Source organism: Periplaneta americana, chromosome 12 (assembly GCF_040183065.1).
Source record: "Periplaneta americana isolate PAMFEO1 chromosome 12, P.americana_PAMFEO1_priV1, whole genome shotgun sequence".
Taxonomy (NCBI): domain Eukaryota; kingdom Metazoa; phylum Arthropoda; class Insecta; order Blattodea; family Blattidae; genus Periplaneta; species Periplaneta americana.
This window is the reverse complement of record NC_091128.1, coordinates 151,994,567-152,116,462: the sequence shown is the minus strand read 5'-3', so window position 1 is coordinate 152,116,462 and position 121,896 is coordinate 151,994,567. Positions and strand designations below refer to the sequence as shown.

At 35.2% G+C, this 121,896-nt stretch overlaps 3 protein-coding genes, 1 long non-coding RNA gene and 1 other non-coding gene across 12 annotated transcripts; 3 read left to right on the top strand and 2 right to left on the bottom strand.

The window, feature by feature from the left end:
- Positions 1 to 1,621: 1,621 nt before the first annotated feature.
- Positions 1,622 to 70,626, bottom strand: mop (tyrosine-protein phosphatase non-receptor type protein myopic). 5 transcript variants are annotated; one of them, XM_069842306.1, is made up of 18 exons: positions 70,412 to 70,626; positions 69,582 to 69,784; positions 65,788 to 65,965; positions 63,168 to 63,312; positions 62,914 to 63,026; positions 54,790 to 54,966; positions 54,229 to 54,470; positions 50,252 to 50,384; positions 47,400 to 47,534; positions 45,053 to 45,287; positions 40,777 to 40,976; positions 35,843 to 38,692; positions 32,525 to 32,797; positions 30,288 to 30,472; positions 27,874 to 28,178; positions 22,427 to 22,568; positions 20,491 to 20,615; positions 1,622 to 6,511 (listed from the first exon to the last, which is right to left on the bottom strand). In XM_069842306.1, exons 1-18 carry the CDS (start codon positions 70,496 to 70,498, stop codon positions 6,159 to 6,161), a joined length of 6,081 nt encoding a protein of 2,026 aa, XP_069698407.1. In that variant the 5' UTR covers positions 70,499 to 70,626; the 3' UTR covers positions 1,622 to 6,158. The 5 variants fall into 5 exon arrangements, with proteins under 5 accessions (XP_069698407.1, XP_069698408.1, XP_069698411.1 ...); XM_069842309.1 differs by having other exon boundaries at positions 6,371 to 6,511; positions 22,422 to 22,568; XM_069842307.1 differs by lacking the exon at positions 20,491 to 20,615 and having other exon boundaries at positions 22,422 to 22,568.
- TRNAN-AUU (transfer RNA asparagine (anticodon AUU)) lies at positions 32,227 to 32,298 on the top strand. Its single transcript has one exon. It is a non-coding gene; the product is annotated as a tRNA-Asn (tRNA).
- A 1,046-nt stretch (positions 70,627 to 71,672) lies between the features above and the next one.
- Positions 71,673 to 76,863, top strand: Sec61beta (Sec61 translocon subunit beta). Its single transcript, XM_069842305.1, has 4 exons — positions 71,673 to 72,037; positions 72,148 to 72,245; positions 73,240 to 73,341; positions 76,631 to 76,863. Exons 1-4 carry the CDS (start codon positions 72,035 to 72,037, stop codon positions 76,716 to 76,718), a joined length of 291 nt encoding a protein of 96 aa, XP_069698406.1. The 5' UTR covers positions 71,673 to 72,034; the 3' UTR covers positions 76,719 to 76,863.
- An 86-nt stretch (positions 76,864 to 76,949) lies between these two features.
- On the bottom strand, positions 76,950 to 119,567 carry LOC138711017 (transcription factor Sp4-like). Of its 4 annotated transcripts, XR_011335339.1 has the most exons (11): positions 118,597 to 119,567; positions 117,814 to 118,383; positions 117,222 to 117,477; positions 107,424 to 107,647; positions 105,785 to 106,078; positions 102,837 to 103,516; positions 96,809 to 96,977; positions 91,784 to 91,903; positions 84,918 to 85,013; positions 80,418 to 83,215; positions 76,950 to 80,371 (listed from the first exon to the last, which is right to left on the bottom strand). XR_011335339.1 is itself a non-coding variant. In XM_069842299.1 (10 exons), the coding sequence occupies exons 1-10, from the start codon at positions 118,654 to 118,656 to the stop codon at positions 83,084 to 83,086; spliced, it is 2,601 nt and encodes an 866-aa protein (XP_069698400.1). In that variant the 5' UTR covers positions 118,657 to 119,567; the 3' UTR covers positions 76,950 to 83,083. The 4 variants fall into 4 exon arrangements, 3 of the variants coding, with proteins under 3 accessions (XP_069698400.1, XP_069698401.1, XP_069698402.1); XM_069842299.1 differs by having other exon boundaries at positions 76,950 to 83,215; XM_069842300.1 differs by having other exon boundaries at positions 76,950 to 83,215; positions 117,222 to 117,474.
- Positions 118,307 to 119,776, top strand: LOC138711021 (uncharacterized). Its single transcript, XR_011335340.1, has 2 exons — positions 118,307 to 118,424; positions 119,501 to 119,776. It is a non-coding gene; the product is annotated as an uncharacterized lncRNA (long non-coding RNA).
- The last annotated feature ends 2,120 nt before the right edge of the window (positions 119,777 to 121,896 follow it).

The following is a 121,896-nucleotide window of genomic DNA, read 5'->3' as shown; positions in this document are numbered from 1 at the left end:
TTTTGGAATATAATACCCTGCTCCTGATGTTCCATCATCAGGATTTAGAGATCCATCTGTATAAATTTGAAGGTGATCCTTATGTACTGCAGAGTAGTTCCATGGAATCTAACTTAAGGATGTATGGAGGATCATTTTTGGAATGATTTTCTGGAATTTGTATGCTATGTTCTGGAATCACCCATTTCCATGGAGGAATTTCGTTCACAATTGGAGTTTTAGCAATGAGTGTGTCTGTGATATAGATTGGTATTTCTTCTTTTTTTATTTTATAGAAATTACACAGGATATCAGCTGACAGTTTGAAGAATATCTGAGATCTGGATGAGGCTTGCAATTTTAAATGTATTTTTAGATCCTTTTGTAATATAGGTTGCAGCCGCCAAATTACTCTTCAAGGAACGACCACTCATATAAATTGAGGGAAAGAAGGCAGAGGATGGACACTGGAAAGTTTTCTTTTCTCAATCGTACTATCAGGGACTGGAATGCTTTACCTGCAGACTTACTAAAGGCTTTACCAACAACCAAAAATGCATTTAAAAATAGGCTTAAGGACCTTACTAATAGACGGTAATTATACACAGTATTTAAAGGGTGTAAATGATATGTTGTTATTGAAGTGTTGTATCAGTGAAGAATTATGTTGTGTCAGTGAAGTGTGTTGTATCAGTGAAGAAGTATGTCATGTCAGTGAAGTGTGCTGTGTAAGTGAAACGTGTTCCTGTCAGTGAAGCTTTATAGTTTATAGTGGCAGTGCAAAGAATTTGAACAGTGAAATGTTTTTGAAGTGGTAGTGAAATCAGGATAGAATCAGTGAAATGTGTCGTAGTTCCAGTGCAGTGAGTGAGTTGACAGCGAAATGAGTGTAATGTTGAAAGGTACTTGTGGAGATATGAACATATACTCGTGGGTTTTAGTTCGATCCTAGTTTTAAGATACAAATTAGAATATTTCAAATGTTATTTTAAGTGATCATTTCATTTAATTTAGTATATTCCGTTGTTGTTATTATTATTATTATTATTAGTATTAATTATTAGTATTATTATTAATTGTATTTTTATTTAATAAGTTTATTATTGTCATTATTGAGTATAATTAGTTACCACTGCCACCGGGTATATACCCATTGCAGTGTGAATAAATATATACATATATACATTATCTGAGTGGTTGAATATTACATTCAATTTCTAGGGCAACAGTTGACGTGGTTTTTGGTACTCCTAGGCATAATCTTAAGGCTGAGTTTTGAAGAACAGAAATTCTTTGTAGAAGAGTTGCTGATGCTCCTCCCCATATTTCACATCCATAGGTCAATTTTGATCGTATATAAGCATTATAAAACAGACGCATTGTCGTAATATCTGATCCCCATTTCCACACAATAATGAAAACTAAAACAACTCGTTTGAAGTTTCTGTTTGACAGAGCAGATACTGATAGCTCCAGCAAACTTGCATTTCAACTTCTTGTAAGGTCAGGATTAAGTTCAGTTCTTAGGGATATTGGAAACATGTTTTGAAGTTCTAAAAAACTTTAAAGACAAGTTACTTTAGCTTTCCTGAATCATCTTTATGTAGGAGATTAGTAAACGTAATAATAAAGAATATATAAATACTCTTTTAAACATATTTTTAATATCTTAATGTCACTATGTCAACGTTATAAGCAGGTTCAGATTCTCAATCATACAAACTTAATATCTCACTTCTCTGTCACTGCTGAATATGCTAGGCCTATATCAAAACTGTGAAGCAGTCACTCTAGCGTCATTCGTGAACAGTTTAACAGCAGGCAAATCATGGTTTTTATACCACACATGGAATACCACGCCATAGCTATATTCATATTTTATACAGTTATAAATAAGCAACATTCAAATACTTCAATTTAGGCTGAAACAAACTTCAAAAAAACCCGTGAACATTATTTTGAACTACAGTGAAACCTGCCTTTGCGGTCACTTCATTTAAACGGCCACCTGGCCAAAAGGCCAATTTTCTCTGGAACCAATTGGATTTTCCATAAGATCAATATAAATTCTCTCTCCATTTAGCGGCCACCTCATGCGCCGGCCAGCGGCCGGGGTCTATTTGGATTGGAACCTGACTATAACAGTCACTGTCCAACAAAAAATCTTTTCACGGATACTATTTGACCTATTTTTTCGATGGTTAGAGGACAGGGGACAATAGCTAAGTGTACAACAGTACACCCTCCATATCTTCGGGGTTAGTTGGTTACTGTTTATGACTCTTTTGTCACTATCCACTCCGACCCTGCACAGCTATAAATTCTTACTCGTTTTAAAGGACTGAAACACGGACTTTTTCTATCGAAAATGTCACAGTATGTTTTAGGTCAGTAGTTAACCATTCGATTTTTTTTTTCCTCCTCTTTCTATCTTTCTCTATTTGGACCAGCTTTTACGAATGTTTCTTCTTTTCATACAGGTTTTTTTTTCAGAGCCCTCCCTAACAAAAGTTTAAGTTTTAAGAAAAAAGAGTGTAAAGGGGGGAAGTTGGCAAAAGACAGAATAACCCTACTGTTTTTTTTTTGTAATGCTGCAGGAGAAAAAGAACCACTTTAATGATAGGGAAATCACTGAAACTGAGATGTTTAAAAAATGTTGACATGGGCTTACTGGGGGTGAAGTGGACTGCCAACAATAAAGCTTGTATGCATCATCATTGTTTGAGAATTGGCTATGCGATTTCAATTCGAAGATTAAATGACAAAATCGCAATGTGATCCGTGAAATTGGTGTTTCTTCCCCCAAATACACCACATCTCAAGTCCCTTGAACAAGGTATTATTCAGTCATTTAAACTGAGGTACCGCAAGCGAGTTTTGAAAATGCTAGTTGCCATGAATGGAAGAGGCTGACATTAATATGCACGATTGTTGTACGTGCACAGTACTAAAAAGTCAACGAAATTCAGTATTTTCATGCTGATTCATAAAAACCGCAACCTCAATCAAGCGGCCACCTGATAAAACGGCCATTTTACAAGGTAACTTCAGATGGCCGCTTTAGACAGGTTTCAATGTATACATTATTTAAAAATAGAAGAAAAAATACCATATACTCTGAATGTTGAATATTCAGATTATTAGAAATTACGACATACAAGAAGTCCAATGAATAATACAGACAAGAATAGAATTACTTAAAATATAAATGCGTAACACAGGAACTGGTAGCAAGGAAAGAAGCATATTTTTCAGAGTGGAAGCAGCATCAAGCAAAATTAAGTGAAAACTTCAGGTGTATTGTGAAATCGTACCTGAATATTCTTTAATACACAACTAAAGTAATGTCTTACAATTACAGTTTTCCAAATATTATACTGAACTCTATTCAATATAACAAGGAGGATATGACTTTTGAAGTAGATACATTAAAGTAAACCTGTGAGCATTAAATTATGAAACTATTTTATTAACTACTTTTACCACGTACAATTAAATAAATATTTAAAATAAATTGCTTTCTCGCTAAGCGCAGAAAGCATATATTATTGAATGTGGATAAAATATTTAGCACCTAATCAGGTTTGTTGTCTGCTGTATACTTCATAATCATAGTGAAGTCAGCTTACCATTTCATAAAATAATATTCTCTCTCTGATAGTGTTTGTGTTCCTCAATTTTGCCTAAAAACCTCAGACATTATAAGTTCTTACATACATATTAGTGTTTCAAGGTAATCGAATTTCATAGAAGTTCTAAATCTGCAGACTTCTCCAATTGATTTTTATTCACATACCAATAAATTTAATGTAGAACTATTTCCATTACACTATTGTAATTAACTGTGTTTCACTGAGAGTTATTCATGATTTGGTTCTCAGACGAAGTAATCACAAAAATTATCTTTAAAAAAACGTTCATCATCATCCTAGTTATTTGAGAAAGATTTCACATGTATTGAGATGCTAGTACAAGGAAAGAAAGAAACTTAGCATCACCATACACTGCTACAAAATATGAAAGGTGAAGTGCATAGTATTTTTTTTTTCTGTGCATAGCAAATTCTGAGTGTCAGAAGAATTCTTCATTACGTTTTAATATACAAAAGAAAGAAAACGTAACTGAATGTTGCAGTACTTTAGTGACAAGTTAAGGGTATATGTAAGTGAACGACCACAAATATTATCAGAAAATGCAGGCTCTAAATTTCTAAAATTTTATAAGGAAATGAACTCACAATTGGACAAAAATTACAAGGTACCACAACAAGACTTATTAGAACTTAAATATCTGATAAAAGTATAGAAAGTTACTAATAATATTTTTTAGAATTCACTTTTTACATTAAGTTAAATTTTCCAAAATTTGAAACTTTTCACACATATTATTTCATAACTCCACAACCATTAGAGATAGAATTATGCAATTTTGTACACTGATTTAACATGCATTTATGCAAAAGGTAGACTACAGTAATGCCCATTTCTTTGAAAATAGAAAATTTAGGTCACCAAACATTATGCAAATTTTAATATATTTTATATAGGACACATAAAAAATTAATTGTATTAAAATAAACAACTCAACATGTCTGAGAATAGTCTACTTTTCAGAAATAAGTGTTTATTACATGCAGGAAAAATATTGAAGATGTCAGAGAGACCATAACAATGTTATGGTTACCAAATGATGTAACTGCAGAATTTTTTTTTTTTTTTTTTTTTTTTTTTCATATTTTGATAAAACTGGTTTGAAAAATATTATTAGTAACCTTTTTTAATACTTTCATTAGATATTGAAGTTCTGATAAGTCTTGTTCTGGTACCTTGTAATTTTTGTCCAATTGTGAGTTCATTTTCTTATAAAATTTTAGAAATTTAGAGCCTGCATTTCATGTTGAATCTTTCGTACACTACCTTTAACACTTGAATATAAATAATTGATTAAATGGCGATCATACTCGTGTTAATTGTGTAAGCATGTGTGGCTAACATCTGTTTCGGTGCTTCTTCACACCATCCTCAGTGTGAAGAAGCACTGAAACAGATGTTAGCCAATTAACACGCGTATGATCGCCATTTAATCACTTATTTATAGCCTGCATTTTCTAATAATATTTGTGGTTGTTCACGTACATATTCCCTTAAGACAGACTGTAATTAATATAGTAATTTATCAGAGAGTTAACCTATTTGGGTTACCATGGTAAAATTTAAGAAATATCACACAAATTTTGCTGTGAAAGAAAGGAACAGTTGTTAATTTTTTTTATGTTGCTTAAGTTCCATGAATATTCTCTTAAACATTACCTATGTTATTAGAAAACACATCTTATCAAAACAGGAGGACTGTCATTTTTATTGGTTTACACTAACAATGCATATATCACAGTACAACATGTCATTTCATTTTCTAAAAGAAATATCCTTAATTTCGTAAGAATATTTTTGTAAAATCACATCCCACATTGAATGAAATCATATTTTCTTATATTATGTTGCATGTTTTATTCTATAAGATATATGAATTTACACAGATGAAAATGAAAACACAGGCAATTGAACACGTATTTTATTCTTTCCTTAGTTTAAACTCAATAGGTATGCAGGTAATAATACTGAGCCAACATTCAAAGCCATAGCATTTGCATAAAGAAATATTCTGCTGAATGCGTGTGAAGAAGTCAATCTTATGTAACTGTGAAAAATGTAACATTTTGCAGCACTACAAACAGCGTGTTTACATCTGAAAAATTATAGCGCAAAATTGAATTCCCACTTATATGTGTAAAAAATTTAAATAAAAAAGTTTCGTCTGAGAAGATTTAAACACTAACCACTGATTTACTGTGAAAAGTAAACAATTTCATCGAAGAATTTGAAAATTATAAATTATACCCAAACATTATTCCATATATTCCAACAATTATTTTTTTTCTAATATTCGATTTCATTTTGACAGTAACAAATGAGAATGAAAACATCTGCACAAAACTGCAATGCAGAGAAAGATATTATAAAACTTTCATACCAAGTATATAAATTGTAAGGTACTACTATATTATAAACATGTGGAATAAATCTGGACTGTGATAATTCTAATAAAATGTACAGTTCTTTACCTTAATCCTAATCTTCATTTAGCAATATTAAGAATCAATAGCCAGCACTCTTAATAAATCAGAGCCTTTTAAGAGGCCACAAAGGATCCAGCTGGCTTAATGGATCATCAGACTTTTCATGTGTCAATTCAAGATTTGCTCCTTTCGTTTTGGATGTGAAGTTTTCTCGCGTGAATCTCCTACGGGACTTATCTGGCGTTCCTTCAGCATTAAGATTAAATCGAGTCAGGTCCATCGCCAAGCCAGAAGGAAGCATAGACAAGTGAGGGTTTGGAGAAGAGCTACGTGATCCAGCTACACTAGTGACACTGCTACGTCTGCTGCTGACAATGCTACTTTTCCTACTCCCACAACTCTGGAGCTGCACATCGGCATCATGCTTTCCTTCACTGTTGTTGCTGTTTACTGCAACTGCGAATTTGGAAACAAAATTGATTAGTTACAGAAACACAAGAGAAAAAAAATACGTACACAAAATAAAGTTCTCCATCTAATAATGCATTTGCAAAGAATTATAAATTGCTGTTCGAATAGAAGGGCAACTAGATAATTATGAGTTTGACAGCTACAGCTTACATCTCTGACATTACAAAGGTTTTATTATTTTCCAGAATTATGAGATAAACTTTTCAATTCACTCATGCTATCAAAATAAGCAATGAAAATAAATGATTAAGTACAACAGTAAAACCTCGTCTCTGTCATATGCTAAAATAAAAGAATGTAACTCAAGATTTCCAAGGTATGATGCCTTGTCAGTTCGGAGAACAATTTCGCATAGGTACTTATTACAAGAAGTAAAGAGATATTATTATAAAGTCGTTCAAGGTAAAGTATCAGTATCTTCAAAACTACAATAAAAAACGAAATCTGTTATATAACATAACCTGAATGTAGTCTCTCTCAGTATCACTCATGAATTAATACCGTTTATAATCAGTGTCCATGACGTGAAATAAATAATTTATTAATACTGATTTTATTTACAACTGTAAGCTAAGAAAATAAAAGGAACTGAGAATGAACAACATTCTTAAGGTTACAATTAAGAATAAGAGTATTATGCTAGGCAAACAATGATTATGATGACGATGATTATATTTTTATTATTATTATTATTATTATTATTATTATTATTATTATAATATTGTTTCAATAACATTCTATCCTTTAAAACGTGCATTAAATGACCAAGTTCGTCATCGTCATCGTCATCGTCATCATCCAAGTGTCAGACCTTGGGGCTTTTTAGAGTTTTGCCCATCTCTTTCGTCTTCATAAATTACTGTCAAATGACCAAGTTATAAAAACAAATTAGTAATAATTAGGCATGTAACATAAGTGTGAAAGAGTTTTATTGAAAATTCAAGTTCTGTATCAGAACAGTTATTTACAAGAAAGTACTGCTGATCTTGGAGATACAAAGAACTCCTATTTCTCGAACTAGTCTCGAAGTCAACGTTAATGAAGTGTTATTCCAGGAGTTACTTTTATCATTGCAATATAACTACATGTTCATATTAACTCCAGTTTTTTTAATACAGAAAGACAGAAAAAAATATGGAAATAGTAGAAGAATGGTTTAAACTTTCACTTTAAATACTAATAATATTTTCATGATGAGGGGGGGAGGGGAAAGACAGGTCGGATAAGATTAAGGGTACGAACACATTGACGATGGTAGACTAGCTGGTAGAGTAGCTGGTAGCGGTAGTGGGGGAAATGAATCGCTAGAATCATATGACACCGCACACGTTGACTCATGGATGGTCGCTTTACTGCTAGCTTTCCAGTATGCTGTAAGCTCCAAGAATGGTTTCCGTCATTCTTTCAAGCTTGCAGCGCAAGTCTCGGCGTGGAGTAGAGAGGCATTGGAGAGGTGGTCTGTGGACCAGATGTCAATGATGACTTGTGTAATTAGTAGGGACGACTTTTATCAATTATTTGTGTAACTTACTCAAGTATTCGTGCTTTTTAATTTACACAAATTTGTATTTTATTTTAAACTACGCGCGTTTGGTTTAGTCTTAACGTTAATTGGTCATAACTCGGTAACCAGTAAAGATTTTGAGCAGCGGTAACTTTTAAAACGAATATCCATTCTTACTCAACATTTTTCACGCTTTGACCCTCCATCTAACTTGAGAAACAAAAAAGTTTACCGCTTACCGTAAATTTTTTTCTGTCAGCAGATCACTTCAAAGTTAGTATTTTTTTCTCACTTTTAAAAACAATATTTTGACTTCGAATTGTTTTCTATGCTTCCCTGGACATTGACCTATCAATACAAAAAATTGCAGCGCGATTGTTTGAATATCATAGATGCTACGACGTGATAATGTTAAACGGAGCGGGAAATATCATTCTTGTCTACTCAGACTATCAGCCAGCCGCCTTGAGCATACCACTTGCTTCACTCGTGGCGGGAATCCTGTGTCAGTGGTTGTAAAGTTTTAAAACACTACACACAATGGATGTAGAAAAACTGATTGCTCGTATGTTCGAAAGACCTGTCACGACATTAACTTTTCGTATAGATTCAAAACTGGAGGTAGATTTTAATTAATTTTTTAATTACAAACTACTAATGAATTCGGATGAATGGACATCGTCGTTCACCAATAGGCCTGATTTGGAGTCTTCGATGTCATTTCAAGAGTTTAATCGCTTTCTTCTGTATGTGCCTTAATACCACGAAAAATAAAAAAATAAACAAATAAATAATAACTAATATCAATCAAATTATTGAGAATGTTCACTAGGCACTATTTTGTAAGAAATGTACAGTTTAACTCAGTGTGAGTATAAGCCATTCTTCCTGCAAAATAGGATTCCCTGGCAATTTTTCCAGGCCTTCTGTATGAAATCTTTGGTTAAATAGAGGAGATAATCGAAAGTTTCGATTTCCACTTTCGGGTAGCTAATGAATTTTTCTGGAAAGTTCCGCAGATATTTAAAAAGATAATATTCACCAAACGCAACCCTTTCATTATTTATAGGGTGAAGGGAACACTCTCGAGAAAAGAATTATTGTAATAATAACCACTTTGATCCTGCACTGTCTAATAAATCAAATTCGTCCTCACTACTTGAATCCCTTGCGATATCAAGTCTACACAGAGATTCCAAGGAGATGACCTAATCAGCTGTGATTAAAGCGACCTGCAAACAAGCTCCAATTTGTGCACACCAAGCTTCCTTGTCTTTCATCTGATAGCGGAGCCTGCTAGCTTTAAAGCTAGGCGCCAACGTGTTCGTACCCTGAGGCAGGGAAGTCTCCATTCTGAAACTGTATGACTCGCCAACGCCATACATCAGTCATTTCCATCAGAGATTATAAAGATGGTGAGAGTCAAAAGATGATAAATGCAGAAGAAGCAGCAACAACAATAACTCTGATACTATAGAGCACATCACGCATAACAGGAGGTTATTTTATTCAATTTATATGGATTACACCAATGGTATAATAACACAATAAAAATCATCATGCAGTAAATGAAAAAGTATTAAGGAAAATATTCCTTATTACAGATACCAGATGAATCATAGGAGCAGCCACTTTGACAAGTGTGTTGTACAACTATTTTGTGGTATACGAAATTGTTTCCTGCCAATAAAATGTAACCTGCTTTTATATACTTGAAAAAAATTTCTGGGACCATATGGAATAGAGATTACATCCCAGTATCCTGAAAATAATTTCAGGACGCATATGTTCCGATTTTCAGCAAACAAGGAAAGAAAAGAATAGCATTTAATTTCTTTTCACACGATTTTATTCTCCATTTATGGGTATGATAGCTCAAAAGCGTTAAAAATAAGGATTTGACAAATACATACAACATTGAATTTAAGTTCAACTAGGTTTCAACATTTGTTTCATTGGTATGTCAGGGACAAAGTATTTTGCTCAAGTCTAGGTATGGTTATTGTCGTCAGTATTGATTGTTCGTTTTCCATCTGCCTTTTGCTTCAGAGTTTGATATTTAAAGTTCGTTTTATACTTAAGAGTATAAATTGTTTTATCCATAATTTCTTCCTTTAATACTGCTAGTACTATTATATAATAAATATTTGTGTGTTTAAATTATAGATCAAGTCCGCAGCCTCCATTACAGAATATTTGAACTTACTTAAAAATGTGTGAGATATAAATATACTCCAGAAATTCTCTGCTATAAAACAATGAAACATTTTACACCACCTGAAGTAAACTCTGGAATAAAGTTATGTTGCTGACGACAACATCTTTGCTATGAGTGTACTTTGATAATGTCTGCCCCCCCCCCCCATACCTTTTGCACTGCTCATGGTTCGACATAAACATACAGCTACCGACATCCCACAACAAATGCATTTGTTCATCAAATTACTCTTATCTACCAATATCCATTACAAATTAAATTCATTCAGTGATTGAAGCTTTACAGACATTAGGTAGGTAGGTAGGTACTTACATAAGTAGGTGGGTAGGTAGGTACTTACAAAGGTAGGTAGATACTTACGTAGGTAGGTAGGTACTTACATAGCTAGGTAGGTACTTACGTAGCTAGGTAGGTACTTACATAGCTAGGTAGGTACTTACGTAGGTAAGTAGGTAGGTACTTACATAGGTAGATAGGTACTTACATAGGTAGGTGGGTAGGTAGGTAGGGACTTACAAAGGTAGGTAGGTAGGTAGGTAGGTACTTACGTAGGTAGATAGGTACTTACATAGCTAGATAGGTACTTACGTAGGTAAGTAGGTAGGTACTTACGTAGGTAAGTAGGTAGGTAGGTAGGTACTTACGTAGGTAGGTTGGTAGGTTATGTGCAAATAGCCTAATGCAGGTATGGAGTCACTCATTAGTCCATAGATAGGTATTTTAATGAATGCAAAGCTGGCTGTGTTCATTACTGTTTGTTACAACTATAGCTTTGACCATCAACATAACTTTACATGTGCAAGAGTTGTTAAGCAAATAAGTTTAAAAAGTCTCAGAGGAAGCTGGAAAGGAAGTTTCCCGGTATTCAGTGTTAGGCAAAAGCACAATTGAAGACTTGAAATAAAAAAGGCTCCAAGTGCCATAATAAGGAATTTTGAAACTGTGAAGTTCTACCTGATGGATCCACCACAGAGAAATATTGGAGAGCAAGAACACTAATGGCTTCGTTGCCAAAGCCCAGCATTAGATAACAACAACAACAACAACAACAACAACAACAACAACAGGAATTTTGAAATTGTGTGCAAAATGGAATCTATATGCCAAGCTCTATAATGTATAAAAGGCTCGAACTGCCACGAATGAAAATGTAGTACCAAATGCAATCGACAGATAGCATGCGGTTTAACTGCCACTGCTGTTAACATATGAAAGGCTCTATGTTCCGCGCCCTTCCTCCTCATAGTTAGATTAAATGGTGGCTGCGGCAGATATTTTAAGAGTTTGTGTGGAAAGAAACGACGAATTAAAGGAGAAGGTACTGCGGCTGCAATGAAAAAAAAAAAAAAAGCTGAAAAATGGAGGAAATGAATACATAAGTTCAAATAATAAACATGTTCCTGCAAAAGCTCGTCCAGCACAGGAGGTAAGTCTCATTACTGATCGCTAACCTACATCATACCTGGACAGACTGTTTATTCTTGTTCTTTTTGCATGAAAGCAACAATAAGGTCTAACTAAATTATGTTGATTTTGACAACAGAAAAAACTGGTAGACCTAGTGAGGTATAGTGCACAGGGTTCTCCATCTTGCTTTCAGAGTTGGTGTGCATGCAAGTATAAATGCGAGAACCTCAGCTATGAACACAAGGTCGGGCTGTTTGAAGGTTTTTATAACCTGGAAGATTTTGAAAAGCGAGGGAGTTACTTGTTGGGGCTGGTGCAAGTATCACATGTTAAAAGAAGACGTCATGGTACCTATAATGACCCTTCACAGAGCAGGAGACAAGCAACTGTTCATTACACTGTTCCAGATGGACAAGGTGACAGTGCAAGTTTGCAGAGGAACATTTTCTGAAATATTTTCGTTAACTCAGAAGAAAATCCAGGTATTAACCGAAAAGAAGAAGAATTTGACTGAAATGATACAGTACCTGACAAATGATGACCACAAACCGTTTTACAGAAGCATTACAGAATAAACTTTTACTGATTCTGAACTAAGGAACTTAGAGCCTTTCATTAAATTTCCACTTCCAGTATGTTTTTCATACTATTACAATATTACGTTTGTAAGTTCCTTTGGACACTAGCTCCATACTATGCTTATCTTTCAATTAAAACACATTAATACTGAAATTATGACCATTAATTACCTAGCACATTTAAAACTCATTTTTCTCAAATTCATGATTATGACACTTAGAGCCTTTTTTATTTCAAGTCTTCAATTTAAGAACTTGTTAAGATGTGACAAACAGGATAAATGCTAAAAAGAATTGTTGAGATTATATATTATGGTACAATAAAACAGAACGACATTGTAGTACTAGAACCATTCTTTTGTTTGAGAATGGTTATATGGTTATTTCCAGCAGGAAATTCCAACACTTCCTCATATTGTTGAAATTTCAATGAATGAAATAAGTTGCGTGTTCAATGGTAAGATAATAAGTAGAGGCTCGTGAAATTTCCTGATCTGAATCAATACAAATTCTATCTGTGACCAACATTGGAGAAGAAAGTTTATGAAGACAATCTGCATGTAATAGAACATTTAAGACATTATTCGATAAAAACATAAAATTGTTTAGTCACACGTTAAAAAGTGTTAAAATTTTAAAAAAGGTATATAAAAATTAAAAAAAAAAGGTATATACCTTGGAGAGACGGCCCGTTTTGACGTGATGTTACGTCTTCATCAGTGTCTCCTGAACTACTGGTGATCTTGAATTCTGCGATGTGCATTTGTCGGTTGTAGGGGTGGGTGTGTGTTGCTCTTATGGTGGGGGCTGGTTGTTTGTGTATTATGACGTATCATGACGTCGAATAATGTGTGGGTACTGAACTGTAATTGTGTATTAAGTATATGTTGTGGGTATGTTATTGTATGTTTATATATTTCGTATTGTTCTAAGATGTTTAACTGTGAACTTTTTGGTGTGATGTGTAAGATTTCCATATCTGTTTCTATATTATTGTAGTCATGATTATTGTTGATAATGTGTTCTGTGTAATTTGATGTGATGTAGGGTTTGGTTATAGCTTTAATATGTTCATTATATCTTGTATGAAAGGATCTTCCTGTCAGTCCTACGTAAAAATTTGGACAACTATTGCATTTTAGTTTGTAAACTCCAGTTGAATTATATTTATTTAAATGTTTAATGTGATTATTTAGATATTTCTGTGTTGTTTTTAGTTTTCTGAATGAAGTTGCAAGTCGATGTCATGATACGTCATAACACACAACCAGCCCCCACCATAATTATTCGATGTTATGATACGTCATAACCAGGGAAAGGATTTATATGTAAATACATATTTACTTATAAAGCTAATATAATTTATATTTTGCATTATCTTTATGTTTCACAATGTGTAGGGTTGAAAAATCCTACTTTTATTTTCCATATTTTTCCATATTTTAGAGTTTAGTACATATTTTCGTTAATTTCCATATATTTTCCATATTTCATATAAAACAGTCCATATTATATTAGGTTTAACAATAAAACAAAACAAAATTCCATTAACTTTTAAAAATACATTTCAACAATAGAGATTTAAACACATGTTCAGTAATCCCTTTAACATCAGAGTTATTTGAAAATTAGCAGTCCTATCAACAATGGGAAAGTAAGTTACAAAACTGTATTAATTTAATTTAAAATTTTTAACAGACTTCAGTTGTGCAGCTCAACAGTTAAATGCCAGTCAGAGTACACATAGGTTCAGTTTTGTAAATCATACTATAAAGACGGTAAATATGCCAAAAGTACGTCATTCAGTCAATTTAAAATCAAAACTAACAAGTTACATTTCAGAATTTAAAGAAGATGGTTTATCAACTGACAATAAAATATTATTTTGTAATTTGTGTCAGTGTGCAGTATCATCTACACAAAAGTTCCTGGTGCAACAACACATTACAACTAGTAAACATCAGGCCAACAAACAACTAAATTCCAAGCAGAGACAATTGTTTTTAACACAACCAACAACATCGAATGTAAGATCTGAGTTTAACATCGACCTGTGCCGTTCTCTCATCTCTGCTGATATTCCTCTCTACAAACTAAAGAATAAGGTCTTCAGGGAATTCCTTGAAAAATATACTCAACATACAATCCCGGATGAGTCAACACTTAGGAAGACGTATGCTCCATCCATCTACGATGAGACAATACAGAAGATAAGAGATGAAATTAAAGATAGTTCAATTTGGGTTTCCATTGATGAGACTCCCGACAAAGAAGGTAGACTTGTTGGTAATGTAGTTATCGGTTTGTTAAGTGAACAATATTCTGAACGAATTCTTTTACATTGTGATGTTCTAGAAAAGTGCAATAACAAAACTATAGTTAAACTGTTCAACGAAGCTATGGGTATCCTGTGGCCAAAGGGTATTATGTACGATAATGTGTTATTCTTTATTAGCGATGCTGCCCCTTATATGGTCAAAGCTGGACAAGCATTATCTGTTGTATATCCTAAATTGACTCATTTTACTTGTGTGGCGCATGCATTTCATCGTGTGGCAGAAGTGGTCAGAGACAATTTCCCTAAAGTAGATTTGTTGATTTCATCAGTGAAAAAAGTATTTCTCAAAGCTCCCAGTAGAGTTAACGTGTTGAAAGAAATGTACCCTGAAATTCCATTGCCACCAAAGCCAATTTTAACTAGATGGGGTACATGGCTAGAAGCAGTTGAATATTATGCCGAACATATAGACTCTATTAACAATGTTCTCCTTGCATTGGACTCTGAAGATGCAGTCTCAATTGATACTGCGAAAACAGTTACCTGTGACATAAGTGTGAAGAATGACTTAGCTCACATTCAGCATACATTTTCATGCATCATAAAAACGCTCAAAAGTCTCCAAAATAGGCACCTTTCACTATCTGAAAGTTTTGAAATTATAAATAGTACTGTGGAACAACTGAATCGTGGTAGAGGTAAAGTTGCAGATGCAGTAAGAGCTAAGGTGGACACTGTACTTTCAAAAAACCCTGGATATGAAGAACTACAAAAGGTTGTTGCTGTGATGAGTGGTGAATCAACAGTGAAGATTAACTTGGACTTATCCCCAGCAGACATTGTGAAATTGAATTATGTACCAGTTACTTCTTGTGACGTCGAACGCTCTTTTAGTCAGTATAAATCTATCCTCAGAGACAATAGAAGAAGATTCACTTTTCAGCACTTGAAAGAAATGTTTGTAACCTATTGTTATGGTAACAGACAATAAAAATTGTGTTTTGTTGAAACTACATTGGAAGATAAGGTACGTCCATTATATTTTTTGTTTAGTTTGATTAAAATGTACCAATATTTAACGTACATAGTCATTTTTTTATAATTTTAAGTCCATATTTAATTCCATATTTTGGTAAAAATCCATATTTAATTCCATATTTTGGTAAAAATAACTACATATATATTTACATATTTCATATATTTTTAGTCCATATAAATCCGTTCCCTGGTCATAACACACAAACAACCAGCCGCCACCATAATTATTCGATGTCATGATACGTCATAACACACAAACAACCAGCCCCCACCATAATTATTCGATGTTATGATACGTCATAACACACAAACAACCAGCCCCCACCATAATTATTCGATGTTATGATACGTCATAACACACAAACAACCAGCCCCCACCATAATTAGTCGATGTCATGATACGTCATAACACACAAACAACCAGCCCCCACCATAATTATTCGATGTTATGATACGTCATAACACACAAACAACCAGCCCCCACCATAATTAGTCGATGTCATGATACGTCATAACACACAAACAACCAGCCCCCACCATAATTATTCGATGTTATGATACGTCATAACACACAAACAACCAGCCCCCACCATAATTATTCGATGTTATGATACGTCATAACACACAAACAACCAGCCGCCACCATAATTATTCGATGTTATGATACGTCATAACACACAAACAACCAGCCGCCACCATAATTATTCGATGTCATGATACGTCATAACACACAAACAACCAGCCGCCACCATAATTATTCGATGTCATGATACGTCATAACACACAAACAACCAGCCCCCACCATAAGAGCAACACATCCCCACCCCTACAACCGACAAATTCACATCACAGAATTCAAGATCACCAGTAGTTCAGGAGACACTGATGAAGACGTAACATCACGTCGAAACGGGCCGTCTGTCCAAGGTATATACTTTTTTAAAAAATTTAACACTTTTTAACGTGTGACCGAACAATTTTATGTTTTTAACAAAGTGTTAACGTGAACTACAATAAATGACATTATTCGAGTTACAGAATAGCTAAGATTAAACCAGCTGAGCTTTATAGAATGTTTTAAAAATTTATTTACCAAATAAAAATACTTAGGACTTGAGATTTGAGATGACACACTATGCAATGAAGCCCACAACGTTTGTGGGGATCATTAGCTGGGCCAGGCAATCACTTGTAATAGCTTATCAAACCATTCTGACGCCAATGAAGCAATGAAAGATGAAACTGTTTATTGATATAAAGTCAGCGTAAGAACTCAACCATTAGTTCGTTATACATAAAGGAAATAACGTCTTATTTATACATGTGTGCTGTAAAAGTTGGACTATCTGTCTTGCCCAGATGGCAATTCTGGTATTTAGCATGTGCAGAATATGATGCAAACTCAGGTAAGTCGATTGCAGTCCTACAAGAAATCTCAATACCAAAGTATTTTCCATCTTTCAGGAGAAAGTTCCAGCTATGTCTGGACTGTGAAGGAGGGCATTTTAAAATTTTCATGTAAGGTTAGATTTGTGTTTGTATGAATTTTGTATTGTGCACATACCACAACCCAATGATTATATTTTGTAGAACCCACAAGCTTTTTATCTGCCATATATACTCATAGCAACCAAACATCATCAGCTGGTTATAAATGGGGAACGCTGTACTTAATACATAAGGTAAGTAAATCAGTAAGAAGGAAAAAAAAAAAAACAGACAATATATAAATATAGTATATGAGCCGTTCAGAGCAAAAGTAGTGTAAGTCAAAATTGGGTACTGAGGTTTAAAGTAAAAATTCTGTAAAATAGTAAGTAGCAATTAATATGTCCGTCTTGCTATCCACTGACTACTAATAGTTTAAATAAACTGAATATTAATTGCTACTTTGCGCTGTATTTTACAGAATATTTACCTTAACCCTCATTACCCATTTCAGACACACCACTTCTGCTCTGAATGGCTCATATAAAGAATGACTTTTTTCATAAAAATTTATTTCAATCAAAATCTTAGCTCCAGGTACGTAGAATTTTTTATCTACTGTATAATGTCATTCAATGTTTGCATTACCTATTGAAAGTAATTGCACCATATAGGAAAATATATTAGAGAACTTTTCATTACCCCACTAAAATTAACTTCCTTTAAAGATTTAATAAACGAATGACATGACCACAATTTTTTTACATTCACCCAATTATAGTCTCAGACATTTTCATGGCACAACAAATTAGTTTTCCAGACCATATCTCATCATGTTTGGAGTTAAAAGACCCAGAACTTTGTATACTATTGCAATGAAAAGTTCTATAAAATCAACAAAATTGCAGATAACGTTTCAATTTGAAATATATGAACTTCTCTTGTTAGTTTCGAAACTAATTTTTTTTAACATTTATCAATTACTAATGAAAAAATTTATGAACTTAAAGATTAACAGACACACGTTCACTATTTACAACATGCTGAATTTCATTAAGCAACACAAGTACATTGCTCTACAAAAGTGAAAAAATTAAGTGCAAAAGCTGGAGAATACATATCAAGAGTGTAAGTAAAAGCTTAGATCTGTTTGTCATGAGGTGCAAATTAATGTTTTCTAACATGCAAGAGTATGTTGCTAAAGCTTATAAGAATAATACAATATTTTCCAGTTTTTTAATAGGATACACGTATTTGTAATATTTCTTTTCTTTGTGATCTAATATTTGAAAACTGAAATATTTTAAAATGAAATAAAAATAGTCGTTTTATTATGCAGTTGAAGGGTGATTCTGAAATTAAATTTTCTTACACATGTCCGACTATGAAAATGAAACAAAAATACAAGAACTAATAAATTTAAGGGAAGACTCCACTGAAAATCATGAAAATGTTTCCAAATTTTTTTAGTTATTTCACTTATTCAGAATTTATATTTTCATACCCCAAATGGATTCAGCTCAATTCTGATTACAAATTCTCGTATGTTTACACTTTTTTAAATTAAGGCTGGAAGGGGGCGTGGAATTTAAAGAGCTGTCAAAATTGTTTTTCATCGAAGAATTCTTTTTTAAAATTTCTGATTACAAATCTAGTAACTTTTTGTTGGCTCCCTGAAGTTACTATATGAATGTAGCAGAGGAGAATATTAATTTACATAAATATTCATTTTATTTTCAAATCTATTTTTCTGTGATCATTTTTGTTGATTCAACACCAACTTTCTTATGTCAAATATTAATCAATCTGGATGAAATTTTTACTGCAAGTATTTATGAGGTAGGTGCATGTTTCTATGCATTTATTTTGTGAGAAATGCTGCTAGTTTATTTTATTAATATTTTTCTTAAGAAAAAATATTAATAAAATAAACTAGCAGCATTAAGTATTTATGAGGTAGCTGCATGTTTCTATGCATTTATTTTGTGAGAAATGCTGCTAATAATAATAAAATAATCTAGCAGCATTAAGAAAAATATTAATAAAATAAACTAGCAGCATTTCTCACAAAATAAATGCATAGAAACATGCAGCTACCTCATAAATACTTGCAGTAAAAATTTCATCCAGATTGATTAATATTTGACATAAGAAAGTTGGTGTTGAATCAACAAAAATGAACACAGAAAAATTGATTTGAAAATAAAATGAATATTTATGTAAATTAATATTCTCCTCTGCTACATTCATATAGTAACTTCAGGGAGCCAACAAAAAGTTACTAGATTTGTAATCAGAAATTAAAAAAAAAAAATTCTTCGATGAAAAACAATTTTGACAGCTCTTTAAATTCCACGCCCCCTTCCAGCCTTAATTTAAAAAGTGTAAACATACGAGTATTTGTAATCAGAATTGAGCTGAATCCATTTGGGGTATGAAAATATAAATTCTGAATAAGTGAAATAGCTAAAAAAAATTTGGAAACATTTTCATGATTTTCAGTGGAGTCTTCCCTTAAGAAAATATAAAATGACTGCAATGTTTCAGGTAAAACAATTTTTTTTTCATCTACATATTGTACCACAGCTAGTACCAGAGCCATCAATATTGCCAGTGTCCAAAAATTCCATACCCAATTTGATCCTTGTCACCCAAGAACTTAAGACACAAATAAATACAGTAATAAAACTAAACGTACATTAAATCTTCTCAGAAACAATTAAACGCATGTGAAATACCTTACTATGTTTCGGAATTTCCATTGATTTATTTAATTAACTATTTCTGCAGACAAATGCACTAGATATAGTCCTTATATACAGGCAGGAAATAACGGCAGAAATTATTAAAAATAATTATCACAGCATCAGAAACATACCGCTAGTATGTCCATGTTTGATAAGAAGTGTCTATAGCCAGTATGGAATATATTACTCTGCGAGAGTAATTTACTGTACAGAATTCAAGTTACATGGTCCAATAAATAATCCTCAGAACAGATAGTATTATCATACAAAAATACAACTACTGTATATATAATTTCGAAAAATATGTTTGAAAATATTTTATGTCGGCACCGCTTAATTTTCTAGAAGTACTGGCAGCAATGACTATGAAGATCTTTACTTTTAAACTATAAGTGGATTGGAAGCACTTTAAATTAAATCCTTAATCTAAATGAAAAACAATTCAACAAATGGCAATGATAACCATCCTAAAAAATCAAACATCAGACAATACAAAACACCTCGGGAAACAAACAATACACCATTTCTCATTGCAAAAGGGAATTATCAACTACACATCAACCATTATTGTCTTGCCTATCACTTCCATTGCATTGGAATTTTTACCAAGTTCAGACTGCCCTCTCTGCAACCAACAAGTTGTAATCATTTGCGTAAGTACTCAGCTATGATGAGTATCAGCTGTATGAATTACACTGATAATTTTTTTATAATTAATTTCGTTGTTATATAATCAGCCACAGTGGGTCTGAGGTAGTGTACATACTGCCTATCCAAGTGGTCCGCGGTTCAATTCCTGGCATAAGCAATGGAAGAAATTTATCTTCAATCTCCGGGACTGGATGGTTGTCCATTGCCTTGTGACTGTCCTGTGATGTCTCTGCGGTGATCCTGCATTGTACCAATCCCACATTCAGAGAAGCCCACAATGTATAGATATCTAGTGTAGATCCAGAGAGAATATACTTCCCCCCCTACATTGCAGTGGTCTGCAAGTTGGTATTACACGGAAGGTGAAACAGATAAAGAAAAAAAGTATTTACTATGTAAGCCTACAGTATTTTGCTGTGTTTCTGCAAAGACACTTTCGAGCTTGTTATAATGAACTGAAGGCTAGAAGGAAACATTAATAGCTATCTGTAATTAAATAATTAATTATTTTTATAATAAGAAATCCACAAAATGCACATAAGACACACATGATGGTTTTTCTTGCTGGTAATAAATTAATTATCTTACACACTGAGGAAGTGTATGGTTCGAATAAGCCATTGTTTCTTTGTTTATATCTCTTGCATAAATAGTACATGTACACAAAAATTATGCAAAACATTGAGATTTATTTCTTAAATTACAACATCTTCAATAACTTGCAAAATATATTCAATTTAGATTTATACTTATATTCATCCAGTTTTATATTCCCTGTGCAGATTTTCATGTTCCCTATTGTCTAGATTTTACAATGAACGACAATGTGAATGTTGCACAACTCAACTTCTTTTGCTCAAGGGAATTAGAAATCTAGCCACTATAAAACGAAGTTCTATATTCCATCAACGAAAAATCAGTTATTACTTCACACAATAAGGTACTGTCTCCTTTCTTTTAAGTGCTGTACTTTGTATGCATTTTAATAATATTTTCTTACAGAAACATGAACTTTTAGGTTTTTAGGTTCAAGGTTCTGTTATCCGAACAATAGCTGATCTCAATTCGTTCGGATAATCGATGTTTTACTGTACTTAAAACCTTAATGCAAAGAAGAATGGAAGATACAAACACCTCTGGATAATATGTTCAAATGTAACTGTGGCTATCTAACCATACTACTGAAGTGGTGTGATTCTAGTACATATTAGTTCCAAAGTTGGCCAATATGCTTCTAAGCTGTGTTAAGTAGTACATTAAAAGCTTTGTTTGTTTTTCACGTCTCTATTGCTCCCCCTATCGTGAATTTTGAAAGTATTAATAACCAATCACATATCATCCTAATCTATGTTGCTAGTACACTATGTAATCCAACACACATGAATATGTGTACTGTTTTCAAACCAAACTATGTATGGAAGGTCTGACAATAACTGTGGTACATTATTGCAGTTTCTAACAAGTCATAAAGGCATGTATGCAAGCTGCAACTTTCAGTTTAGTAATATACTTTCTTAAATCTGTATTCTTCTGTATTCAACTGACCTCAAAATTTCAAATTTAATATCGAGTATTATTGTTTAAAGTTAAAAAAATGAATAAAATTTCCATGTGTCAAAAGTAGAAAAGATTAGAAATGTGTTGTACAGTATTGTTACAGTGAAGTCTTGCTCTTACATCACTACCTGAATAAGCTAATAACAAATAATGTATATGACTAATTGTTTCTTAGTAGTTGTGATGCATTGTACAGATATTTTCAATTTCTCTTTGGGTTTCCCCTGCAACTAGAAGTATAAAAGTGCATCTTACATATAACATGTAATTATGTCAAACATAATTATAAGAGAGAGAAAAAAAATATCAGAATTACACTTTTGGATTTTCCACCATGTTCTGAAACAGAAAAGTCCAGTTCCAGAACACGGTGGAAAACCCAAAAGTCTAATTCTGATCACATTTATCGTGAAAGCCTAAAAACGCATTAAAAAAAACATGTTCACTGGAAAATACAATAAAGAATTCAAGCAATAGTGTGAAAGCTACCTAACCCCATTTTCTCGATTCCCGACTGGAGTTGACTAAGGTCTGTAGGTGGACCAAGCAGGAAATCTTCTGAAGGGTGTCGTGTATGTGACTTTCCCCCGCGGCTCCGTTTGTCGTCAAATGTAGAACGGCTTGTCAGGATACCCCCTGGGAGGGAGAGCATCATGTGAAGCAAGTCAGAAAAGATATTCATTGGTAAACGTACTGTCAGAGTAGAGAAACATTTCTTAATTGAAAATTAATTACACACAGTTAAATAACAACAAAAAATCATCATTTCAATACCAGTGGCGGCTCCTGCGTATTTCTTAAGAGGAGGAAAGAAGTTAACAGCACGAAATGATACCTTCTTGAATGAAACATGCTACAAATTAGCCTACATGCATACATTTAAGACCAGATAGTGTTGGGGTTGGCCTTCTCTTCTGCATAGCAATAATCTGTTCTTGTAAACTGAGTTTCCTAAATTTTACAAAATATAATATGTTTTCACTTCCATTCATTATTCAATAATTGCGCAAATTAACAATTACAAGGAAATTCACCTCGTAGCACTTTTCGAGCACATTACAGCATCACACGTGTTGGAAGAGACTAGCTACTAACACGTAATCGGAACTGCGGAAATGGGAATGGGAAATAATCTGAGGAAAGTGAGAACACTGCACCCACCCACGTAGTCAGTGTTGCCATATGTACATTTTACGAATTCAGTATCACATGCTCTTGAAGAATGGCAGGTCTTGTGGCTGTTGCCCTGTCTAGTAGACAATGAATGGAAGTGAATTTCAGGGTCCAAAAGACCTGCGATACTAACGTAGAACTAACTACTTCCTCTTTGTTTTATATAAACCAAACTTTAACTTTCAAATATCCTTGAAAGTTTCAAGCCATAAATAGTAGCCTATATAAAGTGCAATGAATAATATTTTTTATTTATAATTTTAAAAGAAAGTTTATATGGTATCTTTCATAGCTTTGCGTTAAAACTGTTTTTATTGTGCCTCCTCCTAGATGTGTTATAGTCTGGTTGAATGCAAGATCGTTAGATGGCAGCTGTAGCAAGCTTGCTGCACGACCAGTCGGTTTCTATTTCCCGCCCATGTGCTGATTCAGAGGAGGATCTCCTCCCTATCCGTTCATTTACTTGCTTTAAAACTCTGCTTCTTTCTCTGGCCGCTAGTGCGCTGTTGTCAATGTGTGTTAACTGCAGTAAAGGAGGAATGGATTGACTTTCCTCCACACAAACAATCTCGCATCTTTCTCACAGTTTTCTAGCAGCACATGAGCGCGCGTCATTTAAAAATCGACCAACCAAGATTTTCTTATAGCTGAGAACTTAAAAATTATCGAATCTTCCTCGAATTTCAAGGCACATATTTTATTTGGTATTTACTTTCAAAAGAAAAAAATGTGAGGAGGACGTTCCTCCCTTCCCTCACCCGAGGAACCGCCACTGTTCAATACTGTATATCACCATCACTACCACAACCACTGCCATCATATATCTTCAAGGTTTATGTTCTTTGGCCTATTTCTTCTTGATTCTTTCTAAGAATTAATAAACATCTACATACATAGCAGTATTCATCGTGTGGTCAAGATGGCGCAAACTCACAAAGGGACATATTCTATGTTACATTTGAGAGAAATAATCCTCTTCTCTGTTGGGAATAAACTTGTGTCTAGGGGACTTACAACTAAAAATGTTACAGCATGAGTTGAAGTGGAGGACAATATTAAATACAGCAAATTCTCGATTACCCGGGCTAATCACAGGACAAATATGCACAGATAACTGGAAGTACGGATAATACGATTTTTGATTTTTAATGCAGAATAATAGTTATTTATGGCACTTGTGAGGTAAGTGCATCTTTATTGTGCGAGTGGAAAGATTTACACGAGTGCAATAAAGATCACGCTCACAAGTACCATACATAATTTTATCCATGACCATAACGAAAAATTATGTTTTATAAAAGAAAATATGTTAAAAATAAGTCCTCATATAATCACATATCATGGCATGGATTTTAGAATCGATACGAGTACTAGGTAGGTTATGATGTAGGAGGCCATGATTAGTGAAGAATGGTATCTAAGCCATTGGATAAATAACAAATTATAATTAATTATATAATTTTAATATATATTTTTTCATTTTAAACGTGTATTTTCGCCTTTTTGAAGTTTCAGGGATTATTTAGAAGTGTTCACGGGAATAATGTGATTAAAATAATATCTCATTTTACTTCTGTAAACTCAAGAGGAATATTAAAACGTTATTTATTATTGTGTCTGTTTAGCTCAATTGGCTAATGCGTGTTGTTTTAAAATCCTATAAACACAACTTCGCAGGTTCAAGTCTCCTTGCATCCCAAAAGCTAAATTATTACAAGATTAAAAAAAATACATATTAGATATGGATGCAATGCACAAATTACGACATAGTAGACAGAGAAAAGAGAAGGAGATTGAGTGTATGTATATTTAAGAAATGGTAATAAAGTAGTAGAGGTAGTGACATCTAGTAACTAATATATTAACTTCTTGAGTAATAGTTGAATGAAAAAGTATACGTGTGTACCTGGGAACTAGGAAAATACTAATGAACTGTGAGATAAAGTTCAAACTATGAGGTAAAGTCTTTATCTCACTAGTGGAATAAAGTAATGTTGAATAAAAGCCTACTTTACAAATGCAAAAGTATTTAGTAAAGGCATGTTTTTCGTTATGGTCATGGATAAACCGTTTTATACACTAGAAATTAGGCCCTATTGCGTTTGAAAATTTAATATGTCAAACATTTAACACATTCAATTATCAGTTTTAACTGTGAGCTTTGGAGTGTGTTGATACTCTTCTAGATTATGTGAAACAATAAGATTTTAATTACACTGATATTGTTACACTTTAAACTTCCATGATCTAATATGGTCCATGGTCCTTCAAACTTTAAATGCTCGCCCCTGAAAAACTGCAAAAAAAAAATGACATCACATATTGCCTTGGGGCCGCAGAAATGTTAGAATTTTACGCTGTCAATATATTGTGAGACTTTTCCCAACTCCATCTCTCCACTGAGATCATCACTGCTAGTTAACACCATGAGAAACCTGCTTCTTATTAGAATTGTTGGGCCGCCTTTGATCAGCTTCAACCCTGACAAGTATATTAAATCTTTGTTGCTAAAAGGTCATCATTTGCAACAGACGTCACAAGAAAAGAGCATAATAGGAAAGGAGAAAATACTGAAGAAATGGTTATGTTGTGGAACATCATCTAATACTTTGGGTACTCTTATGTATTGAATTGGTGCATAAGTTCATAGCATTTTTGTTTCACGTGTTGGTACTTCGGTTGCTATGGGTTTATTTATCGATCGTCATTTTTTATTTGAAGTTCATTTGTTGTGCTTGAGTTTACATACTGAAGTTTTCATTTTTGCAGATAGTGAGTGAAGCTGTGGACGCTAGAAAGTGAAGTGTTAAGTGGAGAAAGTGGAACATTTCCGACATATTCTTCTTTTTGAGTTCAATAGAGGGGCGAAAGCAGTCAGAAACATTTGCGCCGTGTATCGGGACAATGCTATCTGAGAGAGCACGACAAGAAAAAGGATTTCTCGTTTTAAGGAAGATTGTTTTGATATTAGTGACACTCCATGTTCAGAAAGACCTTCAGGGTTTGATAAAGACTGTTTAAATGAAACCACAATGATCCACGTCAGTGTACTCGAGAACTGACAAATGTGATGAACTGTGACCATTCCACCATCGTGCGACATTTATTGCCATCAACTGAGATGTCTTGCACACACAATTCATGAAAACCGACAAACAAGACTGCGTGAAGTGATGCTACTCCACAATAACGCCTGTCCGCACTCTGCTAATCTGACACAAAACACTATCCAGGAGTTGAGTTGGGAAGTCATTCCACACCCAACCTATTCACCTGATCTCGCGCCCTCAGATTTTCACCTTTTCTGCTCTCAAACAACCTTCAAGGAACTTCCTTTCTGAATGAAAATATGCTCCGAACATGGCTTGACAACTTCTTTAACTCAAAGCCACGCGATTACTAGAGATGTGGAATCGAAAAACTACTACAGCATTGGCAGATTGTTGTAAATAGTGAAGAAGAATATATTGTTGATGATTAACTTCTCTCTTATGTGTATCTGATATGTTTAATAAACTTACGTAAAACCACTGCAAACTTATGCACCAACCTAATTCTCATTTCAGTTTGGTTGATAGACCTTCCCTTCTACTCGCATTCTCAACCATCAGTGAAGGGGAAGATGCTACTATCGATCTTACTAACGTTCGATTAATTTATTTTCAACATAGTGAAAAATTATATTATTGAAAATGTTTACTAATAATCTATATTTCGAAAGTCTGTACTAAGGGTTTATATTTCATTTTATTGCTGTTTATATCAATTGGCACATTAAAAAGCTACTGAGAGCAGAAAATAAATGTTTTCTCCACCGCTAGTTGCTACTCTACAACACACATACAATAGGACAATCTGCACTGTATCGCTCCCCCCTGACTTCATAATACAAACTAACATTCCTTAAAATTATTAGTTGAAAATATTGTAAAAACGACAGTAAAATATACTCAACCATGTAATTGTCAAAGATCTGTGTCACTGTATTTTATATTCACTTATGTAACTTTATTTAATATTTTATTTTCTTGTATGTACAACTTGGGGGGTGCAGGTATAAGAGGTAACAGCTACCGCCCTGTCACTGACGGACTCAGGGCAAGTAGAAGGGGAAAGAAATGCTTTCACATCCTCTCAACTTGTATGAAATGTCGTTTAGTGGTTCAGTAAATACCTTTGTTACAAACCAATTTATTATTTTGTTAACCCAAACTGAGTCAGTTTATACTAACATGGATTTAATTTGTACTTCTTTTTTTTTTTTTTACTTGGTTATTTAACGACGCTGTATCAACTACGAGGTTATTTAACGTCGAAATTGGTGATAGCGAGATGAGGCCAAGGATTCGTCATAGATTACCTGACATTTGCCTTATGGTTGGGCAAAACCTCGGAAAAAACCCAACCAGGTAATCAGCCCAAGCAGGAATCGAACCCGTGCCCGAACGTAACTTCGGATCGGCAGGCAAGCGCCTTAGCCGACTGAGCTTCGCCGGTGGCTTTGTACTTCTTCTGAAAGGTGCATGAAGATGTGAAAATAAATATGAGTTAATTATGTTTTTAGTAGGATTTATTTTTTCTAAACTGTGTTTAGGCGTTGAATTCCTGGTTCACTGGCAGTAATCATCTCCCTGTTCAACCAAAATTTTTACACAGAGTTCCACCACCTTCTCCTCCAGAGAAAAAACACTGGGTAAAAGTACACTAAGTATTTTAAGTGGAAAATATACAAGAACACATTACTATATGATACTAATTACATACTCACATTTCATAAGTAAATCCTGTGCATAGTACAAGACAGCCTGGTAAGCAAATTTAAGATGTTCTCTGTCTCTGAGAGATCCTTTCCTATGCGTACTCATGACAGCTGTAGTAGTCACTAAATCTAAGAGGCCACGTCCTGCTTGAATCTCACATACAGCAGCTGTTACGAGGCAAAATAGGCCAGTGCGTCCCACACCTGACAAGCAGTGAACTACTACAGGATGACAAGCACCTCTTTGCTGTGAGTAGAAGTTCAGTGTTTCCGAGACAAAACTTAAAAATGGTCCTGGAGATGCTGGAAATGAACTGGAAATTAAAAGCAAACTGTTAGAGTCAATTTCTAGCAAATTATCATTCTGTTCTAATATGTTCATAAAATAATAATGAACTGACGCACTCATACTATTTTGATAAATTTACTTCAAATATTCAGTAACAAATCTCATAGTTTATGATGGAAAATTGTAAAAAGAGGGAAAAGAGAAATCAAAAGATAGAAGGAAGTAAAGAAGAAAAAATGCGGAAATAAAGGATATATAAAAAGAGAGAAGGAAAAAGTAAATAAAAGAAAGAGAGAGAGAGACGGAAGAGAAAGATAAAAAATAAATACGATGAAAGGGATGAAGTAAGGACCTAAGAAAGGAAAGAAGAAAGAAAAATGTTAAAGAAAGAAGAATGGAGATAAGTGGAAATGAGAAAAAGCCAAGAGAGGAAGAAAGAGGAGGGGACGAGAGAGTGACAAAGTGTGAAGAGAGGAAAATAATAGACAAAAATAAAGGAAAATGGCATACCATCAATTTTTGGTACCAGTAATGCTGAAAGCATGTGTATTTATCTAAAGGTACGGTCACACGTCGCTACTTTTGCTGCGCAACTTTTGTTCTGAATCTGCAAAAGTTGCGTGTCGTGTTCACACGTAAGCCAAAGCTTACTTATCTATTATTTGCTTTTCTGTCCTATTATTCAAAACTTGACATTATTTTTACTATAAAGCATTTAAAAATGCCTACTCTAAAGCATTGTCAAAATACAAGTGTAAAATTATCGTACTAAAATACAAAATATTATATTACATACACCACTAAAGATAAAACAGACTAATCCCAAATACTCCTTAGAGTCAAGATAATTAAAAGCAGGCTTATATCATATCATCTAGATGAAAATTAGGACACTAATCTCAAATAATATTTGATACTCTCTGTGTACATACAGTAAGGCAAGAATTAATTTAGTAACAATTTATGAGACACTCCTCATTATAGACCAGCCTCATGGTCTAGTGGTCAGAGCTTCTGGCTATAGTTCATGAGGTCCCGGGTTCGATTCCCGGCTAGAGCACAGGAATTTTTCCTTAAAGGGGTTTATTCCTGTGTTCGTCCATGGTCTGGAATTTAGGTTAAGTTTAGATTTAAGACCTCTCCTGGTACTACATTGTCATAATCATCCTATCACATCATCGGGGTAATGTAACTCCGCCTTCCAGGCGCCCCAACCTCAGAAGTGGGTTACAATTAAGCCACAGCCAGGAGAGAAGACCAGAAATGTCGAAAAGACAACCTGGTGGCATTGGATAAAAAAAATATATATATATACTTAAAAGATAACCAACAATATATATTCACGTAATCAATGTTGGCAACCCTCCTGTTCGGAACTACGCTACAGAAAATTTAAAAAATGAATTATATCGTCAGCAATTATGCTCAGACTGTGTTGTGTATTTAATACCTGTTACAAATAACTTATTTTCATCACATTTAACATTAAAATATATCCAAATAATAAAAGTATCATTGGCACATTTGGGTGGTAACACTGGTTGCAACCGCAGTAAAAATTTCAACAAAACCGATATCAAAAATGCTGCGGCTGCAACCCTGAGAGCCCTGTTCACATGTCGCTACTTTTAAGCTGAGCGCAGCATGGAAAAGTAGCGGGCAACAGGTTTGGCAGCCGCTACTTTTCGGATTGCACCGTTGTTCACACGTCACAGTACAAGAGTTGTGCAGTTTTTTGTACTGCAGCACTGCAAAAGTAGTGATGTGTGACCGTACCTTAAGAAAGGGAAAAAGAAAGAAAAATGTTAAAAAAAAGAAGAATGGAGATAAGTGGATATGAGAAAAAGCCAAGAGAGGAAGAAAGAGGAGGGGATGAGAGAGTGACAAAGTGAGAAGAGAGGAAAATAATAGACAAAAATAAAGGAAAATGGCACGCCAACTATCAATTTTTGGTACCAGTAATGCTGAAAGCATGTGTATTTATCTAAATCTCCAATTGCCTTCTAAATTAAGGAATATGTGAAAACCATGAAGCAATAGATTTTAGTATACATGTTTATACAAGTTGAACTATTATTCTTTAAGAGTTTCAAATTCATATTGTTGAATTGCCTTTATGTAACATAAACATTACCTGCCAGGCCATGCTGTAAATTGAAGATGAACAATAACTCTTGTCACTCGTGCTTCAACTGCAGTCACAGAAACAATTCTCTCGACCCAATGAGAACGTACATTTGAGCTCTGAAGTGTAAGTTTCATTTTTCCCATTGCCAATTCCTGACCTTTTTCTATTGGCCAGTACACTTGGCCCTGCAACTATATAAGCAAAAATAAAATAGTTCGACAACTGAAATTTCCATTTAGAAGGTTTAACACTTCGAATAGGCCTATTTGATATTTATTTATACCAAATTAATTATACAAAGCATAAAAAATCAGAAACACCTGTGTGAGCAAAGCTCATGTTCAGTTGTAGTTCCATTATAATACAGAAATACAAAAATTAATGCACACAAATATTATATATATATACAAAACTTGAAACTGATCAGGAAGAGAAAAAGGAATTCGCTAGGTCACTGGTTGAGAAGAAACTGCCTTCTGAAGGATACACTGGAAAGAATGGTGAAGAGTTCGGGGCAGAAGAAGATATCAGATGATAGACGACATTAAGATATATGGATCATATGTGGAGACTAAGAGGAAGGCAGAAAATAGGAAAGGAGAATGCTGGGTTTACAGTGAAAGACCTGCCCTTGGGCAGAATACTATGAATGAATGTATATACAAAAAAAAAATGGGGGAAAAAAAACTTTATACATAATATAAATTTAAATATCATTGATAAGTAGAGTCGACCTGGGTAGTGCATTTGGTATAGCACTGGCCTTCTGTGCTCGAGGTTGTGGGTTCGATCCCGGCCCAGGTCAATGGCATTTAAGTGTGCTTAAATGCGACAGGCTCATGTCACTAAATTTACCAGCATGTAAAAGAACTCCTGTGGGACAAAATTCCAGCACACCAGTGACGCTGATATGAAATTAAAAACTGAAAGTATTCAAAATTCAGGATGGATTTTAATTATGGAGTTATATAATCTTGAACTTCAACTAATACCGCTAGATTGAAGTATAGTTGCTCCATGCAATTCAAATGAGAGTTCCAACGTGACTTCTTATGCAGTAGCTAGATGACAGCATAGTGAAATTGATAAAAGTTGTTGCCACCAAAGCCTATAAGGCTGAGCAATTTGTTATATATGTGATCTTGGGGTTTTACTTTGCTTTTAGTTAAGAATTGCCCAACTAAACTATATATTTTATTTTTTTATTTTATTGGGTTATTTTACGACACTGTATCAACATCTAGGTTATTTAGCGTCTGAATGAAATGAAGGTGATAATGCCGGTGAAATGAGTCCGGGGTCCAGCACTGAAAATTACCAGTTGCTCCTATTGGGTTGAGGGAAAACCCCGGAAAAAACCTCAACCAGGTAACTTGCCCCAACCGGGATTCGAACCCGGGCCACCTGGTTTCACAGCCAGATGAGCTGACCATTACTCCACAGGTGTGGACAACTATATATTAATTAATTATTTAATAATAATAATAATAATAATATAATTAACACAATTATTGAATAATTTCGAGGCAAAAATTGTTCCGGAGCCGGGTATCGAACCCGGGACCTTTGGTTTAACGTACCAACGCTCTACCACTGAGCTACTCGGGAACTCTAACCGACACCGATCCAATTTTTCCCTCTATATCCACAGACCTCAAAGTGGGCTGACAACCGTCAAGCAACCAACTTCGAGTGCACACTAACTCCGTGTGACTTACATTGTGGTTTTCTGTTAACGAACAGTGACGTGTATTATGCAAATCAAGATTTCAGGCATAACTCCCTGTAAAGTTGATTTGAATAATTTCGAGGGAAAAATTGTTCCGGAGGCGGGTATCGAACCCGGGACCTTAGTGTGCACTCGAAGTTGGTTGCTTGACGGTTGTCAGCCCACTTTGAGGTCTGTGGATATAGAGGGAAAAATTGGATCGGTGTCGGTTAGAGTTCCCGAATAGCTCAGTGGTAGAGCGTTGGTACATTAAACCAAAGGTCCCGGGTTCGATACCCGGCTCCGGAACAATTTTTCCCTCGAAATTATTCAAATCAACTTTACAGGGAGTTATGCCTGAAATCTTGATTTGCAACACAATTATTGTTTCACTTTTTTTGCCAAATATTAGAAGGAGTAAAGTTAAAGGAAGGAGGGCCCCAAAATTTACTTTTTGCAGGGTGCCAATGACCTAAACATAGAGCCTGTATACACTTTCACACTAAATCAAGTTTGTTTATATTTTTCTCATTACCTCTGAATCATTGAGAAGACACACAATCACTTCAACTTGTTGTTCCCACACCATTGTCCAAAAGTCTGTATATGTTGAAGGCAATGGAGCCTGTGTAACGATGAAAGGAGGTGTCAAAGGTGTTAAGTTCTTCATGTAAGAAGCATTAATATAATCATCTTTTGTTGAGGGGAGTTCAATTCTTGAATGATCATATGGTAAAATATCTGGAAACCGGTTCTTCATTGGATAGCAACGGGCTACAGAAATGCTGCGTTTATGAGCATCTTTTTCCTAGGGAAGAGAAAGAAATGTAATTAATACTACAGGAACTAATTCTGCACTCACAATACATTTAGTCATGTTTTACTACTTGTACATTCGTTAAGAAACTATTTAATAAATTATTTGTAACTACGAGGGTTGTTTCGAAGTTAATGTCGCCTATTTTTTTGTGCTGACCTGTAACGTCTAAGCCGGAGTTTAGTGGCATTGTAGTAAAGGTTGAACCTTCACGCTAATGTCCTGTTATTTTGGTTGTCATTCTATAGATAGTGGCAGCAAGGCAATCTACCAAAATGGCATCTGATATAGAAGTGTGTAAGCAACAGAGATGTGTTATTAAATTTCTCACTGCCGAACAAATTGCAGCTATTGACATCCAATGACACTTGTTATAGTCGCGATGCTGTTATTCCCGGCGTGACTCCTCCTCTTTGCTTACGTCCTAGGAAGTCAAGGCTCTATAAAATCTAGATAGGTAGTATTGTTCGCCATTTTTGTTCTTTCGTTGCCGCGCTACCAGACGAGGGATCTATTTGCCACACCGTTAAACATTATCATGTCATAGCTCCTATGATAATAAATCAAACGCCTGTAATTCAGCAAATAATTGAGCGGCAAATAACGTCCTCGTGTGCTTTCTGCGAACACCAACGAAAGAGCCAAAATGTCGGGCGATTATATTAAGTATTTATCCAGCCTTAGGAAATGCTTAACATCTTCATCAGCGAATCACAAGACGCACACGTTTAAATGTAGCCGACCTGCAACGTGATTGGCTGCCAGAAATTAGAGCGACAGGGCTATAAATGTGTACACAGACTACAGTGCATGCAAGTACAGCGAGGTCGTAGGTAATGTGTGTTTCAACAGTGGTGAAAATCACAGTCCTTGGAATAGACAGAGTGCGATTTTTTTGGATGTCCTGGAGCCTGGAGAAACTGTCAATTCTGAACACTATAAGATGTTGCCTAAGTTGAAAGCCTGAATTTCCAGAGTCAGGCCAGAGAAGAAAACCTTTTGCTTGCAACAAGATTAGCTCAGACCGTCAGACCCCATACCAATTTCACGACCACCAAGCACATTGCAAAATTTGCCTGGACTGTCCTACCACATCCACCATATAGTCCAGATTTAGAGCCTTTAGACTTTCAACATTTTGAGCCTATGAAAGATTGACTATGTGTCAACATTTTCCAGACAAGAATGCTGTCATCGCAGTTGTAACAAAGGGGCTTGCCTATGCTGGTTCAGATTTTTACGAGCACGGCATGCAGACTCTTGTTTATCGCTGCAACAAATGGTAGTAACTATTTATAAAAATAACTGTATGTACCTGAAATCTTGGTTTATTTAACTGTGTTATTATGCTCTCTATATCTGTTGTAGTTTCCATGAAAATAAATAGGAGGCATTACTTTCGGAATGACCCTTGTATATAGCAAAATTTTTAGACTGAAACAAATGTAATTTCATTCTGTGGTAAATTTTGTTCACTATAGTTCTCTTCATTTATTGCCTATTTCACTTTTCACAAATATTGCACTCACAATACAAAATATAATTCGAATCGTGTAATTACACCAGCTCTGCCTTAATTACTGGCTTTTAAGGAACCCGGAGGTTCATTGCCGCCCTCACTTAAGACCGCCATTGGTCCCTATCCTCAGCAAGATTAATCCATTCTCTATCATCATATCCCACCTCCCTCAAATCCATTTTAATATTATCCTCCCATCTACGTCTCGGCCTCCCTAAAGGTCTTTTTCCCTCCGGCCTCCCAACTAACACTCTATATGCATTTCTGGATTCGCCCATACTTGCTACATGCCCTGCCCATCTCAAACGTCTGGATTTAATGCTCCTAATTATGTCAGGTGAAGAATACAATGCATGCAGTTCTGTGTTGTGTAACTTTATCCCTCTTAGCCCCAAATATTTTCCTAAGCACCTTATTCTCAAACACCCTTAACCTATGTTCCTTTCCTGTATAAGGATAACCTGTAATATAACTGTTTTATAAATTCTAACTTTCAGATTTTTTGACAGCAGACTGGATGATAAAAGTTTCTCAACCGAATAATAATAGGCATTTCCCATATTTATTCTGTGTTTAATTTCCTCCCCAGTATCATTTATATTTGTTACTGTTGCTCCAAGATATTTGAACTTCTCCAACTCTTCAAAAGATAAATTTCCAATTTTTATATTTTCATTTCGTACAATATTCTCGTCACGAGTCATAATCATATACTTTGTCTTTTCGGGATTTACTTCCAAACCTATCTCTTTACTTGCTTCCAGTAAAATTCCCGTGTTTTCCCTAATCGTTTGTGGATTTTCTCCTAACATATTCAAGTCATCTGCATAGACAAGCAGCTGATGTAACCCGTTCAATTCCAAACCCTCTCTGTTATCGTGGACTTTCCTAATGGATACTCTAGAGCAAAGTTAAAAAGTAAAGGCGATAGTGCATCTCCTTGATTTAGCTCACAGTGAATTGGAAACGCATCTGACAGAAACTGACCTATACGAACTCTGCTATACGTTTCACTGAGACACATTTTAATTAATCGAACTAGTTTCCAGCTCTACCTTATGAGAAATATTTAATAACGAGCTACTCTTGGTTTCACAAGTAAAGAACCTTCGTTGTAGGGTTGGGTTCAGGAAGCCATAAATCTGACTGACACGCTCCCCCAATTAGTGAAACTGTGGACAAAGATACCGCCAGGAGACCGTCGAGAATGCTGTGTTGTGAATTTTCCATTTTTGAAAGAATCCAACCAATTGCAAAAGAAAATACATTTAAAGAGTCCAGCCAAGAGCAAACGTGGCAACAGCTTCCCCTAACTGGCCTGTCAATCACTGTCATCTGTGCAGAAGTGGTGTGAGGCCAGGGTTCTTTACTTGTGGAGCCGAGAGTACCATCTTTAGTATGCAATGTCTTATTTTTCCTTCTTTCCTTCCTTAGAGCAGTTATTACGAATAAAATCTTATCTGCTGCCACCCTGTATAATGAACTATGACTATGGCGACTTAAATTTACGATCATACCTGTAAATCTAGTAATTCCTTCCACTTCATGTCAAGGGGTGTTGGTCCATTTAGTGTTTTATTAGTCAATCCATCAACAAACTTTTCATATTTTCCTACTTCCTGAACAAACTGATTCAGTGCTTCTGGATCTGTGTATGGATCTTTCCCAAATGCTTTTGATATTAATTTGCCCTCGTCCTGGTTTGTATCGCCTCCAGAAACTGACAATGTCGATACTGGTAAAGTATCTTTACCAGGTTTCTCATTTGCTGAATCTGAATCTACACCATTAGTCTGTGGCAATGCTGTTAATGAGGAGGTGGCTGTAACAGTACTGGATACAGAGGGTAATTCTGTTTTCTTTGGAACAATTGAGGATATCTGATTGGTTGAAGCAGGAATGTTTACCCCACTAGGAGCAGGAGTCTGTTTAATATTTGAACTTCCTGACACAGCAGGCTTCTGCTCTTCTTCCTTCCAAGCAGATGTTGTTGCAGGTTGCTGAGGCTCTAAGGGTGCTTGATTAAGAGAAAAATCAAGACCTGCTAATAGATCCACATTAGATGAAGTACCCTTTTCAATTCCGTTACATTTTACGTCTTGTACTGAACTTGAGGACAAAGAACTGCCTCCTTGCTGAGTATACGTGGTTACTGTACTATTATTTTGATCACGTGCTTGCATATACGTCATTGGACTTTGGGGCGTATGATTAAAGGTTGTACATACGGGGTAATTTGTATGTTGAACATGGTGTGGACTCTGAGGAGGTGTGCCAGTTACACTGTCTACACCATACTGATAGCCATACGGCAATGAATAATACGAGGCTTGTGAATATCCTGGAGTTTGATAGGTGGTAGCGCTCTGATTTGCATTATATTGCACCGCGTATGTTTGGCCTTCTATAGAAGTCTGCGATGAACAAGTCTGTGAAGTGCCGTAGGTTCCAGCATTTGTGTAGTACGAAGCTCCTGTTGCTGTCATGTACTGGAACTCTGTTGATGATGCAGAAGGATTTACTACATTAGGCTTTGATAATGCATATGACTGTACTTCTGTTGCTTGCTGTGAACTATAAACGCCAGCCTGAGACGTTGTAGGGTACGAATAAGTCTGTGGGTATTGTTGATACTGCTGCATTGTAGCACTGTAGTAGTGTGGATTACTTATTGATACTTCTGAAGACGATCCACTAGACAAAGAGGTGGCTGAATTACTGGCATGAAATTCTGAACCGTAATACGATCCTGTGTTTGTAGTGGTAGATGTGGTGGTTGTGGTCGTGGTAGTGGCGTTAGCACTACTCACAGCATAAATGTTAGTCGCCTGTGACTGCTGGGGCCACATAGTTGGCTGTGGAGACTGTCCAGGGTAGCCTAATTTGGAACCCTGATAGTTACTACCATACTGATAGGCGTTACTTGTTGCGTTATCATATGTATAGCCCAACTGAACGCCAGATACTGCTGGAACCTGGGACTGTTCAGGTAAACTTTGTGGCATAGAGGAGGCGACTGATGTAGAAGCTGGCTGTTGTGTTGAAGTGGCGGGGTAATTCTGCGATGTGTATGCACCCACTACATAATTCTGAGGAGTTGAAGAAGGCATGTAATATGATCCAGAATCAGGTACTTTCTGTTCGGTAATATCTGTGTAATTTACATTACTATTTGATGGATACATGGTCCCTCCTTGCTGATATGACGGTTGCAATGATTGATACTGTTGAGACATTGCCGGAGTGTACTGATTAGGCTGTTGATTCAATTGAGGCTGCGTCACGTAAGTCTTAGTATCTGAAGGATAAGTACTGACTGAAGATCCTGCAATAACAGCACTCCCAGGTGCATAACCAGATACTGCAGCTTGACTAGACATATCATACTGCTGCATATATGGAGTGGTGTAATTATAAGTCGATGTCTGACCAACACTACTTGCTTGTCCTTGTGAGAATGTGGGCTGTTCTTGTGGCTGCTGTTGAATGTAAGCTGGAGGCTGAACCACAGAAGCGTTGCTGTAGTTGTATTGTGAGACGCCATACTCAGAATACATTGCTGCAGAACGATATGCTGCTCCAACTTTCAGTGCTGTAGACTGATCAGAAGACGCAGGCAGACCTGGGAATGAATACCCCTGCGGTGGCAGGGTGATTTTATTTTCACTCGGTTCTAATTTCACGGCGGCTGTCTGATCGCTTGTGCCTTCTGAGCCAACAGGAGCTGGACGAACTGCAGGGACCCACTGCTGGCTGCTCACACTTTCAGCTGGCAGCTGCGAACCAGAGGTTCCTGACACTGTTTGGTCATAATAACTAGAAGGCTGTGGTGAAGCTACTGGCGCAGGGACTTGCCCATATCCAGAAAGACTAGTGTTGTAATACGCGCTCGGTGCCTGCGCACCTGTAGCACTTGGATAACCTGCCACATAACCTCCTACACCAGATACACTTCCCCGTTTCATACCATGGAGGTAATCTTTTAGTTTAGGCCCACTGGATGGTATAGGGGACTCTGTAGATGACCTATCTGATGTTGGAAGTGGCCGAGAACTGGGAAGCGTTTTGTTGTTTTTTGCAAGAATTTGGTCTCTTTCTTCCTCTTGAACTTTGCAAGTACCTTTTACTCGTTGCAATAATTTGTTTACATTCGTTTCCAATTTACGATAAAATTCCAGACCTTTACTTGATTTGGCTAAAAGATCTTCGTAAGCATCATAAGAGGATATCAGAGCATTTATAGTTGCTTCTCTTTTACGTATGATTTCATTAGTGGCTTTACGCGTCCCTGCATATCGTGCATATGCCTCAGTTAGTGCCTTTAATATGTTATCCTGAGCAGACAAGTTTTGCTCAATTAAGGAGACCTGAAACAAAGTAAAATGGAGTTATCAACCATATTCACAACGAGAGACAACATAAAGTAAAAGTTGATCGAGAACTGATATCAACTGTCATGCACTGCTAATACAAAATCAAACCAAACAATACACAGTCTATAAAATCTGTCATCGATTTGCAAAAGGGGACACATACAAAATAACAAAGTGTTGGAAAATCGCAAAAGCTATAGACTTAAGAAAATTAATTGTGAATATATTTTTTTCTAATCAGATCACAATGGATACATGAACATTTCAATTTTTTAAGTCAGTTATAGTTTTTTACGATTTCCCAACAATTAGTTATTTTGGACATGTCGATGACAGAAGTAAGTACTTGAATAAAAATTAAAATAACACTTTATCGACCATTCCAATTTACCAGCAATCTACTGGAAAACAAGAAAGAATCACATCTAATGAACGCCTTTTATGGATCATTAAAAGCAGGTGAAACATGAAAAAATATTCTTTCAACTGTTAAAGCAGCTATAAGAATAATACATGTTGATTACACAACTTTTAACACTGTATCACTTCGAAATATAAAGTATATATATATATATATATATATATATATATATATATGCTTTCACGTGTTAATTAACTATTGTAGGTTACCTTGTTGACTAGTTTCAGCCTGTGGGCTATCATCAGAAATGGGTGGTCTTCGCACCTTCTGATTGAGTTTCCTGTGGGGGTGTGTTTATGTAATGTAAAGTGGAGTCAAAAAGTGTGTGTGTTCTGAAATCGAGTTGTGTGTTGAGGATTTGATGCGGGTGTGTTTTTATGTGCTGTATATTTCGTATTGTTCTAGTGTGTTTAATTTCTGGTTTTTCGGTTGGAGATGTAGAATTTCCATGTCTGTGTTTATGTTACTGTAGGTATGGTTGGCGTTTGTGATGTGTTGTGCATATATGAACTGTTTTGTGATTTGGTTATGGCTGTGATGGTTCTTTGTAACGTGTTTGAAATGATCTGCCTGTCTGTCCTATGTAGAAGTTGTTGCAGGTGTTTTATTTGAGTTTGTATATAGCTGTGTGGTTGTTTTTGTTTGTTTGTGTGTTGAGATGCTTTTGTAGGGTGTTTTGTGTCCTGTATACGATGTTGTAATTTAATTTCTTGAATGAGGTTGTAATCTTGTGTGTGTTTTTGTTTTCGTATGTCAGTGTGATGTATTTTTTGTGTTCTTATGTTTGTGTTGTATTCTTATGTTTTTTGTGATTATGTTTTGTCTTTCTTATTATGTTGTCTATTATGTTAGGGTTGTATCCGTTTTCTTGTACTATGTATTTGATTGTGTTTAACTCTTCTTTGTAGTCTTGTTGGCTCATTGGTATGTTGAGCAGTCTGTGTACCATTGTTCGGAATGCAGCTTGTTTGTGTAATGTTGGGTGATTGGATGTGTTGTGTATGTGTGTTATTGTTGTTGTTGTGGGTTTTCTGTAGATTTTGAATGTGTGTTTGTTGTCAACAACATCGCATACAGAACACAAAACATTACAAAAGCATCTAAACATACAAACAACACAAACAAATACAACCACACAGGTGTATACAAACTCAAATGCAATACCTGCAACAACTTCTACATAGGACAGACAGACAGACAGATCATTTCAAACATACTACAAAGAATTCATCACAGTCATAACCAAATCACAAAACAGTTCATATATGCAGAACACATCACAAACGCCAACCATACTTACAGCAACATAAACACAGACATGGAAATTCTACATCTCCATCTGAAAAACCAGAGACTAAACACACTAGAACAATACAAAATATACAGGCACACAAATACACACCCGCATCAAATCCTCAATTTCAGAACACACATCCTTTTTGATTCCACATTACACTACACAAACACACCCCTACAGGAAATGCAATCAGAAGGCGCAAAGACCACTCAGTTCTGATGATAGCCCACAGGCTGAAACTAGTCAACAAGGTAACCTAATTAATACGTGAAGGCATATATATACTTTATATTCCGAAATATAAAAATAAGCTATACAAATGCAAATGTCACAACAGCACAACTTGTATCTTTCTCTTACATATCGTTGGTGTTTCTGCATCTCTTGGCTAAATATTGTGTCAAGTGACTCCCCAGTTCGGGTTACAAGTTGACGAGTAATATCATCCTGACAAGTAGACTCCCTCAACTGTGTGGCCAACATTGCTCGTTGTCTTCTCATCTCTTCCACTTTACTAACCAAGTGCTGCATTTCTTTCACAGAAGACTCATCAATAGGAGCTACAACAATCCATACACAACTCTTACATATTCGTAAACTTATACGAAAAAAAGATTTTCAGAATAACTCAATACAATCTCCAGTACTCATTTTAATTCTCAATATGACAATGAACTCTTGATTATAGACTGTATTCAAGGGGAAAACAATACAGTAGCGTGCAAATTAATCCGAACACGACATATTTTTACATTTTCTGTCATTGTTGGCCTCACAGCTGCTCATACCACTTTAATTGACATCTGTAGTACGTGTAATTCCATTGTTGAAGGTCTGTCATTATTTTTTTTACAATATGTGACATTTTGCCTGTCGTTTTGTACTTATAAGCATTTCAGTTGTGTTGAAGACTTAATACTGCAATCCTGTGTACATTCTGTCGTCTTCACAAATGGATACAACTCCACGAAAACAGTCTAAAATTATAACATTAGCAGAGCATCTTCTATGACACAGAGGCAAATTGCTGCAGAATGTCACATCGGTTTGGCTGCTGTTAATTCGATCATAAAACGATACAGGGAGACTGGATCCATCACACCCCAGAAAAAAGGAAACTGTGGCTGGAAAAGGAAGACTTCACCTGCAGATGATCGTTTAATTGTCAGGAAAAGTAAATTAAATCCTAGACCAACTGCTGTTGACTTAACCCGCGAGTTAATGGCTACCACTGGGGCGAATATTCATGTCACAACAGTGCGGCATAGGCTTTTGGAAGCTGGACGAAGGGCTCGTAAGCCTATTAAGAAGCAACTGCTAACCCCTGTTATGTGCAAAAAAGCTTAATGTGGGCAAAATTACATCAACACTGCACAGTGAATGACTGGAAGAATGTACTTTTTTCCAATGAGTCTCATTTCGAGGTCCATGGCCACCGTGTTTCTTACGTACGGAAAGGATCCGAAAAAGTAACAGCAGCTCATCTCCAACAAGCACCCAAATACCCCCCTAAAGTAATGTTTTGGGGTTGTTTTACACATGAAGGGCCTGGAGCATTAATACCTATCAAGGGAATGATGAATTCTGAGAAATATATTCACTTATTGGAAACCAGAATCATACCCCAACTGCAAAAATCATTTCCGGATGGCAGAGGTGTGTTCCAACAAGACCTGGCACCATGCCATACGTCTCGAAAAACTACAGAATTCTTCAACAAGAAGAATATTCAGGTACTCCCCTGGCCAGGCAACTCACCCGACATCAACCCCATTGAGAACTTGTGGTCAATTTGCAAAAGAAGAATGCAAAAAATGGATTGTTCTACAAAGGAGAAGATGATTTCTGCCCTCATTGGTGTATGGTTTCGCAATGAAGAAATGAAGAATATTTGTGGGAAATTAGTGGAATCCATGCCAAATCGTCTCAGAGCTGTTATTAGGAACAAGGGAAGCCACATAGATTACTGAGGTATGTCTTAGATCCTTTTTTTATCCCGTTTGAGTGTTTTTGCATAAGTAATTACGTTGTTTGGATTAATTTGCATGCTACTGTAAGGGGTTAATAATAATGGGAAAATACAAAATAGCAGAGTAGACAACTGATTCAGATTCTCTTATTAATCAATTTCATATCAAAAAATATTGAACACAACAATGAAGTTCCTAAGCATTGCTATTTTATAAATACTTTCTTGTAAGAAAGACTGTTTTATTCTTCGAACCAACACTGCTTAACGAGTTAATTATTTTCTTTTTTACACAGTTAATTCCTGATTTACCACGCAAATCGTCTGTAGCTGTATTTAGATTGGCAACAGGCCATGATTGTTTGGCCAAGCACCTGCATAGAATTGGAATATATCAGTCCCCTAACTGCTCATTGTGCAATTCAAATCAAGAAATGAATTCGGAACACCACAAAATCTGTGTTTCAGTGGCTGACCATGATAATATCTTTGAAAAATATTGGAATGCAAGAGGTCAAATGACTTTATTGTCAAACACCTGGCATTAGAAAACAACAACATTTTCTTCATGGGAAAACTAAGATGAAGATAAAGAGAATGAGCCAAGATCGAGAGGAGTGGATGAAATGGACAAAATGAGGTGCCCCAACATTTAGCAGCATAAGGGACTAATGAAGAACATTTTTTATACCACGAATTAGGCCTATTTTACTATTTATATGTTGTACAACTGATTTTATCTATTGTTCAATCCATATAGATTCGTTTTGCCAGAATGAAAAAAAAAAAATTCACACACTAGCTAATAACAAATGGTCATGTTTTGAACTGAGACTTTGTACCAGTAAAACTATTTCTGAGGCTTTAACAATTACTACATAACCTTTACTCTGCATGTAAATAAAATTGTAGAAAAAGAGAGAAATTAAAGAAAATCATCAAATATTTCAACATTTAACTTGAAAGAAGAAACTGTTACAAAAAGAAAAAAATTGTTGGAAACCATCACTACCACATAAAAACAAAATATAACAAAACAACTACACATTTATTAATAAAAATTACCAGTAAACTCGATGTTCTCAAACATTCGAGCTTAATTTAAGTAACTGAGAGTCAACGAATAGCCGGTCATAATATCGTACCCTGCAAGGCAAAATATCATAAGCACCACTTTTACCGAAAATGAGTTACGGCACTTAAAACAAATTGTCCAGCACTGCACATTGACTGTAAAAGTTCCGTGAGCCACAACAATTTTTTTTCCCCTCTGATATGTTGGTCTAAACTTTGATTATCACTATCGTATTCACCATCATGTTGGATAAGTAATGTAACTGTCTCTCCTGTAAAATTAGCAAAATAGTGCTTACCTTGCAGGGGATGGTATATACAGAGTGATTCACGAGAAAAGGTAAAAAATTTAGGATGTGAATTCTGAAGTCATGCTCAGTCAAAAAGTTCATATGAATATGGGTCCGTTTTCGAACAGTTACGGCGATATGGCTCTTTGATTTCACAAAAACTTCTGAGATTCCATTGTATTAACTCGTATTTAGGGACAGATAATGGACAAATTTAAAGTTTATATTCACGTATGCATACATACCTAATATTCTACACGTCGGGGTCAATGTTTTCGCACATTTTCAAAGGTACCTCCTTCTGCTTCAATGCACTGTTGCACTCTGATGTGAATCACGCTCGTCACTCAGGAGAGTTGCTTGTGGCTGTTCTTTATGCTGCATCCAGAATACGGTTGATCGGCATCTCTCTTGTTTCCTCCTTCCTTTGCTATACCAAGTCTTTTGTCCAACCCCATAGACAGTAAATATTCTTAGATATGGTATCCTTCTGTTCGGAAAGAGTCGTTCATATTCAGCGACGGCACGCATGGAACTTCCATCACACAAACCATAAACATACACAATATCAGCGTATTCTGTAGTCGAAAATTTATAAGGGATCTTGAAAAACATAACTTAACACTTCCGATAACTGTACCTGTATAACTACTGTAATGTAGGTAGCTGAACTGCTGTGAACTGATAAGTGATAGTGTATTTGTGTTATGTGCTGGTTCTGTGTCATTACATCAGACAAGAGCAGGCGATTGGACATTTGTAATGCCTCACCACCCGGTTTGTTTCTTTTATCTACATTGCTCACAATGCAGATTCCAATGTTACGTCATTCATTGCGACCTTGTCTCACGCCTCGTCTCACGTCAGCAGCATATGGTAACGTCTGATTCACATTGGAGCGAGACTTTTACCAAAAAAATGCATCTAGCTCTGCCACTGTTCGAAAATGGACCTATGTTCACATGAACTTTTTCACTGAAAATGGCCTAAGATATCGTATCCTAAATTTTTTACCTTTCCTCGCGAATCACCCTCTATATTGAAATGAACTTCTTAGAGCACTTTCATTCTTTGAATTCATTCATTAACTTTTTCATATAAGGTTGGATCTAAATCTTTATACAAATGCATCATGTCAAGAGATAAATTGGTTTGGATTAGTAACATCATGAAGAACTTCAAATTTACAAATATCACTGCCAAATTCGGAAAAACACCGAAATTCTATAGCAATTAAAAAAAGAAATTTCTTAAAAAATAAAACCATTCTCACAAGTCTTCAACAACATATGACAACACTTACAGTCTAGAACACTGACGGTAGGTATTTGCTTCTGCAGCTCATCTAGTGGCAGGGACAAAACTTTGAGGTTACTTATGTGAAGAGTCATTGCTTTATGAAGAGTCTGATTAGATTCAGACGCTTTAGCATGTGCTTCCTGGTATTTATTTGCTTCCCTTGTGAGATCCGTTGCCACAATTGATGGTGGGCGCTTTCCCATAATCTCCTGATATTCTTTCTCCTTTGTTTCTTCCATCTGCAAAGAGATGTTTAAGAAGTATAACATTAATTCCGACAAACAAAATGGAGGAGGTTTTCCATATATTATTTTACATCTTAGCGTTCAAAACAAGGCACTAAGATTAACAATTTCGTGGTCAATTTTAAAACTAGTATTGTAATTTCAATTACACTCGATAGTGATGCTAATCAACAACATAGGTTGAACTTTATCAAAATATCAAAAATAGAAAACACCATCTACTTCATGATTAAGTAACTAGATACAGTAAAACCTTTCAAGTTGAACACCTCTATATCCTGGACATCACTCTATCTTGGACACTTTTCTTCGGAACTATTCAAAATGCCATAAATTTACAAGGTTTCAATCCTCTACCTTGGACACCCCTCTATCCTGTAATTTTTTCCAAACATTTGATGCACCTCTTTAAGAAACAATGCATCAGTTGTTCCAGTTTTTGTTAAGAAATGTAAGCGATGTTTTTTTTTTTTGAATGCTATTATTAACTTCTTTCAGGATATGTGAAGTTCTCCAGAGATAGAAGTCACAAGGAGTTAGGTCAGGGGATTCACAAAGTGCACAAAAATAATTCTCATATCTTAGAAGAACTGAAAAATATCATCTGGCAAAACATCGCCTCCATTTCTCAATGAGAATTGTAGCAAGTAATGTCACTTCTTAATCAGGTGCAACAGATTTTGGAACAAAAAGACAGACAATTTCAGCATGATCTTTCTTAATATGGGTGAATAAAAATGAGGGTTTAACTCCTTATATTCAGTAATATTTTACATTAATAGTTTGTGCAACTCTGGTTAAGGTTCTGTCAGATATGTTCATCTATTATCAGGCAGTATACATCTCGCTTGACGATGTGTGTCAGAGAAGGAACAATTTTGGGGCTTAGAACAAAAAGCAGGTAAGTGACGGAAACCTAGTTTTGAGGAAATTACAGTTAAAGTTCTACATGCAATGAAATATTATACACTAGTTTGGTGAAATGATGCCCATATAGCAGCACTGCACAGTGTGATCACTTACCTGATTTTATCCCAAAGACACATCCTTTTGGGCTATCACAACACGCACTTAACTCATTTTTGTAAATAATGTCACTTACCTGCTTTTTGTTCTAAGCCCCTCAATTGTTTGTATATATCTGAAGTCTGATTAGCATAATATGTAGCTAGTCGGTGATGTATGCCTAGTTGCCTCATGAGTGATGCCTTGTCCAGACCTGTCTTTGGACAGCTAACTAAACAACAATAGTTTGTGGTATTTCGAATTATCAAGAATGTGCTACATATCACTGATAACATGCTCTTGCATGACGAGCCTGCAAATGGCTTGGCTAAGAACAGGACTGCTGTGGTTTTTTATAATCTATTCATCCAGAAGTAGGATAATAATGTTATATCAGTATATTCATCTCGTAACATTTATCTAAATACATAACAATTTTGATAAAATTTACCATAATACTACTACATACTATATATTTTATGCTCGACCATGCCGAAATGTAGTAATTATACACCTGGTAGCAGTCCTTTAATGCATTTCATTAAAGTACACCTATTCATTAAAGTTCTGGTTTCGATTATTCTCTGATATGCAATCGAAAGACAATGAGGAAAACGTCACGGAGGCTGGAAATCCAATACTGTCGCAGAAGGTTATGTTCTGTTACTATAATAATTAGCGTTAATTGTAAATAATATTCAAATAAATTCAATCTGTCATCTCGTTTTTCAATTCTAAATCAATTTCCAGGTTATATCAAAATTAGTTCATGTTATTCTCTAGATTACATCAAGGTCAATGACATTATTGTTCCTCGGAAAAAATCAATACTTTCGCGTCTGCGCACATCTCACAATTTACGAGCTATGCACAAGGTCACTTCCGATCTTCAGTAAGATACGAATAAAATGAATACTTCTGAATAATTTCAAGTTAGAAATATGGTCGAGCATAAAAAGTCGTAAGAAACTTGCCTATAATAGTAATTAAGACTCCTGTATGAAAATAATGAAACTCACTTGTGCTCGTTTCATAAACAAACATACTCGCGTCTTAATTACTATCATTATAGGCTCGTTGCATAATGTACTATTATTTTACCTGAATTAATTCTTTAATATCCTGAAGCATTCCTTCTACATCATGATATGTGTCAGCAAGTTTGTTCATGGCCTCTACTAAATTCTGAATGGCATTTGGTTTGGCACTAAGAGCTGCACATCTGTCAACCAATTCCTGAAATGAATATATTTAATGATAAAAAAATTGTTATAATAATATACAGTATTATATAACAACAGATAATATTGTAAACTATAATGATCACACACAAAGCTACTAAAACTTATAGCATGTCAGCTTATAATGTAGTAAATGAAAATGTTTTATTGTATTCCACAACACTAACTGGAAATTATTGTTATGGTAATTTTAATTTTATTTTAGTAGGTTATTTTACGACGCTTTATCAACAGCTTAGGTTATAGTGTCTGAATGAGATGAAGGTGATAATGCAGGTGAAATGAGTCCGGGGTCCAACACCGAAAGTTACCCAGCATTTGCTCATATTGGGTTGAGGGAAAACCCCAGAAAAAACCTCAACCAGGTAACTTGTCCCTACCGGGAATCGAACCCGGGCCACCTGGTTTCACAGCTAGACGCGTTAATCGTTACTCCACAGGTGTGGACTTGTTATGGTAATACTAGTTACAACTTTTCCTTCAACACAGTAAGCATTAGCACTTCTTTTTTCAGCCGGAACGGTCCGGAATGCGTTCCGGTAAACTTTTTGCCATTAAAAATTCCAACGAGATATATTTTATAAGCGAAATTGAGTATTAAAATTGCCGCCAATGCCGAATCCAAGAGTTTACATTTTCTCATTATTATCGTTGGTGCAAAAGTAACTCATGCAATCTAGTGCTGCCATCTTTTGTTATTGATCCTGAAACTATAGCTCGAAATCGCAAAATTTCCATTATGCTTAAAATCGATGAGCTCCGTTTGGAACTTATTGTAATATAAGGTATATAGGCCTAATATTTTTAAACCTATGTTTTTGTTGCATAATGTGATCGGGTGATAGAGTTCCGATAAACTTTTTTCCAGAAAAAAAAGCACTGGTAAGTATACTTTAAAAAGTAGATGAATTTGTGAACATAATTTTGCAACATAATCTAAAACTTATGGCTTTGGTATTTCATGTTTTACAAGTTTCAGGAAAAATAAAATTTTAACAGTCTCTTAGTAAACTGTAAGCACGAAGTACTGCACATTGAACAGAACAGATACACACCAGTATGCACATACAAGCACAATATCGATGGTATTTGGGTAAAGAGAGAAGTCATAAAATGAGTTTTGAGATAAATCAATCAAACTTCGGACATTTATTGCAAATAATTTTCTACATAAAACACATCTAATGCTCGTATTATTTTGAACTTCAACATCATCTTTCTGCGAGAACACTTCAAAGATGAAACTATTTGCACTATCATGTAGGCAAAGCCCCACAAAGTCCATCTGTTGATGTTAATTACTCAGGTAAGTCAAAATGTATCTTTCAATTAAATGCCCAATGATAAATAAATAAGACATGCAACGGTACATAGGGTCTGGCAGAGGAACAGTCGATTATAAAATTCCTCATATTAACACAGTAAAGAAGTTACAAAGTTAATCAGTGATTATATAAGTGTTAAAAGTGTATATAGAACAATGAAGATTATAAATAGTTGGTAGCCATCGGTGTAGCTCAGTCGGCTAAGGCGCTTGTCTTCCGATCAGAACTTGCACTTGGGAGCAGGTTCGATTCCTGCTTGGGTTTTTTCTGAAGTTTTCCCCAACCACAAAGCAAAGTCAGATAATCTATGACGAATCCAACGCCTCATATCGCCAAATATCATCTCACTATCACCAATTCCATCGACGCTAAATAACCTCGTTGTTGATACAGCGTCATTAAATAACCAGGTAAAAAAATAATAATAAACAGTTGGTTATTGGCTCAAGAATTTATTTTTTCAAAATGACGTAAGTGAGATCATAAAGTACATAAAGGTAAAGGTATCCCCGTAACATGCCATGAAGGCACTTGGGGGGCATGGAGGTAGAGTCCCATGCTTTCCATAACCTCGGCACTAGAATGAGGTGGTGTGGTCGGCACCACGCTCTGACTGCCTTTTACCCCCAAGAAAGACCCGGTACTCAATTTTATAGGAGGCTGAGTGAACCTCGGGGCTGTTCTGAAAGTTTGGCAACGAGAAAAAATCCTGTTACCACCTGAGATCGAACCCTGGACCTTCCAGTCCATTGTCAGCTGCTCTACTAACTGAGCTACCCGGCTGCCCATAAAGTACATAGTGTCATATATTTCTCGAAAAGGATGCCCTTTAAGTGACTACCACTGGATAGAAATGTGATTCGCCACACATCCACAAAGAGTCAATAAACTCTTTCATCTTCATAAGATTTAAAGTCTCTTCACAAAACATCTTTCGGTTGAGAATATCGTGATGTTTTAATTGATGTATAACCTGAATTTTGTATTGATGAAAATGTAAGTCGAGCAGATTGAACGGAATCATGGTGTGCTACATATTAAAATTACGAAATTCACGTCTAGTTGCCTCAAAACAGTTTTGTGCACCACTCCACCTTTCCATTATGACTAAACAGCATTGTATTGGCAACAGAATCTGCACCCAATTTATTGTCCCTCAACTGTGCTGTGTGAGGTATAGACTTCTTAAAATCACACGTCTGCCAGGCCCTGTATTTTACACTACCGGTATATTAAATTGAGAACACAGTGATTTCCGGTGATATATTAATATCAAGAAATAATTCTGGAACTGTATGAAAAATGAAGTGTTTGTGACGAGTATGGCATATGCATTTTATTTTTTCATTGTTCAACATTCTACTGCAGCTTTAACACATCTACTTACTTGCGGTAGTCTGTCTGGCTCTGAGTGAATATTTAAATGATCTAACTGAAGGGAAGTCATAAATGTTACTAGCTCTTGATCCTTTTCATCTACCATTACACCAACTCGGCGAAGGAGCTTGGCTTTCTCCTCACTGCAACATTAATGTTTGAAATTACAGTAGAATCCTGATAAGCAACTGCACTAATCAACTGATAGATTATCATATTTCTATATACAAATACAGAGTTTCCGAGAATAAATGGTGGGGTTTTACGAGTTCACTGTGAAGCATGTATTATGTGTAATGGATTGAAGATGCTTGTAATTAGTTCAGTAACTCAAACAGTTTCCAAATAACGTTATAAATTTTAATATGATTACCATTACTAGTATGGCAGACGTCTAAGCGAAATTCAATTTCAGCCCATATTCTGACAAGAACATCAATCAATCAATCTTCTTAATGTATCCAGCTGTTTGCTGACAACGTAAAGTCCACTATAGTCCACTGTAGTCTATTCAGTTGTTGTTTTTCACCAGAAATGAGGGGTATTTTGATCGGTGTTCATTATAGATGCCTGATGCTAGTAGCCAGAGTTGGGGTGTAGTCAATATATACTGCAGAGCTGTGTCTTCTGCAACTGGTACTGATGATTTTAATTTACTTCTTTTGTGGTTTATGGATGGACAGTATAGAAGAATGTGTTCCAGATCTTCATCATGATTATTGCACCACGGACAAGTAGGATTATCAGAAATGTGAAATCGGTGTAGGTACAATTGAGTGACAATGTGACCTGTTCTGGCTCTTGTTAAAAATGTTTGAACATGTCTGGGCAAGTTTTTGTACATTTCCAGGTCATTTGTACAGACTGTAAAATTTTTCCTTTGTCAGAAGAGAGCCAATTGTTGATCCATAGGTTTGCAAAATGAGACTTTACTGAAGGAAAAGCAATGGATAGAGTTATCACTTGAAGAGGTGTTGGTTGCAAATATGTTGCCTGTTTTGCAATATTATCGACTTTCTCGTTTCCAGGTATACCACAATGACTAGGTATCCATTGAAATGTTATTTCCCTTTGGAGTTCTTTTAGTTTACTTAGTTGCTTCTGAATTGGAATAATTCTATGTGCATATATGTTTGGTACATATTTAATTATATTAAATATAGCCGCCTTGGAGTCGGTAAGTATGCAAATAGATTTTTCAGAAATTTGAGTAACACACTGAAGAGCAGCATCAATAGCTAGCAATTCAGTGTCAAGACTGGAGGAGGATGAACATGGTATTAAATAACTTTCTTGATATTTTGGAATATAATACCTTGCTCCTGATGACCCATTATTAGGATTTAGAGATCCATCTGTATAAATTTGAAGGTGATCCTTATATGTACTGCAGAGTAGTTCCATGGAATCTTACTTAAGAATGTATGGAGAATCACTTTTGGAATGATTTCCTGGAATTTGTATGCTATGTTCTGGAATCACCCATTTCCTTGGAGGAATTTCGTTCACAACTGGAGTTTTAGCAATGATCTGACAAGAACATAATGCTCTGATATAATGCTTGTGATTACGTGTCTGATTCTTCATTTTAGGTGAACAAGATTCTCAATTCTTGACATAGCCCCAAAGGTAGAAGTCCAGTGAAGTAAGATATGGACTTCTAGCGGGCCATGGGATGGGTTCATTTCTGCCAATCCATCGGTCTGGAAATCGATGATTTAATTCTTCTCAGACATGGTTTGCGAAATGAGACTATGCTCTGTCTTGTTGAAAGACGATTTGCAACTCCATTTTCATTTGCTCGATTTAAGGAAATAGAAAATTCTGTAACATGTCCATGTATGCAATGGAGTTGATGTTAGTTTCAACAAAAAAGAATGGACCAAAAATCTTATGCATTAGGGTGCTCCAAATATTGATGGACCAAAAATCTTATGCATTAGGGTGCTCCAAATATTGCCCTTAGGAGAATCTCGAATGTTTTCGTGTATCACATGTGGATTTTCCGAGCCCCAAATTACACAATTATTGTGCCGATTAACACAACAATTTACAAGGAACATGGCCTCATCGGAGAAGAGGATATTCTCTAGAAATTCTGGTTCATCATCAATTCTCTGCAGCATGGTAGTAGCGAATTCAGCCCTAAGCAACTTATCCTGTGGTTTTTATTACATGCAAGAGTTGAATTTTATAGGAATGTAATTTAAATTATTCCGCATGACGTCGTGCACTGTTGACTTAGGAATACCTAACTGTAGACTGCGGTGTGGAACAGACTTCTGAACACAGGACTGCATGATTCTTTCGACATTTTTTCTGATATTCTGGGCCTTCCTGTTGTTTTTGCTTTTTACACACTACAGGTCTCCTTAAACTGCTTGTGCCATCGCCTGGTATTATTCTCATGTGGAGAATCTTTGTTGTACTCACATCTGACTTGCCATTGTACCACAATCACAGATTTGTGTTCCACCAATCACAAAACACATGCAGCTTTTTCTTGTACAGTAAACATTTAAAATAACCTAAATAAACAATTTGAAGAAAACAATGAGCACTTCTATACAGATTGTTTGTATCCAGACTGTGATTTCTGTAATAACACACAACGCAAATTTACTAATGTTAAATTACGCAATTATAACTTATTATGACAGAAATCTGGTAAGATACGCAACAATGAAAGCAAACTGTTTGAATTACTGAACTATAGTCCCGTCGCTCTAATTTCCGGCAGCCAATCGCGTTGCAGGTCGGCTACATTTAAACGTGTGCGTCTTGTGATTCGCTTATGAAGACGTTATTCATTTCTTAAGGCTCGATAAATACTTAATATAATCGCCCGCCATTTTGGCTCTTTCGTTGGCGTTCGCAGAAAGCGTTGATTTATTATCATAGGAGCTACGACATGATAATGTTTAACGGTGTGGCAAATAGATTCGTTGTATGGTAGCTCGGGAACGAAAGAACAAAAATGGCGAATGATACTACCTACCTAGACTTTATAGAGCCTTCACTTCCTAAGACGTAAGCAAAAAGGCGGAGTCACGCCGGAAATAACAGCGTCGCAACTATAATTGCAAGCACCTTCAATCCATTACTCACAATATACGCTTCACAGTGAACTTGTAAAATCCCACGCTATTCATTCTCAGAAACTCTGTATTTTTCAGTGGATTGTTCAGTCTATAACTTATCCTATTTTGAACTGACTAAGACTAGTCAAACAGTTAAAATATTACAGAAATGTAAAGGACACTTAATCAATAGTAACCATGAACTTACAAACATCAAAGACACACTTAAATGAAGAACAATTCGTTTTTCCAAAATATCAATGTATTTAGTTGAATTCATCATATGGGAAAGAACATAATACAGTAATGTGAAAATTAATGTGAAGACAGTTACAAATACAAGTCACTCATAGGTAGTTTATTATTATCCTCTGTAAAAACAAATTTTAGTATGGATATGTCCTCTTTTTGGTTTAATGAGTTGTTTTACCATGGTTCAGTATAGATCTGACAAGTTTTTCACACATTTTCTTAACTTCACTATCTCTGAACCAAACTTGTATCAAATTTGAAATCATGCATTCCTTTGACATGCAGTCTAGTTTTCTCATTCTTCCCTTCAAAATTGTCCACAAATTTTCAACAAGACTGATGTCAGGTGAATTATGTGGCCAGTCGAGACAATTTATTCTGTTTTTTTTTTTTGTAACATTTCATGGTTACTTTTGATTTGTGGTAAGGTACAAGTTCCTATTGAAAAAATTCCATTATCATTTGGGAAAAGTTATTTTAAACCACAAACAATTTTGAATAATAAACTAAAATTGTTTATTGCACTGAGCAGCTATAAAAAGTGACACAACTGATCCTCTCGTAGAAAAGAAATATACATCTCTGCTGAAAATCCTTATAAGAAAAAAATGAACAAATAAAATTAGAAGCATAATGATTTAACATCAATACTTACCTGTACAGTGAAGAAGCTTCGTGGGCTTTCATTGGGACTAAACGAGCAAAGATGTCCTGACCTGACACCTCAGGATCATTTACATTGAAAGGAATTCCTTTCACCAACGATGCACCTTTAACATCTGGTAATGAATCTTTATCTGGCACTTCTTCGTGATAGATAAACTCATTTTCATTTTTAGCTGCCTTCTTTTTCCCTTCTACTACGTCCATTGTAAAGGTCAGAGCTTCATTTATGGCCTATAAGGGAAAGATCACATTTTTAATGAGGAAAGCAAAACCAGTATTTATTTCTCGATATTATGATATTATTTAATTTTAACACGCACATGCTCACTCATACAGGTTCATATTCTCTCTCTCTCATAGCCTCACCTGATGGGAATATGTATTTAAAAACAGAGGAGGACAAATTATCGAAAAATTCATACATTCAAATAACACGCAACTAATATGTTTGACGAGAAAGTTATTCTTTGTGCTTCCCAATAATGTTGCTTAGTTTCAAGTCGTAAATTTATATGTTTTATGTCTCAAGACAAAGCCAGTAACAACCTACCTCAATATTATCCATTCCTTTCGAAAGCTTCATTGCTTCTTCTAGTTTTTCTGATGCTGCCTGATAATATGAAACCCTCTCGCCCATTTTTTGTTGTTCTTCAGCCTGTTGACCTTGAAATAGCAGTGACACACAGGAGTGGTATGCTATTTTGAACTTCACATATCGTTTCCAATTCTGTTAACCATAAAGAAAGGAATATTGAGCAACAAATGGTTCGTATAATTTAATACTACATATTCTGCCTAGGCCTATAGTCACATCTTTCTTCTTTATTAAAATCTACCACTACATTAACATCGAAAGCATTAGTCTAGTACTATTAGGATAAACGTAGACTTATGTAATTTTTTAAATAATGAATAAGAACTACCGACTACTGCTGATGCTATATAGCAACAAGAATTTATTTGCAATATGTCCACGATCTATAACTGTCATTAGAAAACCATGTTGAGAGAAAATTATTCTGGACCTTCAACATCTTGCACATTACAAAAAAACAAGGCATCTACTGTTCTCCAACCAGGAGATCAACCGTGAAAGGAATGTGCTTACTATTGCGTCATCTATTGGAACGAAGTAGATAGATAATATTACTGTTATAACGTCAGTTTAAAAACCATGCGCTCTCCTGTATATGTTATTTCCTGTATGGAGAGATTAAAAGACCAGGAGATTAACAGTGATCTAATTTTGTAACTAAGGTAGTATAAAAATGTGTATATCAGTGTTATTGTTTATGCTGTGAGAGCTAGCCAATAGAGATAAGAGTACCCACGTGTGTGACCTTATGACATCAACATTCATTCACAGCATTACCCCGCTTCGTCTCATTCTCCAAAGACTTTCTCACGGTTGGAGTACAGTATTTTTTTTTTACAATTGCAGTGTTTCTATTTCTGCTCAAACTTAGGCTTATAACGCTGGGAGATAGGGACCCTGAATACCAGAACAGCAATTATTCTGAAATCAAAATACCAGTATTAATAAAAAAAAAAGTACCAGGAACAATGTTTATAATTTATTTGCATTAGGGTTTAAAAATTCGACAATAAATAATGTACATATTACTAAATTTGCAACAAATGGATTGCTATACACAACAGAACTGTCATAGAAAGTGTAATGAAACCTAGGTTTTGTTTAGAACATGCTTTGGTGCTCATACAAGAAAAATAAAACATTACTTGCTAATGAATGACTTCAGAGGTTGCTGAATTATTAAAGCCTACTTTTTTTTTGCTATCAATGTAGTTTTATAAACAATTTATGGCAAGTCATGAAATACGTATAATCAAGGAAGTCACAACAACCAGCTGACAGAACTACACTGATGTAACTGGAACTTATGGCATTAACAAGATACTCCCAGTTTTATACTATACAGAGTGAACTGTAAGTAATATCATTAATTATGGTAGACGATTCCTACATAAAGAGCAACAAAAAAGTCAAATGCCATTTTGCTATGTTTTGAATAGTTGTCCAGAAAAAATGCATTTTAAAATACATTAATTATGAGATCATGCAATGCTGCATTCAGCAGTGTGTACATAAAGTTATGTTGCTTTGAACACCTGGTTTGTTTTGAATAGGGAAGTGTAAGGTCACTGCCATTTAGTGTTTTTAAACTCGTAAGAAAAATACAGACGAAATATCGTTTAATTTTTGTATTCAAACTGTATTAGAGAACAAGAATGAACAAAGCTCATTTCACATTAAACAAAATCTTGGAAAATTTAAAATAAACTCTACAATCTAATTAAATGTTCAGAGAACACAGACAATAAGATACGCTTATTTCAAACTAAACTGAAAAGATTAAGAAATATTTCTACACACCTATTTTAATTGAATATTCTAGAGATCGTAAACTATAATTACGCTTATTTCACGTTATAAAAACACCAGAGGGAACCCAAGAGGTGGAACTTAAACTGAGAGTATTATAGATATATTAATTTGTCCTACAGAATTTATCTGTAATATTGACGCTTAATGTTTGAGGAGAAAAATTCGCTCCGGTGCCGGGAATCAAACCCAGATCCTTGGTTCTACATACCAAGTGTTCTGACCACTGAACTACACTGAATTCAATCTACAGCACCGGATCGCCACAAAGGCAAACATCGAAGGAGGAAGGTTCGACCCGGTGCTGTGGATTGAATTCGGCGTAGCTCAGTGGTCAGAGCGCTTGGTACGTAGAACCAAGGACCCGGGTTCGATTCCCAGCGCTGGAGCGAATTTTTCTCCTCAAACATTAAATTAAACTGAGAGGATTCGATCCAACACCATGATGGGAATCCGATGAGGCTTAGTCGATAAAGCATCAGCACATAAAGGTGAAAACCCGGGTTCAAATCCTGGTGCCAGAGAGAATTTTTCTCCGTTCCACTACTCTTTCATCATACGATGATGCAGAATATCTGCATGGAAACATCATATGTATTTCGGTACATTAAAATAATACATATCAAATTTTAAAACATTTATAACTCTAAAGGAAAAAATTAAAATATGATATGCTTATTTTATATTAAAGTAAGGAACAAAATTAAAAATAATATTTTTAAACCCCTCAATTTAATTTTAATTAAATACTTGATGAACACCCAGCAATAAGAAAAACATATTTTATGTTATACAAATCTAATTAATTATTATAAAAATCTCAAGTTTGTCGTACTACTTTCTCCAGCCATCCACAAATAGTTCCTTCCCGCTTTAATTTTTAAAGTAGTAATCGGTAAACTTACATACAAGAAATCAAATTTCCTGAGCCATCTTCTAAAAGCAATGATTGTATTATGTTTTAATTTCTCGTTGTCTCACCCATTCCTTGCATATGCAAGCTACATCTCTCCAAGCAATAACCTTTACCATGTTGTCAGAGTGCATCACATTTTAAAATTCCTTTGCAGAACGAAAAGTTACATTTTTTCAAATCAAATTTCTGCACATTTAAAGGACAAAACTATCATTCTTTAAAAAATGTATTATCATAATGCAATGTTCTCCTAAACTGACTGAGGATATTGGGAATTAATTCAATAGCTCTCCCAAAATATGCTATGAAATGTTTCATATAAAATAATTTTTTGTTTGTATGCATCTGAAGTCTGATTAGTGGAATATGTAGCTAATCGGCGATGTATGCATTGGAGAGGGAAAGGAACTGGCCACCCTACCCCATTATCTCCTGGCCTAGTTGTCTCATGAGTAATGCCTCATTGGTGTTACTTATGAGATTCAAACCTGTCTTTGGAGAGTTGACTAAACAACAACAAAATAATTTTTTTCCTCGAAAAGGAAGCAAAAACGAGCAAAGTTATATTAAACTTTTTTGTTTGAAATATCTCAAAGAATAACTCCTTGAAATTAATAATCAATAATTTTTTGCTAGAATACTCATTGACATAAAAAAAGTATTAATTACAACATGAATTCTAATAGATATTTATTTCAGTTTTTTATTCCATCTAAGTTTTATAAATGTTACTGGGAAAAACCTTTGCTTTTAAATATCAACATCTGAGGACTTACTGGTAAGATTTTGACCTATATTATCAACCTAGTTCAAATATTTAGTATTGGGCCTAAGCCTGAAATTTATCTCAACTGTGTGGTACAATAACCATCGAAAAATGTTAGTATACATTTTTCTTTATGTTTACTTGGTATTTGTATTCTCACATTTTTATTGTTCCTTTTTATTATATGTATTTTACAGTACACATAATTCGAAAGACATTTTGCTACTAATGAAAGGATGTGAATTGATTCAAAAGCTATGTATCTCTAAAAATCCGATATGTTACATTAACAGTATACAATCATTACATTAATACAAATTTAAAATGTGCCTTGTATTCTCATTGCTGGCAACTTCGTAATCTAAAAACATTTCAAAAAACTTACCTACCAAACTGAAGACTGTCTATATTAAATATTTTGTCACTTAAGCAAGATAGATGACCTAAATATTCTGTATTTGTATTTAATTACCACAAATCTAAACAATAGGCTACCAAAGTCCAACAAGGTCATGGTCCACTGAAATGTTTACGCAGAAAAGCAGTGTTTAGAAAGATTGATAGGATCAAGTACTTGGTGTTCATCTTTAATCAAGTTCATGGACATCATGGACTGAAATTGCCAATATCACTTAGAATAGAAGACGATGGTGAAAGTTTGTTGGGGCCCTTTGCTCCAGTGGGAGATATAGGATAGCATTACTTCATAGGAAATATATTTTATTGTGCAAAATGCAAATAAGAGCTCATATCATATGAAAAAAATGTTGTTTTCTAATGCCAGGCGTTTAACAAAGTCATTTGACCTCTTGCACTCCAATATTTTTCAAAGATATTATCATGGCCAGCCACTGAAGCACAGATTTTGAGGTGTTCCGAATCCATTTCTTGGTTTGAGTTGCACAATGGGCAGTTAGGGGACTGATATATTCCAATTCTATGCAGGTGTTTGGCCAAACAATCATGGCCTGTTGCCAATCTAAATGCAGCTACAGGCGATTTTCGTGGTAAATCGGGAATTAACTGTGGATTATGATGCAGAAAAAAATGTTTGATTGTTATTTGCTGTGTGTTTGTACTACTGTTATGAATGGTAACATCTGTGGCCAGGAGGAAAAAGGTGTTAAGTCAATTTTTTCTGCAAATGAGAGTTTTACATATTCTGAAAGCAGAAACAATTCTCTACAATCTGGTAAAATGGTTAAAGTCAAATAAGACTCCTGACTGGATTTATAGAGCATTACCAATTAATGTCCTAAGTACTTTTTGAATCGAGCACACACAAAATAAAGGATTTAAGAATATTTAATACTTTATTCCTTACAAACCATCACAAGTTTACTTTCCATGCTTCCCTATTAAAATGGTCTAACTTGTATTTTAGCCATTTTATCATATACTGATGCCCTTTCCTTTTAAAACTTTAAGCACCAGAGTAAACAGTCCTATAACTGTTTAAGACCCATTTTGCATTCCTAATGATTTACATTTCTAATTTATTTTGACATGAAAAAGGACTTATGTTTAAATAGTCCCTTCTACTCAGTTTGGGTTCTAGTCTTAAAAGGGCATAAGTGCGGATATTTTTGGAAATAATCAAGAAAATTGTTAAATGAGCAACATTATATATTTTAGAAGAAATATAAACAAATAATATCTAGGAAAAACCTCTTAATTAAAATTAAGAGAATTTTTCTCTGTTCCACTCATCTTTCATCATATGATGACGCAGAATTTCTGCACGGAAATATCATATGTACTTCGGTGCATAATAATAAATTTTAAAAACTCTATAACTGACACCAATTTCAATCTTTCTACTGCTCACCTGAAAAGTAGAAAATTTTTACTTAAGACCTTTTTCCTCCCGGCCACAGACATATTCTGTGCAGTTCAAGGAACTACAGAAAACTTCACTTGATACACCGCTAGGAGGTATACTAATGTATTTTCGAAGTTTGTTTATTGCTCTGAGGACTTCATTTGGTGTGGGGACACTTTCATTTGCAGACTCAATTTCCTCATCACAATCTTCACCTTGGGCAGTAGTGGCAACATGACCCGCAATCATGTCATCAACACTGCAGATTTTGAGGTCACTAGACCGTTGCCAACTAACATAAAATCCTCCATGTTAACTTCCACCAACTTCTCCTGTACAGGAGCCCAATTATCATCCATTATGAAAGGGGTTGTTTCATAGATTGTTATATCATTTTGCACTGCATACTTACTGCACACTCCACAAAATTCAAAGGATTACTAAATTTTACAGAGATTACTACTGTAGAAATGTATTGACAGAAAGACTTTTGAGTTTTAAAATCCTTTCATACAAAAGAAAGTACTGTAAGTGCAACTTAAGACAGTGCCCTCAGGAGAGTCTTTTCAGGTAGAGAGTGAAATTTGTTTCTTGCATTCGTGGTGCAATGACCCTGAATAGTCACAGCAACATATTTTTTAACATGCTTTTAAAATATTAAAAGTTTCGCAATTTATACGGAATTTTTACTCATTTCCAATTCGAAAAAGTGCTACATGCAGGATTTTGAAGCGTTACAAGAAGGTAAAATTATGCAGGTTTATATTGAAACTAGTGGCTTGTGCAGCAAATGCTGCAAACTATGTCCATAAGAAGTTCAAATAAAAATTGTTCAGATTTATTTTCAAAGAAGAATACCAGACAATTTGAAAGTTATTTGGTTCCATAATAGTGAAACATACTCCCTCTGAATGTTTCTTTTATGCCAAATGTTTTTCCTTGAACCTATCCATCTTCAGTTCTTGAGTTTCAATGCGAAAACGCAAGTAACAATGTTAGGACGATCACCGAGTTTTTCATGTAGGAGTAATGCAGTAGCTATTTCAGGTCATTGCAGATTGTATGTGAGAATTAAGAAAATTTCAGGTTCAATTAAACCAAAGAAATACGAAATTAATTTTAATTTAGTTTAAAGACGCAGCTAAAATAGGAAGCATGACTCATTGCTACCTAGGAAAATTAGAGAATAACACACATAAATATGTGCATCACACTGCCATTAAATATATGAAAAAGACCCATATCACTCGAATAATAACGTAAATAACTATAAAAATATTTCATTTTTAATAACAATATTGTTACCTTATGTAAGTTTTATAGTTTTCAGTAACATTATAGATAGCTGTTACTCAGTAAATTATAGAAATGAAGATCTAATTTTAAATATTCTTTCTCTGCGTCTAATTATATAAAACACCAAAAGGTTTCACTTTCATATCATCAATATAGCATTAATGTGTGTAATTAGTGATAAATAGGTCTACTCACATAATTGCATTAACTATAATAATATTTCATTTTTAATGGTAATAATCTCATAAAACATTCTTAAGTTTTGTAGTTCTTAACATCCAATACACAGCTGTACCCGGAAAACTACAGACCAGAGAATCAGACCTGTAAATTATTTTTTTATTCATTATCAAAAAATCACACAAATGAATATCGACATATTGCCATTATGATGTCAGAGAATCTGAGCCATCTAAACTCTAAATATGTCAGCAATCCTGCAGGTCATGGCCTTAGTGTAATATTGTTTGTGTGAGATCGTGCGTATTTGCTTGGTTTCCGCACAAAACCAATCCACAGTAAGTCTAAAATTCCACATTCAGTATTCCCAACCTAACACACATAACAATTTCCCTCTTCTTACCGCTTAAGTGACATATTGATTTTACTGCTTTAGGCTTTTAACATATTATCTTTAGAGACGTTCAATATAGTAATAATTATAAATTGGAAACTTACCACTGCAATTTCACCTAAATTGCATTGTTAATTATTGTTTTTAAATATTTGCAAAAATTAAGTAAACTCTACAACTCCACTAAAGTTACTGCATTCGTGATGCAAGTAACATTAAGGAAACTGTGAAAAAATCAACAAGATTCCAGACTCATCATAGACTAGGGGAAAAAAAAGACAGACGTATATCACGGCCTGCTGGAGTATAGTAAACACGGAAAACATTTTAACGCAACAATGTTGAAGATAGATAATTTTGTTTTGCAAATTTGCCGTCATTGAACAGAAACCAAGATGGAGATTTCATTGCAACTAATTAGAAATTCCTCTTTCAGGTATGTAATAAACGATCTTCGCACAAAATAATGTACGATACACGAGCAGTATGTTTTCTTTCAATTCTCGGAAATTAAAAAAGCTCAACTACGTTCCGCTTTTTCAAACTTTCAACATACTGCTCTTGTAACGCATATTACTATTATTGTAGTGTGTGTTTTGTTTTATTCTGAAATGCCATTAGTTCTCAAAACTGACGAAAGATGGATTTTGGAAAATAGAGAAATTATGTAGGAAAACTAATGCTTCACTGAATGTTACTATTTTTCTGAAAATCCTTGGATGCCAAGCTTCATTAAAATCCGTTCAGCCGTTTTTCCGTAATTTCCATTACCAGTTCAAATTATATATATAGATGTCTAGAGATCGTACAGAAAGAGCGTAATGAACAGAATAGCATTATAAATGAGGTTTTACTGTAGTGTATAATTAACGTAAATGAGATGAAATAAAATATACCTTAAAGATCTTCGAACCCACGGTTTCTGCAACAGAACAGTCATCACTGCCACTCTGTTCCAGTGTGTTGAGTGCAAGATTATAGTAATCCACAATCTGAACAGCAACTTTAGCTAAAAGAAAATTCAATGCTTTAATAATGATGAACATCTTATCAACTATAATGGGACATTTTAATGCTATTATATTCCTATTATTACACAGTATTATTTCCCTATTATTATACAGTAGTGATAATCAGTTGCAACACTCACCAATGATGGTTGCTTTTCTATTGTCCATCATACTTTTTTCTAAAATGCACTCCTGAGCTTGTGCTAAACATAAGTGGTACATGAACTGCATGACATCTGGAGCTAAATCAACTCCTGCAGGTTGTGGAAATGTGTCTTTCAAATGCTAGAAAGATATACAAATACGTTAATAAAACAATTTTATTATTCAGCGAGACTTTCCTCCATTAATATTGATGATAATGACTGCTGGAATGTAAGGGTCGATTTCTAAAACACGGACGAAATCGTGGTTCCAAACCTCGGCTTTTGAACTGCGATCGAGATCTGAATCCTTATGCGATTTCTAAAACGAAGTCGAGACGTGGCTTGAGAAGAAACTGAGGTTCGTGGTTTTATATATGGCAATGCAGCTAAGAATCGATTTTTATTCCTGTACACTGTCGATATTAGAAATAAATGAACATTGGGATTAATATTTTTATTGAATTGGAGTAAGTCACGTTCTTTTGTTCCCAGCTAAGGTATTATTATATTTAGGGAATACGTGTGCATTTAAAATACTAGCATTACTTAGTATTTATTAGGGAACAGATTTTTAGACACCAGAATGATATTACCCTAATAATTAGCACAAGTCTAGCGTTTATGTTGTAGTTTATCGTTTGTTCATAACTACTACCAACATTAACTAACTGAAAACACATTCTAAGGAATTAATAACCTAAATATTAACTGGATTAAAATTTCAATGGAAACTAAAATGTAGTATGGTTCTGCTTTCATATATAATAGGCTAGTATTACGTGGAAAGCCCCAGTAGCATAAAACTTAAAATAAGAAGACAAAATTTGCATCATATTCTTGTACGCCCACAACATTTTCGAGTATTAAATGAAATGTCCAAAATTACTGTAAAGACTAAGAATTAAGATATATCGTCCTATAGACATAAAGGTATAATTAATATAAAATATTATATCTTACTTCCCTGAAAGCAACAAGAAGATGTAAAAAAAAATTGTCAACCTGTCGCCTCTTGCATTTCGTTGCAGATTATTACTTAGCATTCTTGCTAAATTTTGCTTTGATTCCTTCGAAAATCGAAATATTCGCCAGAAATTATCGTCGTTATATACTTACAAAGGATTACTCCTCTTTCTCATCACTCTAATCCGGAGATTTAATACTCGTAGACACAAATTTTCCTTTGATAATCATCCAGCTGATCTACTACCTCCATCGTGTGTGTGTGTGTGTGTGTGTGTGTGTGTGCGTGCGTGCGTGTGTATCTAATGCTCTGGATTAGCAATGAAGTCATCATCCTTCTTGCTTCCCAATATTTTGATGGAAGCTGTTATAAATGTCAATGTGAACAAAAGTGAATATTTCCAAAAGATTTTTGTCTATATAACGTACAGAAAATAACTAAAATCATGATTGACACCATTAGAACAATGGATGTAACATGCACGACATATAAAATTATAGTTCACTCTGGGGTAAAGTAAAGGTTCGATACAGTATTTTCTAAATCCTAAAAAAATATTATTTTGGAAATAACCAGATTTGTTCGCGTCCCACAGAAGGCAGGGAGCGCGAGAGACAGGCGGCACAGCAAAGAAAGTTGTGCACGCATCTAGTGCATGGGCATTTGTGGTGTGGTACGAAGCAAAGGGGACGCAAAGCTGCACTGGCGAGGTGAAGGGGGAAACGAAACCTCCCGAACAGAATCGTCCAGGAAAAGAAGCAGTGAGAACAGAAATCTGTAGAAGCAGAAACTTCGAGGGTCGAAGTGTGGTTTAACTAATAAAAAGCGAGCAGCCTTCGAAGAGAGCCATTTCAGTTTAGAACAGTGAGTCAGTCTTGTCAAGCAGCAGTGGACGAGCTAGGAAGCCAGCCTTCGAGACCTGGGTTCGACTTGAAGAGAACAGCAACTATGGCAGCAACCTGGAGAGTGCAGCGTATCCGGAAGTCTTTAGTTCGAGTGCAGTGGACTGTCTCTGGAAGTCTTGAGTTCGATATACTGTGAACTTGAGTGAATGAGCTAGAAGAACTAGCTAAGGCAACGAACTGTGAACTGAGAACTGACAGTTTTGTTTTGTAAATAGTGCTTTGTGAACATTAGTTGAGATTAGCAGTACATTGTTATTCTCAATAATCCAAGTGAATTGTCATTGTCGTCTGTGGAGTGCAATAACGAATACTGTGTTGCTGTGTGGAGTGAAATACCCATTGTTGACGGGAGTGTTTAAATTCAGTTATAGAAAGTCATTGTTGTGAATAAAAGCAACATTGTTGTGTGAAATAAAAGTCACATTATAAACAAAACAAAATGAAACAGTACAGATCTCATAAAAATATTTCGTTCAGTGCATTTATTGCAATTTATAGAATAAAAAGGAAGGAAAGAAAGAAAGAAAGAAAAAAGAAAGAAAGAATTACTTGCAACACATCAATGTAAATGAATCTGGACAGTAGAATTGTAAACAACAAAATTCACACACAATGCAACATAATAAAAATGTCTTCTTAGTTCATGTTTAGTTGTAATAAATAGAAATGAATAAAAATGGTCTAATTGTACTTTATGGCAAGATAAAAGGTTAAAGTTTACTAACAGTGTAAGAATATGAATTACCTGAAATGCCCAAGCAGCACACTGAAAATGAGTACAAGAAAGTTTCATTCCATCCGCAGTCACCCTGCTGTCTGCAGCTCCTAGCTGTGTATGCAATGCTCCAATGTTGTAAAGAATGGATACCATCTCAAAACGTATATCTGCGAGGTTACACACCATATTTGCATATGTGTCACGCCTGTAAATACAGAAGTCATTAACATAATTTCGGTATAACTTCTTATACACACATGCATACAATGCATGCACACACAAACCACCACCATCACGATCATTATCACTTCATGTTTTATGAAGTAGGAGATACTTCCATTCCATTCCAGACTTTAGAGGACAAGACACTTTGGGCCTCTCTACCGATATTTATTTTTTGGGGGTCTTGCCCTTCAATAATCGTAAAAATAAGATTTGACTGAAATTAAAAATACATACACAGGGATATATAGTGTAACCTGTATTTTACGTTTTTGAAGGGACTACTTAATGTAAAATCAAAGAAAATGTAAAATCAAGGAAATTCAAATTTACATAGGTTTTGATGACACGCACGCACCCCCCCCCCCCCGCGCCTCTAGAGTGGTTTGCTACAATTTAAAGGTTATTTTCAATGATTTATAACGGGAAAATCGCAACGTAGAAGCTCCGCTCACCACCCCTTCCACTTTTCTCCTACTAGCTCATCAGACACTCTATGTGATAGGTGAGTGTTGTGTCGAATTAGGGTTACCCTTCGTCCTGCAAAAGGAGCACATGTCCTCCTGTCCGACAGACATTTAAAAAAAATTTGAAATGTCCGGCATTTCGCATTTCTTACTTACTTACTGGCTTTTAAGGAACCCAGAGGTTCATTGCCGCTCCCACATAAGCCTGCCATTGGTCCCTATCCTGAGCAAAATTAATCCATTCTCTATCATCATATCCCACCTCCCTCAAATCCATTTTAATATTATCTTCCCATCTACGTCTCGGCCTCCCTAAAGGTCTTTTTCCCTCCGGCCTCCCAACTAACACTCTATATGCATTTTTGGATTCGCCCATACGTGCTACATGCCCTGCCCATCTCAAACGTGTGGATTTAATGTTCCTAATTATGTCACGTGAAGAATACAATGCGTGCAGTTCTGTGTTGTGTAACTTTCTCCATTCTCCTGTAACTTCATCCCTCTTAGCCCCAAACATTTTCCTAAGAATCTTATTCTCAAACACCCGTAGTCTCTGTTCCTCTCTCAAAGCGAGAGTCCAAGTTTCACAACCATACAGAACAACCGGTAATATAACTGTTTTATAAATTCTAACTTTCAGATTTTTCGACAGCAGACTGGATGATAAAAGTTTCTCAACCGAATAATAACAGGCATTTCCCATATTTATTTTGTGTTTAATTTCCTCCCGAGTATCATTTATATTTGTTACTGTTGCTCCCAGATATTTGAACTTCTCCACCTCTTCAAAAGATAAATTTCCAATTTTTATACTTCCATTTCATACAATATTCTGGTCACGACTAAAATTAATATGAATATTGAATAATGTGCGATATTATGCATAGAATATCTAAATAAATGGTGAAAACTTATGAAAGAATTTAACTGCTTTCAATGGTTGAAGCCAGAGCACATAAAAAAAATAAAATGTGATGACCTATTGACATGCTTTGAATTCTTGCACCCTAAAAATGTCACTATTCATGATTCTAAGCTATTTTATCAATTTTATTCTGCAATGTACAAAGATATGCCAATCAAGTTAATGTTGACAAATATTTAAGTTTAGATAAACAATGGTGTAAATTCTTCAATTCCAATAGTTCTGCGAGCACTGAAACTTTCTCAGAACTCTTAAAAATATGTAAATTCTACTTATTTATCCCAAGTCACAATGGAAGTGCTGAGAGAGTATTTTCCCTAATATCTCCTCAATGGACAAAAGAACGAAATCGCATGCTAATGGAGACAGTCAGAGATATCATCATGGTGAAACATAATTTCAAGGATATGTCCTGTGAACAGTTCCACAGTTATTTGTTACAAGATATAAGTTTGTCTCTTCAGACTCTTGTGCACAAAGTGGGCTCCACTGGTAAGTAGGGTATAGATGTAATACTGATCCAGCACCTAATGAGAAAACTGATTAAAGTGAGCCATTGTTTCTATCTTTAATTTTGTTAATACCAATTTTTAAAAAGTCCTCCTTTTTTCAACAATGTCCTCTTATTTTAGATTCCATGTCCTCCTACAGAATTTCTTCTCATGGCAACCCTATTTCGAATGCACATTTCATGTGGGTGGGGATAACTTCCCCTCCTGGCTTTCTCTTTATTGTGATTTATCCAGATAATTTACGACTAACGCCGAACTATGGTCTACATACAGTGGCGGTTCCTGCATATTTCTTACGAGGAGGAAAGAAGTTAACAGCACGAAATGACACCTTCTTGAATGAAACATGCTACAAATTAGCCTACATGCATACATGTACGACCAGGTAGTGTTGGGGTTGGCCTTCCCTTCTTTGTAGCAATAATCTGTTCTTGTAAACTGAGTTTCCTAAATTGTCCAAAATATAATTGCGCAAATTAACAATTACAAGGAAATTCACAACCTCGTAGCATTTTTCGAGCACACTACAGCATCACACATGTTAGAAGAGACTAGCTACTAACTTGTAACTGGAACTGTTTTATGGAAATGGAAATGGGAATGGGAAATAATCTGAGGAAAGCGAGAACACTGCACCCACCCACGTGGTCTGTGTTGCCACATGTTCAGTATCACATGCTTTCGAAGAATGTCAGTTCTTGTAAAGTCATACTATCATTATTGTTCAAAGCTGCCGGTGGCCGATTAATTTTTTATGTTAAAAATGATGTAGTTTGGAGTACCTACTTTCAGTTTCAAATATATTTGTACAAAACTGACAACTTGGCTGTTGCCCTGTCTAGTAAACAATGAATAGAAGTGAATTTCAGGGGCCAACTACGTAGAACTACTTCCTCTTTGTTTTACATAAACCCGACTTTAACTTTCAAATATCCACGAAAGTTTCAAACCATGAATAGTAGCCTATATAAAGTGCAATGAATAATATTTTTGATTTATAATTAAAAAACGTTTACATGGTGTCTTTCATAGTGTTGCGTTAAAACTGTTTTTGTCGTGTCTCCTCCTAGATGTGTTATAGTCCGGTTGAATGCAACACCGTTAGGTGGCAGCGGTAGCGAGCTTGCTGCACGACCAGTCGGTTTCTATTTCCCGTACACGACTGATTCAGAGGAGGATCTCCTCCCTCTCCGTTCATTTACTTGCTTTAAAACTCTGCTTCTTTCTCTGGCCACTAGTGCGCTGTTGTCTATGTGTGTTAACTGCAGTAGAGGAGGAATAGAGTGCCTTTCCTCCACACAGAAAATCTCGCATCTGTCTCACAGTTTTCTACAACACATGAGTGCTCGTCGTTTAAAACTCGATCAACCGAGTTTTTTCTTATAGCTGTGAACTTAAAACTTATCAAATCTTCCTCGAATTTCAAGGCACATATTTTATTTGGTATTTACTTTCAAAAGAAGAAAATGTGAGGAGGACGTTCCTCTTTTCCCTCCCCCGAGGAACCGCCACTGTCTACATATTATAAACAATCGCCACTGGGCTTTCTACTTAATTGAAAGATGATAATATTGTTGCTGTTGTGGTTCACATTAAAACGAACCATACATGCTTAGAATTTGTTACGTTATAACTAGTATTTTACAGGAAAATAATTTATCATAGGCCTATCTTACTTAATACGCATATCATTACCATGTAAAGGAAACAGCAGCAGCTCCATCCTTGGCCATTGGGAATCTACTCTGAAGGAAATGAAGCTGACAGTAGTAGCGCTTCAATGCTGAACAACCTGTGACATCACGCACAGCACATACTGCCTGTGCACGTAAGCCTTCAAGAGTATGAATTTCATTGGAATACATTTCTGGATCTTCATGATACACATCTCGAATATACTGTAATTAGACATATTTAATTAATTTTATGATCACAGGCTAACATTATCACAAAATTAGTAATTAGTTCTATATTACATACACTTACAAAAGCCGTGTGTCCATTTCATGCTGTAATAGATTTAAGCCTAGCTGTTTAGGTAAGTTTATCGAATTTTTAAGTTACCGGTATCATAATAACAAAACAAGTGGGAATAAAGTTTTCCTTCAATGATCGTTGTACACAAGAGAGTAATAAATATATAAGTTTAATCTATTAACAGTCTAACTTCTGCGCTCAGCTTTAATAGCCAAAATTTGATTACCAAAGTGAACTGTCAGCATTCTACTAACCTTTCGCAATATCATGTAGCGAAACAAAACAGTACTTGAACCTTAAAAATGTACACCTCTTTTACAATTAACCTTCCTGGTCCTGTCATTTCTGACTGTTTAAATTTCGTTTTCCAAACAAAGGAACAGCCTACCTACACTACACAGGAAACTGTATTTTAGTAGCAATTACAATATAAAAATAGATAACCTAAAATATACTTCCTTTTTCGTTTGATTTTACTCATATTATATCTGGGTAAGTTTTTGAAATACGAAGTAAATTGAAAAGTAACAGAATTCAATTTCAGTCACCTGTTTCAGTTTCGGCCCAAATGATGTGCTTTCTGGACTGACTTTTAAGTCAAAACTGAGCATCGGCAATCTTGGTACCGCCTCCATTGCGTTGTTGAATCAACACTCACATCAGAATAAACTAAAGAAAATTGCAAAATTGGATTATGAAACCAGTCTTATGATCTCCAATATTTCAAGCCTATTTGTCCTGTCATGTAGTTCATTCAACTACCAAAAGATAGCGCCGCAACATAAAATCTATTGCACAGTTGCCAAATACCACATTATGTGGCATTAGCAGGCAGCGAAGAGATCGTTAATAAAACAAAGTTCAATATGGTACTAAAACTTGCCACACCGGTCGCGTCTGTGCACTATCCAATAGATAACGCAACTTTTCACACGTAACAATAAATTAAATATATAATTTTTATTACGATCAATTCATCTTTACCTGCAGCATATTTGTATTATTTATATCTACTATTAAAATGGGGAAAATGTAAACATAAAAATTGGAGATTTATCCTTCGAAGAGGTGGGAAAAATTCAAATATCTTGGAGCAACAGTAACATATATAAATTAAACGCAGAATAAATATGGGAAATTCGTGTTATTATTTGGTTGAGAAGCTTTTGTCATCTAGTCTGTTGTCAAAAAATCTGAAAGTTAGAATTTATAAACAGTTGTTGTTCTGTATGGCTGTGAAACTTGGACTCTCACTTTGAGAGAGGAACAGAGATTAAGGGTATTTGAGAATAAGGTTCTTAGGAAAATATTTGGGGCTAAGAGGGATGAAGTTACAGGAGAATGGAGAAAGTTACACAACGCAGAACTGCACGCATTGTATTCTTCAGGAACATTAAATCCAGACGTTTGAGATGGGCAGGGCATGTAGCAAATATGGGCGAATCCGGAAATGCATATAGAGTGTTAGTTGGGAGACCGGAGGGAAAAAGAGCTTTGGAGAGCCGAGACGTAGATGGGAGGATAATATTAAAATGGATTTGAGGAAGGTGAGACATGATGATAGAGACAGGATTAATCTTGCACAGGATAGGGACCGATGGCGGACTTATGTAAGGGCAGCAATGAGCTGCGGGTTCCTTAAAAGCCATTTGTATGTATATGTATTAAAATGGGGTTATTATTATGCGAACAGTCAGGCTCTGGTACTCTTTGATCATGGCGCAGATCAAAAGTGGCGTTCGATGAAATTACAATCTTACAAACCTTGATTACGCAACAGCACAAAACTCTTCCGTCGAGACACTAGCGGCAGCTTCGAACATAAAAAAAAAAACTCGAAGATCGGGTGTGCCTCCCATATTCTGTATAATCATTATCGTAAATTTCACTGTCTTCTATAGTTTTAATAATAATGTGAGTAGTGGTAGCTTTTCGATTGTCATGTGTCAATTTATGTTTTTCATTGTTGGTAAACCCGTACAACTAACGATGACGTTTGGTACCACTTGTGACGTGTTGTATACGTTCCTCTACGTGGAAGTAGAAGTAGGAAAATAGGCAACAGTTAGCACAGGTACTTTCGCTCATTGGGCGAGGGAGTGTAACATTGTTGATAAAATATTCTTATGAACTTAAGAACTGTGGAACTTGCTGAAACCTAAGGAGACAACATGGTAATTATATGTTTTCAGTATGTTTATTCCTTGATTGAAGTAACGGTTCTTCGCAATTGCACATGTGGCTTTTCTAGAAGATTTATGTATGAACTTACCAAAATTTACAGCCAGCAGCCCCAAGTTCGACGTCGGTGGGAGCCGGGAGCAGATCCCCTACTAAAGCTGTAGCTCCACGAGCAGCCAGTGGTGGTACTGTTAGACAAAGGTAAAACCTTTTTATAATAATACAGGAGTCCAATATGCGTAGGAGTATTTTTTTTTTGTCTAAAATTTTATCTGTAGCCCAATTTATCCATTGCGGACAATCTTCGATATTTCCTCACACCACACACGGGATTTACGTTTAGTTATGGGTTAAATGAGGGGATGCTAAGTGACACGAGGTCGAGGTATGTGGCAAGGTTAGTTGAGGGCACAGCTAAGGAATGTGAAAAGGTTTAGGTGAAACTTCGATATGTTCCCACACTACATACGGGAGAGAAAACGTATTTAAATCATTGAAACCTTTTCAGGGAAAATTTCAGTATACGGATTCCTCATTGACAATTATATCTTAAAATACTAAAAAGAGCAGATTTGTCTGCGCTCGTAGAATGCGCATCATCATGCTTACGAAAAGGCACTTTTCAGTGCCAATAATTTATCTTGTGTGCACAAGGTTGGAATTTTGAAGTAAGAGGGAAAGGAAAGAATCCGTGTTCTGAAATTTAACCCCTTTTCACATTCCTCGGGGCTTCGTCACTCTGATATCCCTTCAACTAACCCAATAACCTTGTCACATACGGTACTACCGTCTCGTGACTTGGTTATCCCCTCATCTAACCCGTAACGAAACACGCAAATCAGATTCAGTCCCGTGTGTAGGTAATGGGGAGAGAGATCGAAGTTTCACCCCATAATGTAATAAGCATTGCTTACGCGTCCAGTAATCTATAGACTGCACTGAAATGGGCAGTTACTTTAAAATATAAAAAAATAAGAGACATTATTTCATTTATAGATACAGTTAGTTTTAGCATTGGACTGTTCCAACCCATGGATTTATCTTCGTATTATTTAACACACAAGACTGAAAATATAATGAAACAAGTGTATTTAAGTACAAATTTACTTGAGCAGGCCTAAATTCAAACTAATCATAAATGTGAACATAGTTGCCACGCATATTTTTAATTACATATTGCTATAAAATTTTATAGGAAAGCGGCTCCATCATCTGCTGCAGCAAGAAATCGAACTACTGGTGCTGGTAGTGGTGGCATGTGGAGATTCTACACTGATGATTCTCCCGGCATTAAAGTGTAAGTTAGGTGCATTGGCATGATATAGGCCTAGGGAAAACGACTTGCTTTTTACGACAATACTCGCAGCAGTCTGACTTAGTTTATTTTATATTAATTAGGCATTGTTTTACGGAAATTTGTGCAGATTCATTTCTTTCTGAATATCTCCGGGTAAATGGCAAGTTAGGGTAGCCATTTCGTTTTTGAAATCACTCGAATAACCTAGAAAATGAAAGATATTCTTATATTTTTTCCTCCCGAAAGATGGGACATGCCAGTTATGCGGTCGTACTTAGAACTACAATGCTGCGTTGCCAATTTGGGCAACCACGCGATCAGCTGAAAAGAACAGATATAGAAATGCTTTGTGAGTGCTGTGAAATCTATAAAACACTAGCCCACCCCAAATTGTGCCCTACACTTCATTCGATGTCTGACAGACGACATAAACTTCGCCAGCAGAAGAGGAGAGAAGTATAATTACTATTCGACCAATGGCAGAGATCTCATTCCATGTTTGTCTTGAAGTTGGGTGGAGGTAGAATGCCTCAGACTGCCCAACTTCAAGATAAGCGTGGGATGAGACCTCTGCCGTTCAGTATCTATAATAATTATCCCTCTCTCTCTCTCTCTGCAGGCAATGTTTACGTTACCTGTCAGACATTATGGCACAAAGTATAGTAGACAGATTTCTACGCCATTACTACATAACTCCCATGCTATGACATCAAATCTCCTTTAACTTCTTCTGAAACTCTGGTATATTGCTATCCGAGATGCTATAATACTCTTTCTATTTATACTAATCTTTCATTCCCTCTTTTCGTTTTTCATATGTTACCTCTAATGTTTCTTTTATTATAGCAGATCCTAGTGGGAGATTTTGCAGTTTGTTGGTGATGTGAAGTCATTACTCGTTAGTGGTGCATAATGATGTAGGCCTACCCTAACTTTGCGATGATCTTTGTTCATAATTACACAGATGCTTAATAACCATAAAAAAAAAGCAGAGAATCATACACATATGCAGTAACTAGAAATGTTACCTTAATTTCTTCCTCTGTTCCCCTAAAGCATTCACTGAAAGTAAAAAAGAAATAGTCTTGTATTCCTGAGTGCTGTGCTGTTAAAGATACGCCAAATTGCTGTTTCAGACTCATTAGTTAATCTTTCCATTTTTGTTAAAAATGGATACCGATTATATCTTTGTGCTCTCAACAATTTTTGTTGGAGTTTTCGAATTGAGGCATAAATTTTAGCAACTTCCATAATGAGAAAGCAATTATATTAATAATCTGCGGAACTTTATGCAATTCCATGTTTTTATTGATTTGGCATATTGAAAAGTACACGTGAATCTTTGCCGATCATGATTTTTACGTTAAAACAAAGGCAACTTTATTTTGCATATTTAAATGCATATATTAACATCTTTCCTTGTTTTTCCCGCTTTATTATCTAATTTCAAAATTTCTTTCTGATAAAAATGAGAATTATTTCCAAGAAATATAAAATATATTATGTGAGAAATAAAACCAAAAATTAATTACTGACATTGCTGTGATGACAGTGGATACTTTTCCCTACTTTTAACATTAGACACCTGTGACAATAAAACCACGTATTGTTGAGGTCATGAAATTGCTGTGACGACAGTGCTGCTAGTGCGCTCTGATTTCATAGAAACAAAACTACGTATTTAAACACCTGCAACATTGAAGTCACGTAGTGTGTAAATTTTCATTTCAACGAGTTTTATTGCACAATCATGCTTACAAGTATGCATCAGACAACATCATATGATGTTGAGAGATTGTGCTGGGCATTTAAACTAATTTTGACAGATAAGAGGGGAGGCTTCCAAGAGTGAACTTGTAGAAATTGTTGGTTGTTTACTGCCATAATAATTAGATGCATGGCAAAGTTAAAAAAGCTGGAAAAATTAGAAAGTTAAAAATTTTTCCAATTGAAATGTGTGTGTACAGTGAGTAATTAATACATATGAGCTATTCCATCTCAAATCGACCGAAATATAGAGAAAATTGACCTTACAATTTCTAAATACAATGAAACTTTTTTTGTACGTAGAGAACTGTGATACAATGCTTTGTGCAAAGTTTGAGGTATCAGAACTTCATAGTGTTTAAATTAAAAATATTTAAATTTATCGTATTTTCATAAAATTAGCAAGTTTAAACTGTTGTAGCTCCGAAACCCTTTCACCCAACGATCAAAATCATGGTTTATTTTGATGCTGAGAAATTAAAGTTTATATTGACATATAAACAGATTTTCTTACTTTTTTATGGAAATGGAGAAATTTAGATTTTTCCTCATTAAGATGCCTTTGCTTAAGAAAAAATATTTTAAAAATATATAGTTAAGATTCCGCATTGAAAGTACAAATAAACACACATTTTTTACTGATGGTATGTTGATAAAGTATTGAAAATATCAAATAAAGAAAATAAATAGTACGCGTGTGAACTAACCAGCTGATTGTGAGACTGGAGCTAGCCCAGATAAGCAAGGCCAGGAGACAAACACGTGATGTTTCGTCTAGTAGCTCATAGCTGGGCTAGCTTTATCACAAGTTTTCATAAACACAGGAGTAAAATGACGCCAAATGCTTGCTTATCTCTCGGCCAGTGCCTGCAGTACTGCGCTGTTCAAGTCCAGGCATGTGAAAATAATTTATTTAATACCCTCGAAACTTATTGCCATACCACTAAGCAAACAATGTTGAATCCCACTTAATAATGCAAGGTTTTTTTCTCAATATTTTTTTACGTTTTCACAAATGATCAAAAAGCCTAAAAGTAAGTAAAATCAGATTATCTGTCTTTCTGTACACAATAAAAATAAGGATTACTTCTTATCATAACTTACCAAATGTCAGCTTCAAAATGAGCTCTCGTTCAATGTTCTACAGTAAATGGTTCTGAGTGCTGAAAGAGGCTAAATACGCTAAATTTGTCACTCAACAATATGAAAACCGTTTGACTTTGGATAATATATTTTTGCAAATGCACTCTCCTCAGCACTTTGGATAAATAGTGAAAAAATTAGAGTATAAAAAAAATGCGAGGTTTTTTACTGATCGATTTCATATGGAATAGCCCATATAGAAACAATAGATTTAATAAAAATGATGGCGTGATGACAATTATTTAAATTATTATTTTCATTTATATCGTACTATTAAACCAAATAAACCCCTGAAGTGTATTTTTTTTTACTGCATATATTTCAATTTTTAGTGCATAAACTTTCGTGGTCTATTCATGATCTTTATTCTTCATTGCAGGGGTCCAGTGCCTGTCCTGGTGATGTCATTGTTGTTCATTGCCTCAGTTTTTATGCTTCACATTTGGGGAAAATATACCCGTTCATAACCATTCCCAGCCTGAAGAGAATCGAGTTTATAACCGAAAGTGTTGTGTTCAAGGCTAATTGTGTATTATGAATATCATTCCAGCCGGGACTTCATTATACATTTAATTGATGAATTTATTAAACAGTTGTGTAACGAAATCCTTATTGGTCGTCTTTTTATTTATCCTTTCACATTTCATACTGTTCATTTAAACGTGCATATGGATTTACAAATGATTAAAAACTCTGAACACAGTTTTGATTTCTTTATATTGACCTTTAGGTCATTTTATATACACATAGATTAAAGGGTAACACATAAATATACGTATTTTAAGTACAAAAATATTTCTCCAAGTAGTGTAACACTACATTAATGTGCTTCTATAAGTGTTTTAAAAATATCATTGTAAAAATTATAAAGTTAATTACACAGGACTATTAATAAGATCATACTTCCAAACTTTCATTAAAACATCTTATAAAGCATGTCTCGCTACTTTTTTTATGTACAAGTCTTTAATCTGAATGAAGGTTACACAGGGAGTATGATGGTAGGGGAATCAACGTCGTCAATTCACAAATTTGAAATAATTATATATATAGTATATACTAATTAAATATTTTAAGTGATAAATTCTCTAATATTCAAATTCCCTGTAACCTTCAATGTCATAATACATAACATAATTATAATCAACAATTTTGAACAGTTTAATTTAAAAACCTTTGTTAACCTTCAGGAAGGATACGCAGTATCCAAATTGTTTTTCATTTATCTTTACATTATTTGCAAAAAGTAACATTGTTGCACAGTGAAGAGACTAGTACTGTAACAATTATATCATCTCGTACCAGTAAGGTTATGTGAACAGCTTCACACAATGAGGGAAAGAGAAGTTAATTTCATTTCTCCACTTTATGTATCTTCCAGACTGAATTTTAAAACTATACAACATACCCTCTAGCAGTATGTACCATATTTTTCATATAATTTTATTATAATCTGCAATGAAAATGCTTAATAACAATCAAACAGTTTTGCTATGTGAAAATTTACTCAGAAATCGAGAAATGATTGGTCAAGATTGTTTTAATTTTTAATACTGCTCTTTTTAGCCTAATATACTCGCAAGTTACACTGTAAGAATCCATATAGACTGTTTAGACTCACACATACGACAGAACTCTAGGTTCTTCACGACAGTCTACAAAATATGCTACATTCTGTAGGAATATATCTATATTAATTTCAAAAGTTAAGCTTAATTGAGGCCAATATTTAATTGATGCATGTAACTTTTACTTCCATACAAAAAATTGTACAAGAATCTGTTTTCTACATAGTATCTATCAGAGGGAAATAACAGAAACCTATGGTTTTATGACGAAACACGCTATGAATTCGTAGATCATGCTTATCAGCAAAATTAGAATTTCTCCAAAATGGATATTTATTATTATTATTATTATAAACTGTGTTGCAATTCCATTCTGAGTCATGTGATAGGTAAAAAAAAAGGTAAAGGTATCCCCATAACATGCCATGAAGGCACTTGGGGGGGGGGCATGGAGGTAGAGCCCCATGCTTTCCATGACCTCGGCACTAGAATGAGGTGGTGTGGTCGGCACCACGCTCTGACCGCCTTTTACCCCCGGGAAAGACCCAGTACTCAATTTTATAGGAGGCTGAGTGAACCTCGGGACCGTTCTGAAAGTTTGGCAACGAGAAAAATTCCTGTCACCACCTGGGATCGAACCCCGGGCCTTCCAGTCCGTAGCCAGCTGCTCTACCAAATGAGCTACCCGGCCGCCCATGTGATAGGTATATTCCCAAATAATGTAAAATATGGTTAAGACATTTCGAAATTCACATTTCCGTTAAAACAAAAAATGGTTTAATATTTGAATTCGTATTTGTATAGAAGATTTCACATACTTAAACAGAATTCGTAAAATATGATTTTTTTTGGAGATGTATCTTACTCAGCACTTAATATAACTATTGACTATAAGGTAAAGATATTCTTGTGCTCTATGAAAGGAGTGAGTTCAAATAAGTTTTATTATCAAAACAAAAATTACTTTCATTTTAAATAGGAACATAGTTTTATCTATCAGAGAGATTATGTGATAAGATAAGTCTTTTAACTGTCCCGTGCCATGGCATCGCAGTCTAAGGCATCCTGCCTAGGACTCGCATTACGGAATGCGCGCTGGTTCGAGTCCTCATGGGGGAAGAAATTTTCTCATGAAATTTCGGCCAGTGTATGGGACCGGTGCCCACCCAGCATCATGATGCACTTGGGGAGCTATGATAGGTAGCGAAATCCGGTTGCAAATACCAGCTATAACGGCTGGGGGGATCATCGTGCTAACCACAAGATACCGCCATTCTGGTTGGATGATCGTCCACCTCTGCTTCGGCATGTGGGCGTGAGGCCAGCAGCCGGCTGGTCGGTCTAGGCCCTTCACGGGCTGTAGCGTCATGGAAGTCTTTTAATAGAGTTTATCAACTGGCTGAAACTCCCTATTTTATACCCACAGCTGCCTATGTTAATGAAAATAGACCCTTTGTTTGCATGCATCACACTCACTAGAAAATTTAAATTAATTAAATAGTGCATCTAAAATAATGTTTGTAAATTATCCACGTGTGTATGCAGCAACATTACTAAAGAAGTGTAGAGGTCACTTCGACAAATATACTTCCACCGTGACTGACAGCAAAACAGTTATTCAGTAAAACATTCTGCATTAGTTGATTTAACAGTAAAGGTACACTTCTATCTAAAAGGGACATGAATTGCATGAATGAGATAAACAAGTAAAATACTAGCTTAACATTTTACACTGAGTGCAGCACAAGACTGGAATTGTGTAAAGGAAAGTGGACATAAATTAATGCAAAACGACTGAGTAAGTCACCAATACTACCACGGATAAAAGAAAAATCTCTCAAATGTTCCATTAATGTAATAAACAGAAATGCTCCAAACATTTTGCACTTGCTGGAATTTGAACCTAGACCTCCAGTATAAAAGCCAGTGTGTAGTTAAATGTGGAGAGTATTGCATTCCTTTTTGGTCACTAAATCCACAAGAAGAATAAAATGCACAAGATTTGCTGCTGATATGGCGTTATTAGCAGAAGAGGAGACGATATTAAGGGATGTGATAAATGACACAAGGAATCGTTCAAATAATCTAATAATTACTGTATATTCGGTTTCTTATTTCTTCAATAATAATAAGTCTATATGAAATATTTGCTCAACTGGTGATATATAATTAATGAGAATCATACTGTAATGGTTATATTTATGTCCACTTTTTTTTAAAAAGTTACGGCTAATCAATAGAAGAAGAATGTTCAGAGAAAATTTTTGAAGTTGGAGAATAAAAGATAGCAACAGTTGCTGTATTTTGAGAAGATAAACATGTAGATACAAATTATTCAAATGAAAAAGCAAATAATCATAATAGTGTCCATCATGCCGTTGAAAACTTATACATTAACTGAGGTTTAAATATAACTTTTTTTTTCCCCCTGAAACCATTAATCACAAATCAGATTGGTAAGAATTTTTCTCCTTATCTTTTATCCTAAAAATATCTCCCTTTCTAGTCTTATTAAAAAATATAGTGGTGCAACATCCCATGAAGGGCCAAGGCTGACCTCACATCCACATGCATCAGTAGAGGTGAAAACCATCCAACCAGAATGGAGGTATTGTATGGTTAGCATGTTGATCCCCTGCCCAGCCATTATAGTTTGTTTGCATAAATGAATTTTACTATTTATCATAGCTTTCCAGTTCATTACTACTGGGAGGACATCAGTCCCATACACTGGCCGAAATTTCATGAGAAAAAATCTTCCCCATGAGTACTCCAACAGCATGCATTCTGTAACACCAGTCCTAGGGATGATGCCTTAGACCACAATGCTACAGGATGGGACTCTATTCTAAACAATTTCTGTTTTTATTGCAACATCTGTGTTTCAGCACAGTGATGGTCTAATACCATAATTTATTTTTCCAGGATTATTAACTGAGAAACAAATCAAGGCAATATCTGTTTTACAAAACTTGAAATTTTATAATACATTAGCTTAAAAAAGAGAAAGATTTCGGGAAGTTATTTTGCACTCATTTCCTATTTTAATTATTAGACCTGAACTCTAACTTAATGCAAAGAGTATACTTAAGATATTTCGAACGCAATAATTTTTCCTTCCACAGATAAGTTAATAAATTTCATTCACAAGAATAGTGTCAACCTACAATATAATAAGAATATAACTACACGGTTTTCATAAGTAACAGATAAATTCAATTAAGATTAAATAGGCCTACAACTTTTTTAGGAAATCTTATATTTTGCCAGGAATATTTTTATGAAAAAATATTTTTGTAACTATTGTTGTGTGAGTTATATTTTTTTCATGTTATCTGATAGAGACTACTTTTTTTTTATTTAAAATACCTTCAGGAATAAGTCCTGTAAATGTTTTATGACTTCGTGTCTCTTCAAATATATAACGACAAAAGGAATGTAAAATATTTTCAGCACTAGGAATAGGTAGTCACCAGAGTCAACTTAAAAGACCACTAGTGACCAAGATTTTACAACTATTTTTCACTTCATTAAAACTAGATAAATGGAAAATATTTCTAAGAGCTTTCACAGTGAGTGTGATCAAAATTAGACTTTTGGGTATTCCACCGTGTCCTGCAACTTGACATTTCGAATGTTTCGGAAATACATACAGGTTCCAACATTAGGGCAGATAAGTAAGACCAGAGGGATTGCCTAGTATAGTCATGGAACCTGTATGTGGTTCCAAAACACTGGAAATCCAAGTTCCAGGACATGATGGATTAGCCAAAAGCCTAATTCTGAAATGGTAAATATATTTCTTAGCTACATCAGATAATTGTTGTATGGAATTTGTGGTGGTCAAAGACAGTCTCAGTGAAGGTTTTTTTGGGGTACTTGCATTTCCCCTGCCTTCATTCCTATTATAGATACAGCTTGTCCAAGTCAAGTCTGCGAGTGGGGATATCGGGATGGAATGTAGAGGCAAAACACAGTTGCACATAGGTCACTTGACGCTCTGATTTCAACGTGTGCACATTGTTTAAAATACACTATGGAGCACACGAATTTTTTGTCCTTGTCTTCAAATAAAGGCAACAGTTACGCTGTCTCCCAGCCTCCCCCCTCATGCAACTTTCTCTCCTACACCCACGGTTGCCAATCAGAATGCCAAACCTCACTGTCAAGCAGAAGTAGAAGTACAGTCTATTTCAAAGCGCCTTAAATTGTTACCGCTCTATGAACTGAAACGCAGTAGGAAAACTTTGCTGTCATATGAGACTGTATTGGTCTCCTCTCGTTACCGCCTCCTTTCACTACAGAACTGCTTCCAACTTCCCCTCTCGGCTCGCAGATTTAACTTGGTCGAGCTGTACAGAAAAAAATGGTAAACTAACTGACCAAGAGATAAACTCCATGAGATTTCCTGCAATACAAGTGACCACAGGGAATTCGTACAATTGGACTCATGGAGTTAAGCACCTATCAAAACTGTCCCCAATTGCAAGAGATAAAATGATATATAATATATTATTTTGGTAATATAGTACACACTATAATAATATATATGATAATTAATTAAAACCATATACCTTTAAGCAAGAAATCTATGTAGTATGTAGACTACACTGATGAAATACATCACAAAAAATCCTGTACTTTATGAAGACATGGAATCCTGATTTTATGTTGGGATTTATTTAGTTGTTTCCTTACGTCGAAGTTCTTTGTCTGCAACTGTTACAGCATAATATTTACTTTTCTAAACTGTATATAAAATTACCGAATTCCAGTCATTTCATTCATATCCATTCATTTTCTTTCACAGCATTTTCATAAAGTAAAACTGCTCTTTGCGTTTCTAAATTAGTATGAAAATTTCGAACTATTTGTCATGTATATATATAAAAAGAGATCCAGATAAATATAACAGTATAATAAGCTATTATGTTTAATTCGCTCAGATTTTTGTCAGAATAAATTGATGTAAAACATATATTCTCTTAACTGTGCAACAAAGTCTGAATACAGCCTTCCCTTCATCTATTGTCTTAAGATATGACTGATTTCTAGCATCTAGATCAGAATGTTTTCTTTAGTGTTCAAGATGAAGAGCAGTTTGTAAAGTATCTGTCTGGGACAAGGAAGTATACATTTACCAGATGTTATACATATATCTCAATTCGGATAACTTGAGAGATACTCCCAGTACGTGTAATGGGCCTATTTATAAATACCGTGCAAGATTAGTAAAAAAAGGCAATGATATGAACTGCTAAATTCTAGTTGGATACAGAAGACTCCAATGTATCATTGATGGCTAAATCTGACTGATCAGCTTCAGTGATCATCATTTTCTCTTCATTTGAGGAACTTCCGTCTGAAGACACTGATTGTGTTGATGTGGCTGCCTCCTGTAATCACCAATAAATATATTTATAAGATATATTTTAAAATTAATGATCGCAACTATTTCATTATTAATATAAATAACAAAACGACAATTAAATGTAGTCTCTAGTTTTAAATGGCATGACCATAATGGTAAATTTTGTAATAAATAAATATACGTGTAGCATGGAAGTCAAGCAGTCTTAAAAATTGAATGTCTTATTTTCAGTGAAAAATTCATGCGTGAGCATTATAACAAATTCATATTCATATCTATATAATCATGATGTACCGGTATGTCATTACTGTAGTAATATTTTTCAACCAACAAACATTCAATCTCATTAACCATCAGCAAAGAAATGAATTGTCTGATGATGTCCTAGCATATTTCACTAGTCACTGTATTCTGGAAAATGTTGGAGCCAACAATTTGATTACATGTTATTGCACACCATACTTACTTACAAATTAATGGCTTTTAGAGAACCCAGAGGTTCACTGTTGCCCTCACATAAGTCCGCCATTGGTCCCTATCCTGAGCAAGATTAATCCAGTCTCTACCATCATATTCCATCTCCCTCAAATCCATTTTAATATTATCCTCCCATCTACGTCTTGGCCTCCTCAAAGGTCTTTTTCTTTTTCCCTCCTGCCTCCCAACTAACACTCTAAATGCATTTGTGGATTCGCCCATACATGCTACATGCCCTACCCATCTCGAACTTTTGAATTTAATGTTCCTGATATTTCAGGTGAAGAATACAATGCATGCAGTTCTGCGTTGTGTAACTTTCTCCATTCTTCTGTAACTTCATCCCTCTTAGCCCCAAATATTTTTCCAAGCACCTTATTCTCAAACACCCTTAGCCTCTGTTCCTCTTTCAAAGTCCAAGTTTCACAACAATACACAACAACTGGTAATATAATTGTTTTATAAATTCTAACTTTCAGCTTTTTTGAGAGCAGACTGGATGACAAAAGCTTCTCAACCGAATAATAACATGCATTTCCCATATTTATTCTGTTTTTCATTCCCCCCCCCCCTCCCCCGAGTGTCATTTATACTATATTTGTTGCTGTTGCTTCAAGATATTTGAATTTTTTCACAATTTCAAATGTTAAATTTCCAATTTTTATATTTCCATTTCAAACTATGTTCTGGTCACGAGACAAAATCATATACTTTGTCTTTTCCGGATTTACTTCCAGACCTATCTCATTACTTGTTTCAAGTAAAATTCCCGTGTTTTCCTCTCATAGTTTGTGGATTTTCTCCTAACATATTCCGCATAAACAAGCAGCTGATGTAACTCGTTCAATTCCAAACCCTCTCTGTTATCCTGTACTTTCCTAATGGCATATTCTAGAGCAAAGTTAAAAAGTACACATGATAGTGCATTGCCTTGCTTTAGTCTGCAGTGAATTTGAAAAGCATCAGACAGAAACTGGCCTGCTGTATGATTCACTGAGACACATTTTAATTAATCGAACTAGTTTCTTAATAAATATAAATACTTTTCAGTAACCACCCACTGTTCAAGAACAGACATACGCTTGTAATTATATGATATTAATATTCTGTATTAATGAACTACATAGAGCAAATGATTATTTTTAATGTCTGGTATCATAAAATTCGCTATGAATAGATGGAAGGTTTAATATAACAAATAAATACTGCAAGAAATAAATATAGAGATTATAAATAATTGCCAAGTATACCTGAGAGAACTGAATTTGTTTCAAAGAATACAGCCCACTAGATGCGCCATCTGCTATCCAAACTTCTTTCTCACTGCTGTCGTTCTCATCAAATTCCTCAAAAAGAAAGAAAAAAAAAAGGTGTTCAAATGTATTGACTGAAATTACCCTTTTTGTGTGGAATGAAAAAATGCTACAATTTTGCACCTTATACTATTACATTTGTGGGCAAAGATTACCAGATGAAATATGTAAAGGTAAGAAAAGAGAGAGTTCACACACCTGTCCACTCCTTCTAAAGAAACATAATTTCTATATACAAGAGCTAATAGATACTACCGAATGACCTTCCACCTATTCAAACAAGGTTCATGAAGCTGAAGGAATCTATTCCAACACTACACATTAATTCCTGAATAGGATTAAAAGTGAAGTCCTGGAGGTCTATTTCTACTTTCTATGATACATATTATAAAGTTTTAAAATGTGCCAAAAATATTAGTTCAAAGGAAGAAGAGAAATAGAATATGTTCGTTCAAATTTAACTTCAAAAATTATTTCTATCTTAAAATCATCGTTTGTATATTTTAATAATTTTTTTATTTGTTTCTCTTTGTTTGTTTGTCTGTCTGTTTCAATATTTGTATCTGTATGTTTATTCATTTATTCATACATACTCTATGTTTATGCAAGTATTAATTTATTTATATATTTTATTTGCTTTTATTTTTCTTTCTTTGTTTATGAGGATGAGTATATGTGATCTGTTTGTTATTTTTTTATGCTCGACCATGCCCAAATGTAGTAATTATACACCTGGTAGCAGTCCTTTAATGCATGTCATTAAAGTACACCTATTCATTAAAGTTCAGGTTTTCGATTATTCTCGGATATGCAATCGAAAGACAATGAGGGAAACGTCACGGAGGCTGGAAATCCAATACTGTCGCAGAAGGTTATGTTCTGTTCCTATAATAATTAGCGTTAATTGTAAATAATATTGAAATAAATTCAATTTGTCATCTCGTTTTTCAATTCTAAATCAATTTCCAGGTTATATCAAAATTAGTTCATGTTATTCTTTACATTACATCAAGGTCAATGACATTATTGTTCCTCGAAAAAAATCAATACTTTCGCGTCTGCGCACATCTCACAATTTACGAGTATGCACAAGGTCACTTCCACTCTTCAGTTAGATACGAATAAAATGAATACTTATGAATAATTTCAAGTTAGAAATATGGTCGAGCATAAAAAGTCGTATGAAACTTGCCTATAATGGTAATTAAGACGCTCATATGACAATTATGAAACTCGCTTGCGCTCGTTTCATAAACAAACATACTTGCGTCTTAATTACTATCATTATAGGCTCATTGCATAATGTACTATTGTGTATGTATGGTAAATGAATTATAGGAATGTATTTGTCCAAAACATGAATGAAACTCTGAACTGAACTTTTATATCCAATACATCCACTTCTTCAATCAATATGTAAAACCAAATTTACAATGATATTATCAATTACATTTACAACTGCAATAATAAATTTTATTTTTTCAGGAATTAAAGTTTTAAAATTATTATAAATCTGAATTATTACAACACATTAACATTAATACTAAACATGCACATTATATACTTATACAATATTTTGAACAGACATGTAGGAAACGGTGGTAAGAAAGTAGAAAGCTTCTTAGTCTAATAAATATATATCAGAAATTGTGAAATACATGTTACTGAAAACACTACATCAAATCATTCAGCATGCTTATTAGATACTATTTTACTATATATCCATGCTACTCACGGCAAAAATAGCAGTCTATAAAATAAAAATAAAACTTGACAAACAAAGAAATACAGCGACATAATTACATTGTATGCACTGTGTTATTCAGAAAGTAAGTTCAAATTATATAATTATATATAAAATATTACAGAATAAAAGGTGTGATTATATATAATGTTTAGACCAGAGCTTCTGGCTATAGTTCATGAGATCCCGGGTTCGATTCCCGGTTAGAGCACAGAAATTTTTCCTTAAAGGGGATTATTCCTGTGTTCGTCCATGGTCTGGAATTTAGGTAGATTTAAGACCTCTCCTGGCACCACATTATCATAATCATCCTATCACATCATCGGGGTAATGTAACTCCGCCTTCCAGGTGCCCCCAACCTCAGAAGTGGGTTACAATTAAGCCACAGCCAGGAGAGAAGACCAGAAATGTCGAAAAGACAACCTGGTGGCATTGGATTAAAAAAAAAAATATGTAATGTTCAAAGAGTGCACTGAAAAGCCTTGGTAAGTAGAGTACTGGCCACTTAAAATGGCAATGCCTTTGGAAAGTTGGTCCAGTAGTGAAGAGTGTACAGTTATTCCATTTCTGTGGACAAATAGTTATCGAGGTTTACAGCTCAGATATTAATAGTTTATTGTTGTTTATTGTTAATAAAATAACATGTACAAAAATATAATCTTAGTTCTTCCCTGAAGGAGTAAAAACTCGTGCTCAGGGAGATATCTAAACACAAAGATAAACACAAAGATAATTATTTGACACAAACTGGGTCAAGAAAAAAAAATTACAGGAATAAATTAAATTTAAAAATTCAATTTCAATTTTAACAATTTAAGTCATACAAATACATACACATATTAAATCAATATATATTCTTTAAAAATTAAATTCCTAATGCTATTTTTGAAATTTGATACTAAAATTTTCCAAATTTGGGTATTTATCAATTATTTTATTGTATAACCTTGGACCAAAGTAGGTACCATGGCTCAGAGCTGTGCACGTGAAACACTTTGGTTCCTCTAGTCGTATAAAATAGGATCTTTTAGTTCCATATTTATGATGATACGATTTGAATTTATTACGACGAAAAGGTGTCTCAAATTTAGAGCTGAACAAAATTTATCAGCAGACCATCAACAACCACAACAAATAATATGGCATGCATTGATGATTTGATTAGACAAGGCAGGCAGTTGACCATTTGTCAGACTGATTTAGAAAATGGATTCGATAATGATGTTGCCACATTATTCGTCGCATGGAGTGGTTTTATATCACATACTCCAAATGCAACAAAAACACTAGTATAAGAATACAGAGGAAAAAATCGTCAACAAACCCCTACAGCCTGGACCTTGCTCCGAGTGATTTCCAGGAACACTAACGAAAATATTGGAAGAGAAACAGAGCCAAAAACAACTGTGCATACATATTCACCATGGATAAATATATAATAGGATGCGAAACTGCGGTCAGCACCATCTGGCCACGGGGGGCTGAAATAAGATGATCAGCGCCCAACGTCGTAGGTGGTGAACATTAGAACTACGTGTTGGGTACATTACCCAGAGTTCTCTATTTATCCGTTCGAGATATTGCTCGAGAGTCGAGGAGACAAGATGGCAGACAGAAACTTGCTAATAAGTGAACATAAAGTGATACGTGTGTATATAAGCAGTGTATGTTAAACAGTGATGTTTATGGACGTTGTAAAAATAGTGTTGTTGAATGTATTGTAAAGTAATAATAATGTAATAAATTGAACTATCTAAGTAGTTCTTTCAGACTTTTCCATTGCGCTGTACAATAAATACCCAAAGAATACAATCCTAATTATCTAACCTTTTGCTTTATTTTTTGACTCTGTCTGGTTATATTTTAATCGGGTAGTGTAAAACAGATCATCTCTTTTATCTTCCTGTTGGCTCCGGTAAGAATTTTCAGTAGAAGATGCTGTGAGGAATAAAACTGTAAATGTTTTATTTTAAATTGGGTTAGTTTTGAATATCGATGAGGGTGGGAGGGAATACTTTCTGCACAGTTTAACATTTTCGTCACCAGGTGCGCTGCTAAATGCATGGAGTAATTACTCTTTTCGCTACTTGGTGCACTGCTAGATGTAATAACGCCCCTCCCCCCAACAGGTGGCAGCAAGGTCAATTTCTACAACAGCGCCTCTAGTATGTGTTACGGGAAACTCAGTAAGTTTCGCATCCTATTATATATTCATCCATGTATTCACCATCAATGGAACCAATTTTTTAATACAGTACCAACAGTCCAGTGACAAGATGAAAGAAATGCCTGAACAGCAATTATGACTGTGCAGAAAAGAGACTGTTATTAAACAGATTTTGTTTATATGAGAAAGTTAATTGTTAATTTAATAAAGCCATAACACCAATCTGAACTTACTTTCTGACCCTCAACCAGTTGCAGTTGACTGATAATTATACCTACACTACTTTACTGAAAGCAATGCCTACAAGTTTCTTATTTTTAAAATACTGTATTTAAATCGCTCACAAAAAGTTTACATTTAACATTGTGTGAATAGTCTGTCGCAAATGATGTTTGCCATATAAATATCCAAAATACTCTAAGAGATTACAAAGATTCTAAAACTAAAAGAATGAGTTTCTTTACTTTCTATCACTATAGGAAATAACATATTGTAATGCTGCATACAAGAAATACACATTTTCAACAGCTCTAATACCAATGACACTTTTTTACATGTATCATTATTCGTCCATCTGTTCATCTACATGTCTGAAACAATGAGCCAATATTGTTCATTCTCTCAGTAGTCAAGTTAATTTATAAGAACAAACTGTAAATAAAACTGTACCACAGTCTACTATATACAGTCGCGAAGCTTGAGGTGATTTTTTTGCAAATCTCGTGATAAAGCGCTCCAAGCGGTTAGCAATTAGAAACAATAGACTGTCCACGGTCGACTTTGGACTGTGTTGTATTTCCATCGAGTGCTAGCTCGTTGCGTATTTCACATTGATGCTTGTGAAATGTTTGTTATTGGTTGTAATGAAAATGTTAATGGCTAAAATACAATAACTGGAATAATTATATTTTACTAGAGACATAGAAAAATTAAGTTTGTTTTAATGAAATTTATTGATCACGTTTTATTTTCAATTCTGGTGGGATTATTATTGCTTAGGCCTACTTTTTTTTTCAAAGGATATGTTTTTAATTATAGCTGTTAATTTGATTGTTATTTTTATTTGTTACTTTACTAGAGACGTAGAAAAAGTCTGTTACAATAAAATTTATTGATCACGTTTTATTTCCAATTCTGGTGTGATTATTATTGCTTAACCTCATCCCACTTTGTTAACTAAGTAACCTACACTACAAGTACTGGTACACGTAAGTTACTCCATTAATTCATATTTCCATTATTATTGTTGTAAAGGGAAATGAAAATTAATATTTATTGGTTTTATAGTTAATTATCGCTATAATCTTGAATGAGTGAAGCGATTATAGTAAATTTCAGTTCGTTTTGCACAAACAAAAATAATATTAACCTATTTCTTGCAAGTATCTTCGAGTTTATGGTGGAATTTAATCTACTTCATTAAAATAATAAATTAACTTTATGCATTTAATATTTCAATAATGGAAGGAAGGTATTAATTTTTCCAAAACAACACAACGAAAGTGTAACATATTTTGTCGTCTACTAGGAGAGAGATCTGCGATGATGAGACGATAGTAGCGATCCTAGTGGTGGGAAACTACCCATGTTTGCATTTTTACTACATATTGAGCTTCGCGACTGTATATAGTAGACTGTGACTGTACTCTAATATATGGCATTAGCCAAAGAAATACAAAAGTTCCTTGCATAATACTGTCTGTCTGAGTGGTTATGTCACAGGGTCGTCGAAATGGGGGGAATCAAGTGACAGTTACTTAACGGAGTTCTCTTCTTTAAATTATTTTAAACAGTTATATAATATTATGTAGGCTTCCAATTCCTACAGCAAATATTTTCAGGAAAGAGCCTAACAGCCCTTGCCTTTACAGAGAGGCCAGCAAAAAACCAGTGGGGAAACTGGGATGTAATATAACCACTTAGATGGACAGTAAATGGTTCTGAACAATGCGGAAGTGACTTTTGGATGTGTGTTGTGTAGTGAGGATAACAGCATCATGAATGAAAAAACACTTACCGATCTGTGACAAGTAGAATATTACAAAACAACAGTCTGGTGATGTGTACTTGTTTTGAGAAGCCAAATGAGAGCAATGTCAAATCCCTATCATTGAATGATGATAACGTTGGTGGTAGTTTTCTTCTTTTACTTGCTATTTAACGTCGCTCTATCAACTACGAGGTTATTTAGCGTCGATAGAATTGGTGATAGCGAGATGATATTTGGTGAGATGAGGTCGAGGATTCGCCATAGATTACCTAACACTTGCCTTATGGTCGGGGAAAACCTCGGAAAAAACCCAACCCAATCGGCCCAAGCGGGAATCGAACCCATGCCCGAAAGCAACTCTGGATCGGCAGACAAGTGCCTTAACCGAGCTACGCTGGTGGCTTTGGCAGTGGTGGTGATCATACTGGATGTAAAGTATCTTCTTCAAATTTTAATAAACTTCAAAATAAAAAAGGTTTCCAGATGGAATTTGTAGAACGAAGAAGAAAAAATTATCACATTGATGTCACAGATTTATTTTTGTGTTTTGCAGCATTACTATTAACTTAATGCCATGCCATTATGAAATTATGATGGGTAAAAGGAAAATTGTATCATAGAATTATTTTCTTAACTGACACATACCTTGTAAATTTCAAATTGTACACGTGAAATACATAATTTGTGAAAAAGTAATGTTTTTCTCTTTGCCGAAAATGTATAGAAGGACCAGTAAAATCCAAATATGCATTATAAAATGTGTCGTATATAAAAGTAAACGAAAATAAGAAAACAGAAAACCGTTTGTAAACAACTTGATGAAAGAAAATAACTTCTAATCTAATGTGAATATTAAAAACATATGTAGTGTAATTAAAATGTAATTGTTTATGATACATACCGTTATCCTCTGTTTAGTATGTGTTTTGATATGTTTAGATAAGTGGTCACTTCTCATGAACTTTTTACTGCATTCTGGGCACTGGAATCTTTTCTCTCCTGTATGTGTCCGTCGATGCCTCTGCAAGGAATCACGTGCAAGTTTATAAGTAATGAAGAAAAAATTATGAACTTGTCAATATAGACATTCAATATTAACTAATAAAACAACTATTTTATGAGATGTTGAGTCAAACTGTCCATGTCCACCAATTTTCTTCAATTTCTTTGTTCCCAAATATACAACAAATCTATAATATTACTAAAATTAACAATCAGTACAACTGAATAACTTATACCTGCTTAGCACCACTTATTGCGAAATAAACTTAAGATAATGTACTTATTATGTCGGAATTAAGGGGGGTGATGGATAAAATTTTGTTCATTTTTCAGTCAAAAATCGCATTTCCGTTTTCTTGTATAAAAAATTAATCAGAAATTTCTTATTTATATGTTGAGCAAGTTTCAATGCTCTGCAGCACTCGAAAGCATAAAAATTACGAAATATATACCGGTACATGGCTGTACCCTTGAGCTTCAATTTCATGCAAATTTTACAAGCTGTTTTCTCACACTTTTCGTCAGGTTCAAAAGTATAGAGGCCAGTGGCGGCTTCTCAAGGGGGTTGCAGGTTTGTACACCCCCCAGTAATGTTCCTAATCTCACAGCTTTGTTACTATTAAAAATATAATTTTATTTTACAATTTTCATTCATGACTATCTGCAGCTGGCATCTTGTTTTGTACGTCTGCAGGAGCCTCCGAGCCTCTTGGTTTGCAAAGATGTTGAAAACCTAGGGAAGGTAGTTTATAGAGATGCGAGGACAGGGGGTTAGAGGCGTGGTCTACTGCTTTCCTCATTGAGAACGGTTTGTCGCACTCCCTGACATGGACACCAACATCAGTGCAGAAAGAACTAAATTCACTGGGAAAGTATTTGTTTCAACTAGATATTTGTCCGAAGTAATAAGCATGAAAAATGTATTCATTCGGCTTGTGCAACGAACAGTCGCATATTTCGCATATTACTTTCTCAATCTACATGCACACAAACGGCACAATACATAAAGGAGCTTGTATTTTGCTTTAAAGTTCTAAGAGTTGTCATTCTGACAATAAGTGCTGCTATCTCCCGACAGCCTACGAAAGCTGCATTTGAATTTTATGAACGAAAATGTTGCACTTGGAACTTGGTAGCATTCTGATAACGATTCTATGCTCAAATGTTTTTCATGAGGGTAAATCGCAATATAGAGAACTCCGCCCATGACCTCTTCCACTTTTGGACTTTCTGTATAAATAGGTATGCTTGTATTTAGTCATTTTTACTTATTAATTGCATATAAATTAGCTTTATATGTATACGCCCTCAGATATATATATGGTTTTAAACTTTAAAGTAAATTATGTTTAACTCCTCTTCGATATCCATTGTGCACCACCATATTTTCAAACCACCAGCCGCCACTGATAGAGGCTCTTACAATTTTGATGATAGGAACATGAAATTTTTAATGCATGTTCTATATACCGAGGTTAATAAAACAGCTCATGGGTTTTATGACTAAATGAATACTTTTTAAATAAAAAATGAAATCTTAATAGTGGCAATAGAAAATTTTTATTTTTAGGTATGCAGGGGTTATAAACATTTTTCCCCCTCTTGTAATAAAGAATAGGAAAACTAATGCGTAATCTTTTTCTACATATGCCACTGGTTTTGCAAAAAAACATTTAACTGAAAAACTGAGCTCCACACTTCATTTTGAAATATGCAAAATTTTCAAAATAATGTTCATAACTCAGAAAGTAATTCACTCACAGAAATTAAACTTCACCACATCATGATCTATCACACCATGATTATTTGCACAAAAAATCAAGGACATAGCTTGAAAAATGTAGAAAACAGAAATTTCACCCATCACGTCTCCCTTAGGAAAAACATTTTAACAAATAGGTGTATTTTTAAAAAACATCAAGCCTAACTTATTTCAACAAATTTATTCACTGACTGGAAGACGTGGAAAGAGGAAAAGAAAGTTGTTAAAGTCAAGTTTCAGAAAACTTTTGTAATATTTTTGTCAATGGACTTAAATAGAACATTTTAAAAATATATTTTTTTTAAATAACAGGCCTTATCATCAAATTTATTTACTGAATGGAAGGGATGGGAAAAGAAAAGAAAGTCATTGAAGTCAATTTCCAGGAAATGGTCTTTCTGTGATATTTTTGTCAAAAGACTTCGATAAAATTCAGAAATTTTTTAACTTAGCATTTCACGTCATAATATGTGCAGATTAATTTTTTTTTTGTATATACAAACTCTTGAAACAATTTTATTTCTCTGCATTTGGCATAAGGAGAAAATTTACACTATATTTAAGATCTCTGAGATAATATCCAGTACGAACAAAAAGTTCTCTGTAATTTCATTTCATATAAATGTTCAAGACTATTATTTACACGAATATACACGAGGTGAACAATATAAGCTGCCAAACTTACACAGATGAACTATACAATCTGCTGAGCAAACTGTTTCATTTTAAAGCACAGTAATAAAATATATCTATAGGATTGAAAACTGCTATTAAGCAGATAACAATTCCACCTTAATCTCAATCTCTAGGCAACAGCATCAAATGCTGAATGTGCATTAACCTGATAACAGGGAAAGTTCTTTTGATAAAGGTGATGTTCTATCTTTTTTGACACAACTTGGCTCTCCAAAAATTAAGTGAATATAACAAAGTTCAGGGAAAAAATATGTTGTACCTCGCCTTAACTATTTGTTTAATATATTCATATCATGTATATATCCTTTTTTTTTTTCCTTTTATTTAGGTTAAGCCATATATATGCATTTGTAATAATTCTGTATCTTGCTTAGGAAAGATCAATGTAAATAGGCAAAATACACTAAAATGGGCATATTCACCAATTCAAATCCAAATATATATTTATCGCAGGAAAGGGAAAACTATATAACAGGCAGGGTTTGGAATTGAACGGGTTACATCAGCTTCTTGTCTATGCAGATGACGTGAATATGTTAGGAGAAAATACACAAACGATTAGGGAAAACACGGAAATTTTACTTGAAGCAAGTAAAGCGATTGGTTTGGAAGTAAATCCCGAAAAGACAAAGTATATGATTATGTCTCGTGATCAGAATATTGTACGAAATGGAGATATAAAAATTGGAGATTTATCCTTCGAAGAGGTGGAAAAATTCAAATATCTTGGAGCAACAGTAACAAATATAAATGACACTCGGGAGGAAATTAAACGCAGAATAAATATGGGAAATGCGTGTTATTATTCGGTTGAGAAGCTCTTATCATCCAGTCTGCTGTCCAAAAATCTGAAAGCTAGAATTCATAAAACAGTTATATTACCGGTTCTTCTGTATGGTTGTGAAACTTGGACTCTCACTCTGAGAGAGGAACATAGGTTAAGGGTGTCTGAGAATAAGGTGCTTAGGAAAATATTTGGGGCTAAGCGGGATGAAGTTACAGGAGAATGGAGAAAGTTACACAACACAGAACTGCACGCATTGTATTCTTCACCTGACATAATTAGGAACTTAAAATCGAGACGTTTGAGATGGACAGGGCATGTAGGACATATGGGCGAATCCAGAAATGCATATAGAGTGTTAGTTGGGAGGCCGGAGGGAAAAAGACCTCTAGGGAGGCCGAGACGTAGATGGGAGGATAATATTAAAATGGATTTGAGGGAGGTGAGGTATGATGATAGAGATTGGATTAATCTTGCACAGGATAGGGACCGCTGGCGGGCTTATGTGAGGGCGGCAATGAACCTTCGGATTCCTTAAAAGCCATTTGTAAGTAAGTAAGTAAGTAAGGGAAAACTCTAAAAACAAGTAGTGTTACCACAATCTAGTATTTACAGTCACAAAGCTCAATATGTAGTAAATATGCATCCATAGATAGTTGCTAACCACTAGGATTGCTAATATCGCCTCATTACAGACAATGCAAAATAGTACCAGCCCAGTCTATTGTTCCTAGCACTCTCACAACTCAAGCTTTGTGACTGTATATACGCTCTGTATTTCAACAAATAATTTTCGGTAAAGAATTCAATGAGTCATTTGAATTGAATTGAAAGGGGAGAATTGGGAGGACAAATTTAAAAGGTACGCAAAACGCGTCCTTGCAAGGGGTTCGGGGCTACAAGAAACTAAATATGTGAGCTCCAACCCTGTTGGCCACTAGTCTCACTCCAGGTTATGCTGCTCCACTGAAGGAGCTCTAGAAAATGTTGAAGGGGAAAACCGAAAATGAACGTAACCTCTTAGGTACCACATACGCGAGGGGGCAGAAATGTGATCAAAGTGATCACAGGACAGGACGAAGAGAAAATGGCTGGTGTAGATCTGCACATTGAAATGAACTGTGTCATTTTGCAGTGCAGGAGGAGTCGAGAAGACTCTGTCATCTGTTGTTCGATGACAAGGCAAGTGAAGACCGCCAGGAGAGATGCCGTGAATTCTGAATCTGCAAACTGAAAGGTTCCCTGTCCTTTCGCATTGCGACTACATGAGTGACCTTGAACATGTATTTCGTAATTTTATAGACTCTGAACTAGGGCATTAAGTTGTTTGTTAGAAAAGGGGAATTTATGGGGAAGGTCCGTGGCCTATTTCTCTTAGGGCTCATCCCGACATTTGTTTTAACACCTTAGGAAAACCACGGAAATAACTTAGGCAGGATGAGTTGTCTCAATATAAGAGACTAGCCAATTTGGCTTTTAGGTAGGAGGTCGATTGATTTATGAATTTATGATGGATGTAATTATTAATTAATTTAGAGTAATTAAAGGGGTCATGGGGATATGAATGCAGGTCCGTGGCCCATTTCTTTTAGGGCTCATCCCGACATTTGTCTTAGCACCTTAGGAAAACCACGGAAAAACCTTACGTCATTTGTATCATGCTCAACACCTTATAACCTTACCTGTAATTCATCCGACCTTGTGAACCTTTTACCACAAAATATCCAACTGCATATGAAAGGTCTCTCCCCTGTATGCCACCGTAGATGGGCTCGAAGATGTGATGTTTTACCATATACTTTGTTACACCCAGGAATATGACATACATGTTGTTTCTTGCGATCTCCACTCCTGGAAAAATAAACGAAATTTCTATGCAAGATTCAGTTTAAATTTGAATGTAGATTATAAGCTTGTTAACTTTAAAATATATTAATAACCGTAAAGAGTAAGTGGTGAGTGCCTGAAGACATTAAACTACGATGTAATCCATCAGTACAGTACAGTACATAGTAAACATAACATGCTGTTATCAAATTCCAGATGATTTGTAATGGGAGAAAAATTAGCTCTTATGATACTGGAACGTATTATTGGTTACTCACAACAGTGCATTACATTAAGCTATATTATAATTCTGTGGATCCAATGCAAAATGTGGTGTCACTTTTTGCAATTTTTCAGGAGAGTGAATTTTAAAGTTTGAACTTATGTATAAAATCATAATATCAAGTTTCATAACAGGTTGAGAGAAAAATGACAGAAATATACATATCATCTTTGCCACAATAAAGATACCATCAGGATGCACAACATATCGCAAAATCTATTTTCACCAAAAATTGACATATGATCTTTTGCCTTGGAACCACAGGCAGAGAAAAGAGAGTTGTGCACGTTCAATTTATACATTCCCATTGCTTGCATGAGCCAATGCAAACCAGAGTTCACGATATTTCGATTATTCCAGTCCTTGATAAATGCCAGCTGAGCACTTTTATTTTGAGATCTTCCCCGTTTTAGGTTACACTGTGCCTGATGTTTACTCATGATTAATCATTATAAATTAATCTTTGCTTTTTGAACGCTTATTTAAGTTTGACAGATGGCCTAGATAACATTCGTGAATCCGATGCTGACACATTGGCCATCCTGCCTCAGCCCTTTCAGAACAGGTCTCATGGCCCTGAGTCCCAGGCCCTTCCTCTGTCAGCACTGGAAACCCGCACTATTCCCAAAACTTCACCCCAACCTATTTTAATTATCTTATGCCTCTGAAAATGTTGCTAAATTCAACTATGTACATTTCCTGAAAGATGTCTACAAGAGTTCTGTGATTTGTATCCATCCATTAATTAGACAAGATAGAAAAGTTAATTATAAACTGAAGGGGTGAGAATGATATAGTCCTAAGCCACACAGACAAAATTTTACAGGAAAGCATGTTAAAGACTTAGAGTCCAATGTTATTAGGTGCAGTATCATAATTTCTTTGGCGTATATAGTGAAAATCATATAACAGCAGTTCCTAAAAGGGTAATTTGGCTGCCTTTAATCAGTGTTGCCAACTAATACCAGATATCACCAAAGAGGATAAAATCACAATGCCATGTAGGCTACTATAATAATAATAATAATAATAATAACAATAATAATAATAATAATAATAATAATAATAATAATAATTAACAATAACAATGCCTTGCTTATTTACCACATCTCATCTTCGTGTTGGGAGGTGTTTTCTAAATGGTTCAATAATTTGTGAAAGAGTAGGTCTATATTTTTTACTTGAGGCGAGTAAAGAGATAGGTTTGAAAGTAAATCCCAAAAAGACAAAGTATATGATTATGTCTCGTGGCCAGAATATTGTACGAACTGGAAATATAAAAATTGGAAATTTATCCTTTGAAGCTAGGTGGAAAAATTCAAATATCTTGGAGCAACAGTAACAAATATAAATGATACTCAGGAGAAAATTAAACGCAGAATAAATACAGGAAATGCTTGTTATTATTTGGTTGAGAAGCTTTTATCATCCAGTCTGCTCTCAAAAAAGCTGGAAGTTAGAATTTATAAAACAATTATATTACCAGTTCTTCTGAATGGTTGTGAAACTTGAACTCTCACTTTGAGAGAGGTTAAGGGTGTTTGAGAATAAGGTCCTGAGGAAAATATTTGTGGCTAAGAGGAATGAAGTTACAGGAGAATGGAGAAAGTTACACAACACAGAACTGCACTCATTGTATTCTTTACCCGACATAATTAGGAATATTAAATCCAGATGTTTGAGATGGGCAGGGCATGTAGCACACATGGGCGAATCCAAAAACGCATATAGAGTGTTAGTTGGGAGGCCGAGACGTAGATGGGAGGATAATATTAAAATGGATTTGAGGGAGGTGGAATATGATGTTAAAGACTGGATTAATCTTGCTCAGGATAGGGACCGATGGCAGGCTTATGTGAGGCCGGCAATGAACCTCTGGGTTCCTTAAAAGCCTATAGGCCTATATTTTCCTCCTGGACCTCTTGCACATTATGTTGGTAATTAGTAGATTAATATGATCTAATATTAAAATGTATTTTGTTTGATAACATGAAATTCATTGCTTTGACTGAACAGTTTATGATTCACAAGAGCTAACCTAAAAATGTATTTTGTTTGATCACGTGAATGATTAATACAAACTTTGGAAACCGAATGCCACTTTGAAATGTATGCTTAAGAATACTTCTCCATAATAATTTTGCTATTTTAGTTATAATTGCTGTCTCCTTGTGCATAATTCCTTCTTCATTATCTTCTTTCTTCAGTTCATTTTACTTATGAACTATAAGTTAGATTCCTGAAGTGTAGTCTGAATGGCACATGCTTTCTTTCTTGGAGGAGTCACTGTCATGCTATTTCCTCTCTTTGACATTATTGTAATAAAAATCTAAACACGAAAATTGTGAAATGGCATTTCTATCAATCACCCCCAAGAGCATGTATCACAACTTGTATCAATTATTTACACTTATCTGACTATAATCTTGAATTGTAACCAGAACGCAACACATAAAATAACTATTAGCCGATGTATTAATATTAATACTGACATTAAATTATTAGTGTATTCAAATTTCGTTAGCTTCCAGTAATCGGCTCAGAAATCTAAAACTATTTGAATTTTCAGAATTTGCACTACAGACAATGCTATCACTGCTGCCAACATAAGTTAGAAAATCTCTATCAGTTGTAGTAGGCCTATTTCTCAAATTCGAAACGAAGTTGGCAAAAGAAAATTTAACCTTCAAACTACAAAATCACCATAATCCACTAGCATATGCACAAGAGGTAAAGCAAGCTTTAGGGCTGTGAAACAGCTGTCCTTGTCCGCGTCTGAGAGTGTCCGTAAATGAGAGTTAAATTTATCTTTATTTCTATATTATTTCAGTTGGGACATAAAAATCTGTCCGTATATGAGGAGTGTCCGTAAGGAGAGGTTTCACTGTACATAAATTAAATACTGCTATAATAATACATTATGCAACGAGCCTATAATGGTAGTAATTAAGACGCCAGTATGTTTATGAAACGAGAGCAAGCAAGTTTCATAAACATACTCGCGTCTTAATTACCATTATAGGCAAGTTTCATACGACTTTTTATGCTCGACCATATTTCTAACTTGAAATTATTCATAAGTATTCACGTTATTCTTATCTGACTGGGGAGCAAAACTGACCTTGTACAATATCTCGTAAATTGTAAGATGTGCGCAGACGCGAAAGTATTGATTTTTTCTAGAAACAAATGTCACTGACCTTGATATATAATCTAGAGAGTAAAATAAAGATTAATCTTGATATAACCTTGAAATTGATTTAGACATTGAAAAACGAGATGACAAATTGAATTTATTTGAATATTATTTACAATTAACGCTAATTATTATAGTAACAGAACATAACCTTCTGCGACAGTATTGGATTTCCAGCCTCCGTGAAGTTTCGCTAGTTGTCTTTCGATTGCATATCCGAGAATAATCGATACTTGCGCTTTCATATTGCTACACTGGTGTTTTCTGATTGGTGAAACACCTGAACTTTAATAAATAGGTGTACGTTAATGAGGTCCATTAAAGGTCTGCTACCAGGTGAATAATTACTACATTTCGGCATGGTCGAGCATAAAAATTTTAATATACTACAGTATTAATATTTGAATTTAATTTAGGAACTCTTACTGAGCTGATACTACTTCACTCGGCATTTTGTTGTCTTTTTTTTTTTTTTTTTTTTTAGTACACACTTTAACATCTGTGGTCATATCATGTGTTTTTCAGGACTGTGGGTATACCAGTAGGTCGTGTTTACTACTGTTGAGTTCCTGTTCCTATTGTGTGTTGTTTTAGATAGTTTGTATTCATGTAACTGATCTGTTATCTTGTTATGGGCATACATCAAGTCAGGCTGTCTTCCAGTCATTAATTTTTGTATGTCCTATTTGTTCCTCAATGAATACTGGTACTTAACCTATATATACCGGAATAAAAATACCGGTTTTCGACTTATTTTACAGGTAAAAATTAAGGTTTTAATAATATCGGTTATACAAATGTGTGTGTGTGTCTAATGCCTATCCACTTCACTTTACGTGATTTGGGTTCTGCATACTGAGGATAAATGGTATAAGTAATACCAGTATTATATACAGTGAAACCTGTTCAAATTGGAACCTGAATAATCCGGAATCCTGTCTATTTTGGAAGAATTTATTGGTCCTGGCAAAATTCGTATGTATTATGTGTAATTTTTTCTGAATAAAACGGAAACTGCCTGCTACTGTTCAAAACGGAAATAATATTTTGGGCACACTTCTTTAATGTAAACTATATTTTGAAACAGCGTGTAATTTCAATATACAAAATAATATGTAGGTCACCAAGATAAAAGCAAGTTTTCTTTGCAGAATTTTAGAGAGTACGAGAGTGTATTGGCCTGTCCCTCATAAATTTTATTACCCTGTTGACTAGGCAGATGAGTCCTTTCAAAGATTTTTAATGCTTCACACCCGTATACTGTCGTAGCTGGACAGAGTGCAAGTGTAGTGATTTCCTTGTAAACAAAAAGTTGTGTAAAATATGGCATTAACATTAAGTGATGAAGTAAAAGTTATCGAGTTAAAGGAAAATGAGAAACGAAGTGTAGTGAAATAATATTGATGTTCTGTTGTGGAAAACTCAGGTGTGACACTTAAAAACTTTCAAAGAACATGCCAATTTGTGGATCTATTCTGCAAAGCAAGCCATTGAACTGACAAAGAAATTAACTAAACCAGAATTTAACGGTTCTAATGGATGGCTCCAAGTCCAATTAATTAATAATTTGCAGTGATATACAGTACAGTATTATAGTGTAGTGTTAGATATTAAACTGAATGAGATTAGTAAACTTTAGTAGTGTTTAATGACTAATGAGTGAGTTACAACAACTTTTATACAGAAAGTGAGATTTTAATCAAGATGATTCACCAACAGAATAAGCGACAGAAAGCTGATTTAATGTGAATAGTGTTAAATGGAATATTTTGTACTTCTTTCAGTTTGCAGCATGCCATTTTGTTTTCCATGTATACTTACTTACTTACAAATGGCTTTTAAGGAACCCGAAGGTTCATTGCCGCCCTCACGTAAGCCCGCCATTGGTCCCTATCCTGTGCAAGATTAATCCAGTCTCTATCATCATATCCCATCTCCCTCAAATCCATTTTAATATTATCTTCCCATCTACGTCTCGGCCTCCCCAAAGGTCTTTTTCCCTCCGGTTTCCCAACTAACACTCTATATGCATTTCTGGATTCGCCCATACGTGCTACATGTCCTGCCCATCTCAAACGTCTGGATTTGATGTTCCTAATTATGTCAGGTGAAGAATGCAATGCGTGCAGTTCTGCGTTGTGTAACTTTCTCCATTCTCCTGTAACTTCATCCCTCTTAACCCCAAATTGTTTTCCATGTATACTAATGATAAAATATTCAATTTTAATTTCACACCTGAATAATACAGAAACCTGTGCACAACAGAATAAAAATTAGGACCATGTCACTTCCGTCTTGAACAGGTTTTACTGTATTTCGGTATTCGATCACAGATAAATATTTAGTAATGAAACAAAATTTTTTCATGTATTTAAATCGTAATTAAATTAATGTAATCACTTACCTCTCTCCATCACTACAATTCGGACAGGTACATGCTACTCGACGGACTCTGGCTTTGGGTGTGCCCTCTCCAGTCGATTCAATGTTAACAGCTGATGAAACAGTCACTTGATTGTTGGCAGATACATTTGACTGTTGAATCTGAGGATTACCATGACTTGTAGTTGTAATTACTTGCCACTTGTTTGGGTCGTTGGGGTCCTGTTGAATATGCTGGCCAGCAGCTATGATTTGTGTCACCGGTGGTAAGTTTGGAACTGCAGATATAGTTGACGAGGTGGGGCCATGCTGAGGTACAGATGTACCTGATGGAGATAACCCAAGTTGGCTCTGGGCTCCTACCGAAAGTGCACTTGCCGGTATCAGTTGCACATTGCCTAGTCCAGGTATGTTTTGTAAGGGAATTGCTTGAATGTTACTCAAGTTGGGAACTTGTATTATATTATTGCCAGCTCGCATGGCAGCCACACCACCGGCCTGTGCCAAGTTTGCAAGACTTGTCGCTGGTATCACTGTCACTTGCTGGCCTTGAGAACCGGCCAATGTTATCTGCTGAGGCTGCGAATGTCCCAATATAACACCTTGTCCTGTAGCTGTCTGCTGACTTTGAACTGTAACCTGATGGCTGTTGGTTGTGTCTGTACCTGCTGAACTGCTTACAAGACTTGGAGCAGCAACAGTCTGGAAAAAAATATTACATTTTATATGCTATATATTTCGTCACAGCATTTCTTACAAGTAATGGTGGACCTCACATTTCACGTATATGGTGCCACCAATAACAATCATTACAAATAACATTTGTGCGAGATTGTATTTGCTTGGTTTCCACACAAGACCAATCTGCGGAAAGTCTCAAATTCCACATTCGGTATTCCCAACCTAACACACATAACAATTTCCCTCTTCTTACCGCTTAAGTGACATATTGATTTTACTGCTTTAGGCTTTTAACATATTATTTTTAGAGACTTTTAATATAGTAATAATTATAAATTGGAAACTTACCACTGCAATTTCACCTAAATTGCACTGTTAATTATTGCTTTTAAATATTTGCAAAAATTAAGTAAACTCTACAACTCCACTAAAGTTACTGCATTCGTGATGCAAGTAACATTACGGAAGCAGTGAAAAAATCAACAAGATTCCAGACTCATCATAGACTGGGGGGAAAAAAAGACAGACGTATATCACGGCCTGCTGGAGTATAGTAAACACAGAAAACATTTTAAAGCAACAATGTTGAAGATAGATATTTTTGTTTTGCAAATTTGCCGTCATTGAACAGAAACCAAGATGGAGATTTCATTGCAACTAATTAAAAATTCCTCTTTCAGGTATGTAATAAACGATCTTGGCACAAAATAATGTACGATACACGAGCGGTATGTTTTCTTTCAATTCTCGGAAATTAAAAAAGTTCAATTACGTTTCGCTTTTTCAAACTTTTCCTCGAACATGAAAACTTCAACATACCGCTCTTGTAACGCATATTACTATTATTTGCAGTACACTTTATAAAACTACCCTAATCCCACTAGCTATCTCCACTCTTGCTGCTCAGTCCATCATCTATTTAATACTTGTCCTATCTTGTTTTTGTTATTCATTATTTATTCACTAGTTCACATATACCTTACTGTTTATACCAGTTCACTTTACAGTCCGTTCATTATTCAGTTTGCTATTTGCTATAACAACTTATTTCCACCATCAAATAGTTACTCTATTCACACCTTCGTTACTGTGATGTCTTGATATTAATCTAAATCAGTACCACTACCTTTTTCTTGATCTTTTCTAGTTCACTAATATTGGTCACTCACTCATTATTATAAAATACTATTCACTAGTCTTCCTTATTGCTGTAAGTAAACTAAAAGAACTCCAAAAGGAAATAACATTTCAATGGATACCTAATCATTGTGGTATACCTGGAAACGAGAAAGTCAATAATATTGCAAGACAGGCAACATATTTGCAACCAACACCTCTTCAAGTGATATCTCTATGCAATGCTTTTGCTTCAGTAAAGTCTCATTTTACAAACCTATGGATCAACAATTGGCTCTCTTCTGACAAAGGAAAAATTTTACAGTCTCTACAAAAGAAACCAAATGACCTGGAAATGTACAAAAACTTGCCCAGACATGTTCAAACATTTTTAACAAGAGCCAGAACAGGTCACATTGTCACTCAATTGTACCTACACCGATTTCACATTTCTGATAATCCTACTTATCTGTGGTGTAATAATCATGATGAAGATCTGGAACACATTCTTCTATACTGTCCATCCATAAACCACAAAAGAAGTAAATTAAAGTCATCAGTACCAGTTGCAGAAGACACAGCCCTGCAGTATGTATTGACTACACCCCACCTCTGGCTACTAGCAACAGGCATCTATAATGAACACCGATCAAAATACCCCTCATTTCTCGTGAAAAACAACAACTGAATAGACTTCAGTGGACTTTATGTTGTCGGCAAGCAGCTGGATACATTAAGAAGATTGATTGATTCCTTATTGCTATCAAATCTCGTTTTCCTCACAATGTTTTTCACCATTTTCCATTATCCCCACTTACTCACTTATTGTTTGATTTTTCAAAAGTTAAAAATTTTGACCTTACCTTGCAGACTACATTCTTTCTCTGATGATATTTTATGTTAAAAATCAAGATACTTTTAGCATTAATCACAGCTCATTCATAATTTTAATACAAGACATGCACAATCTATGTATTACATTCTACTCAAGTGACGAACTCGTAAATTAAACTAATCTACTAGATATGTATTAATAATCATGTAACCGGTACTATATATCTTTATGTAATTTAGTTACTTGTTCCATATCTCAAAGCTACAATACTCATGTAAGATCTATGGAATACAATAAACGAAATGAAATGACAGATTCCACACTGGCAGTATGTTTACCTGGACAGTGACGCTGGGTGTGCTAACAGTCGTGGTACTCCATGTACTGGAAGTCACCGCATTCGAGCTAGCGGCAGCAGCTGCTGCTGCTTGTGCCATCATATTTTGGTTTGCTTGGGCCTGTGCCTGAGCTTGAGCCTGGGCTTGTGCCTGGGCCTGGGCCTGAGCTTGGGCCTGTGCCTGGGCTTGGGCCTGTGCCTGGGCTATACTGCCAAGCTGAGCAACTGAGGCCAATTGTACTTGCTGAATTTGACCAGAAGGCGTAATTATTTGAGCCACCTGTTGAGTTGGTACCTAAAATATCAAATCTTTCAGTTGTGAAATGTTCACATAGAAATAAACAATGTATCATAATCTGCATATGTTTTTTCATGTTCCTTTACAGAACAAAAAATTACATTTGTTCGGATCAAATTTCTGCACATTTAAAGGACAAAACTAAAATTCTTTCAATCATCTATTATCATAATACAGTGCTCTCTTAAACTGACTAATGGTCTTACTAATAAAAACTCTATATACAGACGTTTAACTACTTATACAATGAGTAGCTCATTTATATGTCGTGTGTAAATTCCTTACTAATAATCACTACATACGTCGCGTATAACAGTACAACTGTTACACAGCTACGTCATAGTTTCGTCATTACTTCGTTACGAAAGATAATAGAATATCTGAGGTTCTCTATTGCATCCGGTAGAGCGCTCTAGTGTGGTGTGTAAAGTATCGATAGTACAACTGGCTCTAATCGATTACCATACTATAATTTGGTCAAAGAGTACAAGCTACAGCAATATTATTCTAATTATTCTGTGCTCTTTGGTTTGTTCTTCTTTGGTTACTAGGCAACCATAATCATAAAATGACAGTCGATACGAACAGCTGTTAGAGGGGCGGCCATTTTTTCTCTATATACAACGCTTAAACAAGGAGTTTCGTGTATATAACTACTGCAAAGCAATTCCCATTGTATAGTTACAGGCTGTTTATACGTCCATCGCTTCTGCATTATTTATTAGTAAAGTTTTCTGTCTCAACTCTGCATAAGTCTAGTATAAAAACTATACACGGTTTATTAGTAAGACTGTAAGCATATTGGGAATTAATTCTCAAAACACACTATGAAATGTTTTATATAAAACAATTTTTATCTCGAAAAGGAATACACAAGAGCAAAACTGTATTAAACTTTTGTTTGAAATATCTCAAAGAATAACCGCTGAAATTAAGGACGTTACTGTTCTCCAACCAGGAGATAAACCATGAAAGGAATGTGCTTACTGTTGCATCATCTACTGGAGCGAAGTAGATAGATAATATTAGAGTTATAACGTCAGTTTAGAAATCATGCGCTCTCCTGCATATGTTATTTCCTGTATGGAGGGATTAAAAGACCAGGAGATTAACAGTGATCTAATTTTGTAACTAGAGTAGTATAAAAATGTGTATATCAGTGTTATGGTTTTTGCTTTGAGAGATAGCTAATAGAGATACGAGTACCCACGTGTGTGACCTTATGACATCAACATTCATTCACAGCATCACCCCGCTTCGTTTCATTCCCTGGAGACTTTCTCATGGTTGGAGTACAGTACTTACAGTTTACCCTGTATATATAAAAAAGCCGTATACATACCTGACCCAATTGTGGTATCATCTGCATTTGACTGCCTGAAGCCTGAATGATATTAGGAATTGCTGTTGCAAATGCTTGAACAGGAAAATGAATAGTTTGATAGAGAGTCTGTCCATTTGCTGTAGAGATCGGAACCTGAACAGGTATTGTTTGCTGCATTGGGAACTGCACTACTTGTGGCATACTGGTTGGCACATTAGCAGGTCTAACTGCAACATTCTGGCCTGAAATACAATAACCAATTATATAAATAATTTCAGATACAGCTGACAAGAATTAATTAATGTTTGTTTTACTGAGAAACTATTCAATCACTAGAAACATACACATACAATATCAGGGAAATAGGGCAACATGTTCAAACTCAAAACATGAATTTCTACTGACCCTGGAAACCAATTATCATAACTGTAGGCCTAATGCAATTCAATTTATAGCAAGAACAACAACGATGATGATGATGATGATGATGATGATAATAATAATAATAATAATAATAATAATAATAATAATAATAATAATATAGAATTCTATACTGCATGAAATACCTCTGATTGAGGTTCTGGCTATTTAGGGACTACATACAATGAAACAGAATGAATGTTATTACTGCAATTAGTGGTTTGCTTGTGAACCAGGTCGCTCGTCCTCTGATCATGCGCAGTGCCCCCCCCTTCTGGGACTTGTAAAATATCTGTACGCCATAAATTGTTTCTAAGACTCTACATCTACTATCACGTAATGCATCTTACTTGACGATGTGTGTCAGAGGAAGAACAATACTGTTTGTATACATCTGAAGTCTGTTTCGTGTAATATGTAGCTAATCAGTGATGTATGTAATGGAAGGGGGAAGGAACTGGCCACCTTATCCCATTATCTTCTGGCCTAGTTGCCTCATGAGTGATGCCTTATTGGTGTCACTTATGAGTAGGGAGCGGATTTTTATGTGCTAAAAAATTTAAATATATTTATTTTTTATGTGCTAAAAAGTACGAAAATATTTGCTAAAAATAAAAAAAAATTTTTTTTTTAATGACAAAAATACCTTATTTAGCTTGAAAAAAAAATGTTACTAGGTATTCACCAACCACACTTGAGTGCTAGTAGTTGGCCGAGAATTGCAGTGAACAACAAAGGTCATCTCCAAATTCTCCATCACAAATGCATGCCGATTATCTCTGAACGACGACTTATACTGTGAAAACGATCTTTCCACATAAGAGGACATCACGTGCATATTTAAAGAGAGGAATGTCACAAACACAAACACCGTCAATTTCACCTACAGGCACACCCTCCAATACTTGAGCAACTTTACAAATTTTTTTTTATATCCACTGTTTTTCCCAAACACATTCTGGAATTTGTCCCTTAGTAGGTACTTGTACTTCTGAACCTGGTAGCGAGTCTAGTTTAATTTCCACGGCACGCACCTCCCTGTTTCAGACAACAGGTTTTTGGATGTTTCGAGTTTTTTTTACAGTGTCACACAAAAGCTTAAATTTGCTAATAGGAAAGCCAAATCGTTTTTTAAATAACCATCTTTCAGTATATCTTGAAGGATATCGATTCATGAAGCCCAAAAACAGGGAATCACTACAAGATGTATTGCTTTACTTCATATAGGCATGAGCGAGAGACAAGAGATTTTTTAAAATTAAATAGCCTAATATTTATACAGGAGCTCTTATCTGTTGTGTTTGACAAACAAAGCGTGGACTGAAAACATCTTCAGCAATAATAAACATTCCTAATTATGTGTTACAACATCTTTCCTCCTTGTCCATGTTAATTTATTCTCTAATAATATCACTGATATGCTGCCTAGCAGTTCTCAGAACGTGAGGTGATAGTATTACGAAAATAGATCACGGATACACAACACAGCGCTTAGACACACGAAGCAACCAAGAATTCTTAAAAAAGATAACATACTTCTGAGTGATATAATTGATTTAGTTTTTAAATATTCAAAAATTCTCATAAAAAATTATTTGAGTAAAAAAAAACTCCAAGATTTATGTATTTATAATAGATTTCCTGAAAATATGTATTTACATAATTTTTTGTGAAAATATGTTTTTTATGTGAAATAAAATTCGGGTTTTAAACTTGAAATTTCATGTTTGGAATTCTTAACTTTGTTAATTGTGTTTTATCACAAGCAAAAAGAATATTTAATTACTTAGGAATCCGCTCCTTACTTATGAGGTTCAAAACCTGTCTTCAGACCGTTGACTAAACAACAAACACCAACTGCATGAAAATTTAAAATAGAAAATGAGTGAGGACTGATAAATATGAACGAGTTTGTCTAATACTTCAAGCATTAAGGCAGTGATGGCACACGGTTTATCAAATGGCCAGTACAGGGGTTCTTCACCTACATAAAATATGTCTTTCCCCACACCAAGTATGGACACCCGTTCTGGGAATTGTGGTGAAACAAAAAAAAAAAAAAAAAAGGCAGTAATTCAAATGCTTATTATAACAAGACTATCAGCCACATACGAATGCTAATGTTATTAGTAGGTAGACAATGAACCAGAGTAACTCGTGTGACCACACCCTATGACGCTACATCCCTACACTATCAGCATGGGAGCACTGAAGTTGCATATAAAATTAACCGTACTGCATGGCCTCTCTCAGTAACATCTTGGAGTTGAGAGCAGCTAAAGACCTGTGCGACCACTTGTTTGATTTGTAATCGCGAGTTCTGTAATATTAAAGTGATAATATAGTAAAAGTAGACATGTACGATACACTTTGAGTGAACCACAGTTAAAAATTTGTTGTGTGAACTGGAGTAATTTCGGAATGTCACTTCATATGAAGAGAAAATATAATGCATGCTCTTCATTAATTACTTCTCTTATCATAGACCTGTACTCTCCATTTGTAAATCAAACAAAAATAAAATATTCAAATCAACACAACTGTATTTCATTCCCGAAATGGGTTAATGTGTTCTATGTGCTGGTGTATCTCTGATACAGTGCAGATTTTTTTGGCCGTAACACAAATTCAGATAGGAGATCAACTTGTGCGACCTAAGGGTTTATTTTGAAGTTGAACAGTACCAATATAATAATACCATGTAAGCGTAGAAATTTATTATTATACTGGTACCCTGCAGTCTGCAGACATTATGGTATTTTCATTATTGATTGCAAAAATGTAGTTCTGAAAAGGTTTATGATTGTAAATTCAATACTTTGTCTTTTTTTTTTTTTAATTTTATTTTTCGGAAAGCTACGACAATCCACAAGTTAAGCAACCTTGGGCTAGACCAGTCATGTCAATTGATGCTCATAGGCGCAAGTGCGAGCTTTAGAACTCAGGAGAGCCTGAGCGCTTTACAGTGGAAAGGAAAGAGACAGACGAAAGAGGTATTATATACCACCTGATCGAGCTATATACAGGGATGGTCAGCACTGATTCAATAGATAAAAGGAAGAGAACTAATTAAAACTGTACCCATATTAATTTTTAGATTTATTTGAGAAGTATAAATCCATTATAGGAATGTAAATTTTAATTTTAATGCTCATTATTTACAAGTTTGTTTTTTATTCAAAAGAAATATTTTCTCAACTTTTTTTATAGAAAAGTGAAATTTTCAGATATGTTTATTGAGTAGCCTTACAGGTACTGAAGCGATGTTTTCGTAAATCTAATACAGGTATCGTAAATACGTATTACTGAAGATATTGCATTGAAAATTTTGAAAATATTCGCATGGAAAATGTTTGTAAGGTAATAAATAAAATAAAGGAACTACTGTTACATCATAAATAAAAGATATGTGCCCATGTGTTGTAAAAACGTCAGCTCTATAGCTTCAGAAGATTTCGAGAAAATAATTTAATATCACTTTAAAAGCATACTGCGATAAGAGTTTTGTTAAGTGATATTAGTTACGGTTAAATCATATACCTAGGTAACTTTGCTTTGTACTATAGCATTGTTTTGATTAGTTTATTGATTACTTTTATAAGGCTAAAGATATCATCAAAATAAATTCCAGCTTATCATGACATACTCAATCTCTTTTTTTTGGGATATAACTTTCTTTATGAATTATGTGTTTCATTAACTTAGTACAATATAGTTGTACTACTATGGAATGTATTTGAATATTCCTTCTTAACTTTTTATTATGTTATTGACGTTTAAAACACAACTGCAATATTAAGAAATTGGTGTTAGTACTTTTTTTCAGTCAATATACGTAATATCAAACAGAAAGAAACTATATAAAAATAACGAGATAAAATTTCACGTTCCATTTGAAGTTTGTGCACCACTGTTTTTTAAATCCAACAGGCTGCTTATTCATATACATAACTCTTCCTCATTCCATACCTAGCACTTGATGCCTGCGCACGATGTCAAGGTCAGAAAAATGCGCTTGCTTTGACATCACTGGGCTAGACCATCGAGTTTTCATGCCAGAGATCCAAGATTCTGAGTACTTCCATTTATCATGCCTGCATTCCACCATAAAATTAAATAAACGAGTAAAACCCAGTAGCAGACGGTGGGTTTGAAAGTTGAGGATGCCAAGACGTGAATGATGAGAATATAAAAATATAAGGCCTGTGACGTACCTCATTACCAAGCGCAGAATTTATAGATTTTAAGAAATTAAAATTAGGTTTTCCAATTTATGTTTTAGGATTTTAAATCTTATGTTTAGGAATTTACATGATTTTAGGGGAAAAAATAAATATAAACAACATACTGTTAATATATTACATAGGCTTGGTAAAGATTGCCATTCTTTGGGACACTAAGTCCTAACCTACGAATTAGGTCTTTTTAGGTCATATTACATTTAAGAATGTTACTCTTTGCTACATAAAACGAACAAGAAAAACAATATTTCGAGAGTAACGAGATAGCAACAAAATTGATTCGAACCTAAGTATCCGGGGCTTGCTCATTACTATTACATAGCCTAATTTTACAGAAAATTAACTGGACGTTCCTCTTTCTTCCCAAACCGATCAAATACGCCACAACATACTGAATAACTGCTACTAGAAGAAGCTAGAGACAAATCTGCATTTGTTTCTAAACTCGATATATTTAAAATACTGTATAAGTAAATACATCTCATAACACAAAAGAATAAAATAACAAGAACACCCGCAAACAAGAGAAAATCTACCAACATAAATGAAAACTTTTACGCAGGGAGAGAAAACTAACAATACGTGACTCAATTTTCTAAAACCATGAAGAGAGAAAGCTTCTGAATACAGCCGAAACTGGCTGTGACTAAGCAGTAGGCCTACAGTTCAGCGGTGGGTAGGACGTCTCCAAATCGGCTCCCTTCGCGCGTTCTAGTCAAGTTCTAACCAGCTATCTTATTGGTTGAACTACTGTTGTCATGGTTACCGTGGAGTAGCATCATGTAGCCGACTCCTCTCTCCCGCTCTCGCATAGACACTGCAGGCTGCTAGATGTCGACTATACAGGTTACAGCGCTATCTGTTATTTTTCAGTACGAATTATTTGTACTATGTACAGTATAGCGAGCAGCATCACCAACAGAATGTGGTCGACTTTACGTAACTTACATCTTAGTCGTAGTGAATAATAAAATTAATATAAAAGGAAAAATGTTCGTCATTTGCTGTAACTTGTCTGTGATCTTAATTCAGTTGAAATTATTACTGCCATATTGTGTTCTGGTAAAATATTAGGGGAGGCTCGGCCTCCCTTGCATCCCCTGAATATCCGCAGCTGGTAAAACCATACAGTTGTCCACCACTGCAGAGTAACGGTCAGCATGTATCACTGTGAAACGAGCAGGCACAGGATGAAATCCCCTCCTCGACCAATTGAGGTAGAACTGCTGAGTAACTCTTGGTGTTGGACCTCAGACTCATTTCGCTTTCATTATATTTCAACTTCATCTATTATCTTTCAACAGTTTCTTGTTAACGGAGGATGCAGCAGATGTAGTACTGATTTTCATACAGATAGCATATATCTGAGGAAGCCGCAGAAACCCCAGCCAGAAGGAGGGACTTTCATAGCAGAATCTGTCTAACCTAAGTGATGTGCAGCTGAATCAATAGACAGTACCAAATAGTGAATCATGATACCTACAGTAATGCGATCTTCAGGTCAACATATGGGAAGAAGCAGAATGTAGTTTCATGATTTGCATACAGATGGCATCGATCTGAGGAAACTGCAGAAGTCCAGGTCCTGACTTTGAGATGGGATGTCTTCTCGTAAAAGACTTGTAGGATTAAATTGACACCGAACTGCTAAATTAAGTGTAAATTGCCTTGTTAAGTGTTAAACCTGTTCTTGTGGTCATTATTTATGTTGTTGTTTTCTAATGTCAGGCGTTTGACAATAAAATCATTTGACCTCTTGCACACCAATATTTTTCAAAGATATTATCATGGTCAGCCACTGAAGCACAGATTTTGAGGTGTTCCGAATCCATGTCTTGGTTTGAGTTGCACAATGGGCAGTTAGGGGACTGATATATTCCAATTCTATGCAGGTGTTTGGCCAAACAAACATGGCCTGTTGCCAATCTAAATGCAGCTACAGACGATTTTCGTGGTAAATCGGGAATTAACTGTGGATTATGATGCAGAGAGTTCCATTTTTTCCCTTGAGATTGTGTTATCAAATTTTGTTTATTGAAGTCTAAGTATGTAGATTTAATAAATCTTTTCACAGAGTAATACGTAGATTTAGTAACAGGTCTGTAAGTAGCAGTGCTGCCCTTCTTTGCTAAAGCATCCGCATTCTCGTTTCCCACGATTTCACAATGGGATGGTATCCATTGGAATACAATTCACTATTTGAGTGAAATTAATTGAGAGAGCATTTTAGTTATTTCTGCTGTTTCGGATAAAGGTGTGTGTTTAGAGACGATTGATAGAATAGCTGCTTGGAGTCTGACAATATAACTGCATTCTTAAATTTATTGATGTGGCATAGAAGATTCCTGAGACTTTCACTTATTGGAATGATTTCTCCATCAAAACTTGTTGTTCCATATCCAAGAGATCTAGAAAGTGAGAAGGGACAGCACGTAACACCTGCACTGGCACTTGTTCTCTGAAGATCGAGGATCTGTCGGTGTATAAATGAAGCCAGTTTTGTGGAGGGTACCTAATATTAATTGTCTCTAAAGACAATTGTTTCATTATTTCAGTGTTTACTTCTGATTTTAGTATTTCTTCTGTTAAATTTAGATTATCTTCTATATTTAATAGAGTTAAAGGGTTTGGTTTAATTTGTAAGTTTTCTTTTAAATTCGGGATATTGATTTTCTGTTATTTATTAATGTTGAAATTTTTGTATGTTGTATTTTAGTTTTTATATATTGTATCTTGGTAATTGAAGACTTTCCCGGAAAAAAGGATGTATCATCATATTATTGAATTATGTGACTCAGGCGGAAAAAGTAATTTTGAACCATTCATTTATAACAATAAATTATTGCATTCAAAAGCGGCATTAACTTGTAACAGGATCCTCACGATCAGATGCTACCACTACCTTCAACTTAAGATGCAACCCAGGCATCAGCAGGCAGATAATACTCTCAAGTGGTAACACCCAGCACCATTGTAAGGTAATTGAACTGCTAAGTGGCCCGGCATGCATTCTTTCTAACCGTTATATAGTGTTAGTTTATCTTCCATGAAATTAATTTAATGGAGTTTATTTCTTTACCTTAAGACATAAAGATGTTCAAAATGACCTCCACCAGCTTCAATACAACACTCACACCAGCTAAGAAAATGATGAAATACGCGATCCAATTCCTTTTTTGAAATGCTGGCGATCAAGGTCCGAATATTTTCTTGAAGTTCCTCTAATGTATGAGAATTGTTCACATTCACTTTATAGGCCTATTTTAATATACCTCCAAAGATAAAAGTCACATGGTGGTAAACACCATGATAAATTTAAACTTAAACAGAGCACAGTTCACCAAACACGTTAAATAAAAACTAAAACTGACCAAACACGTTCACACCTTACTGAAGACAAACTAACACTAATTGTATACTGGGTTGCACAACACTTCTGGGTTTTCTCGCTTGAAATACCAACCTATCTGCCTGCCTGCTGCCGCACAACACTGCTTAGTTTTCCCGCTATAGAGAATGGTCTACTGCCCGCCCGCCTGCAGTGGCCAGGGTTGTGTCTTAAGTTGAAGACGTTGTATGTGTCAAATACGGTTAACACACAGTGCCATTAAAGTAAATATTAATTCTGACGGAAAGGCTCTCCATGAATTTTAGAAGTTCTGAGCATGTATAATTATTCTATATATAAATTACAATCATTTATATGCGTAGATTGTTTTATGATTTTACATGTTTTAGGTTTTTAAAGTTTTATGTAGTTTTGGACGGTAATTAGTGCAATGTTATGTTTGTTCGTAGGCGATGTTACTGCTTGGTGATGATTGGAATAGTTCCGGTTAACTTAGTTTAACTTGGATTAATTAGTGTTAGTTAAGGTTAAGTTAGGTTAGGTTGTAATAGGTTATGTTAGGTTACAGTCGAAATTATGGGTTTCCGAATTTTTTTTTTGTATTAGCTTCCGAAAGTCGAGCATAAAATTGTCGTTTGTAAAAAAAAAAAAAAATCGAAAATCATGGAGTGGAGTGGTCGTCCTCCAGAATTACCCAAATAATTCGATACCTTTTATTTCAACAGGAATTAAGAACAATCAATGATTATTCAACTATTATGTCTCATGAATTGATCAGGTTTCATTCCCACAAATATTACTTTCAGTGTGTTTCTATTAGAGCTGAATCTGTAATTATTAAATTTAACATAACCTATAATTTGTTACATTTACCACAAAAACTTGAGACATAAAGTCAGAAAAATAGCTGAACACTAACCTAGCAATCAGTTCTTCTTGCAATTCTAACAAATGCAGTCCATAGCCCCAATGTGTACAAAACAAATTTATTACGATACTTAATACTGTATACGGCATGGCAAACTTAAATTCTCTATTACTGAAAGACAGGCTTAATCGAAACTTCACAAACTAAATTAACAATAATTAACATTCTCTTTCAGCTTATGGAAGTGTTTCTGGCTTGGAGTTGCAATCCTTTACACTTTTTAGTTCGTAAAAATGCAGTATTTAAATCACTACTATCAATTTTTTCACATTGACGATAGTAACCACACAATTTAATGAGGACTAATGATACAGCAACGTGTGCACTGCAACACGTGTACTAAAAATGTGTTATTGTGATTTTTGTCTTCTCCTATCAGTGACATTATGACTAAACCGTAGTATACCGTGACTTAAATTGAATGCTGTCAACTACAAAGCGATTACAGCGACTCTAGTGGGAAGTAACGGCGCAACACATGTAATACAACCGAAGTAACTACTGGATATCAGTACGAAGTATTCGAAATAATTTCAAAATAATAATAATAATAATAATAATAATAATAATAATAATAATAATAATAATAATAATAATGTGCTAATATTAATAATAAGTAAGATTTGACGTAAACAACGACCTAAACATGCAATAGTAGTACATAACCTATAAAAAGAAACAATGAAATGGAGAAATGAGAAGAGTAAAAGCAATATAAGATGAATAAAACGGTGATGAAAACTATCACATAATGAAAACACAAATGTATCTAGATTCGCGTAAAAAACTAACTTTATATAAAAACACCAACATTTAGTAGCACAAACAACACAGTGAACACTGCAGCTCATCTATTATAGGCTAACCATAATACAAACCATTAGCCATTTGTACTGTTTGACCGCTGACGTTTTGGACGAGACTGGTAGGATAAACACCTGGAGCACGAATAATTTGTCCAGTGGGTGTGATGAGAGCTTGTCCACCTGCTAGTTGTACAGCTTGGTGTTGCCCTGCTGGCATTGCCGGGATAAACAATGCCTCCTGTCCATCCACTGTCACAGTCTGCATAGGTTGGACAACATTGTAAGCCAAGTTCTGTCCACCAGCAGTCACTAGTTGGGCTCCCTGCTGCTGTTTGGACACGAGAAACACAATTCATACTGTATTAAATTATCGAATAAGAACAATTTCAAGTTGCCAAAAATACGAAGATCTTAACCTACAATAGACGGATCGCTAATAGGAAATATCGTACAAGAAAGTATGTCAACTTTCCCTTTCCTAAAGTAAACATTATATAACAGCTAAGTATACATGCGTTCTGGTTGCATGTCTAACGTGGAGCGGCCCAGAAGAAAATTAAAGTGACAGTTACTGAATAACGACATTAAAAAACATTAACATAGTACTTTGATGAATATTATCAATGGCACAACAAGACTGAAGGAATTCACAAACGTCACACACCTGCAAAAACTGCCCCGACACTCCTTGCACGGAAACGACGGTTGGAGTGACAGCGGCCGCAGACGACACGAACGTCTTCACTCCCGGAGTCCCTTGTGTCGTCTGCTGACTATGTGGTGTGTTTTCTGTGGACGCCACGGCTGTCACGTGATGCTGTCCCGACTGATGGTGGATCGGAAGGAAGTTCTGGAGCTGAGATAACGTGATGACTTGGGGCTGCTGTTGCTGCTGCACAGTGGCCGGGCTGGGTATGGCAAGAGGATCTCTCACACTGAGAGGTTCTCTCGCGATCTGTGCTTGATGACCCGCCACGATGGTCGCACCGCCCTCGGCTTGCTGCTGTGCTTGCAGCTGCTGAAGAGTGGTCGCGTTCAAAACTCGTATTTGGGGTGCCTGTTGTTGCAAGTTTAGCTGCTGAGTTATAACTGCGCTGTTTTGTTGCTGAGGAACACCTCCTTCTTGGGGTGGTGGTTGTGACGGCTGCTGCTGCTGCTGCTGTTCGTGAGATGAAGATGTGCCGATCTTGCTGCAGGTCGCAGCGAGAAGAGCGAGGGGGGACGGCTGAATCTCCTAAATGAGGCGGAGCCACGAAGAAAATGGGATGTCAGCAGGTGCGTATGAACCAACAAGCAAGGCTTTGGGTAGCCCTGGAACAAAGTCGTTACGCGCGCGCCTTGCGTTTTGCGGAGAAGCACACAAGGAACTCCCACTTTCCCACCCCGCCCCAAATGGACCACACACATACACACACGTACATGCACACAAGAGACTTGGTCAACATACCTGAGAAGTGGTGTGAGGCAAGATGTATTCCGTCTTGACCTTAGTGGGTGCTGAGGACATTATTTGCTGTCTTCACAACCAGAATAATGATTGTTTCCCCCGTCCCACACACATTTAATATTCCTTCAGCTCATGGCGGACACGTACTGACGAGAAATGACCAGATACATTTTCATGTCGTGTATCCATGCGCGGATCAATATCATACGTAACATATTCGAGCCACTTTATACAAAACAAAATGTGGCTTTGTTGTTCCGAGTGTTTGTTAAAAACTTATACTTAGTAGGCATGATGCTAGTATGTTTGTTTGTGTAATAAACGTGAATATTTGAGGTACTATTTGGGGCGTCAACATCGGAAGAGCACAACTGTGATGCGGTATAGCGGTGCGGCCCGCTGGGTTCCACGGAAATAGCTGATTGGCAGTTGCTTACAATGCCCTACCCTGAGCCGAGTAAATTTGTTAGGGCTGACGGAACCAACTCGTTGCCTCCTCCCACCTCCTTTGCGCGACGCCAACCGCCTGTTTATGACAAAGGGAAAGGGTCGAACTCCCCATGGCCCGAGGGAGGGGACGTAAGATATGATCAAGGGGCTGGGCAGGGATGGGACCTAGCTCCCCTACGGCCAGCACAAAATCACGAAAACCGCCCCTCTGCGTGGCTTGCTGTGCAAGGAGGCGACTACTTTATTAGGGAAGGGGAAATCTATTTGGGGTGTTAAAAATAAACCATCAGCTGATTTCTTTAAAATTTTTTATTCAGCTCATTATCATGAGTACAATCTGTTTCAAAAGGCTCACCTACATGAAAAACATTATTTTCTCAATACTATATTTGTATTTACTGACGATGAAACAAGGGAGACTTAGAATTGATTCAGACTGTCCTCTCTTTTACAGGTGCTGTTCCACAGCTGTGCTATAACTGTGTTTATGAACTGACTATCCTTGAAAAGCTTCCTTGCCTGCCTGTTCACGTCATTTAATGAATGTAGCTGCGAGGAAGTTAGCACTGACATCGAAAGAAAGGATGACCTTGGAACGTGATTAACGTTTTTAAGTTATCGTTATACAATGTAATTGAATGGTTTAGAGTTCTTCGGGAACTGGAATTGTGAAAGTCGTATTCCAGGTCATATTGATACACAGTTTCTGTTGTACATGTTCTACTTTAAATCCCTCTATCAGCAGCTTGTGTTCCTAGCGAGAGATGATTTCCTGGAACTTGCTAGTATGAGTCATTCCAATCTTAAAAGAATACGTTTATAGAGGGAACGTTACTTCCTGAGTTTTTTTTCTACTAGTGTTGAGTAATCAGTCACATCTACGTTTTTATTATAACTGTCACAAATTGGAGAAATACGATAGTATTGACCTAGTACTGGGAGTGTCCATATTTATATTGCAGTAGCACACATGCGACATATCAGTCTATGTTCACACTTGCAATGTTGCTGTAAGGCATGAGATAACAGATTAGACATACCTTGTGTCAGCTGACACACTGTGGATCCCATGTGCTGTGTCGGGCGTGGTTGACGTCGACCTCGCCTCTCCACACGAGCACGCATGCATGAGGCATCTACCGGACCATCTGGTGGGATGAGTACTGGGGGCGGGACCGATAGCCAAGCGGATGTAAGATAACCTTCCGCTTCGACCAATTTTCCCACTGGTTCACTTCGGCTCTACACGATGCACTTCGGATATTTTCGTGTAGCTGGCGGGAAACTGGCGAGCAGAGGAAAAATAATTACTACGAATACACTGACTGACGTAAAGATGGCTTACATTGTGTCTATTCCAAGCACAAAAATTTCAGCTATTTCATCAACATCAAAACGAATAAAGAGTTTAATAAGATATTTGTCATGTATGGCCGTTTAATGTGTCAACGATATGTAGAGTCCAGTGTTCGAAAGAAAAAGACACTTTTTAAGATATCATATCTCGGACTGCAATTTAAATTACTGCACACCCCTTTACCATTTACTTAGGAAATAATGTTGTTATAAACAATTCACAGAGTTTATACACCACATCCACGCAAGACTGTAGCTATTAAGTGTATGTAAATTAATCATGATATAAAATTCTAATGCACTATCTAAAACAAGTTGACTCTCTTTGGGACATAATAATAGTAATAACAACAATAATTATGTTTGTATTATAGATTTTACTATTATTCAGTATTTGATGACAGGTATATAGTTTGTAACCGTAAGTAATTTTGTCTTTATTTCTTACTATCGCAAACCACCTATATATTACGTGTTTAATTTGTAACTAAGTCAATTTTGTGCATTATCTCTTTACTATTGCTTAAATTATGTATAAAATCGCAAATTTATGTCATATTCTCGCAATCTCTCTACACCTTCGATTATAATTTCTAATTTTATTTAATTTTGTTTTAACTGAATGTAATTATTGCATAACGTATTTAGTATTGTTTACTGTCTATTAATTAGTGTATTTATATTGTAACTATGACTCATGCCCACTACTACTTCTTTAAAATTGTGTATTATCTCTACATAATGTATTTCACATGTAACAAACTACAACCCTAATATACCAAAAGGTAAAATAGGGTTTCAATATTTGAATAACAATAATAATAACGATATGTAGAAACCTCTACAAAGCAAAGGTATAAGCAGACAAGACAAAAGGTTAGTCCAGCTCTAGGCATAAAGGAGAAGGAAAAAGGAAATGAAATATCCCCGCCCATGCACTTTCCGCTTTACCGCTTTAGCAACGGACACAAAAATAAAGCACTGTGCATCAGTGGTGGATTTTAGGCGACCAGCGAGAGCCAAAAGCTATGATGCATGCCTTATACAATCCGTCACTCAGCAAAGCTTGGCTTCAGGTCTACTCGTATTGGTCTGTAAGATAACTGTTTCAACCGGAGAAGATGGAATGGGGAGTTAAGGGGTAGTCTGCATCCCTCAATTGAGGTAATAACCCCCAGGCATGTGCTGGTCTATAATTCTCCAAGAAAGAGTGTGGATTTTTAAAGACACTAATCAAATTTATTCATCTAGTTTCCTTCAGAAGATTAGTGAATCCATAGGACCCAGGCTGTATCTCGACTACATATATATTCAAAAGTTTGTCCTTTGTTCTATGTTGTCTCAAGTGGAAACACTAGGCCTTTTGGCTTCATATCAGCGTGTAAAAGGGCCTTTCGCTGATAGAGGGTTCTAGGCATAATTTGTTGTCTATTTCTCGTCCATGTTGAATTTCGACATTGAATGACATTGCAGTTGAAAAATATCGTTAAATAA

What these genes read in the sequence shown, in the direction of transcription:
- mop (XM_069842306.1), bottom strand. Translation starts at nt 70,498, where the DNA reads ATGGAGGCGGTACCAAGATTGCCGATGCTCAGTTTTGACTTAAAAGTC. An exon ending in AGCCAGACAGACTACCGCAA is followed by an intron (nt 47,535 to 50,251) that starts GTAAGTAGATGT and finishes TATTCATTTCAG; the next exon opens with GAATTGGTTGACAGATGTGC. An exon ending in ACAGGATTTACTTATGAAAT is followed by an intron (nt 22,569 to 27,873) that starts GTGAGTATGTAA and finishes TCTCCCTCCCAG; the next exon opens with GGGGTATCCTGACAAGCCGT.
- Sec61beta (XM_069842305.1), top strand. An exon ending in GGTGGTACTGTTAGACAAAG is followed by an intron (nt 72,246 to 73,239) that starts GTAAAACCTTTT and finishes AAAATTTTATAG; the next exon opens with GAAAGCGGCTCCATCATCTG. An exon ending in GATTCTCCCGGCATTAAAGT is followed by an intron (nt 73,342 to 76,630) that starts GTAAGTTAGGTG and finishes TCTTCATTGCAG; the next exon opens with GGGTCCAGTGCCTGTCCTGG.
- LOC138711017 (XM_069842299.1), bottom strand. Translation starts at nt 118,656, where the DNA reads ATGTCCTCAGCACCCACTAAGGTCAAGACGGAATACATCTTGCCTCAC. An exon ending in TGTCGGGGCAGTTTTTGCAG is followed by an intron (nt 117,478 to 117,813) that starts GTGTGTGACGTT and finishes GTGTCCAAACAG; the next exon opens with CAGCAGGGAGCCCAACTAGT. An exon ending in TGATACCACAATTGGGTCAG is followed by an intron (nt 106,079 to 107,423) that starts GTATGTATACGG and finishes TTGATATTTTAG; the next exon opens with GTACCAACTCAACAGGTGGC.